Source organism: Mus caroli, unplaced genomic scaffold, assembly GCF_978045245.1.
Source record: "Mus caroli unplaced genomic scaffold, Mus_caroli_1 scaffold_1, whole genome shotgun sequence".
Classification (NCBI taxonomy): domain Eukaryota; kingdom Metazoa; phylum Chordata; class Mammalia; order Rodentia; family Muridae; genus Mus; species Mus caroli.
Genome location: NW_028227256.1, coordinates 76,669,994 through 76,814,172, shown reverse-complemented (window position 1 = coordinate 76,814,172; position 144,179 = coordinate 76,669,994). Strand labels below are relative to the sequence as shown.

Genomic DNA, 144,179 nt, shown 5'->3' with positions numbered 1-144,179 from the left:
CCAGTGATCCAGATTGTTGATCCTGCCATTATTTTTTTCCCACCTTTTATGATCGGGCAAAGGTATGTGCAGCCAAACCCTTGCCAAGACGTTCTTATTTCTAATGCTGACACAGTCTCAGAGCCCTCAATGGACGGTCACTACTGTTTGGGATGTTTCAGTTTTGTTCTCCACAGCCCTGGAGGACACGGACACTTCGTGTGGGAGATTTACAATACAGCAACCTGTGCAGTTTCGAGCAAGCGAGCGAACGAGCGGCCATGGAAGGGATCGCAGCTCTGTGCCCTCGATTGGTGGTGGAGTCCTCCACAGGGACAGGGCTATGTGTAAACCTGCAAGCTGTTTATATAGGCTTAGAAAGATACACTTCCCCTTTCCTAGTTTCCCCTCCAAAAATCCCATATGGATAACATTTGAAATGTAAATAAAGAAAATATCTAATAAATAAAAAAAAAAAGAAAGATAAACTTCCATCTCAAGTATCTTTGGAAAAACAAACTATTGTTTGAAAATGGACATTGGAAAAAACCCTAATGATTCTAAAGCATTTCTTTTAGAAAGTTTCCTTTTTAGGCTGATAGGGAGGGACATGGAGTATCAGAGACGATTCAGCCACTAAATGAATAGAAAAGGTGTTGAGGAAAACAGGACCTGACTTAGGAGTGGGAGTAGAGAGTTGTCAGGTAGTAAAGAAATACTCTGTTGGTTTAGGAAACAGTTTCAGTACAGGTCTTCCAGAAAGCACTGGGCTTACGGGCCACAGACCCACCAGATCTCAGTACTTAGTGTAGCTTGCTTACTATGTAGTTGTAAGAATTTGAATAATTCACATTTAGTAAAATATCACACTGTTAGTGTTGTTTTCAAGCAGGCTTTGCTTCTGATTTGCTGAGTGGTCAGGGTTTTTTTTTTTTTTTGTTTTTGTTTTTTGCCTAGGATTTCTTAAGTTTTTAATAACTTATACAATTGAAGCCTGTTTATTTTGTTGTTGTTTGTTGTTGTTTATAGTCCCATTAAGCTAAGGAGAAACACTGATCATAGTATGAAACCAATTCCAAGGTAACTTTTAACATTGGGAAACTTAGTTGAGCATGTAGATTCTTGAGGATTGCAGGGTATGTTAGTTTGATTGAGCCGTACACTTGGAAGATCTTAGCAGCAGCACGGGAAATGAAAGGTGTGGTTTGCACAAGAGAACTCTGGGTAAAGATCATAAAACTGGAGTCTAGTACTTGCCTGGAGCCTGATTCCCAGCAAGGTTGCCCTTTTCTGCCCTTATATGATAGATGGCTTTCAAGGTAAAAGTTTCTGTTTCCTAGCTTGCTGGTTGGGTCCAAGCCAGGGTCAAATTTGTGCCAACCAAGTTGTATGTTGTTTGTTGTACAAAGAAAAATGATTCTGTCTTCCAAATGCTGGAGTCTAGCTCAGTGGGATCTGAGTTTGACCTTGAGCTAGGTTAAATATCATTCTGAAGGTGTGTGGATTTTGGTTATTGGGGTCCAGTGATGTGCTGAAGAGATGGGCTTTTAAGTTTATTTCCTCGCCACTGGGTTTCCTGATGTCTGAATGTTGCCCTTTCTGAGCACAAAGGGTATAAAGTGTATTCTACTAAATCCATGGCCTTCATGGCAACAGAGTTTTAGTTAATTACCTACACCACCTCCTTCCTTAGCTTAGAAGTTGGCGTGGTTAGCTGCCAGATTTAACGCTGTGGTGGTCTTGTTACAAATAAAGCCAGTGAACTTACAGCAGAGCTCCGTGGAACATCCTGTGATCTTCAAGTGTGGTCTTTGTACCTTGGAGTTAGTTAGGCAGGAGTGAGGATCGTTGGTGGGCTTAATACTCACCTTGGAGTCAGCCTTTTATTTATTACACTGCTTTGGCTTCATCTAATGTGCTGATGTGCAGCCATGACATGTCTGACTTAAGCAGCATGGAGTCTAGTCATCACAGGTAAGGCCCCTGCGGTGAACCAGGTCTTGGAGTAGTCCTTGGATGCTCCATTGAGTTTTAAGAGAAAGATTTGTGTTGACATAGTATCCACCCTACCATCTACCTGGAAGGACCAATCTGTAGAGGAGAGGTCATGGGAGAGTGGTGAGGGAAAGGGCTTGGGGCGTAACCTGAGGGGACCATATGGCAACTCCGTAGTTTCAGGGCCTAAGCTGGGAAGTTACAGGAACTAAGTTTGTCACTTGGATCCTGGGTTTGAGATCACCAGAACTGGATGTTGAGCACAGTAGTAGTGGGCTACGTGTGGCTCCTTGGGAGGTGTAGTTGGCACTGGGTAAACTAGAGGTGCTGGCGGCTGGGAAAGAGACCAAAAGGCAGCATGAAGGGAGACTTGGGTGTGGCAGGCTCTGTCCGTGGTGGCCAAGCTGAAGACAGCAGAGAAACGACAACAATTATTCTTTGTTTCTTGACAAAACAGTTAGCCAGGCATTGTGTACATACCTATAATCCCATACTCCAGAGGCTGAGGCAGGAGGATCCTACGTGAGCCAACCTGAGTAACATAGTAGTAACAACACTATGTCAAAGTAAAACAAAACAAAACAACCAAAACCTGAACAGTGACATAATTACAACTGTTGTACTTAAAGAAAGATAAAATTATTTATTAATTATTTTTAATATCAACAAATATCACTGTTCTTGTTTCTGATTGCTTTATGGTATATTTTTAATCAGAATTTAAGTAAGACTCCCACATTATATATTTGATGTATTTCTTAAGCCTGCCCCTCCATCTTGGTTCTTTTCCCTTTCCAATTATTGTAGAAGGAATTGGGCCTTTTGTGTGTAGCCTTGCTCAAGGTCTTGCTTTTGCTGAAGTGCCTCTGTTGTGGTGTTTAGCAAGTTCTTCTGTCCTTCTGTCCTCCCTGTATGCTGAAAGTGGAGGCTGGACCTAGCAACCTGGACAGATTCCGTCGGCCTTAAGACATACATGAAATAAAATAGGGTTATGTGCTGCGTCATCATGTCATCTAGGAAGTGAAGATCACTGTCTAGCTTGAATCCCTTCAATCACACACAGTAGTCTCTGCAGATCTTGAGAGCAGGAGGACATGCTCTACTGTGTAGACACAGCTCTAGTGACCAACCCCGGAGCGTCATCATTTTTTTTTTTGACGGCAACTCCCTTACTTCTCTACAGTCGGCCTCCCTTCCACAGACTCCTTCAGCCATTCCTGAGTTTTGTCTCTACAGAACAGTTCTACTTATCTAGAACTTCAGAAAGAAACAACTAGGTAAAAGATGGAGATTGGGATAAAGTTAACACTTGCTAACTATTCCATTGCTATTAGAAATATATTTTTATTTATTCATCTCTATGTTTCTGTGTATGTATGTGTGGGTGTGGCACAGGGATGGAGGCCAGGGGAGAACCCATAAAGACAGTTTTCTCCTACTGGGTACCAAGGATTGAGCTCAGGACTTCATCCCTGGTGGCAAGCACCTTTATCCAGTGAGTCACCTTGCCAGCCTGTTATAAGGAATAGACACATGAGTGTCTGAGAATGACAGTGGGTGATGAGAAGCCTGCGGGCAAAGCAGACACTGCTAGAGTGCAGGACCCAGAGGGCACTGGGGAAGAAGAGCCTGGCTTGGAGGTCCTGTGAGGCAGGCAGGGCCAGCCTGGCCCTGGTGCTTGCCTCTGCAGTGCATGTACATGCTCCCCTTGGCTCTGTTCTCCTTTGTCACTCTGCTCACACACACAGGATTTCCTCATAGCTGTGTGTGTTCTGATGAAAGAGAAGCCAGACACAGTGCAGGACAGTTTCCTCCAGGGTAGGAGGCTGGGAATTGTGGATAAGCCAAGCCCCTCACTGGCTGTGGGGCTTACACCCCTGCTCCTTCCCCACCACCACCACTGCATAAGCAAAGTCCCTTTTTTTTTTTTTTTCTGTTTTTGCTTCTGTGAGATAGGGTTTTACTATGAGTCCTAGGCTGGCTTCTAAGTCATGGTGATCATTCTCATGTTCTAGCATTCCACTGCAGGGTTGTCAGCGTGTGTTCCTTTACCTAGCTTTTCTTCTTTGTGTCCCTGATGCTTTCCCCGGCGTTTCCTGGTGAGACCAACAGATGACTATGTTGACAGAGTTTGTTTTACCCGGAAAAGTAGTTGAGAGTTTTCAGTTTCCTTTGTATGTCATTATGCAATGAACATTTTGATGTTATTAAAATTCTTTGACATCTTGACTTAAAATAGTCATACTGTGTGTAATATATAATTATATATAGTATGTAATATACTAACTTTTGTCTGTATATGTGTATAATTCTCTTTGAATAACTTTGTAAGATCAATTAGAGGATATTGAATTTTTAAATTAAAAACAGTATCGTCCTGAAATACAAACAAAGACAACCCAGTTGTATGCTGAGGAATTCACAGAGGTGACCATTCTTATGACTTGGAGAACAAACCTTTCCAAAAACATCATGACAAACTCTCTGCTGAGGTTGCCGTGTTTCTCACTGGCTCTGTAGAGGCTCGAATGCTGCGTGTGTGAGGTAATGAGGTAAAAGTTGATGTGTGTGGGGAGTCAGGCCACTGATGGAGACGTTTAAAGATGCCGCACGTGTCTGCGAGTACTGGGCACAGGCGTTAGCTCTCACCCATTGTGTGTGCTGAGTTACAGTATTAGATGCTGATCAGTTCTGTCCAGTGCACTGTTGCATGCTGTTCAGAAGAGTTTAAGTAAAGACAAAATGACCAAGCATCTCTCTTTCTGTCTCCACAGAACCATCCGAGTATGGCTGAAAAGAGACAGCGGCCAGTACTGGCCCAGCATCTACCACACAATGGCCTGTAAGTTGTGGGCTTTTCCACTTAAGACCTTGTTTCTGATACCTTGGATGATTGCAATTTTAAAAGACCTGGCTCAAAATTGCCACTGGATTTCAGAGTGAGTGCCTTTGTTGCCCAAGACCTCTGACAGGCTATAGTAAACCACAGGAAACTCCCTTTGCAGAGGCAGTTGGTCTACCAGCCTAACTGAAAAAGGACTAAAACAAAAAAGGAAAAGGACCATTTTCCTTTGTCCTAGTTTGTCCAGTTTAAACTCAGTAGTGACTTTATGAAAATAGTTTTGCAGTTTCTTGGTGTGTGTAAGTGCTCATGCCTTGGCAGACATGTGGTGGTTGGAGGGAAGCTTGAATCGGTTCCTTTACATCCATCCACCATGTGGGTACTGTAGACCAAACTCAGGTTTCTCAGCATAGTCCTCTAAATGCCGAGCCTTCCCTTTGGCCCCCAGCGGTGACTTTTTACTCAGTGGTTAGCATCTGAACCAGCATTGTAAAAGTCCGGGTTGTTCTGCACAGTGTGGTATGACCTGTGATTGTGACCAGCTCTTTTCACTGTCCCCACATGTCGTACAAAGATGAGGACCAAGGAGCAGCTCTGTGTAAATGGAGCGTCTTCTCGGAGCCCAGGCATGTAGCTCAGATGGTAGAGTTCTTGCTTAGCCTGCTCGAAGCTCAGAATTCAATACCCTGCACAGCATAAAACGGGCTACATAGCAAGGTTCAAGGCCAGCCTGGGCTCCATGAGACCCTGCCCTGACTTAGAAGTCCTCATACATCCTTATGCCAGCCCACTCACCGTTACATTGCTGTATTTCTGTCCTGCTGGTTTTCTTCAGCTTTTCTCAGAGTCAAAGCCATGAGGAAAATGCCAGGATGCCACCTAAGGCCAATTGGGAGGTGAATCCTGTCCCCAAAAGCCACAGAAACTGGTAGCTACATGCCCAGCTCCTGGGGAGATTCTTGAGCTGGAAAGTGTTAAGTCTTGGGTCTCACTTCTTCATGATGCCAGGCAGGAGGCGGGGGTGAGGGTGGGCTGGGGAACAGGCAGCAGGCTAGTCACACAGGAGTATGGAGTCCACAGGCCTTTCTATAACTACCGAGAGAGTGAGCAGCCACAGCTGTGGGGCTGCTCGGGGCACTGTTCCTTACTGAGGGATTTCCTTGAATTAAGGGCTTCCACTATCAGATGACCCCGCTAGGAACAGAAGAGGGTTTGTTTTGAGCTTGGTTTGTTACTGAAGGTCATTGTGAAGTTCCTCTGTAAGAGGGCTTGTGACAGTTGCCCTAGTCCTGGAAACACTGGTCACAGCTTTTCTAAGCATTCCAAAACTGTAAAATTTGTGTCAGTACGGATGGCCAGTCACTCAGCACAGCGTCAACGGTGGGAGTCACCCTTCCAAGGACCTCGCCTCTCAGCATCTCTCATGTATTCGTTGTGTGTGCAGTGCTGGACTCTCTAATCATCTCTGCCAAAAGTCAGTGGTTTATCAGTGTTAGAGCTTCCAAGAGCTATGGATAGCTGGTCAGCTTCGTTATGTTTATAATACCACTCAGTGAGAATGGCATCCTGCTTACAGGTAAGTTTGCAGTGGAATAAGGAGCACACCGGAAGACTCTCTAAAGGGCTGCTCACAGTGCACCAGATAGTAGACCCTTCTCATCGCCTGTGTCTGCATGTCTTGTGGTTTTGTAACCTTCGTTTCTTACACCAAATTCTTCCCTTGAAATATGACGCATCCAATGTCTTAAAGTGCTTACGGAGTCTGTTTAAGCAACAGGGCAACAAGAGGTGATATCCTCGGGGCCTCCATAACTACAACAGCCACACAGTAGGCTTCTGGTGGATGGACAGATTCTTACTTCCCAGTGCCCAGCCACAGATCTATAGCTGGAAGGAAGCAACAGTCTGGGAACTCATCCCTATGCCTGCAGGGCTTTGTCACCATGGCGGAACACCTCCCGACCCCCACCCCCTGACCCCTGCTTTCCTCCATAGTTCATATGTTGGTCACAACAACCTCTTGGGAACTGAACACTGGGGCTCTGCTCCCTGGAGCCATAGACTGAGATGCTTATGCCCAGCATTGGCTGTTACTCTCTTTAAGTTGTATCCCTCCCACCAACCCTCCAGCTATTCTTACAGAGTTGGGAAGTCTAGCCCTGTCTCCTCCACTTTTCTGCAACTTTATTGTGAATTAAAAGTAATAAATTCCATCTATTTATTTTGTGTGGAGGTCAAGAGGACATGTGGGAATCTGTCCTCCTTCTACCATGTGACAGCAGATGCCTTTAACCACTGAGCCCTCTTGTTGGCCCCTGTGCTGATTGATGGTTTTTTCCCCTTCGGGTACCAACACCCAAGCATGGCTGTTAGGTCTTGAGCATGTGATTGTGGTTCTCCCTGTCCCCATCCATCCTTTACTGGGCTTCACTGGTTTTCCTGAGGTGGTTCCCAGTTAGAGAAGGAAGGGCTGGCAAGAGTAGTCCCTGGGCTCCGCCATAGCTGGCTGACACCAGCATGCCCAGTGTTCTTCTCTACGTGGTCAGCTTGGTTCCAGCTGCCGTTGCTGCTGCATTTTAATGTTGCTGTTGTTATTTGAGACAAGGTGACACTCTGTAGCCTAGCCTGGCCTTGAACTTACAGCAGTCCTTCTGTTTTTTCTCCCCGTTGCCGGGGTCACAGTCACGAGCTTCCTCCCGAGCACAGCTCAGTCACTCTTTATTGCCTACGCAGCAGTAGTAACACGATGGTGAGAAATATAGCAAATGATTATGGAAAGTAACTGCTATTTTCAAATGACATTTCTTGCATAAATAAGTTCAAAATACAAGGGAAAATGTCATTTCTACAGACTATCTGCAGATTACTGGATTTGAGATGTTTAGTGGCCATCTACCAAGATCAATTTTCCTGTGAGCAAGGTAACGCTACCTATTGCCCTGTGTGGCCGGTCTTGCTCTGTAACCTAATTTTCCTCAGCAAGAGTCACTTTCAGAATCTGCTGTGGCTGGGGAAAGGTGATGACTCAGTTTCTGTTTTACTTTATGCACCCAGCCTTTTTTCCTTGGCAAACATAATTTGATGATGTCATTACAACAGCCATTTTATGGATAAGGAAATTGAGCCTGAAGAGATTTAAGTCAATTGCTTATGGCTGTAATTCTGATCCACCTATGCTTATGACTGTAGAACCATGCTGCCTACTGAAAGAATGAGGTGAATCCACAAATGTCTTATGTGCAGGACTGGATGGCAAAGCTGAGATTTCATGGACCAGACAGTCTATGGCAGGCATTCACCCAGCTCTACACTATAGTTCAAAAGCAATGCTGAACAGTGAAGGCCCTCCTGGGCTCCAGCACCACAGACCATGGATAGAACTCAGTGGGTGCATTTGGCAGTCTGCTCTGAGTTTTACATATATGATCTCAGACTCATAGGTGCCTTTTGTGTATATATTTCCATTAATTTGAAAGATGGTCTTGTGTTTCTCCCCCTTGTAAAGCTGTGTGAGTAGTCGACCCACCCACCCTTGTTTCTAAGCTGTATATTGCTTACCCCACTAGAAACCTCTTATCCAGGATAAATAAATAAATAAGCAGGCTATGGTATTAAACCAACTCGGGAAACTTTTTAATTCAAAAACTCTAGGTCTATGAGATGACTGGGTGGACAGCTACATCTCCTGTGAGCCTGGCCGCCTGTGTTAGGTCTCTGGAGCCCTCAGGGGAAAGGGAAAACTCCTGAAAGTTGTCTTCTGCTTTCCATTGGTGCCCTGCATTGTTCATACAAGCCAGCAACAGCAGCAGCAGATGTAGCAAATCTCTAGCGCCAGTGACACTTTTGCAAAAATGAGGGGTTTATGATAGTGTTAGGCATAAGAAGAACTGATCTTTAAAGCCAACATCAAAATTTATCATCAGCTGTAGAACAAAAAACTGGTAACAGTGAGTCTTAAATCATCATAGCAACTGCTGTTTTAGGTGTGAGATGGTGTGTGTGTGTTTGTGTGTGTATAACAATGTATCTTTGTGGTTATAATTATCTTTTAATTTAGAGAGCCTAACAATACATGTACCTGGCCTCAAACTCTTAAGAAATTCTCCTGCCTGTGCTTCCTGGGTGCCACTGTGCCTGGGAGAGGCTATAATTCTGAAGCATGGTAATATATACTACTCTCAAACATAAATATAAATGTATGCAGACTTAAAGCCGATTCAAAGTTATGTAAGTCTGGTGAATTTTGTATAATGTCAGTATCTCCCTTCACCTACAGAGCTCTTGAATGCAACTAAAGTAGTCCTGGGATAGTCTAAAATTGCTTTGAGTACAATTTTGTGTTCTGTTTTCTTGGGCAGAGTATGAGCCCAGAGCCCAGAGCCTGGAGAGATTGCTCTGTCTGTAAAGTGTCTGCCACACAAGTGGACCTGAGTCCAGATCCCCAGCACCACAAGCTGGGCATCATGCTGATTGTCTGTGATGCCAGCATTACAGGGCAGAGGAGAGGAAAGAGGGTGGAAACAGGCAGGTCCCTGAAGCTTGCTGGCCAGTTAGCCCAGTTGAATTGGTCAGCTACAGGTCCAGTGAGAGACACTATCTAAAAACATAAAGGTAGCATTCAAGGAAAGAGACCTAATGGCTGCCTCTGGCACATGCAGACATGTATACTGAGAGGTATATACTGCTCCCCCTGGCTGCCCTACCAGATATAGATAGATGATAAATGGATAGATGATAGATAGATGGATGGATGGATGGATGGATAGATAGATAACACACTCACACACACACACACACAAAAGAACATAAGCCTGTTGGAGTGAGAGAAACCTTTAAGTTATTTCCAAGTGGCACACGCCTTTAATCCCAGAACTCGGGAGGCAGAGGCAGGAGGATTTCTGAGTTCGAGGCCAGCCTGGTCTACAAAGTGAGTGCCAGGACAGCCAGGGCTACACAGAGAAACCCTGTCTCGAAAAACCAAAAAAAAAAAAAAAAGTGGTAACTTCCTTTGAAGTTTTTTTTCTTTCGGTTTGGCTTTTCCTTTTGGGCTTTGAGACAATGCTCTGCATGCAGCCCAGCAGGCATGGAACCTGCAATGTATGTAGGCAAGTTGGCCTTGAATTTGTGATCTTCCTCCCTCTGCCTTCCGACTGCTCAATTACCAGCTTGTACCACCCAGCCCATCTTTTCTTTATTTTAATTCAAGCGGCGCATGTCTGGTTTATTTTCCCCTGGCAGCGTTTCCAGTGTGCTTCTTTCATTGTTAGTTTAAATGATTTATGCTGAGTGAACCCAGACAGTTCTGTCTCCAAACATTCAATTTTACAAATCTCGTTCCTTCCAAATTTCAGAAGACAATTTGGAGTTTCTCTTGTTTGAGAAACATATTTTGTTGTCCATGATTCCTGGAAGAGAGATGGGTTGGCTGTAATGAGTGTGTTTGTGAAAGAGGCCAATACTGCTAATACAGCCACAGCTCTGCTCATTACAACGGGTGTGTGCTGTTGCATAGGGGAGTAATTCTTTTTTTTCTACAGGGAAAAAGTTAACCTGTGGTGGGTTTCCTGGCTTGCTCACACATGCCACAGGATTGGAATTCAAATGCCAGTACCCTTCATTTTTAGAGTCCACTTAATCATTGATCTTTTCTGGGGAAGGGCGTCAGGGCGGTGGGTTGCACAGAAGCACTGGTTCCTGGAGGAGCATCCATGGTACTGTAGGAGTTCCACGCAGATGAGACTGCATGCTGCCTCACTTCTACCAGAACTCTAAAAGTAACTGTGAGAAGATCTAGTGTTCCAGTTTAGAATTTAAGTCATGGGGAACTTCAGTTATATTTTTAATATGGATAATTTATTTTTCAAGAAGCATTTTTGTCTAATTTTTTAACCTAACCCATATAACTCTTCTTGATAGCAGTGTACTGGAAGATGCCTTCCAGTGCTTAGCTTTTCTCACAATGTGGTCTCGGTCTTTTCCACAGCCCCTTGCTCTGCCATGGCATACCATCACGACAGCAGGCGGATATTTGTGGGCCAGGATAATGGGGCTGTAATGGTAAGTAGGTCCATGTGTTCAGTATGTCCTGCGTAAGACGACCCCATGATTACTTATGCCGAGCAGGTTGTTTGTCATGAGCAGTGGCTGGTTCATTATAGATGTTAAACTGAAGATGGGTTCAATTTAATTAGTGCTTGTAAATCAATTTCCATGGGTCTCAAAATGCTCTCATGGTTAGAGTCTGTGCACGGGTCACCCGCAGAGCACAGCCTTTTTACAGTAGTAGACTAGAGACCTGTAGATGCCGCCGCCGCCGCCTTTGGCACAGTGCGTGGCGGAGAGAACCTCTGTGTACGTGTGTGTTTCTGTAAGACAGAGCTGAGAAGAAGGGTCAGCTCCAGGAACTCCTGTGACTCTGAGGGAAAGCTGTGTACCTTGAGCCCCCTTTGGTGTAGGATGGAATATTTAAATTTTCAGTCTGTTGTTGACTGTTGCTTTTGAGCTTGTGTGTACATATCTATTTGTTTCTTTAAAAGAATTAGAACGTGTTTGTCAGAATGGTCATCATTCTTCATGTGCATTTTTGTGGTCTGCGGTGTTGAATAGTCATTAGGTCAAGTCAGCACCACCACTTTGGAATTGCAGATCATGTGCACATCCCCCAAGGAACGCTCGCATCCATCCCCAAGGAAGATGCATACGGTTACTCCCCAGAGCATCTCCCCAGCTGCCTGTCTCCAGTCTACCTTCTCAGAATGTTTATCCTGCACATTCTGTGTGAATAGAATCATGTTGCATGTGTAGCTTCTTGTGTGTGTATTGAGGGTCTTCCCTGTTGCAGTTTGGATTAGTTACCTCATTCCTTTTTATGGTGGACTAGCATTCTAGGTGGAGCAGTCTCACTGTGTCGACTGATAAGTTAGTTGGCATTGGGATTATTTCCATGTGGGACTGTTGCAAACATTGCTACTGTAGCATTGTGGATATCTCTGTGAATCTGCACTTTTCAGTTTGTTGACTATATGGGAATGGAATTTCTGGGTCATATGGTGACTGTTTAGTATTTCAGAAAATTCTTTATCCATTTTTATTTTTATTTTTGAGAGAGAGAGCAATATGCTTTATAGCATAAACTACTCAAGAACTTACCACCTTTGTGCCTTTACCTCCAAAGTGCTGATCTTAGAAGCAAGTGCCATTACCCTGTGTGCTGGGTTTAGTTTATAAGTTCTTGCTTGGTACTAGATATCAGACTCCAATCAGATACACAATTTGCCAAAATCTCTCCTATCGTAAGGATTGTCTTTTCAATCATTTTTAAGTTTTGTAAAGTTAAAGTTAAGTTTATTGTCGTCTTCTTCTTCTTCTTCTTCTTCTTCTTCTTCTTCTTCTTCTTCTTCTTCTTCTTCTTCTTCTTCTTCTTCTTCTTCTTCTTTCTCTCTCTCTCTCTCTCTCCTCTCTCTCTCTCTCTCTCTCTCTCTCTCTCTCTCTCTCTCTCTCCTTGCTTGTAATTGTCTACAATATCTATGAAGCTATTAATTACCAGGTTCAGGTCATTTTCTCATTTTCATAGGAATGCATTAATCTGTGGCCGTCACTCTGAATGTGCCTAATCCTGTCAAACAGATACTTTACGCTTGTCCTTTCTTCTAAGAGTTTTGTTTGAGTTGGTGGAGGGTATTTTAGCTGGGTGACACTGAATGATAGAGGAAGGACCCAGGAACTCCTGAGACATGGATATCGGCCAGGTCATGCAAGGCCTGTGGGTAAAGTTTTACATCTTATTATAAATGTAGTGAGAAGCTGTTGAGAGGTTTTAGACAGGCAAATGCTGTGTATGATGTATTTCACAACCCCTTCTACCTCTTTCGGATAGGATTTTCCTACATTGCTCAGGCTGACCCTAGAGCCTACTGTGCAGCCCCCATTGGCCTCAAGTCTGTGATTCTCCACCTCATCCCCTAGAGTGACAGGATTATAGGTGCCTCCTGTATCCTTGTGTCTAGCTGTGTTCCTAAAGGAATAGCTCTTTGGAGATTCGTTTGGAGAGCAACAAAAATGGAAGGGAAGTTAGGTTACTATAGCAACCAGGAGTCTGGACTCAAGGACAGTGACATTAGAAGTGAACTGAGTGGAGTGCTTAACATACCTCCTAGCTGGGTGGTGGTGGCGCACACCTTTAATCCCAGCACTTGGCAGGCAGAGACAGGCGGATTTCTGAGTTCGAGGCCAGCCTGGTCTACAAAATGAGTTCCAGGACAGCCAGGGCTACACAGAGAAACCCTGTCTCGAAAAACCAAAAAAACAAACAAACAAAAAAAACCCAAAACCCATACCTCCTGGCATTTTGTTATAGGCTGAGTTTGAGAGGATCAAGGAGATGTCAGGTGACACCAGATTTGGTGCTTGATGCCATTTGCAGAGGAGGGGAAGGCCCGGGGCAGTCACTGGGGAAGGGAGTGAGGAGGAAAAGCTGAGCTCAAGCTGTAATTAGAAGACTGCCTGTGTTTATATATAAACTGATGTAAGGGCAGGTAATCTTAAAAAGCTAGAAAGGAGGTCAAGATAGGCAAAGGGGAAAGATAGGGCCTAGGTACAAAGACACAAAGGTCATGAGAGAAGAAAAGGGACTGAGGTGACAGAGGGGTGGCGAAACGGTGGAGCAGGGAGAACCATCAGACCAGTGTGTTGGAAAATGTCCTAACGATTATCTAGTATTTTACACATTAATTTCAATACAGCCAAGTAAATACATAAGGCAGCCAGCAGAGATAGTAGGGAGCATACTGTCCCTGCAGACAGAGCACGGCAGTGATAGGAGAGGGACCATGATGGGAAAACCTGTCGGTGGTTATGGTTAGTGCAGGGAGAGGTGGGGGGGTTGAGGGGGTGGGCACCATGAAGGGAAAGCCTGTCAGACATGAGAAAAGGGTTTTACTGAGAAGGGACAAAGAGTCGTGTGTAGGTTAAAGAGCTACATTGTTGTTTTGTTGATTTGTCTTTTAATGTAAAGATGCCTTGATTATGTCTAAGGACTAAGAAAAAAGGAAAGTTATAGGCTGCTGCCCCGGCATTCATACAGCATTGGCAGGGGCCAGGACTGCTCTGCACACACAGAGTAGCAATTAGTAGCAAAGCTCTGCCTGTCTTTTTCCAAAGCCTTTCTAGGGATGTCATGATGCAGCACGCGCTCCTCTGAAATAAGAAGCCCTCAAGTGTGAGCTGCAGGCCCCTTCTCCAGGTGGCCGTCTCCCAACATCCTCTGAGGGATTCTTGGAGTCCTGCTTTTGGTTGAAGGGCAGGCTGCTGCTGTTACTGCACATGGAAAGCTGTGACTGCAGCACAAAGGGACGCTACAGATCTTATCCTGTTGTAGTCAGCAGTCGATCCCCAGGTGGGCCCGCCACCTTGTCTAGGTTCTCATTTACAGTGCTGATGAACTTTGGTTCCCAGCAAAGCCAGATGGAGGACAGGAATTCTGTCTGTCTGTCTTTCTTTTGGTGTGTTTTTCTCACTCTTGGTCAGTCTACAGTTTATAATGTCTGCGTTTCATAGTGCCTTAACAATTTAACATCGATCAGTAGGATTCTTAGTGCATACTCTCTTGACTCTCATTTATTCTTTGCATTACAGAAGTGTTTGCTTTTTTCCCCTCCTAGTTATTTGGAGAATCAGACTCTCAAAGGACCCTCCACAGTCGTGGTTTAGAGGGTATATTTATGCACACAACATGCATATTTTCCTCATTAAATTGCAGAGCCATTTCCATGTTTATTCTGGAAGTCATCAACTGTTGCTAACAAGTCTTTACTGTTTTGCTCCTTACGCATTGTCTTGAGAGGCTTATTAATTATTTTTATGGAGCCGAAGCAGCGAACTGAACAAGCTTTTGCAGGTAGAGCGTGTGGCTGGCTTGTGGAGGAAGCACTGGACTCGGGTCTGAACTGGCCAGCCAGTTTCTTTGTAGGATTCCAGCTTAAAGGAAAGGGGGGCCTAGGACAGGTTTGCCGGGTGGAGCAATTTCCACCCCTCTGTAGCTCATCCTGAGTGCTGTGCCACTTTGGACCTTGCTTCATTTTTCAAGTTGAGCTCCTGTCGTTTTAAGAACTGTAACTTGTCTTTTTTATTGCGTATGCTTGCTTTTAGGAATTTCACGTTTCTGAAGATTTTAATAAAATGAATTTTATCAAGACCTATCCAGGTAATGACACACACTTTGGCACGTGTACACATTTAGATACACACACACACAAAGCTAGAATGTCCTCTCCTATGATATAAGGTAGGTTTCCATGTTAACATTTCCATGTTAAGGCACTAGTTATATGAGAGAATATAATAAATTATTTACCATCCTTTCCTGCTTCCTGACTTTTAAATTTTTGTATATTGGGTTACAGTGCAAGATTTAATTTCACCATTCTTTCTATTTGGAGGAAGATATGCACTGTTTCCAGGTTTTGATTAACATACAGCACAGTATACATGTGTGTGTTTGTGTGTACATGCATGTGTCTGTGAGTGCAATTAATAGTTAGGTGTATAAATGTGTGTGCTCTTGACTGTGACAATGACTCAAGATGTTTACTTTGGATGACTTCTACTTAAGGTAAATTCCTGCAAGCAGCACAACCAGGTCACTCACTAAGCTGTTATTTTAATGCTACAGAATTGGTTTTGCAAACTCTTGCCAAGCAAGAGTGCAGCTCCCTGGGGAGCCCTCTTGCTAGACCTTCGCAGCACTGCTGCCTTAGTATTTGGTACCAGATCGGCAGAAAAGTTAACAGTTTTAAAAATGGCCTGAGCTTTACTTAGTGTTGGTCATTTGTTTTCCGTGAATGTCCATTCGCGATGTGTGCCTCTGTTCCCAGGGAATTGCAGTGTGTTGTAACTGAGTTAAAAAGGTGTCCTTTGGAACATCTGTGACATACACATTTTATAAAATATGTTTTTAAGTTGTCAGAGTTCTCTCTGTGCTGTAAGTTTTGTGGTGGTTTTGTTTGCATTTCATTGGTAACTCAAAAACTATGTGGAAGGCTGACTAGGGTTTGCCCCGTTTTTAATTTTACCCCAAGGGAGAGTTTAGAGACTGTTGGTGAGGCAGGGTAAGCATTAGTGAGCTTCACCGTCCTGTCCTAAAGAAAACACTGACAAACTTCAACAGCAGAAAGGATCTGAGCCTGTAAACAACACAGCTCTTCCTGAGATTCAGTCTGAGGTCCTGACCGTGAGCTGAGAGACTCACGCCTTGTCCAGTTTGACAGCCACGGATTTAGTGGGGAAAAGTGGGGTCAGTGAGATCAAACTCATCCTTTACTTAAACTTTATTCTATGAATAAAAGCCACGTCTCTCAGCTTTTGTATCTGAAATTAATAAGCACCTTGTGTATATGGAAATTAGAAATACCATTAAATCAGAAAAAAGTGAAACAAAAGCCACTCAGACCACAGCAGTTGCTCAGACACCCAGTCACCAACCAGGGGTCAGGTAGCTGGAGCCCAGAGCTGAGAGCTGGAGCCCCCGAAGTTTTGGGGTCCTCAGGAGCATGTGGTTTGTGTGCATGACAGTAACACTGCCTGCCTGTGTGCCTCAGGTCTTCTGAAGCCGCTCACACGGCTGGGGCAAAGGTCTCCTCTTCTCTTTCTCACCTCTGACTACACTCACTAGCTAGAGCATTTATTAGACACCAGCTGTCTGTAAAGCTTTGTGCCAGATGAAGCCATCATTCCACAGCCTGGAGTGGCCTGCAGTCAGCCAGAAACATTTCAGAGACTGAGTTATAGAAAGCTTCCTCCAGCTGGGCGTGGTGGCGCTCGCCTTTAACCCCAGCACTTGGGAGGCAGAGGCAGGAAGATTTCTGAGTTCGAGGCCAGCCTGGTCTACAGAGTGAGTTCCAGGATAGCCAGGGCTACACAGAGAAACCCTGTCTCGAAAAAAAAAAAAACAAACAAGAAAAAAAAAAAAAAAAGAAAAGCTTCCTCCTTTCTCAGCCACTGCATCAAAGAACTTCACAGATGATCTGTCTCTATAAATAATAGTAAAAAGCTACACAAAAATAAAAAGAAACCTATTTGACAATGATTTGTTTAAAAATGGGTATATCTTTTATTAGATAAGTACAAAAGATATACAGGTAGGTATACAAGTTACCTTTCTGGTTGCAGTGCCCAAAGACCTAACAAAAGACAAATTAAGAGAGAAAAGGTTTATGTTATAAAGTTTGAGGGTCATACACTGCAGTCATCAACAGCTACAATGTACCTTTGCTGTCCTGAGAAAACCCCATAACTGTCCGTATAGACTGAATAGTATTAAGATTGTCAGAACAAAAATTAAAATGCTCCTTTGACCACAGTTATGCTGCATATTCTCCCTTGAAGATGGAATGGGTTCTGTCTAATTAGGAACTTGTCACAATTCCTTTCATAGAGCACTTCACAAGAGATGGTTTTCCCACTTCTATCATGTTTGATGTTCCAAATAGATTTTAAGAACTAGTTGAGTACATATTACTTTTAGCTTCAGAAGATATCATGTATATTTAAGAGGCATTTAACTATTATAAATTATTTTTATGACTTAAAAAAAAGTCAAAAAGGGCTAGTGAGATGGTTTTGCGGGTAGGAGCACTGACTGCTCTTCTGAAGGTCCTGAGTTCAAATCCCAGCAACCACATAGTGGCTAACAACCACCCATAATGACATCTGATGCCCTGGTGGAGACAGATACAGTGTACTTATGTGTAATAATAAATAAATCTTTATTTTAAAAAAAGTCAAAAAATAAAATGTTTCTTTGAATTTAGTAAGGCAGACAGATAATTTTTTTAAAATTTATTTCTCTTCTGTTACTGGAATACTGGAATCTTTCTTAAGCACTGGTGGTTCCTCAGTGGCTCCTGGCTTCTGACAGTCTTCCATTTGGGGTGGTCTGGGGCTTTGGGAAGAGCCTGTGCCAGTGCCCAGTGCGTGGGGGAGTGAAGAGAGGCAGACTGTCTGGAACCTTCCTGGGACCATGCCTGTACAGCCCCTTTTACGCTGTGGAAGCTGAGCCCCAGCTCTCTCAGTGAGGAGAGGTCCTCCTGTCTTGAGGGGCACTGACCCTCCCTCTGTCTCCCTGCAGCCCACCAGAACCGCGTGTCTGCTATCATCTTCAGCCTGGCTGCCGAGTGGGTGATCAGCACTGGCCACGACAAGTGTGTGAGCTGGATGTGCACGCGCAGCGGGAATATGCTTGGCCGCCACTTCTTCTCGTCGTGGGCTTCCTGCTTGCAGTATCCTTCAGAGTGCCCGACCCCTCCTCCCGATTGTTAGCTGCTCTGAAGACAGAATGACCCCTGTGGATTTATCCTAAAACCCAAGAACCTCTGTGTCTCCTTTTCTTTGGTATAGAGTGTATCTGTGAAAAATAATGTATTTTCTGTGAGAGCTGTTAATTATTTTTATACAAAGTTGTAGAGCCAGGCTAATGCCTGCCCTTCATTCCTTTCATTGCAAAATGAAAGACTGTGCCTCACCCTGTGCTTCACAAGTGGGCTGCCAGGAGTGGCATACAAAACTTCCTTTCATGCTTTTTTTTTTCTTTTAAGGTGACAGAGGGCTTTAATTCTTACAGTACTCTCACAGGTACCTCAAGATCCCAGACGATAACAACCCCTGTTTTCACATCCCAACTTTACCCATAGTGCACCTCTGCTCCAGATGACCTCTGGTTGCTGTGTGCACCAGTGCTGACAGGAGATGCACTGACCGGAGGTGATCAACAGCAGACAGCACCCTGGATAGTTCGCTCTTACAGTTGAATGGAAGAGCAAAATTCCTTTTCTTTTTGCCCCACCAAAAGTTTTCATTTAAAACATTTGTTATAAGCCAACAAGATGGCTCAGTGGAGCTGGTCTTTATTGCCCCAAGCCTGATAACTCAAGTTTGATCCCTGGGTCCAACATGGAAGAGAACCGACTTTTGAATGTAGTCCTCTGACCTCTACACTTGGTTCATGGATGGTACCATGGTGCACCTCTTGCACAAACAAATGTAAAATTACTTAATTTTTGTTACAAATGAATGTGCAACATGAGATAATTAAGATAAAAATTTAAAATATACTGTACAGTTTAGGCTCAAGGAAGAAGTGCTCATATATTAATTATATCATATTATATTATATTCTAAGTGAGCTTTTCTGTCACGTATAAACCTTCTCATAATAGCTTTGCAGAACACGGCTCGAAGTCACAACCATGGCCTGGCTTATAGTTCTCCTGACCTCTGCCTCCTGAACACTAGCCGTCACTCTTGTTTTCTATACAGTGCTGGTGTTCTACAAGTGTCTTGGTTACAGAGTGAGCAAGGAATGAATCGCTACCGGTAATTAATATGCTTCAAGCTGGCTGCTACAACAGATAGCTGATGTCGCATTATGGAACTGTAAAGTAAGCCATTGTCGTCATTTAAAGTTGGATTATCCCTAGGCAAAAAGGAAGATAAGTCCATGTCCTGAAGTTGCTGTCAGTCTGACATCATTTGTATAGATATTTCATAAAACAATATCACGATGAGTGTGTGTGTGTGTGTGTGTACGCACACACTGTCTTCACTATTTAACAATTTTAATGGATTCTTACAACTCGACTGTAACTGCCTGTGTGTCTTCTCCACCGGCTCACATGACGTTTATTGCTGGTTCCTGTGGTCCTGCTCTCGATGTACCAGCTGTTGGATACTAGCTTTCCATAAGATCTTTTGCTTAGTTTTTCTTCCAGTGTCTGCCTATCACCTATTGTCTTTGCTCATTGCCTGTCACCGTGTGACTCCAGATCTGTGGCTGGCGTGGCTTGCTCTGTGCGAGTGTGTTGAAATGGGTCCATTACCTTTCCTTGACTGCTCTCCACAGGTATGATCTGGACACTCAGCACGCCTTTGTTGGCGATTACTCGGGACAGATCACCCTGCTGAAGCTGGAGCAGAACACTTGTTCAGTTATCACGACCCTCAAGGGACATGAAGGTGGGCTCAGGTCACCAGCTTTTCAACTAGTTCAGGCATCCAAATTCAGTCCTCAGCTCTGTGGTTTGGGGAGTGGTCCACTCCTTGAGAACTGCCATATTTCAGTTTGAGTTCCGTGTGTTGGGATTGAAAAGAAAGCTGAGGGTCAGGTGTGAGGTCTGTTTGATACATCAGAAATCCTGTCTAAATTGTTCAAATGGATGCTTTGTATTGCTTACCGTGTTTACTTATTGGTTGGTTGGTTTTTAAGGCAGGTCTGATGATAACCCAGGCTAACCTGAAAGTTCATGTGCAGCTCAGGCTGGCCTCAGTTCATAATAATCCTCCATCAGCCTAAGTGCTGGAATTACAGTTGGGGGCCACCATACCCAATAACCTTTAAAATTACTGTTTCCATAAGAACTTTTTTGGGAAGTGTGTGCAGTACTGGATCCCAGGCCTGGTTCATGCCAAGTAAGAACTCTACCTCTAACTTATGCCCCCATCCCCAGACCATTTCTTTTAAACAGACCTTTGGAAGAATTCTCATTATTGCTGTTCTGCTTCTGTTAGTTTCTGGAGTGGTACCATTAGAGAAACTCCATGGGGTGGTCAGCCTGGCACTTGGTCAGTGTACTCTGAATCAGGACTAGGTTCGCTCATTGTATGCAGGCAGGTCTCTAGAGCGGAATGTAAAATTCCTGGTGGCGGAGTTGTGTAAACTTTTATGTACATGTGGGCGATAAGTTCATTTCACTGAGCTGAAATGCAGTATGGACTTTATAGAGGTTGTTGGATCTCATTTCTGTTGAGTCACAGATTGGAAGTCTGGGGTCCTGTAGTTTAGACTGAAGAGCTGAGGACTTGTTGAGAGGATTGATGTGGCTCTGTTTCAGAAGGTACTTGTACTTAGTACCTTGTGCTTAGGCTTCCAAGGGCAGCAAGTTGGGCATCTCCCACACTTCAGCTAAACCGTTTAGATGTACTAGACTGTCCAAGATCAGGGACTCTGGGGGAGGTGAAAGGGAAACGAACGTGGAAACTCTGTGGCAGAGAAGCAAAGCTCCCGAGCAGCCCCTCCCAAGCACGGCAGATTCTCTCGTGACCTCGGAACCTTTCAGGGTCTCAGAGCTTCTGAGGGCAGAGCGGGCGCTAAGACTCCTTAGTGGTTTTCCAGGTCAGCATGTTTCTCTGTGGTTTAGGCCGCTGACTGACACATGAGGGCCATTGGACTCAACAGAATTCACGGGGAAAAAATGGGGCCACTGTGCTCACTTTGCCAACCTCCTTTCGTTTTGTCCTTGGCGTTTATTCTGCTTTGAGAAAGCTTATGTGAGAAACTGGCTTTTCTTCCTTTCTTGTGCACGTGACTTCTTCACTTTCTGTATACCTCCAGGAGAATTATTAGCCTGTGCCACTGGCTCAGGATTAGTTTGTTAGCAGCTGGTGCCTAGATCAGTAGTAACCACTGAAGACACCCTCCCTGCAAGAGAAATCTCTCCATAGGAAAGATTTCCCCAAGGGCATCCAATTTGATAAGTTAGCAGTGTATGAAATGTAAGGGCTGAGTCAGTCTGTCTTGCTTCCTTTCTTCCTTTCTTTCCTTTCCTTTCCTTTCCTTTCCTTTCCTTTCCTTTCCTTTCCTTTCCTTTCCTTTCCTTTCCTTTCCTTTTTCCTTCCTTCTTCCCTCCCCTCCCTCTCTCCCTCTCTCCCTCTCCTCCTCTCTCCCTCTCTCCCTCTCTCCCTCTTTGGTCAAACTTCTTTGGCATATTTACGTAGTAAACTTACTTTTTTTTTCCACTAATTTTCATTCTAGAGTAAATGTCTGTAGATTCTCATGGGTCAGGGTGACCTAGATTTGTATCTTGTATTAAATGTGCATGACAAGCTGTGCATATTTATTCATGACATTTTGGGTTTTTTTTTTCTCTTAAGTTTTGTGAACTGATGTTTTATATCTAGCTACTTTATAGATTATTGGTACAGAACAAGGAAAAACTTTAAAGGCCTTCGTATTGAGAGCTATATGGCTCAGAAATTCTCAACTTCCAAGTTTGGATAATGGATTTACAGTGTTTTCTCCATGACTCGTGAGATCGTGGTTTGAATGACCCTTTGTTTGCCCAAATAGATGTTTTACTCCAAGCCTCAGATGATGGTTGGGCTTCCCACAGTCAAGCCTGTGAGTCCTGATACTGAGTTCTGTTTGACCCCTCTCTCACATCCCTAGGTAGCATCGCCTGCCTTTGGTGGGACCCTATCCAACGGTTACTCTTCTCAGGAGCATCCGACAACAGCGTCATCATGTGGGACATCGGGGGACGGAAAGGCCGGACACTCCTCCTTCAAGGCCACCAGTATGTCACCATTTGGGGTGGGGATCAGAGGCAGGAGGGGAGGGTACTCTGTCCTGTCATGTAAGACAACAGCAGCCTGATTGGGCCGAATTCACTTTAACTGCTTCTGTCAATCCTGAGTAAAAAGAAAGTGGAGTGTACGGTGTTCTCCCTTCTCAGTCTCCTCACCACTCTTCTCTCCCAGTGAGTGGCTGCATGGAGTGGGGACTGAACTTGAAAACTTTGACCATGGCAGATTGTGTGTACTAAAAGTACTGGAGGCATGAGCAGTTTATTAAACCCTAAGATGTATGTCATCAAAAAGTAAAGTGTATATCAGCAGCCATAGTCACTTGAACTCTGACATTGTAATACTTAGGGCGTGCCTTCTAGCATTCTAAAGGCAGCACCTCCTTTACCCCCTCACCCCATTTTTCTTTCTTCCTTGTTGCTGGTCAGACCATGGCTGTTTACTGTAATTAGAATCCAGTTGAAATTTAGCCAGGAAAAAAACTAGATGCCAAAGTTAACCGGTCAGGAGATGACTTGCCTGGCATCTGGGTCTAAGAGCCTTCAGGAAGAGGGCAGAGTCCTCCTACCCATGTGTGCACATGCGGCACCTGTGGCTGTGTGTGCAGATGGCTGCTCATGGTCCTCGTGATCTGACACCTTCTTCATATGAACTGAGTTTCAGTAAGAGTGACTTTCCATTTTGGTTTTGAATAAGGAAATAGATTATGGTGATGGACACACAGATCTGTAGTCCAGTAATCTCCAACATGTTTAGTGCCAGATCCAAAAGGAGTGGCCATGGATAATGTGTTAAAGCATGCTGGGTGAGGCTCGTCGCACAGTCCTCCTTACTACACCAAATACATAGTGATAAAGCAACAGCCAATAATAGAAAGAAGGCAGAATGCTGAGCTCCGGGGGTGAGCTTCCGGTTTTTCTATGTTGACATATGACTTGGGTACCACTTATTTGCAGTGACAGAGTGCAGTCACTGTGCTACCTGCAGCTCACAAGGCAGCTCGTCTCCTGCTCAGCAGATGGTGGCATTGCAGTGTGGAACATGGATGTTAGCAGAGAAGAGGTAAGAAGCAAGAGCTTGGTAGGCAGGCAGGAGGGTGGGCGGTTTCAGAGGAGAGCCCACTTTGGCTTTTCAGTTTTCTACCTTGCAGGCTGGAAGGTGGCTGAGAGGTGAGCATACCCTGGCTTTCCACTGCTCCACCTGGGGATTATTGCCTAACAAAGTTCAGCCTGTCTTTTAAACTTTTAAAAATTAAATTCTTTTACTTGTATGTATACATGTATGTACACATACATGTAAATGTGATGTGTATATATTGCATTTGTGTATCTGTGCATGGGTGCAGGTTTCATGTGCATGTGAAGCCAGTGGTCAAACTGGGTGTCTTCTTCTCTTGCTCTCTATCTTGGTATTTGAGACACCAAGTCTGGTGCTCACTGATTTGACTGGACTGGTTGGCCAGCAAGCCCATGGGTTTACCTGTCTCCAGCTCTCCAGCCCTGGGATCACAGGCTTATACCACCATGTCTGGCTGTTTGTGTGAGCGCTTGCTGACTCAGCCTTCTCTGCCGTGCCGTATTCTGTCCTGGGGGAGAGTTTCCGGCATTGTTGAGCAGTCCGAACAGATGGGCAGCATTCAGGTTGAATATCAGCTTGGAGGACTCTTTGCAATCAGCAGCCTTCTAGCTTATCCATGAATTTGGACTCCTGGAGGCCTTCCAGACTATTCATTCAGGTTGCTCCAGAGCATTGCAGCTTGGAAGCCCTGAGAATGATGTCACAGGGCATACATAGTGAGGCAGTTGTCGTCCTGGGGAAAACGCACCTCTGTTCTCTGCCTCGGACCAGCCTCAGTCAGGCCCCCCTCAATCCTCAGGAGAAAATCTCGGTTACAGATGGGCAAGGAGTTGGCGACGAAATGGGTGACAAACAAATAGGAACACGCTGTAATTTTTCTCAAAGTGAGCACCAGTCTTATCAGTGACTTTTACACAAAACAGAGGAATGCATGCAAAAAGCTAACAATTGGGGTAAAAATTACTGTGAACAACTGGGATCAAAAGCAGCCCCACCTAATATCGGCTTAATCTTAGAAGCCAGGGGCAGGGGCTTCACGCCCTTGTCTTAGTTCCAATTCTAGTCTATTGTATAGTCCACCTTCCCCCTAGGCCATTGTAAATTCCTGTGTATGGAATTGACTCAGCTATCTATAGTTCTAAGTATTTACTCTAGTTCCTTCTTAGACCACAACCTTCCTTCTTCCTAGATAACGGTAAATTCTTGCATATGAGAGTAGCTTACCCTAAGATTTCTAACTCTTATCCATTGAAATACTGTAAGAAAGCAAGCAAGACCCTCCACATTATCGCTGGAACAAATTGGGAGCACTCATGCTTTGGGAATGCCAAGGTTCCAGGAGACTAAGATTCCGTGAACTTTTTGCCTTGGGACTGCGTCCAGGTTTTGGGGGCCTGTCACCCATGTCACTACTGGAGTGAATGTAGCAGTTCTCTGCTTTTATTTTGCATTGTGCTGTCTTCCACTACGTCCAAACTGATACATTTTTCTTTAAGGCAATCTGATTTTTAGATTTCTTTGAGCCCCTAACTACTGTGGATAAGTCTAGATAAGTGTTTTAATCTCTGAATATCTATTTCCTTTTCTATAAAGTGAAATCATTGCTTGAGACGATGTCTAAGGTACCTTCATTTTTTTAGAGTCTGATCATCTGCTCATTTGAGTGACACCACTGTGACTCTGCTTGACCTTGTCACCATGAGGTTCTTCAATTATTCATCCCATGCAAATTTCTGAAAATAGATCTGGTAGAGGGGTGTGCACATCCTTAGGCTTTTTATAGCTGTCATCAGATGGTTTCCAGGCAGGATCTCCTGCTCATCTCTGCTGGCACCTGTGAGGTCTGACTTTGCTCAGTGACATCGATGGCTCGTAATGGTGATAGAAGAAGTGGATCTAAAGAAGGAAGATGGAGGATGGTAAAGACAGGTTCACTCCAGAAGCATTATCAGGCACATACAGGATGGCCGTACTGCCTGACAGCTTAGGGGAAAACACATGGTAAATGTTGGGTCTTACCTACAAGAAATTTGCCATCCTGTAAAGAAACGAGACTGCTTTATAACTGATAAAATGTGCTGCCTGTCAGAAGTATTACTAAGTGCCAGGTTTCCTGCCAGCTTTGTGTGGCAAGCCAAACAGGAAACTCTGGTTGCATGGCTGCTGATTAACTTCTAGTTTTGTACATTCTAAAAATCTTTTGGTAAGGCTTGGAGTGGTGTGTTGCACCACATACTTCATACCAGCTCTGCATTGCTGCATGATAGGGCTTTCCTTGCAGAGGCCTGCTAGGACTGTGTTCTGTCTTCCCCAGCCTCCAGCTCTACACACCAGGAATGGCTGGTGTGCAATCTGTTTCTTGGATCCATCCTTCCTGCCTTCCTCTGAGAGAACAGAGATGCAAAAGGGAAGGTGTACTTCCTGCATAGCCAGGCACAGCTGTGGGAGTCTTTTGGGTTTAACTACTCTGCCTTCACCCCACGTTTGTTGTCCTTTGTACATTCTTTTAGAAAATGCAGTCAGAAAGTTGGAGCATCACCCTTTCTTCAGATTACGTAACGCTGGACTGTAATTGTGCGTGTGGGAAAAGAAAAATACAGCCCTGTCTGTCAAGGTGCTTCCTGTGGGCAGAGACGACTTCCTGCTAGTCATCTCTCTAATGGAGCAGGGGGAAATTCTATCAAAAGAGGCATTATTTCTAGTAGATACTAATTTTTTCCTAGCTAGGGAAATGTAATACAAAGGTGAATAGTCTGTTGTCTGTGAGGTCTGATCCTGTCTGGGACCCAGTACAGTGTCCAGGTCTTCCTTAGCCAGCAGCCAGAGGATAAAGCATGGTTCTCCAGATCCACACTGCTCACCTGGAGTGTCTCTGGACTGTTTCCAGCCCACCGTGGCTATGAACTCCCTCCCACAATAGACCATATTTGCTTCCCTGACAGAGTATAATTAGGGCTGTTCCTTTTGGGAAATAAGTATGAATGAACAAGTAACCATAGTTACGGAGAATATTTAAGCAAGCAGACTTCAGAATGTAGAATACTGTACTTACCTATCAATACAGTGTAGATGAGTTAGCAGTTAGTGGCAGTAGTAAAGAGGGATTATTAATAATTCCCTCTGCTCAGATTAGATGGAACAGGATGCAGAAACGAGATAGAAGTCAGTGCTTTGTTAATATCCTCCTTTCTGGGCTGAGAATGTTGCTGAGTGGTAGAGCATTTGCCTGGTGTGGGCGGCCGGGCCCTGGTTCACCACCCCTCACTGTGCTGCTCTCTTTCTGAGGGCAGAGTCTCATGTAACCCACACCAGCCTGGGACCCTGTCTGTGGCCTGAGCAGGGCCTTGGCCTCCTGGTCTTCCTTGCCTTCACTGCCTGAGTGATGGAGCTATATAAGCATGCGCCACCTCCCTCTACTTCTGTAGCTCTGGGGATCAAACAAACCCAGGGCTTCCTCCATGGGGCAAACAGTCGGCAGCTGAGCTTTGTCCTCAGCTCTGCTCTGCTCTTCTCAGAGCAAACAGCCCCTGTTCTCCATGGACAACACTCACAAAACTAAACGGCTTGCACTAACCTAAGGCTTAACACCCGCTTCTGAGTAGTAACAAAATAAAATTACAGATTTTCTTGTTTTAAAATTTGTTCCAAAACATATGTCTATTTATGCACTGACTATTGTTTGCTATCTCAATGTACTAAAAACATATTTTTCCCTTCCCTTGTGCTCTTCTGCCCTCTAGATCAGCAAAGTAATATGCTGTCTTCTTAACCATGGTTTTCTGAAGCCAGAGCTCAGCTGTCACTTCCCAATCCTGAGTTTTGAGACCCCATGTCATAAAGGGGACTAGAGCCCTTTTTTCAGAGGCTATGGGAAGCATGGTGGACTATCAGGAGAGATAGACCAGCCTCTTGGATTTTCTGTGGTCTTCAGCTTCTCTCTGACTGTGGACAGTTGCTCCAGGCTGTAAGCCACAGTTCCTTTGCCTGAACAGTGGCAGTAGTGGTGTTCTGGGTCCCTTTGCTTGCTACACAGATTTGGTGAGTTTAAGCACATCAAGCACTGTGTGCTGCTGGGATTCACAGCGCCTTTGTACATCAGGCACTGTTGAGAACACTTACACATTAATATCCTCTTAGGTGTACAGCCTTACAGGGACTATACCAGATGAGGAAACGGGGGACGTGGGAAAGCTAGGGTTGGCACGTTTGGGATCTGACCAGAGTGGTTCTGATATTAGAAAGTAATGGAGAATTGCAACTGAGTGACTTGGAAGCACACAGGGATGTCTGGGAGCCCGTTGACAGGTTGCTTGACTGCTCTGTGAGGGCTGCCCAGGTAACTAAGCAGAGCTCTTCCAGGGCTGAACCTCTAAGGCCTCTGAGGATGGCATTTTAAGGAAAGGCCCAAACTGGACATGCCTCCCTCATGCCTGCACGCCACTGTTTAAGATTGAGGCTAGCCTGGTCTAGAGAGCGAGTTACAGAACAGCCAGGGCTACACAGAGAAACCCTGTCTTGAAAAGAGAGGGGGGAGGGAGAGAGATATACTTTTATCACTAGTAGCCAAATTGACAGTTAGTGGCTAAGGAGAATGACAGTTCTGCATGGTGTCTGTCTGTGAAATGAAGCGGGTTTCTGGAGCCTGTGAACAGTTAAAAGTCTCCCATCAAAGCTCTTTCCACACTCAGCCCTTCACTAAGGAAGCTGAACACTGACTTTCCTGTAGCGCTCACGTGCTTTTGTCCTGCTGTGACGGCTCTCAGGCACACGGGTCTCACTGGATTTGAAGATAGCTATGGTAATAAAGCTGACATTAACTGCACCCACAACTGCAGGACCTGCACGTGACTTCTACTAGACATAACACCTGCGTGTCTTCCCTGATCTTAAATGTCCACAGGCTGTGTCCCCAAACCTTATCTATACCACTACCACCTCTGTTGGTCATGTATACAGAAGTTCTCCCACGTCCGGGTGAGGATCTCACACAGGCACTCGTCTGTCCATTATTCTTGTCATCTCCTCTCATTCCCAGCATCCAGAGACCTTCCTACATCTCGGCTGCCTCCGGGTGTTTATGTGTGCCCTCCCCTTCCTAAAGGCTGTTGTATATAGAAACATCTTAGCGGCGTGTCTAAAATAAGAACTGGGGAGGTCCAAAGTTTTGAAGAAGTAGGAAGAAAGATGTAAAAGGCAACCTGACCGAGGTCACCTTTCCTAGGGTGTCACCGTCACTGCCTCTCTCCCAGCAGCTGACCTGGCTCAGGACCTGTGATGCCGTTACCCTCTCTTCTTGAAGTGTCTTTTTCTGGCATGGTAACGTTAGGATCAAGAAAATGAGTTTTTATTCTGTGATCTGGACTTACTTATAGAAAACAGTCATGACTACCATTCTTATTATGCCCCTGTACCATCAAGTGCTTAAACACTGTCTTAGAAGCAAGGATACTCCCCCCATCGCCCCCCCCCCCCCAGTATCTTGTTTCAACAGAAATGCACTGAGAAGGGCCATGTGGCAGGGGGCAGTATATGAAGACGGCACACTCATTGGTCAGTGCGGGAGAAGAGAATAGCAACGCTCCCTGCTCAGTGGTAGGAGGAGTGGACCTGCTCCTGAGGCCTGGCAGAATAGGGGGAGGTGCAAGGCTGTCGGACACGATGCCCAAACAGAGCAAGATGTTTTTTTAGTTGCTCTGCCGTACGGTGGTCCAACGAACACCAGGAGGGAGTTCAGGTTAAACAAGAAATGGGTTTTGATTCAAGTGGAGATAGATTTCAGATAACTTTAGCATAAAAAGAGAAATAATATATATTAATGATTCTAATTATTCTCTTATTTGTAGGTTACCAATTGTACGACCCAATAAGCACTACTTAAATGGTCACAGTTAAGTGAAAACACAAGCGGGAGTCGGGAATGGGAGTGCACATCTGTAACTGTAGCACTTAAGAAGCTGAGGCAGGAGCTTTGCTGAAAGTTTCAGGCCAGCCAGACTATAGTGAGACCAACTCCTAAAAGCAACCAACCATATAAAAACAACAGCAGAACATCTAAACACCATGGGATTGATCATGGGAACCTCAGCTAAAATGTAATGTGGGATTTAAAAGAAACATGGAGTCCAGAACGTTTCAGAGCTCTGTGCTAACGTCTGAAAGGCCAGTGTAAACGTGTAGATGTTGGCTTTGCCTCCCTGCTGCCCCCAGGCTCCTCAGTGGTTAGAAAGCGACTCCTGTCAGAAGTGTGAGCAGCCCTTCTTCTGGAATATAAAGCAGATGTGGGACACAAAGACGCTGGGCTTGAGGCAGGTGAGTAGCCAATGTTTGTTCTTCTGGAAGAATTTTGCATCTCATTATTTTTATCGTTAATTCGAATTTTTAGAAAATCATACTTGCCGGGTGGTGATGGCGCACGCCTTTAATCCCAGCACTCGGGAGGCAGAGGCAGGTGAATTTCTGAGTTCGAGGCCAGCCTGGTCTACAAAGTGAGTTCCAGGACAGCCAGGGCTATACAGAGAAACCCTGTCTCGAAAAACAAAAAAAAAAAAGAAAAAAGAAAATCATACTTTGTTCTTACAAATGTGGTTCCTCCTCTATTGTTTTGTATCACGGCCATGTGACTGACAGTGAGCATGACCAAGTTGGGCCTGTATAATACACCTGGATCATTTTCATTAAGACTTTCTCAAATCCCTTCATTTTTCTTTTTAACTGAGAAACTTGCCCCCAGTACCCTTACTGGTAGCACTGGGTACTCATACGATGCCTAAGTCCTGCTGTGAAATGCATCTGGCTGATCATGATCGTGAGAGCATAGTGATCATTCACCATTGGTGAGGGATTAGCCTAGCATTTGTGTGTGTCACTAACTTTGCTTTGCTTTCACTCAAAGAGCTGCTCGTCAGTAAAGCCCCATCCAGCCTGGCAGCCAGTACTGGGCTTCTGTTATTTCTTATTACCCAGAAATGCCCAGAAATGGCTGATCCTGTGTGATGCTTCACCCCCCCCCCACCCCACACCCCCGCGCTTTTTTTTTTTTTTTGGTATTTTTTTCGAGACAGGGTTTCTCTGTGTAGCTCTGGCTGTCCTGGAACTCACTCTGTAGACCAGGCTGGCCTCGAACTCAGAAATCAACCCTCCTCTGCCTCCCAAGTGCTGGGATTAAAGGTGTGCGCCACCATGCCCAGCTGTGTGATGCTTCCATAGCAGTGAACACCACATTATAGTTGGTGAAGTATTCCTTCTAAAGAAAACACCGAAGAGTAAATTTTATTCTTATGCATTAATAATTAGTAGGAGAGAGAGAAACAGATAGATAGATAGTCACTAAAGGGTTAGTGGTTAAGGTCTGCTACATTCAGTGGTAATAATTGCAGTGTTCTGGAAAGTTCTGGAGCTTATTTTCTGAATCAAGAGTTTGCAAAGCCAAAAAGAACATTAGTCCTCCGTAAAGACTATTTAAAACTTTAACTTTAAAGTTTTTAACTTTAACTTTTTTCTTTGAAGGAGGAATAGGTTTTTCTTGCCAGAATCTCCAGCGACTGGGTTCCTAAAAGAGCTTGAGTTTGGTTTGAATAGTGCTGCTCTTTGTGGACCAGACAGATATAGCTGTTGTCCCCAAACAAGGACATTTTTATTTGAAGACCCTGGCCTACTGGGACATTTCCTGATGTGTGTTCCAAGTGTCAGTGATGATGCAGTGGGAGCTGGGGTCTATCTAGTACATTCTCCCCGAGTTTACAAGAATGCAAAGCTAACTCCTGTCTCCTCCACCGCCCTGGCAGCATCACTGCAGGAAGTGTGGGCAGGCCGTCTGTGGGAAGTGCAGCAGCAAGCGGTCCAGTTACCCCGTCATGGGCTTTGAGTTCCAGGTTCGAGTTTGTGATTCCTGTTACGACTCCATCAAAGATGAGGAGTGAGTGCTTGCTGGTCTTCATCTTACTGCATCCTGCCCTCTGTCTGATGGGAATCTGCATATGGGTAGCCCGAGAAAGTTCTAGAGAGATTTCTACCCATATGCTTATCTCTTTGGAATGTTTCTTCATTTGTTTGTTTTTAATTACATTTTTTTGTGGGTGGGTTGGGCCAGTGTGTGTATCACAGCTTGTGTGTGGAGGTTCAAAGACAACTTGTGGAGTCTCTCCTTCTACCCTGTGGTTCTTAAGGATCAGACTGGTGGAAAAGTGCCTTGCCTTGCCGAGCCATCTCGTGAAGCCACATGACCCGTTTTTAAAAAGAAATTTCTGTCCTACCTTTGTGACACACACACTCTTTATCTCAAGCTGCCTCACTGGCTGGGACAGATTTTTTTCCCAAGTACCAATGAGGGTCGTTGGAGTAGTCCTGCAGCTGACAGCCCCATCCCACAGGGCTGTGCAGAGACAGGTCCCTGTGTAAGTAAGTGGGCAGCAGCAATTGAGCTGGCCGACTTTTGTCCACTCATGCCAACTCAGTTACGGGAAAGACTGGAAAGACCTGTGTTCTTTCTTCAGATGGTCTTAGATAACTTCATCAGATGTTTCCTGATGTGGACAGATCCTTTGGGAGAAAATGGCTGTTATTTTTCCCTTCTCCTGAGCCATGGCTGCAGTAGCAGAGGCCTGTGTCCCCACCCATGACAGGGAAAGTCTTTTTTTTTGTTGTTTTTTGTTTTTTTTTTTTTTTATTTATTATATGTAAGTACACTGTAGCTGTCTTCAGACACTCCAGAAGAGGGCGCCAGATCTCGTTACAGATGGTTGTTAGCCACCATGTGGTTGCTGGGATTTGAACTCTGGACCTTTGGAAGAGCAGTCGGGTGCTCTTACCCACTGAGCCATCTCACCAGCCCGGGGAAAGTCTTTTTTTGTATCTTTGTTATTAAATGATTTCAGAAATATTTCTAATGTTGTTAAGAGCAGCAGCTTGCAAAGTGTGGCATAGTGCATTGCTGTTTTGTTTAGAATAAGGCCTATAGACAGATGAAGTAAAGCCCACTTTCCACTCAGAACCAAGGAGAGTCATAGATTGGAGGTCCGGCCAGTCCATGACGGGCCGTGAGCTAACAGAGGGAGGGCTGCGCCACGCCTCTGACGGTGGCAGATGCTCACTGGCATCATTTACTACATTAATCATTGCTCATGATCTCCAGTGCACTTCTTCCTTAGTGCTATGGGCCCATGGTTTTATGTCTGTGTACCAGGCTCTCCAGTGAAAGGAATACATTATTTTTATGCTGAGTGACTTAACCTTTTTGAGGTCTTGGCTTTGGGACCAAAGCCTCTATGGTTGAAACCTTTTGTACAGCCTTGTTAATTATAAAACCATTGCTATATTTTTAGAAGATAATGGTAACATTATTGTGTGTAAGCCATCTACATTGCTAAAAGATTGCTTCTCTCTTAGGCCTGGGTACAGTCGGCACATTTCAACTGTCTTTCTCTTTGTTAGCCGGACTTCTCTAGCAACATTTCATGAAGGAAAACATAACATTTCCCACATGTCCATGGACATTGCGAGGGGACTGATGGTGACCTGTGGGACAGATCGAGTTGTAAAGGTAAGCTGGCCTGTTAGCATCTCTGCTGAGATGGAGCTGTCCTCGGGCTATGAGCGGGCTTCAAGGCATTTCTAGTGCCATTGCCTTTGCCACTGCCTGTTCAAAGCCCTGAATGACAGAGCAGGTATTTGTGATTTCCTAACCCTGATGGGGACTCGCTGTGGGTGGGTGGTCATGATAGTTAGGGCTAGGTGTCTCTTGGAACCTGCGGATTCTGAGTTGGCCTGGGGGTTTCCCCTCCCATCTGTCTTGAGTCTTTGTTAGTCTATAGCTTTTCCTTTCTTCTTAGCTAATGTTCCTTTACATCCTATCATATTTGTGAAGAATAATCATATTTTTTAAGTTAAATTCTTAGATCACAAACAGAAATTGAAAGTAAAGCTTCTATACTTAGTTGAGTTGTAAAACAAATAGTTTATATTTTTATACAGTATAGTAAAACATTATTTTCAGGATTCAAAATGCTACCTGGAAGTGGTTTGTCGTTGTTGTTGTTGTTTCAGAGGTTTTTTTTTCAATGTAATTAGTAAACTACATTGCTTTATTTGTATATGAGTCCTAAGGAGGTTCTCTAGCCAAAAAAGACAAAGCTGTTGGTACTAACTGTTGAAATTAGACCCCATGATAAGTGTTTCTTCTCCATATGCCTTCCTTGTAGATATGGGATATGACTCCTGTGGTGGGCTGCAGCCTGGCAACTGGATTTTCTCCACACTGATCCCAGAGCTGGGTGATGTCTGCTACCCGTGATGCCCAACATCCTCCATGAATGGAGGCCCTTCATGTAGCTCAACAGCCACTGTCGGATAAATGGACATTAGACGCCTAAAAAACAAATCCATATTTTTTAAAAGAAAAAAATCTATATAAAGGTGTGTCTGGGGGTATTTGTGGAAATTATCTAAAAGATCTGTCCACAACGGACTCCTAAGGAGTAGAATTTCCTCAGCAAAACTGCCTCATGAACATTGAACCAATGGGTAAGGAGGGAACAGTGAAGGGTTTAGAAGGAAAATTTTTAAACGAAAAAGGTTAGTGCTTAGAACTTCTTAAATGCAAACCCATGAGCACACATGGAGTCTCCCGAGAAGGTCCTTGAGGCCCCTGAGAGTACTCAGATACACAACCAGGGGTTGGGGGAGAGCTTTCTGTCTTTCTTCAGGGGAGGTGGCCAGATGTGAGAAACCTACACTTGCCGTACAAATGTCCTCTACACCGAGTTACTGATAAACCTCATCAAGGTACCTGTTCTGTCAGGTCGTGTCCTAATCTGCTCTTGGGTTTGGCTCACTCTAGTTGTTTCTGTCCCAGCCAGTGTCCCCTGGGTGAACCTTTACAGCTGTCATATAACAAGACAGAACACATTCATCTCTTTCTCCCACACCTGCTCTGTGGACAAAGCTTTCTTTTATGGTGCTGATGTACAAGCCTCCTGACATTTTTTTGTCTTTGTAGCTAGTCATGACCCATGGCAAACTTAGCTACCACCATGGTGGTGATGCGTGCCAGCAGCCTACTCCATGGAACAGCCCAGTCTTGCTAACTGATACATTTGTTTGCAGTCCCAAGACTAAGCCCTTGTGATATGGTAGCAAGTTATGCCCCTCAGAAGTACTCTGGTGCTTCTGTATTATGTTGTAGCTGTGACCAGTGTTAGTCATGTGTCACAGAAAGAAATTGGTGGCCCATTGCTAAAATTATCAGTCAGGTCTTGTACAGTAATCCCTAGCCTGTAAATCACTTTCCTAGCATTTAGAAAAGCTGTTGTATGAAATGTGTTGTCCAATTTTTGGCCAGATTACCAAGAGATGTTTACGTGTGTTTGTGTAAACAGAAAATAGCACATGAACTATTCCAGTAGAACCGTGGGAGCCTGCTGCTTGCCAGTAGGAAAGGGCCTGCTGCTTTAAAGGATAAATAATGGCTACCCACAGCATCCGTTTGACTCTTGCTAATGGGTATTGATTTAAAATCTCACTGTAGCACTGTGTTGGATTACATCAAGATCAAGGCCACTCTGCCAAAGAGGACTAAGGCTTTATCACGTTACCAATATGGCTTACAAGGAGGGAAAAATATCTAACAGGCAGAAAAGCAGCGGGGCATGGTGGCGCACACCTTTAATCCCAGCACTCGGGAGGCAGAGGCAGGCGGATTTCTGAGTTCGAGGCCAGCCTGGTCTACAAAGTGAGTTCCAGGACAGCCAGGGCTATACAGAGAAACCCTGTCTCGAAACCCCCCCCCCAAAAAAAAAAAAACAGGCAGAAAAGCTATGGTTTCACAATGGACAAGACACAAACAATGAGGAAAGGAAAGGCAGCCAGGCATAATGGGCTCTGTATTTACAGAGAGCTCTTGACTTGAGAAATAAGACCAAAGGATGTTTTGCCCCCTTTATGTTTTATGTTGCGTCACTTTTAACTGCTGATTTTTCATTGGATTCCCCTTACACTATACAAGATGTGGATTGCTCCAGTGCTTTGGACAAGAGAGTGGGTAACGTTGTGAAACCACAATGTAGAATGCTCTCCTCGCTCTGCTTGGTTTAGCTCAGCCTGTGGTTCTGCCCACGCATGGGAAACAGACCATGGCAGAGTCATTGCCCTGTGGAATAGTGCTGAGCCAGGCGTGGGTTTATTTTCCTAAAAGCATTTGTAAAATGACTTTTGGATATCTGTGGTAGATCAAACTGAATATTCCCTCTCCTTTTTAAAGCCTCCTGATATAAAACCCTGTGCCCCATAGAGAGCATGTAGTGGTTGGTTTGAGCCTTTTAAGAGGCTAATAGAAATCAAGGAGGAAAAATTATATTTAAAGAAGAATTAGAGGGAGGGACCTTAGGAGGGAATGCAGGCTGTCTGAATGCACTTCGCTCCTCACTTGGGCCTGTGGTCACGTCTCCTTTCAAAAATGTGCTTGCCAGGCTCCCCTTATGTGTCACATGTCAGGTAGCAAAGGGGGCCATATTTTTTTTATAGAGGGTGAAGATTATATTCTCAAGTTCACTGACTAAAGGGACAATAAGGCTCAGGCTTTTTGCCTTATTTGGATTCTGTTGTTAAACAGATCACTTAAGAGAGTTCCTCAAGTAACAACTACTGTCCTTTCCATCCCCGAATTCTCAAGCTAATTTGTACAGACAGGGATCAAGAAGTAGAGGATGTTAGACAAGAGTCTTGAACTTAGATCTAGTATGTAATAAAGTGATGCCAAGTCTTTATTCTCAACATGTTCTTTAATGGTCCTTTATTAGTTGGTTCTAGTGATAGCAATAGGCCTGTACGTTGGTAGAAACCACTTCTTATTCACTAGATGTAACTGTTTGCTATGTCCCAGTTTTAACTTGCTGCCTAGTGGGCAGCAATAGACACTGTTGCTGTAGACTATGCTTTGTTCTCCCGCACAGTGATTCAGTTTGTTAACATCTATATTTATTAAACTTGTCAAAATTGATAAATAGAGTAGCAGCTCAGACCCAAGAAGATATTTTTGAAAATCAGGGTTTCATTAAAAGTACTTTCTAATGTCTCCTAAGTGACAAGAATCAAGTTACTGTTAATGAAGGTGATCTGCTCATTCTAAATGGGAGACTTAACAAATAAGTAATATATGCTGATTTCTGCAAGTGTCTGTTGCTTAGTTGTTAATTGTGAGCAGATTATTGAATGCCTCGTCTATTTTCTGCAGTTTACTACACAATAACTCTTTGAATAAGTTGAAGTTTAATCGTGCAACAAGTTTCTATCAGAGAACAATGTAAAGTATTTTACTCTGTAGCCTTTTTGTGTTTTTTGACTTGGGAAGCAAAAGGTGACATTAAGTAATTCAATTTGTCCTTGTACAACTGTGTTTCCATAGAGTAGGGTGCCTTGTGTATCCTAGAGACGCTGCAAATTTTTGTTCTTTCTACTTGTGGGTTCCATTTTTGTAGGCTTTTTTAAATTTTATTTTTAATTTTAGTTTTGAGAATACACATATAACAATAAACTATCCCTTGCTTGTTCCTTAATTTGTGTAATTTTGTTTGCTCTGGATAGAGCTCGGGACACATCTGTGTTTGTCACACTTACCTGTCATCCTGTGTGCTGGGCAAGTTACCTACATTATCTTGTTGAATTCTAGCATCACCCTTCAAGTTCATCTTCCATTTGCATTTACAGATGACAAAATGAAGAGTGAGTCTGTCTGACTTAAGAGCAGGCACCTTCTCCATGTGCCCTGTCTTACAGTGCTAGCATGTCATGTTGTTGCAAATGAGGAGTCTGTCTGTCTCTGTCCATGTGTCTGACTTAAGAGCAGGCACCTTCTCTGTGTGCCCTGTCTTACAGTGCCAGCATGTTATGCTGTTGCATGGGAGAGTAGGAGGGTAAGTGTGGATCTCTGCTGAAGTTTAGGAAACTTCTGTGAGTTACCAGTTAGTGTAGCTCGGGATAACTGCCCAGAGCTGCATAGAGAAGAGACATTCTGGTCCCAGCTCCTCTTCTGTGCTCACAGCTCAGCCTTGTGAGGTTACATGTGGGTGGTTCTAACCAGTCAGGTTACTGTGTGTTTCTCAAAACTAGATATGACTCCTTCCTCTCAGCATCAAAATATTTTTGTGATGGAATAGGAACTGGGTGTGATGACACATACTAGTAATTCCAACATTTGGAAATTCAGGCAGAAGGATCTCAACTACACAACTTGAGGCCAAACTAGGCTGCATGAAATCTGTCTCAAAAAGCAAACAGTAAAATTAGGTTCTACCAAATGATATGAAATATGGTGCTTTTAAAACAGTCTAGGGCTGGAGAGATGGTTCAGCAGTTAAGAGCACTAACTGCTCTTCCAGAGGTCTTGAGTTCAATTCCCAGCAACCACATGGTAGTTCATAACCATCTGTAATGGGTAATGCCCTCTTCTGATGTGTCTAAAAACAGTGTACTCACATACATATATAAATAAATCTTTTAGAAAAGAATAAAACAATCTAATCTACCATGCAGGGAAAGCACCATAAAACTTAACATTGTCTCTCTTTCCAATGTTTTCCATACATGGCCGAATTTCATTGCTGTGCACACTAGGCCCAGTATTTCTTGGCTCTTGCTGGAGTTGTGTGTCTGTAACTCCCTGAGATCAGCCTAGCAGTAGGGAAGAAGGTCTCATTGTAGATGAGGGACTCCTGTCACCACCATTTCTCCCACAGTGGTCATGGGAACACTTGGAGAATGGAGAGTGACTCCACCCTGTAGATCACATGTGCTCCAGACCTGAGGTGGACACACCACAAACAGGAAATACAGCTTCATTGTCTGCACTTACCAAGGTAGAGATGTATGTGATCTGGGGACAAGGGAGGTGGGTAGGGCAGTGTGTGTTTCAGTTACAACATCGTCTTGACTTTTATAGCACTATTTCATTTTTGCATTGTGAAATTATATTTTCACATTTCTGATAACTAGATTAGAGGAAGAATGGGGGCTGGAGAGATGGCTCTGCAGTTAAGAACAGCACCTGCATTATGCTACTCAGAGAGCATGAGGTTAGTTTGAGACTTCTAAGGGACCAACAGAAATCAAGGGAAATTTTTATATTTAAGGGAGAATTAATGGAAGGGACTTTAAGAGGGAATGCAGGCTGTCTGAATGCACTTCGCTCCTCACTTGAGCCTGTGGTCACGTCTCCTTTCAGAATGCACATGCCAGGCTCTGCTTACATGGCACACGTCAGGTAGCAAAAGTACTTTCTGAGATTCCCAGTAAGTGAGTTATTGTTAATGAGCACAATCTACAGATAGTTCTGTTATGCAGTTTTCCTCTAGCTGTTGGAAGGAGAGGAACTGGAGAGCAGCTCCTAAAAGGTGGGCTGTCTCCACAAAACCACGACACTGAAGGGAGAAGGCCCACGGCAGAAACATGTTTCTGGATTTACTGGTGTGAAACACCCCCACCACCACTCACACCACCAACACACACACACACACACACACACACACAGTTGTTGAGGCAGGGCTTCATGCAGCCCAGTCAGTCTGCAGACTCTATGGAGCCAACGGTGGCCTTTACCTTGGGATCCTCCCGCCTCTTCTCCCAGTGCTGGGAGCTTGTTGTAAGCCCTTCCCATGCTGTCTTCCTTTTAGGACCGTGTAGAACAGCTCCTAACCTTTTACCCAGGAGTCCTGCTCCAATCCCCAGTGAATCCCAAATTGCAGTTGTGTACTGAAAATATGGCGGATGTGTCCCAGGTGAGATAATAGTTACTGATAAGTAAAGTTGGGCAGGCTTGCATACATAAACCTGAACACAAAGCCTGTCAGCTGTTCCTTCAAGAAATATCCCAGCACTGGCCACCAAACAGCATCTGTCCCCATGTTCCAGGCCACTGCCTTCCTGGTTGTTCTACAGTCTCCTGGCTTCTGTCAGCCTGCTGTCAGAGCTAGCGCAGCGTGACTCAGATCATGCTAGTCTATAAGCCCAGCTCACAGCTCTTGTCCCATCACAGTATAAGTTCTAAAATGCTCTCATTATCCTCACCCCTCGATCTGTACACCTATGTCCTTGTCATCATTTCTCTAGCTCATAAAATATTATTTATTATTCACTTATTTATTGGCAGGGGAGACATGTGGGTGCCAAACTTGGCCCCGGGGCAGGTTTCTCCCCCGTCATTTGAGGTCCCAGGGATCGAACTCTGGTCCTTTGGCTTAGCAGTGACTGCCTTCATCCATTGAGCCATTTTGTCAGCACCAGCCTTCCCACCCACCCCACCCCATCCCACCCCACCCCCGCCAAGCCTCTATTATTAGAAAATTTGTGGATAATTTCATGAGCATATTGTCAGACACTGTGATGGTCGTTTGGCTGATGCTTTGAGGATGTGGTTAAGCGGTAGAGCACTCCCTGGCAAGTGCAGAGTGAGTTCAATCCCCAGAATATGCAGAGTGGATGGAGAGAAACTTGCTGTGCACTGACCCTTAACTACTTGATAAGTTGGGGCTGGAGAGATGGCTCAGCAGTTAAGAGCACTGACTGCTCTTCCAAAGGCCAAAGGTCCTGAGTTTAATTCTCAGCAACCACATGGTTTCTCACAACCATCTGTAAAGGGATCTGATGCCCTCTTCTGGTGTGTCTGGAAATAGCTACAGTGTATTCATATACAAAAAAAAATAAATCTTCAAAACAAAACAAAAACAACTTAGTAAGTTGATCAGTAAAGCACAACAGTCCATCTTTTTTTTTTTTTTTTTTTTTTTTGGTTTTTCGAGACAGGGTTTCTCTGTGTAGCCCTGGCTGTCCTGGAACTCAGAAATCCACCTCCCGACTGCTGGGATTAAAGGCGTGTGTCACCATGCCCGGCACAACAGTCCATCTTTAAAGTAACAGTGCTGGTCCAGTTTGTGTCAGTCAGCTGCTCTGTGAAGTAAAAAAGCAAGTGATGTGAATTTACTCAGAGAGTGAGCATGGAGTGGGGCCGTTGGGTGGCTGTTTCCTCACAGCTGCCCTTACACCACCACAATTCCCTGGCACGTCACTGACACTTTAGCCAAAGGCTGGAAGTGGTATGAGATAGAGGTACAAGACAGACTGTGGTAAGCCATTGAGATTGTGGTAAGCCACAGAGGCTTTGGTGAGATGTTGGTTATCCTAAAACAGCAGAGTCTACTCTGGGGGGGGCGGGGGGGACTCAGCGGGAGGAGCCTTCTTACCATGAGACTGTAAGAAGCTGCCCTCAGTTTTATGTTCTTATGAATGCTGTTGTAGTTCCTAAGTTATTTCCACAGAATTTCAGACCTTCCTCCTATGAAGTGATGGTATCTCTTGTCTTCCCCATAAAAGAGCCCACTTCAGTGACTCACCAGACCAGCCTTGGTAACAGGTCTGGGAAACTGGGAAAAGATAAAACTATGTGGTTCTGAGGCTAAGTCAGAAAATGGCACCCAGTTCACATCTGTCTGTGGGAAAGCAGCTCCAGCTGCCAGCCGGCGCAAGTATCCAGCCTTGTGAGTGGCCCATCCTGAACATCCAGCACAGATGCAGCCAACAACATCTGGAAAATTATGAAACACTAGAAACACGCACAGCTGTGGGACCCTGCTCTCAGATTCCTGACCCACAAAAGTGTGGACAATAAAACAGACTTTGAAAGTCAGTGTTAGTGTGCTTTGTTACACAGCAGTAGTGTCCTGATACATGAAGCCCTGGTCTCCAAGCTCCTCACCAGGTTTCCAGCACGCAGAGCTGTCTGCAAAGAAAAGCTGCTGCCCCGAGGTGGTAGAACACAGGGGAGCAGCTCCTGCAGAAGGCAGCTCTTTTCTACCAGGGCCAGCTGAGGGCATGTTCTCCTTCAACTCCTTCCCTTTACCTTCCTGAGACCTGTGAGCTTTTCTTTTAACCGTGTTGGTTCCGATTTTGAACCAACAAGATAACTACATATTACTATATTTACTGGATATAGAGGTGCTGGAGGTCTACAGTGTTTTATAAAGTATGCACAGTGATTAGAGCAGTCAGAAAAGCTGAGTTACTGAGCTTTCCACAATGAAGCAACTGTCTCCTACATGTAATTTTTGTCTTTTACGCGTGTGTTTTTGTTGACACACAGTTCACTTGTTGAGAAAGCCTTGAGCAGAGTGAAGCTCCCGCTGTGGTGAGCTTCCATCCTTGCAGAGGGAAACAGTGACCCAGCAAATAGGTAACGTGCACAGAGTGCCGGAAAGTAGTAAGTGGGGAAGGAAGCAAACAAAAGGAGCCGCAGATGGAAGGCTCAGTGTGTGTGTGTGTGTGTGTGTGTGTGTGTGTGTGTGTGTGTGTGTAGGCAGCTTGCCAAGTTAAACTGTGCTCAGAGTGACACATGTACAAAGATTTTAAAGGAGGAGAGAACACAAAGCCAGAAACAAGGAAAGCGGTCCAGGGAAGAGAAAACAGCTCATGTGTGTGTTCAGCTTGCTCCCCAGAGTGCATGTGAATTAAGCCCAGCACAAGGTTGTAAGTGTACTTAAAACACTGAAGTTTCGTTGACTTTTTCTTAACAATTTAAAAACACTTGATTGCAAACTTCTCAGGCATGAACTCGGTTATGACAGTGTTGTGAGGTGATGTCAAAAGGCCAGACACACCTGGCCCTCACCGAAAGCTTCGTGTGTCTGGAGAGAAGCAGTGATCTAGACTGTGTGCAGCCAAAGAAGTGATGAGGAGGGGGCTGGTGAGATGGCTCAGTGGGTAAGAGCACCCGACTGCTCTTCCGAAGTTCAAATCCCAGCAACCACATGGTGGCTCACAACCACCTAGGTAATGAGATCTGATGCCCTCTTCTGGTGTGCCTGAAGACAGCTACATTAAATAAAAATAAATAAATAAATCTTTAAAAAAAAGAAAAAAAAAAGAAATCTTTTTAAAAAAAAAAAAGAGCCTCTCCAGAACCTGTAAAAGTCAGGGTGGTGGGGTGTGTCTGGGGGCGGAGGTTGTCCATCATTCAGGGACGATACAAAGCCCATGGCCTTTCTCAAGTATAAGAAACCCGTTGCAGCCAGGCAGAGATGGCACACTCCTTTAATCCCAGCACCTGGGAGGCAGAGGCAGGTGGATTTCTGAGTTCGAGGCCAGCCTGGTCTACAGAGTGAGTTCCAGGACAGCCAGGGCTATACAGAGAAACCCTGTTTTGAAACAAAACAAAACAAAACAAACACCCCGTTGTATGTCAGAAGGTCTTGGGTGCCAGGCCAACATGGCGTTTCTTGTGCATTGTATGTCACTCTGGCAACTGGCCCACCTGGCTTGTAAGGGGTAAGGTACAAACAGGGAGCTGAAGAGGCTGAGGTGAGGGGTAGCCCTGAGGAGTCAAGGATGGGATGGATGGCAAAGGAAGCATGAGGGAATCATGTGTTGGGTGTATTTTGGAGGAAACCTGTGCATGGCTTCCTGATGCGATGGATAAAACGAATCAGGAGCCAAAGACAACCACAAGATTTGGTCTGAGAAACAGCAAGGTAAATTGGAGAGCTACTGGAGACAGAGTGGAGTTGTGACTCCCAGCCCATCCACAAAGAGCAGCTGCACAGTGACCAGCAGAGGACCAGGCTGGGTGGACGACAGGGTGGACAGAAACACTGATGATCCAGTGGATCGCTTCAGGAAATGGGGCTTATGCTGGACTGAAGTCCTAGAGGCAATTAGGGTCTTCTGTGTGCCAATTCCTTGATGCACACATGGTACCATCACAATGGTAGGTGTCTTCTTCTTGCAGGTATTGAACCTCCCTCAAACAGGTGTATGTGATAATTTGTTGTGTCTGACTTTTTTTTTTTTAAGATTTGTTTATTTTATGTGAGTACACTGTGGCCGTCTTCAGACACACCAGAAGAGGGCATCAGATCCTATTAGAGATGGTTGTGAGCCACCATGTGGTTGCTGGGAAATGAACTCAGAACCTCTGGAAGAGCAGCCGGTCCTCTTAACCACTGAGCCATCTCTCCAGCCCCTGACTTTTCTTAATAGAGTTTTAATAAAGCCATGTGCTCTTATGGTCCCAGTCTACCTTGGTAATTTATAGATTTAGGAATCAGGTAACAGTCTTAAGTTCCATGGGTGGTGTTGGCCAGGTGGTAGTGTCTATATAAACAATGCACAGTTAACTTGCACTAATCTTTTGTATTTAGAATGGAACCAAATGCTGCTTCTTATAAAACAGTCACCTATGGGGTAACTGACATTGTTGGGTCCAAGTCTGAGGTCAAGGAGTCCTGGCCACCTACCCCTATTACAGCCTTTAAAGAGACAAAGGACACTGAAAAAAGAGTGAACTTACTCAATGTGGTCACATTGGTAAGAAATGGGGATCAAAGCCAGGTGTGGTGGCATACACCTTTAATCCTAGCACTCAGGAGGCAGAGGCAGGTGGATCTCTGTGTTTGAGGCCAGCCCTTTCTACAAAATGAGTTCTGGGACAGCTGGAGCTGTTACAACCCTATCTCAAAAATGCAAAAGAAAAATAGGGGAGTTGTCCAGTAACTCCCCAAGTACAACTTCAATGTACTAGCATGAGGTTTAGGTTTCAAGAGATATGGATATTTAAGCAGTGCTGGTCAAGGTATGGTCCTAACTGTCACTTGACCTACCATCTCTGATCCAGTTCATCTTGCAAGGTAGGATCCCCATCCTACCTTGGTAGATTCAAGGTAGGATCTTCCATCCAGGAAGTTGTCAGGATTGTGTGAAGTCTTCCTGGGCAACGACTTTTATTGTTTTGCTGTCATGAGAGCTTTGGCCCTTAGTACTTTCCCATACAGGAGATTCCTCAGGAAGTTTTAGTTGTTCGGTGTTCATTGTTCCAGCAGCTGGACAGCACAACTGTCTCTCTTTAAAATCCCTTTGCCTCTGCCTGGATGGCGACAAGGTCAAGCACAGCTCGAAAGACATCACAACACAGGGAGTTTGCATGCCTCCCTGCTTCCCGACGGAGTCTCGAGACTGGGGTGCCTCAATAGTTACATTTCTGTTGCTGTGCTAAAGTATGGTGACTAAAAGTAACTTAGGCAAGATTTGTTGCTTTTCCCATAATCATAACTGTCGTCATCATCATAGGACGTGTCACAAAGTGCCTGGTGGTGGGAGCAGAAAAAAAAAGCTGATCCGGTCTTCAGCTTCTTGCCAGCAACGGAGAATCAGGAAGTACAGCATGTCCTTAAGTCCTCCAATCCCGCCTCCAGTGATGTATCCCATTAACAAGGCTCCACTCCCTAAAGGTTCCGTGCCTTTCCCAAACAGCAGCAACACAGTGTTCAGTGTTCACTATGGGGGACATTAACTCAATCTGCTACAGACGCTTTTAAATAGTCTTATCCCTTACCCCAAAGTATACTTTCGTCTCCATAAAGCTTGGGTGTCAGTGCCATGGGTTTAATGAAGGTTTTGTGTTGTGTTGTTTGGTGTTATTGTTTGTTTGTTTGTTTGAACTGTCATATTTCAAGTATAACTTGTGAAAATCAACAAATGAAAATTACCAAATGTGCCGGGCAGTGGTGGCATACCCCTTTAATCCCAGCACTTGGGAGGCAGAGGCAGACGGATTTCTGAGCCTGGTCTACAGAGTGAGTTCCAGGACAGCCAGGGCTACACAGAAAAACCCTGTCTTGAAGAACCAAAAATAACAGATGTATATTCTGCCAAGAATCAAAGTGCCAGGCTGAAGAGATGGCTCAGAGGTTAAGAGCACTGACTGCTCTTCCAGAGGTCCTGAGTTCAATTCCCAACAACCACATGGTGGCTCACAACCATCTGTAATGGGATCTGACACCTTCCTCTGGTGTGTCTGAAGACAGCTACAGTATACTCATATAAATATTTTTTTTAAAAATTAAAAAAAAAAGAATCAAAGTGCCTATCTTAATTCCTAGCATGGGAGAAGTCAAACCAGGAAGATCATGTGTTCCTGTCTCAAGAAAACAAAATTAAGGGCTGGAGAAGTTGCTCAGCGGTTAAGAACACTGACTGCTCTTCCGAAGGTCCTGAGTTCAAATCCCAGAAACCACATGGTGGCTCACAACTATCCATAATACGATCTGACACCCTCCTCTGGTGTGTCTGAAGACTGCTACACTGTACTGTAGCTGAATAGGAGGTATTTCGTCAGAGTGTCCTTTCAAATCCTTAAACAGAATTATAACAAAATTTAAATTTCTAATTATCATAGTGACTGTGCCTCATATCTGGAAATGTGAGATAAATATCTTTCTTGATGTTGGAAGTAAAACTAACAGATTTTTGCCCCCATTTCTGGTTGTGGGCTCTATACTTAGCAGACTGCCTATAACTTTCCATCCGTCTGACTTGTGAGACAGTCCAGCCTATGCTGCCAGCTAGGGACGAGGTGCCTATGACCTCCTGCTCCTAACTCTGATGAGCTCTAAGTACATATCATGTTGAAAATGGACCGTCACAATCTATTTCTTACAAAATCGATTCTCAGAATTGTTAAAATATTTAAATGTTCCTTGTTAGTATTAAGCGGATTCTAGTTGGGCGAGTTTGAACCTTTCATCCCATTATGGGGAGATGGGAAGAGGAAACTTTTACTCTCTTGATTCCCAATAGGCAGTAGATGAAGACAGCCTTCTGAGGAGCCTGGCGTTTTCTGTGTTCAATTGTATTAATGAATGGCAGTATCCAATTAACCATCTAATTCGCAAATGCAATTGCATCTTTACAAATGCTCTTGCTCACCACGAAGATGCTTCTGTGCTCATGTCAATTACTCTTGGGTCTCTCAATTTAAACCATCTGCTGTGTCTTCATGAGGCCAGTGGAGGCTCTATATATGCAGTGATTGATTTGTTTACGCCTCTTGCCAATATCTCAAAACCCAAGGCACAGCCCTATCCAGAGGTGAGTGGCATTCAGAAGGCAAATAGCATTACAGATGTTACCTGGTGCTTGCTCCTGGTATCTTGAAGATGAAGCTTACTGGAATGTGAAAGTGAGTTCACCTATGTCTAATAAGTCTTGAAGCCTAGCTGCTTTCTTCTGGTATCAAGGGGCCTTACGAGAATTAATTCAGCAAACGTAAATAAATATTCTTCTTAGGCATTTCTGGTGAAGTGAAAGAAAATTGTTGCATAAACTGGTTGGTGAATATTGTAACTAGAGGTTGTAGGACTAAAGCCCGGGTCCTTGCAGCCCCAACAAGCTAAGCTTGGCCATCCATAGTCAACAGGCCAATTGAAGAGATGTGTAATTATATTGGGCCAGTTGAAAAGATGACCCAAGATAATTTGGCTCTGGCTTTGCAGCATTCTAAACTCTCCACAGTCCTCATCACAGCCTCTCCCAGGTGGTTGGTCTACAACTTGTCAGCACTGTCTGAGATATCTTCCTGGGAGACAAGTTCCTCTTCCAGCTGGCATCAGGACTTCAACCTTTTCCCTTCTACCAGCAGGAGATTCCTGAAGAAGTTACAATTCCATGTTCCAATGTGAAAGACAAGACGTTTGATCAAGTTTTTATTGTAACACAACAAAGAAACTCAGAAATGAAGACCCCTTTTCAGATAACATTGGTGAAAACATCTGAGAGGTGGGGGGGTAGGGGGGAGTGGGAATCTGCTATGGCTCAGGTGCTACCTGATGACACCCAGCCATTGGTTAGTAGATGCTAGTGGTGGGCTAAGTTAATACTGTCAGGAGGAAAGTCCTGCCTCTGTCCACCCCAAGGGATTTACCTAGTAGTCACAAAGGTATTCAGTACAAAGGAGGACAGTAAAGAGAGCTAAAGGTGGCCCAAGATAATTTGACTCTGACTTTACAGCATTCTAAACTCTCCACGGTCATTTAAGTTGCATTTGGTTAATCAGCCTTGCAGAAGGATCACCTTGGTATAGCTTCTTCCTGGATTTTGTTTTTCATACGTTAGTCCTGTCTATTTTCTGTAAATGTAACTTTTATTTGCCAGATGCAGTTGTTGCCTTGGAAGCTTGCTGCTGAGTAACTCACCACCCTTTCTAGCTCTTTCTGAACTCTTCCTGGCTAGTTCAATTCAGCCATTCTGGCTCAAACTCCTCTTCAAACTGACTGATTCAATCTGGCTTCTCTAGCTTCTCGATGAATTGTTCTGCTTGGTCCCAAATAAACCCTAACAATCTGTTTTAATCTTTTGGCTACTTCCCATTCTCTGGCTCCTTCTGTCTTCACTTGCAACTTGTCTCTGTAAAATTGTTCTTTTTTTCCCTCTTTCTCTACTGTTCTAAGTTGCCCCTCTTTCCTGTCTGTTCTCATGATAGTTGAGCATATCATATCTCTGACTCATCTATCAAATCTTTCTCTGATTCATCATTTTGTCCGCCCTTCAATTAAATGTCACTCTCAAACTCGGATGCTTCCTCCTACAAACTAAACTCACCTACATTGTTTGAGATTAGAGGTGTGTACTAAAGGTGTGTGTGTATTCTAGCCAGAGGGATCAAAGGTGTGTGTCCTGTCTGCATTCCAGCAGGATTACACAGATGTAGGTCTTTGGATATGATCCCTTGCCAGAGCAGCCAAATTGCAGGTGTAAAATTCCTCTACAAGCCTCAACAGGCCAATAGTACCAATCAAAGTTGACCACATTGGGAAAAAGAACAGATTCAGAGGTCCAGTGATGCCCCGTCCCCTAGGCCCATCTTCAGGGTCCTGACATGAGGTTTAGGTTTATGTAAACTTGCTTGAGGGATGGTCCTGCCCATCACTGCTCTGTCATTGTCCAGGCTCCAATTTCTCACATAAGATAGTCTGACAAGTTCTCAGAATTGTGTGAAACTTCTTTGAGAGACAAGCTCTCCTCTGGCTGGCACCATTCTTCAGGCTTTTCCTTTCTTCGGCATGAGCTAAGTAGAGAAATTCCAGCTTTTTAGGGCACTTGTTCAATAGCATGCTACCCAATGAGAGGGTTTTAAACATTCCTTTGATATATCTTCATTCCCAAACTAGAAATGGTGGCTCAAGATAGTAATCCTGGTACTTGGAGGCAGAGGGAGGTGGAGCTGTGAGCTCAAGGCAAATCTAGGCTCTATAATGAATGCCAGGCCTGTCAGGGATGAAAAGTGACTATGTCAAAACAAGCAAGCAAGCAAGCAAACCAACAAACAAACAAATCAAAAGAAAAACAAACAAACAAACAAACAAACAAACAAACAAAAAAACCAACCTTATTCATACTTGTGAAATCAAGGAACCTTCGCCTGCTCCTTGGGCAGTACTGGACTCCTATGAGGAGAGATAAAGGCTTTTGAGGGACAGAGGATAGCATCTGCCATACCTTGAACATCAGAAAAAAAAATTTTATTTTTCACTAATATTTGAATGATAGTTCATTATGTTATTAAATGGATTTTTTTCCTCAACATTGAGTTTTGGGTTCTCGTATTAGAATGAAGAACTTAATCCATTCTTATTACTTTCTTTGTGCTTCCCCCCCTCCCCCACTCGCGAGATAGGTTTTCTCTGGGTAACCCTGGCTGTCCTGGAAATCTCTCTGTAGACCAGGCTAGCCTTCAAGTCAGAGAGCCACCTTCCTCTGCTTCCTGAATGCTGGGATTAAGGGCGTGCCCCATCACCTCCCTACTCCTTTGTCTTATTCTTATCCTAGTTTGGTTTCTAGTGCTTCGATAAAGATTATGACCAAAAGCAACCTGGGAAAAAAGCAATCATTTTAGCTTATCATATTCCATCACAAAGTGATGTCAGAGTTTGTACTACCACAGCAACCTGGGCCCTCCCATGTCAGTCATTAACTAAGAAAATGCCTCACAGACTTGCCTATAGGACAGATTAGTGGAGGCAATTCCTAAACTGGGATTCCCTCTTTCCTGGTATTTATTGGTTTGTGTCGAGGTGAAAAAAAAAAAAAAAGCTAGTAGAATTTTCTTTTATTGAATTGTCTAATGACTACTATGGTAGTTTGAATAGGTGGCCCCCATAGACTCATGTGTTTGAATGTTTGGCTATAGGGCGTGGCACCATTAGGAGGTGTGGCCTTGTTGGAAGAAGTATGTCACTATGAAAGTGGGCTTTGAGGTTATATATACTAAAGGTACATCCAGTGTGATACACAGTCTTCTGCTGCTACATGGGAATCAAGATGTAGAACTCTGAGCTCCTTCTCCACCACCATGTCCACCTGCAAGCTGCCATGTTTTCCACCAGGATGATCATGGACTAAATAAACCTCTGAAACTGTAAACCAGACCCAATTAAATGTTTTCTGTTATAAGAGTTGTTTTGGTCATGGTATCTCTTCACAGCAATAAAACCCTAACTAAGGCAACTACAAAGGAAAAAAAAAATTAGGATCTTCTCTTTCCCCTTAGCATTCTGAAGCTGCCAAGAGACTGACTGCAGATGAATCTTCTTACCCTCAGTATGCACTCAGTAGATTCCCAGAATCTGACAATCTGTGTCTTTGCATTCTGGGTAATATCCCTGGATTACTTCCATTCACGCTGTCTCCAGGGCATTTTCTTTGTTCTCTTTGTGCTTTTATCTCTGATGAGTCTTCCAATTTCCCCCCCATTTCCTGATTTCCATCTCTTTGTCAACACCTCAATTTTCTGAGTGATTTCTTCTGCTTTATGTTACAATTCTCTATGAGAACATTTCGTTTTTGCTTTTAGATATGCAGTTTCCAAGAACTCTTTGTTATTCTCTGAATTTTCAGAACAGCTCCATCATTCACTGTCCTCTGTCCACAAATGCAAAAACCCTGCTGTCTGTCTGCAGAATCAGAGGGCAGCTTCTGCCTGTCTTGTCTTTGGTTTTATTCCCATCTGCCCTTTCAACAGTCCCTGACTGTTTCTGCCTGTCATTCACAGAAAGAGCTTATCTACAGTGTCCTGAGACCACTGACTCTCTGCTCTTATCTCAAAACAGCACATGGAGAAGCTAATATCACTGCAGTTTGTGGGGAAATCTGTCTGGGTTCCTTCCTGGGGAACTCCCGGTGGTCCTGGTCTATGGATCTGGAGTTTCCCAGTCTCTGTCTGGAGGTTATGAAATCCAGGTCTCTGGAGGCTGAGTTAGTGAAACTGGTAAGAAGGTGGCACCTCACATTTCCAGACATAGAAAAATACAGGGTCCCTGTTTTCTGACTCCTAAGATGGAAAAGAGAGTTGGTAGGGCCAATTACTTCTCATCCACACTCCTAGTTCATCCCACAGACACCGGCTGATGTCAGGGTTATAGGAGAGTAGCCACATTCTTGTGTCCTGGAACAAAGAAGTAGATAGATGCATACACAGCAGCTGGTAAAGAGAGAATTTAAAGCAGACTATGTGTCCAAATCTTTACCCAGGCCCCTCTAGACCCCTCCCTCGGACCCACTACCTGGCTCACTACTGTAATCTCACCTGTACCCTAGTCTTCAGGTATACCTCCAGGCCAGATGCCTGAGCCCTCTACACTTCTGTCTGCAGATTTCATTGATCTTTGTCACCCTCTGGCCTACTAAGTCAGCTAACCAAAAGCTCCTACATTTTTCTGTGGTTTCCAACTGTCCTTTTAAGAAATACTTTTTATTATTATTATTTTTTTCAAATTTAATCTTGCACCCAGAACAATAGGTTTCATTATTCCCATACTTGTATGTCATTGTACTTTGTTCATTTTTAATACACTAAGAGCAAGTTTATTTAATTTTATTTTATTTTGTTCATTTTTTTTTTAAAAAAGACTTATTTATTTTATGTATGTGAGTACACTGTTACTGTCTTGATGTCTTCAGACACACTAGAAGAGGGCATCAGATCTCATTACATGTGGTTGTTAGGAATTGAACTCAGGACTTCTGGACGAGCAGTCAGTGCTCTTAACCCAACTCTTCAGCCCCCAATTATTATTATTATTATTATTACCATCCCTTTTAGAAGTTTTAGAAAAAATTCAAGAGAAGGTATGTGATGGAAAATGAATATTTTGACTGCTTTGTTTACATGCTTATTTATACACACATGCCTAAGAATGAATTAATGATGCAGATAGAAAAATGGGAGTTGGAAGCTAGGCAAACCATATTATGGTAATAGATCCTTTAGAAGTGCAAATGTAAGCAACAATCTTATTCTTCATTTCTATTATATTGGTTTCTTATAAACACAGTCTTAAAAAAAGAAAGCAAAAAACAAAAAATGCCGGGTGGTGGTGACACACACCTTTAATCCCAGCACTTGGGAGGCAGAGGCAGGCCGATTTCTGAGTTCGAGGCCAGCCTGGTCTACAAAGTGAGTTCCAGGACAGCTCCGGCTATACAGAGAAACCCTGTCTCGAAAAACAAACAAACAAACAAACAAACAAACAAACAAACACCTTGAGGAAGAATGTTCCGCTCCATCTTACTGTGTTTCCATAAAAATAAAGTTGAGCTTGTGTGCCTTTGTAGGATTGCTTTTTATATCCAAAGAATAAAGAAACACATAATATGTATCTTCTTGTATGCTGTTTCTTGATTCAACAGTTGCACTTTCGCAGGGGAAGAATTAGAGCTTTCACTTGGATACTCAATGTTTTCAGTGTTCTACATGCCTCTTACTTGTGTTCCCTTTGCAATTCCTTTATTTGATTTTTTTTTTTAGGCAGTTTATTTAAAAACTCAAACCAGGGCTGGTGAGATGGCTCAGTGGGTAAGAGCACCCGACTGCTCTTCCGAAGGTCCAGAGTTCAAATCCCAGCAACCACATGGTGGCTCACAACCATCTGCAACGAGATCTGGCGCCCTCTTCTGGAGTGTCTGAAGACAGCTACAGTGTACTTACATATAATAAATAAATCTTTAAAAAAAAAAAAAAACTCAAACCAGGGCTGAACTAATCTCTCTATTCAAAAAATATTTGCCATCAGCCTAGATTTTAGATTTTATTAATTTGAGTCCAGGCCTGTCTGGATACAAAGTTGTACAAATATTTGCTGTCAGCATATGAGTGGAGACCGCATATTTGAGCGCAAACCTGTGCATAAGTCCAGAGGGAGGCACCATTCCCCTGCCTCAACAGCAATGCTGCACAGCAGTTTTTAAATGGTTGCTATTACTGCTTCTTTTATGTGAGGCCCTGTGTTGGCTCACCTGAGTCCAGACTTGAAGAGGACCAGGCAGAGATTGCTAATATGCCGTGTCATTTGAAATTCCAATGCTGAGTTATTTGCCTGGACTGTTTTAGTTAATCCTTTCACAAATTCTCCAAATTAGCAATTATTTTAGGGCTGGAGAGATGGCTCAGCGGGTAGGAGCACTGACTGCTCTTCCAAAGGTCATGAGTTCGGGTCCCAGCAATCACATGGTGGCTCACAACCATCTTTTTTTTTTGTTTGTTTGTTTGTTTGTTTGTTTGTTTGTTTTTTGGTTTTTCGAGACAGGGTTTCTCTGTGTAGCTCTGGCTGTCCTGGAGCTCACTTTGTAGACCAGGCTGGCCTCGAACTCAGAAATCCGCCTGCCTCTGCCTCCCGAGTGCTGGGACTAAAGGCGTGCGCCACCACGCCCGGCTTTAATGAGATCTGACGCTCTCTTCTGGTGTGTCTGAACACAGCTATAGTGTATTTAGATATAATAATAAATAAATCTTTAAAAAAAAAAGGAAAATGTCTATTATTTTCCCCTTCCTTCTTTCTCTTGGAAATGACAGAGATGACTTCAGATTTGAAGTTGCTTTGGTGAGGGGATATGGAAGAAAACAGAGCCTAGGTTGGGAGGCCAACCAAGATCACTTTGTGAGGGAGGGTTGAGGCATATGGTCTGGCCTCATCCTGAGTCCCTTGTTCATGGCCTTCAAAGACCAGAGGGTGCTTTCACAGAAGGTCTATCCTGGGCAATGCCACCCACAAGTTCTCAGATTCGACCCTTGGGACTCTTGTTATCTAGTTTCTTGAAGAAGGGACCCATAAAGACTAAACAAGGCTGGGGTTTGGACTACGCTGCTCGCCAAGAGAGTGTGCTATGGGAGAGAAACCCTCCAAGGACGGAGATGGAGCTGTAAGACTGAAAACTTCCAGAGCCCAGAAAGAATTGCAAGGTACTGGGGCAATCTGGTGGCTCTCCTGAGTGGGGTCTTGATGTGAGTTTCATCTTGGTTCACTCAGAATGTACCCACTGAACCCAAGTGCTGCAGGTATTTGATCAAACTGTGAACCCCGAGATTGGGTCATTTCTGGAAAAACCTGCTTTTAGTTGTGGTGGGGCTCAATCTTAGCACACACCTTTAATCCAAGAGTTTTCTGCTTCAACACTGTGAACAGGATTAAATGAAGCCAACTGCAGCTCAAGAGGCGGAACGCAACCAGGTAACAGGAAGTGAGCATAGGATTATTAAGATAAAAACCATAGAGAGTAAAGAGGAGTCAGGAGTATGGACAGAACAGGAAGTAGAAGGGAGTGACATTCAGTTTGAGAGGTTCTTGAGGTGAGAGAGAGGGCGTTCTTGGTGGGTCAACTGAGGAGGAAGGTCAGCTGGGTGCTTTCTCTAACTTTCTGAGCTAGCAGGCTTTCACCCCAGCATCTGACTCCTGAGTCTTCACTGGTAAAATCAATATCAAAAAACAACACCCAAGTGCTGCTGTATGTGTAGGGCTTGGGGAAGTTGAGGGGTACAAAGACTATGGGCTTCTGGTTGACTTCCCAGGGCATTATACCTTCTGATCGTGCGTCTATCAGGTGGGGAGAAAACTTACCTCCAAGTGCTGCCGAGAGTGCGGTAGCAAAGGCGTAATGAGCTTCCGCCTTTAGGGTGCTTTCAGCATTGCCTGCCACCTGGACCCTCTAATGAAATCTATTCTTACATTCCACACTGGATCAGACCAGCAAATTATGGATCAGGGCTTTGCTCTTTGACAGCTAATCAAGCCAAGGGCATTACTAAGTGGAACCCAGATTCAGTTTCCAGTCCTGAGAGATGGAGTTTGAGAAGCCCACATTACCTCTTGGGGCTTCATGGTTGACTCGTCTTGGATTTTCCACTGATTTTACCGTTGAGGACAGCCCACACTGTGGTAGAAGTGACCCCAACCTCACAACCAAGGCTGCCCAGGATCATGGCCTTGGAGAAACTGCAGTGACGAGGTCTTGAAGGAAATAAAATTTACAAGCTTGAATTGCATCAGAAGCTCCCAGGGAGATGACCAAATCTTGTTTCTCAGATTTGGAAAGGCACCAACCATATACACTCACAAAGTCAGTGAAGATGTTCTTGTAAACTCTGATTCATAACGAATATTTACCCCGAATTACACTTAATTTGCTTTAGAAAAAATATCGGTTGGGGAGTAGGGGGAGAGAAAGAAATGGAGGGAATAAAAAAAGAAAAAAGAAAGAAAGAAAGAAAGAAAGAAAGAAAGAAAGAAAGAAAGAAAGAAAGAAAGAAAGAAAGGAAGGAAGAAAGAAAGGAAGAAAGAGAGAGAGAGAGAGAGAGAAAGAAAGAAAGAGAAAGAAAGAAAGAAAGAAAGAAAGAAAGAAAGAAAGAAAGAAAAAGCAGATTCTTCCTGCCAGCTATTACTTATGATGAACACTAGATGTCGCCACTACCATGTTTTGGTCTTTAAAAAAAAAAAAAAAAAAAAAAAGACTTGGTCTTTAACTCTCCCAAGTCTGTTAGAATCCAATTTCTAAAACTGAAGACAAAACCAAAACATGATTTTTCTCCATCTTGGCCTTCATTTGATCAGGCATTCAACTTCAAGCTAATATCCACACGGCATTTTCTCTGGAAGTGTAGATTTGAAGCAGGACCATCTAGGTCAATGTTGACTGGATGGCAGCAGTGAAAAAAAAAATGCCAGGCACACCTGATAACCACGCCCCAAGAGAGAGGGATTCCACGCTGCGCATTGATGGGCCCTTGCTGACAAGGGCCTGGGCATAAGGATCCCAATTGCAAATCAATTCAAAGGAAAATGGAAGAGAGGGTAGGCTAAGGTATCATGTCATAAATCGTTGTTTTCCTACAAACCCCCAGCTTTTCATCAGCATCCAAAAGGCCAGCCTCACCTAGGACCAAGATCTTCTACCGCCAGCCTCCTTTGTGCTCCAGCCCTGCCTGCCTTCATTCAGACCCTCCCTCCCAACACCCTGCCTCACTGGCCCCCTTCCGATTTCAAGTTAAAGGCCTTCTTTCAGAGCCTCTTCCTGAATTCTCCAGACAGTATCTTTCCCATCCTTCCCAATCACTGCCCCTGGCGTTATCAATCCTGGACCTTACCCATGCTATTTCTCTTATGGACTTCATGCCTGTTGCCTTCATAACTAGATTATAAACATGTAGGGCAGAAATACCAGCATGTATTACCAGAAATACCTGTGCATGTGTGACCCCACACCATCCTAGACCAGAGAAGGGACTTGAAAGAACTTCATCAGGTTCAGCAAGGAAATAAACGATGGTGGAGCTTGTGAGCAGTGAGGCTGTCTCTAGTAATGTAATAATTAATCCGTTTGTTAATTAGTAAATCATCCAAAGTTTGCAGTTATTGATATTTTAAAATGGAGCATATTAATTAATGCAAATTCTTTATGCCCATTGGCAGGTAAGAGTGAACTATGTCCCCTGCCTTGAAGCTGGTATTTTCAACCCGGGACAGGCCTTCTTATCAGGGATTGACTGGAAGCAAATCACTTGGTAGTTGGGACAAAGTTAACTGAAAAACAACTCACGTAGGAGCTTCTTGCATGAAGTAGAGAAGGAAAGTCAGAACCTGGGCTCTGCTAGGGTCCTTCTGGGCAGACAGGGTCCAGGTGAGAACTCTGCCCTGGTGCAGCAGGAAGAGCTTCGGGAACTGTGGCATCAACTGGAGCCATTGACTTTTTAAAAAGATTTATTTGTTGAGTACACTGTGGCTGTACGGATGGTTGTGAACCTTCATGTGGTTGTTGGGAATTGAATATTTAGGACCTCTGCTCACTCTGGTTGGCCTTGCTTGCTCAGTCCCTGCTTGCTCCGGCCCAAAGATTTATTATTACACATAAGTACACTCTAGCTGACTTCAGACGCACCGGAAGAGGGCATCAGATCACATTGCAGGTGGTTGTGAGCCACCATGTGGTTTCTGGAATTTGAACTCAGGACCTTTTGAAGAGCAGTCAGCGCTCTTAACCACTGAGCCATCTCGCCAGCCCCATTAACTTTTTAAAAAGATTTATTTATTTATTTTATGTGCATTGGTGTTTTGTCTGCACGTTTGTCTGTGTGGAGGTGTCTGATCCTCTGGAACTGGAGTTACAGACAGCTGTGAGCTGCTGTATGGGTGCCCGGAAATGAATCTGAGTCCTCTGGAAAAGCAGTCAGTGCTCTTAATCGCTGAGCTATCTCTTCAGTCCTCGGAGCTGTTAACTTCTATTTAGGGTGTCTTCTTTTTGTTTTTTGTTTTTGTTTGTTTATTTGTTTGTTTTTTGTTTTTCAAGACAGGGCTTCTCTGTGTAGCCCTGGCTGTCCTGGAACTCACTCTGTAGATCAGGCTGGCCTTGAACTCAGAAATCTGCTTGCCTCTGACTCCCAAATGCTGGGATTAAAGGCGTGCGCCACCACTGCCCGGTGTAGTGTGTCTTGATACTGGCATCTTAGCAAGCGCTTTCCAGTGTATGGTGGATGGCTCTCACAATGATGTTGAGTCTGCCACTGCTGTGGCCTCCATGTACTGATGAGAGAGCTGGGGCAGAGCCAACGCATAGCGAGACAGAACTGAAACCAGAGCTTTGCAGTCATCTGAGGCCACTGCCACCTCACCATGAGCCTTTGGACTGACCTGTACCTGTGTTCTACGGGGCCAGTCGAGCTGGGTAGTGAAGCTGTTGGGTGTCCCCTCAGTGGTTCCCTACAAAGTCTGAGCCTCACTGGCTCTGAGGAGAGAGGCCTGACATCTCATGGCATCTCCTAAGCCTTATTAGGATGTTTGAGTTCCACCTTGTAGTCAGAGAGATGCGAACCTGTGCCACAGATGGAGAAACCTAGTATGATATAGTGTGCAGGAGAGGCAAGCCTTTTCAGAACTGGCTCACAGGGACTGGAGGCGTCCTTTTGAGGCAGAGCACCTGTCCAGCATGTCAAGGTCTGGATTCGATCCACAAGCAAAGTGAAGGCCTCCCTCCCGCCTAGAAACTCTCTACAAACACAGAACATTTATGCTATGATTACCATGGTGCATGTCCCTCGAGAATGAATATGTTAAGGACATCGTACAAAGGGTGGGTCTATGGTCATCTGGGAGATGATGCCCTTGGAAGGGATTGTGGAACATGGTCTCTTTGGCCAATTTTACTTATACTTTGTGCCCAATATGTCCACTGTGATATACGCCCTCCTCAGAGGCACAAAGCAATAGAGTTGCTGGACCATAAACTAAACCTCCAAGGCAGAAAGAGACTATAAGCCTCATTCCTATGTACATTATTTGCCTCCATTTGGTGTGTGTGTGTGTGTGTGTGTGTGTGTGTGTGTGTGTATGTATGTGTGTGTGTGTTTGTGTATGTATGTATATGTGTGTGTGTGTTTGGTTTTGTTTCAAAACAGAGTTTACTGTGTAGCCTAGGCTTTTTAAAATTTGCCATCCCCTGCCTCAGGTTCTAGAGTATTGAATTAGAGATGTGAGCTAGCATACCAAAGCTATTAGAAGCTGGGCGTGGTGGTGCAGCCTTTAATCCCAGCACTCGGGAGGCAGAGGCAGACGGATTTCTGAGTTCGAGGGGAGCCTGGTCTACAAAGTGAGTTCCAGGACAGCCAGGGCTATACAGAGAAACCCTGTCTCAAAAAACCAAAAAAGCAAAGCAAAACAAAACAAAACAACAACAAAACAAACAAAAAAACCAAAGCTATCAGAAGCCTGCTGTTATTCACCTGTTTGTTTGAGATAGGGTCTGACACTCTCACGCCCAGGCTGTCTTTGAACTGACTATATACAAAGTCTGCTGCCTCTGCTTCCTGAGTGCTGGGATTATCGACTTGCCTCCAATTTCAGTTTAGTGAGAGATTGTAACACATTTCACCATTCTGAGTCTCAGCTCTCCTAACACAAGAAGAATGGTGACATATTCAGAATATCTGGGACAGTCTCAGTCTTGTAATGAGTGGAATGTGAAGAAAAACAAGGGGAAAGCAAAGACTGTGGCTAAACAAGGATGCTTCTTCATCAGCCTCAAACTAATGTCAATCTACGACTGGTAACAACTGCTATTGTTACTGAGTACAGACCACTTCATGCTGGCAGCGTCTTCACACATGTAGAAGTTATTATCCCTGTTTTACATACGAGGAGACAGAGGTGGAAGGGTAAGTATTTTGTGTGATCAGTAGGCTAGTGGGAGAGGCCGAATGGTCACTGCAGGCGTCCAGCTACCTTGCCTCAGCAAGCCAGCTGTGAGGCCAGCTCAGAGCTGCATTATCTCAGACAGGGATTTGTTCTCAACCTTTCCCCTGTCCCAGTTCACCTTAGGCTAAGTGACTTTGCTCTGACCTCCTTCCTACTCTGCTCTAGATTTTGAAACTACTGCCCTGAGGTTCAGTCCATTTTCCAGTGCAAGAATTTTCCCAGTGACTCTGGACTTCACGCCCAGCCTTTATGCGGCCATAAGACTGCAAAGGGAATTGATCTTTAAGCTTCCCAAACAATAGGTGTTACCAGAACTGAGAGTTCTGTTTGAGTTGAATTTAAATATTACCAGCCATTCATGGTGACACATGCCTGTAATCTCAGCGACTTGAACCGAAGCGGATGCAGGAGGATTGTGAATCTGAAGTCAGCCTGAGTCACTTAGCAAGACCTATGTCAAAGCAAACAAACCAAAATAAAAAGCATTCCGTAGCAGGCTGGCAGTGTCAGACACCAGTGTGACAACACGGTTGAGGCCACACTTGAGGACTTTCTGTCTGTCTGAGGCTGTCACCCTGCTTACTTCTAGTTCCTGCCCCAGTAGCTTCTACATCTCAGGAGACTCATTCATCTTACTTGCAACTTTAAATTGTAGCCTTTGCAACTGCCCAGGAAATACTAGGTGTTTTAAGAGGGTGGCACTTAAAAGAAAAATAAATAAATAAATAAATAAAGAAAGAAAGAAAGAAAGAAAGAAAGAAAGAAAAAAGAAAAAAAAAACAAAAAAAGAAACAAACAAAAATAACAACAACAACAAAAAAAAGAAAACAAAACAAAAAAAAAAGATTAAAAAAAAAAAAAAGAGGGTGGCACTTGTTTGAATATACAGAACTCCAGAGCAGGATGGCCTGGGGGGAGGGAGTGTCAGCAGAAGTCAGAGCAGAATGGAATCCTTTAGGTAGGAGAGATGCTAATCCCCTGAAAGCAAAATCTAGAGCTGAGAAGTGAAGTCTCCCAGCACTGAATGCAAGATCAAATCAAAGCTGAGTCTCACACAGGAATATGTCTCCGTGACTTCGTGACTTCCGAGGCTCCACATCTCTGTGCCCACGACCACAGAAGGTATGTGCATTTTTTTTTCCTGTGGCTATTGTTACCAGTCATTCCTAAGGTGCACCTGCATGCCACTTAGAGTGTTCCTCTCAGCTTAGTGGTGATAACATCAGCATGCATTTTTGAGGTACTTTGTAGTTAACAAGACTGAACAGATGAGAGAGTAAATAGCTGCTCCTCAGGAGGCCCGCTTGTCTTCAGTTTAGTTAGTCTTTAACCAGACTCCCACAATGGGCTCTGTTCTAAAGCAAAAGACCTGCTTGTTTCCCAACAAGTTCTGTTTGATGACTCCAGATGAGTGGATTTGAAGATTCCAGAGATTATTGGTAAGAACTCATCAGGCGTCAGGAATAGCCAGCAGACAGAGATAGCCATCTGCCTTTGCCTAGGCACCCTTTTTCTTTTCTAAAGACAAACATTTAGAGTGTGATAAAAGACCACCAGTATATAGGGATCAACTAAATTAAGATACCACTAAGCCTCTTATGTAAAGATAAAGGTAGAAATGGGATCACTGGGCTATTCTGTAATCATGTCACATTCTTATTGGTTTGCAATGTCTATACTAAACGTGTTATCTACAGACAATGGACAAGGCTGATCTATGAGTGCCTCCATCTTGGGTTGTGAACACACTCTTGTAAAAGTGAAGACAACTCAAGAGTTTGTGTATTACCTTCTTGTTGATCGATTTCTAGGGACAAGACAAGTATAACCCAACAGAAGTGAGCCACTTTTGGATGCTGTAAAGCTGTGTGCATGTGTGTGCATTTGTGATGTCTACATGAACACGCAGGCTTAGACATTAGCTTATACAAGTATGTTGACACTCTGTTCCCATCTAGGTGCTTCTCAAATCTTAAAGATACATTCAAGGGGCTGGAGACATGGCTCAGTGGCTAAGAGTACTGACTGTTCTTCCAAAGGTCCTGAGTTCAATTCCCAGCAGCCACATGGTAGCTTTTCTGATGTGTTTGAAGATACATTGTACTCACAGGCAGACAGACAGACAGTCAGTCAGATTTAAGATTTAAACTTTCACCAGATGGACACTTAGTAGTTTGAACAGTTCCTTTTACCATTATGTTCCTATGATGTCTGGTCAAATATCTTCTCAAATTAACCTTCAAGCACAGTTTTGTTCCAGACATACCGACCACTAGCCTACTCCCTCATTCCTCCCATCCTTATCTTGACTTACCATCCTTTCAGTACGTCCTGCTTGTCTAGTTACTTGACTGCCCTTTAAAGACCCAAACCTACGCTAGCAGCCTTGGAAAGCACATTATCCCACTTTCCTGCACATGACATGAAGGGAAAGGCAAGAGTAGACCAAAGCTCCAGCTGGAGCATGATATGGCTTAGAGGTCTGGATAGTAAGAAGGGCTTTAACAAAGTCAGATAGACCAGAGCCAGGAAGCAGCAGGACCCAGTGCCTACTGGTGAGTGCTATTTCCTGGTCAGAGCAGTTCAAATGCAAAGACATGAGGAGGAGTGGGTGCTTACCATCAAGGAGGCATATGTGCCAAAGCCTCATGGGAGAGGGTTGTGGGCAGAATGCAAGGATGTAAAGGTAAGCTAGAAAGGTGAGCAGAAAATGAGGGTGCCCGTTAGAAGTTATGAGGCTAACGCTCTCCCCCACTACCTCCTCCCGAAGAGAAGAGGATTGCTGCCGTGTGTTTCAACCGAAGAGGAAATCTTCGAAACAGGAGATGATATTGAAAGCAGAAGTTGTTGAGTTAGATCTTTGCATGAGGGAGAGAGAAATACTGTGCTCAGTGGAGGGCCCATCCCAATGGTTGTTTATTACTCTGACAGGGATAGTACAAGTAAGAGCCAGAGGCTGAGGCAGGGCTGGGTTGGGGTACTTGATGCTTTAGGTATGAGAAAGTACTCTTTTGATTGTTTCTGTTAGCCCAAGAGGAAGGGAGAAAGATGAGAAGAGGCTGAAGGTGGGAGGGAATCATGGCAGGGGAAGGAGAGGTTGCTAGAGAGCCTCAGGCCACTGAGTTTCATGGTCAAGAACTTAAAGGAGTCCCACCAGCACTGGGAATAATTTCCTTAGTTATATTTTAACCCGATTTATGTCTTAAGACATAATTAAGGAATTACATAGTGTTTTCAGTTATAATACTAGCATGTAGCATTTATACAACTGGGACTAGTCCATATTGAGTTATAAGGCCACAGAGATAATAAATTATATTACTCAATTATTCAGAAGCATATATGAAAAGTCCAAGAATGGACTATTTTGTATCATTTAAATATTATTCTTCAAGCTAGAAATTGATCACAGGAAATTCTCACAGTGTAGCAGTATAGCCCAGGCTGGCCTCCAACTCATGATCCTCCTGCCTCTGCCTCCTTCAGCAAATCCTACCGCCAATGCCACCACAACTGGCCATAATGTAACAAATAAAAACGTGTAATCTCTTTTCTGTAGCCACCACAGCACTTTTCCCTGGACATCATTTAGGACTCTTGGCCAGGGTCCTGTTTCTTTTCTCACCCATCATTCCTTTTGTTCGCTGATGTTCAGCTTTCCACGGTGCATCAGACTTAGTGATTACTAAAGAATAATTTAGTAGTATTTCTAAGACTCCTACTTGCAGGTTTTCTGTTACGTGAGCCTTCAATGGCCACCTTCTGCTTAGGTTCCATTGTGGGGAATAAATGATACATCTCAGCCTCCAGGGAATCTTTTCTGACCTGTTCTTGTTCAGAATCACTTTGGTAACAAGCAGTATTACCAAACTGGTTCAAGTCATCAGGGTTGGCAGGAAGCTTCCTTACCCATTGGGCCATCTCACTAATTTTACACACTACACTCTCTTTGAGAAAGATCATGTCTCCTTTTCCCACTTTTTTTTTTTTTTTTAAATCCAGTGATCAGCACAGTTCTTAGTATTGAGTACATGCCCAATAAATGTCTCTTTCAAGAACTTTGATGCTGAAAAATAAAACAGTAGAATGCAAGGGAGTACCTATGGTAGGTGTTTTAGTCCACTTGTGCTACTATAACAAATGGCCTGAGGCTGGATAATGGATATTATAAACAAACAAGCAACAATGACAATGAACTTAAAAGGTGTTTATTTTTCTCACTTCTAGAAGTACAGGGTCAAGACGACAGTAGTTTTGGTGTCTGGTGAGGGTTTAGTATCTTTTCTAAGGTTAAGTCTTGAGTACTTTTTACTGTGGAGGGGACTGATATGTACGTATATAATAGATGGGGAAGGGCTAAAGGGGGCCTAGTCTAATTCCCTCCAGTTTTTTCATAAGGACTGAGCGTTATGATTTAAGTAAAATCCCAAAGATCCTATTTCTTTGTTTTGTTTTGTTTTGTTGATACAGGATCTTACTCTATAGCTCCAGCTGGCCTCTCGCTGTTCTCTCTCTCTCTCTGTCTGTCTGTCTGTCTGTCTGTCTTTCTCTCTCTGTCTCTCTCTCTCTGTCACACACACACACACACACACACACTTACAATAAAAAACCTTTCCCCTAACCATGGAGTTGCCAGTTCAGGGATTTTCTTTACTGCACCCAGGAATAGGGTTTGGACTTTTGAAACCTCTTCACTAGGCATAGGGGCACTGCTTGTCATTCCAGGATTTAGGAAGCTGAGGGAGGGGGGGTTGGCAGATCAAGGATAGCCTGGGCTACACAGGGAGGCCCTATCTCAAAACCAAAACCTATTTAAAAAGAAACTCCCTTTTTTCTCCCAGATCTTCTGATAGAGAGCCCCCAGACCCGCATGAAAAGGTACTGCATGAGCTGGTATTTCTTGGAGGTAGAGTAAAGGTGACATGTTAGCAGAATAGTTGTCGCACTTTCCATTGTGACACAGAATCTCTAATACCTTATAGCTGAGCAGTTTCTGAACGTGTTCTCTAGAAGCACACAGCTTAGGAGTTTCCACCTATAGCCGGCTTGCTGTGAAAAGTCAAGGGACTTATGGCCAGAAACTGAAAGTTTCACCATGGCCAGACGAATTCCTTTATATCACAAAGGGATATCTGTAGATGGTGATTGCCTGGGACATTAATAGGAGGTCAGAGATGAAAGCACAGCAGGGCTGGGCCCAATTACACTTGCCTGTTGCTGCAGGAGCTGCACAAGCTGACCTTGAAGTCAGCTTTTCCTTTGCCTCTCTTCCCGTTTAGTACTGGAGCTTGATGACCTTCATTTTCTAAAGTGTTACTACTTTGATTTATCAGCTCTTGCCATTTTGTTTTGACATCACTTTCTAAGTGTTTTATTCTGCTGGGAATTCAGGGCTAGTCTACTACTGCATTTTCTCTGTTTCTTTGATTTTCTCAGAAGTGAAACTCCTACATCATGGATGTCTTAAGTCCTGACAAGGTGTTAGGTCACACCTGGCTTGCTCAGTTGGCTTTCTTATACATCCTAGGGCTATCTGACCAAGGATAGCATCTTCTATAGTGGGCTGGACCATTACTCATCAATCAAGAAACACATCCCTGGGGAGGCGGGAGGGAGGTAGGGGGTTTTCCGGAGGGGAACCGAGGAAAGGGGATAACATTTGAAATGTAAATAAAGAAAATCTCTAATGAAAAAAAGCAAAAAAAAAAAATCTAATTGGTTAACAAAAAGAGAGAAAGAAAGAAAGGAAGAAAGAGAGAAAGAAAGAAAGGAAAGAAGAAAGAAAGAAAGAAGGGAAGAATGAAAAACACCCCACAGTCATTTTGATTAGACATTTACTCAGTTGAGGTTCCTTTACCCAAATGACCCTAGTTTGTGATAAGCAGACACACAAAACGAAACGAAACAAAACAAAGCAAAATACTAGCCAGGACACTTAGTGAGTTCCTTTCTCAAAGTAAAAAGTAAGAAGAGGGCTAAGGATTTAGCTCAGTATATGAGCTCTTGCCTAACATGTGTGAGGTCCTGGGTTCAATCCCTAGTATTGAAAGTAGGAGGGAAGGAGGGAGAGAAGGAAGGAGGGGTGGAAGGAAAAAAAGATGGTGTGGAAAAATCCACCGAAACTGTAAGTTACTAATCAGTCTATTCTGGCATCTAAGAGAGGTGTCCCCTCCTCATTGCTATGTGCTCAGTGCCTCTCAGGTCTCAGACTGGATCTTGATGTGTTTGTCCCTTACTAGCTGAGCAGGTCCTGGCTTTGCCACCTAGAGCCTCAGACATTCATCTGAAGAGTACAGGGGCCATTTCTCATTCTGATGGCTGATGAGATAACCTATGTAACATGCTTAGTCCATTGTAGCCCTTCCCCTTAGCATGACTGGGTAAGCTGTGGAAAGAATGTGGAAAGAAACTGTTTAGACATCAGAAGCCCAGCACAGTGTCCACTACCCATCTCAGCAGGGTCAAAGGGAAGGCAAAGAATGCTACTCACTTTTAAGTTAATGTCTAATCCCACCCTCTCCAACATGGGCCACACACGGGGGGGGGGGGGTTGTTCCTGTTTCAGAATTTGACTTAAGTCTTAACTCGCTGGGTTTTCTTTAGCTTTGAAGCTCTTCAGTTATCCTACCTCTTTCCCACTATAGATATAAAAACGTTTGAAACAGAAGGCTTTGAATGCTTTGCAATTGGCTCAGCAAAGGTGAATGGTACAGAGCGGTGCCCTGCACTAGAGAGAGGGTGAGGCGTGATGGAAAGAGGTCCGAGATTATTACTGCAGCTAGGTGAAGCCGACGGCAGGGAGGCCTGGCCAGCACAGGAATTTAGAAAGGAAACTTTCTGATGTTCTGTTCCTTTATAATAGGCAAAATTACCCCACAGCCTGGGGTTTACTTCTAGTCATACAATCCGCTTCTATGTCCCGTCCCTGCAGATGTCACAACACCAGCTTAAAAGGAGCATTGGAGTACGTAGCAGCTGGGAACCTGGAGGCAGAGGGGTTTGTGGGAACCTGGGACCGGAGGCTGTAGATGCAGAGGTGCCTCTAGCTTGGTCTCTATGTTCCTCCCTATCACTCAGATCTCCCTGGTACTGAGCCAAAGCCACTGAGGCTATCTTTGGGGTCTGTCCATCCAGGACAAGTCTTTTCCTTCAGGGTCCTGTCTTCTCTGTCAGGACAGCTTACCACCTCACCAGGGGGCAGTTTACCTGGCTTCCGGGGTAATTTACAGTAGCTAATTTGTGTCTTGCTAGCCCAGCTGTTGGGGTCTCTTAGCATTTCCTGGGCTTTGTTGCAACTTGTATATCACCTATTGTTCTGCTGGGGACTGTGAGCACCAGCGAAAAGACATCAGTGCCTCCTCATTCATCACCAGGGCTCCCCCATAGGGCCTGGCATGAAGGAAAGACATTAGTGGCAGGAATTCGGGAGCCCAGCTGGAGTTCTCTTTGCTTTCCTGTTCCTAGATGGGGGCTGGGGGTACGGGGTGTCTATATCCTGCAGAAGGTTCAGATTAGATCCTGGAGAGGAATTCCGTCGACTTATGGGTCTAAGAGCCATTCAGACAAAGGTTAGCCTTTAAGAGTCAGCGTCTCTCTTTGGGTATATGGAGAAACCATTCTCCCCAAATGAATCTGTGCTAAAACTCTGCTTAGAACTCAGAGACCTGGAGATGCTTTATTCCGGCTTAAAACTCCCCTAATTGTTTAGCCAATACCAAGTGGTCTGTCCTGAAACCATACACATAAGAGCAACACTAAAAGACCGAGCAGTAACACACACACACACACACACACACACCCCTAAAGAAAAAAGAAGCCACGATTTCAAAAGAAAGTGCGCCGGCGCAGGGTGGGTGGGTATACCTGGGGAAGAGGGGAATTTAAGGGAAGAAAGGGGAAGATGATGTAATTATATTTTAATTTAAATAACACAAACAGTCTAGGCCTAAAAATCAAGGGGAAGAAAAACAGCTGAAGAAAAACAAACAAACAAAAAAACCCCGAGTTTCAGTACCTTAACGTAATAGAAAACTTTAAGCGGAGAGGGCTATGAATGTTCTTGAATTGCAATTTTGGTAAAAAGCAAAACAAAACTCAAGGCAGTGTGTGTGAAAACATTTTCCATGTATTTCTAGCTCTGGGAACTGCTCTCTCCCTGAGGTGTAGGGTCAGACTGCTTTTTACACTTTTCTCAGGTGTAAAGGCAAGCATCTCTTTGCCAGTCGGAAGGCCGCCAGTCCCATTCATGAAGCACACAATGTGGCAGCAGAAGAAGGATCGCAGACCCCAGACCAAAAGGGAAGCTGGGGCACGGGGCGCGGTCAGCGCAGAAGGTGCGCGCGCAGGTGTAAGCACCGCCCTGGGTAGGGCTAGCAGTGATGAGGGGCGGGGCGAGCTGCGGGGTCCCCCCTGGCGCAGGAGAGCAAAGGAAGAACCAGGGGAGGAGGAGGGAGTGAGAAAGGGTAAAAGGGGAGCTGGAGCGGGAGGCTTGTGGAGAGGCAGAGAAGGAGTGACACAACTTGAGGAAGCCAGGAGGAAGGTGTGTGGGAGGAGCGGAGGGGAGGAGCAGCCCGGTGCGGGGAGGAGTCTGCAAACTTTCAGTTCAAGGGCATTGTGGGAAGTAGCCATGGTCTGAGGCTAGCGCCTCACCTGTCAGCCGCCCAGGCTGCTACAGTCTCTTCTGGCCCTCGCATCCTGGGCGATCGCTGCTGTGGGGACCCGGGACCATGGTGAGTAGGGCTGAGCATCGTGATGGAGCTGGTCTAGGCGGTGCGCGCTCCAGGTGACACCTGCGGCTCCAGGGCCGAACACGCGGCTGGGGAGGGGGTACGCGCCTAACCTGGCTCTGGGTACCGCCGAGTCACACGCGAGGGTGGCCCGGCTGCTCCGGACAGTGCAGGTCTCCCCGTTCCTGCGAGTCCCACGGACACCGGGCACCGCTCTTCATTCATTTCAGTCTCTTTCTCTGATCGCTTGGTCCGAGCCAGGCGCTGGGGATGTCGCAGGGGACCAGGTGCTTAACACTCGTAGGAAAGGATGCCTAGGGAAAGAGACGGTGATGGAATGGTGAAATAAAAATAACTTTCCAGAGCGAGGAGAACTCCCAAGCCTCAAGAAACCCGCCTGAGAGGTAACTTTTGATTTGGTGGCCTTTTTGAGGTTGTGACATTTGAGCTCCCCGAGGTGTTCTGGTAGAGCGCAGCAGTTGGAGGGGTGAGCGACTGTGAAGAGGAGAAGTGAAACCCCGGTTTGTGGCTGGAGAGGCGGGAGGGATACCAGGTAGCAGTTCTTCATAAAGTAGAGTTTTGAGTTTTGTTTCGCTCGAATTTTAACAGGAGTAGTGACCGTACCCGGATATTCTACACTTCCTGAACCCTTTGATTGATGATGGAGAATGGACTGAGATGTGTGGGGGTTGGGGTGGGGGCGTGGGGAGGAATTCCTATCAAGATGAAAGCCCGGAGACCAGCTACACTCAGAAGTAGATATCCAGCTCTGGGTGGAAGCAATACCTGAGGTTTCTCTCGCGCTGGCTTTCTGCTGGGACAGTGACTAGTTTGGCAGCCTGTCCCACTTCCCTAGTTGTGCACACTTCCCAAATTCTCAGAGAAGTGACCTCCTGAAGGCACTCTCTGGATGCACGACAGAGAGCAGGTGACTTTAGAAAGAAGGTTGAGTTGGAGTAGTCCATTGCTGAGACACCTGGACAGATAGCCCAGAGGATGTCAGCAGAGTTCCCAGCGTGCCCATTTTTTGTTTGTTGAGGTAAATGCAGGGTGCAAAAGGCCCCTGTAAATAATGGAGCAGCTCTCTTGGCTTGCTCAAGTTTCCCAAGGAACAAGGTACCCAGGAAGATAGCTCATTTGCCTAATGGGGGTGGGATGAAGGCTGGTTTCCAAGTATCTATGGAGCCCAAAGCTGCTTACTTCTTGAGGCAGGGGCAGGATTTGAGGGAAGGCCCTGAGTTCTAAACAGCACACGGTGGGAGTTTTGTTTTTCTCCTTTCTTGTCAAATGACCTTCAGAATCTGGGAAGGTTCTCCAGCTTTCCCTCCAGTCCCAGTCCTCCTGTGTGTGTGTGCACGAGCCTTGCTGTCCCTTGTCAGGAAATAGTGTTACTAGCACTTCTGGCAAACCAGCTCCTCCCCTCCATGATCTCCGGCCACCCTTGCAACCTCCAAACCAGGTGGTCATCTTTACCTGTGGCTGCTTGACCTCCATCTGGGTTTGCTCATTTGTTTAGTGGGATAGCAACTGTTCCTAACGGATAGGACAGGTGTTCATTGGTGGCCTGGAAGCCCGGAAGGATCCCAAAGGGTTTATTAGAGGGTCACAAGATCAAACCCATTTTCATAAGGATGCTAATGCTTTTAATCTGCATTCTAAGACTGTAGTGAAGGATTTTTTGAGTCCCAGTGTTCTGAAATATTAATAGCCCAACAAATCCAGCTGTCTTCTATTGGGCTTTGTTTGTTGCCAAACTCTAATATGATGCTCCACCTCACCAATGTTCTTTCTCTTTTCCTCACCCCTCCCTTTATTATTTACAATTGAATTAGTAAATACCTGAAGTTTATTCTTTTCTGTTTTGTTTTCTAATGCAGTAAGTATCACTGGCCTAGTAAACAGAAAATCTTTGGCGTTCTCATCGTCATGGAGACGCCCCAGGACCATGAACCAGCACACACACAAGTGCTTTAAGGAACTCCACCCTTTTCTGTGCTCAGCAGCATTTCAGCTCTCCTGCTCTGCTGTCACGAGCAAAAAGGGATCTGGTTCTATTGCTCATAAGCTTAGTAAGCCCTTGCTCCTGACAGCCAGAGTGACAACTCCTTCCTCATTCCTAGATCCTATCTCTTGTTGGCTCCCTCAGAAGACACTTTCAGAAAGTGGTTCATTCTTCTCTAGGCATCATATCATGTGTGATATGAACTGCAGGCGTCATATCATGTGTGATACGAACTGCAGGTGTCATATCATGTGTGATATGAACTCCAGGCGTCATATCATGTGTGATATGAACTGCAGGCGTCATATCATGTGTGATATGAACTGCAGGCGTCATATCATGTGTGATATGAACTGCAGGCTGGTCATATCATGTGTGATATGAACTGCAGGCGTCAGATCATATGTGACACGAACCCCAGGCTGGGTAGGCCCTGTTACATCTTGGTCATGATATCTGAATCATCTGTGCCTTCATCTTGCCTTCAGTTAGAAATCTTGAGTTTAGAAAACAACGCTAAGCCTTTTGTGCTTAAGAAAACCCCACCCCACCCTCTGTACTTTGAAAAAATATTATCAATAGAAACTTACGGTTGAATGTTTGAAAGCGTTGACAGAGGAAGAAGGATTTTTGGTAATGTTGCTTTATTTTTCCTTATAATCACATGGGGACAGCTAGAGAGAAAGTTGAGAGGCTTTGGGGGTGCCCTTCGTTTAAAAAATGCAAGTAGGTTTTGATTTCTGAAGTCCTTGTAAAAAGTCGTGCTCTAAGTTCTAAAGCCTCCTAGAGAGCATCAGAGAGGCATCATTCCAGAGAAAGAAACCCCAAAGGAGGTCCCTTCAGAAATGTGAATTGTTCTGTTGTAAACTCAGGTCATAATGTTTGGAATGGTATGGAGTAAGATCGATTTATATTAGCCAGTTCAGAGATTTCTGGGTTTGTAACGTTTCAACTTTTGGGGGGACATGGTTTCACTATGTAATGGTGATTAGCTTGGAACTTGGTGTGTAGACCACCAGGGCTGGCTTTTTATCTGTACTGGTGCTCTTTCCTCTTAGGAAGTGCTGGAATTTCAGGCGTGTGCCACCACTTGTGCTTGTGATTTTTAAATATGAGAGAGAGAGCTTGCTGACGGAATTGTGAAGCCATTTCTCTATCAGGCCTGCATTCCTTTGAATGACCCTTCTTCCAAATCCAATTATAAAAGAACTTGCCCCTGTTTGTACAGGGTGTGAAAGTGGAGAAGGCATTCTCGAGATTGTAGATCCTCCCACACTCCCTCTTCTTGCTATAGCAGTGTCTGATGCTTAGATACAGTGGTATAAGTCTGGTGATATTTTCCAATTTAAAATTCCAGCTTGAGGGGAATAGAATCCATTGGAGTAATGAGTTCTTTCCTCCCTGTGGCTCGGTCTGGGCTGTTGGCCAGCATTTAGTGTGGGGTGGGGGGCTTGGGAGGAGTAGGGAGAATCACCTTTGGTGGGATCTAGTTGTCCCAAGTGTTCTTCTCACATGTCATCAACACTACCACCGAGGCTCGTGTCGATCCCTGATCATGATAATGGCTTCTTCATAGTCCCCATTACTTATTCCGTTTGTCCTAAGTTGCTTTGCAGATTTTGTGTGTGGTTTTACCAGCAGAACTGGACAGAAACAGTTAGTGCAGTGTGTATTTGCCACCTTGGGTGGTCACTGCCTGTCCTTTAGGGGCTCAGGAATTACGACATTATGAGCTAAGGTATAACAACAAAAACTGTACCTTTTACACACACACACACACACACACACACACACACACACACACAGAGTCAAATTCCTTTAAGAGTCCCTTGAGACTCACACTTCTTGAGGTCTCCATGAGTCAATTTTTCAGTTTTATTTTCTTGTCACCATAACCATAACTTCTTCCAGAGATCAGAGCCTTCTTCCCCCAATTGCTTTCTGCCTTGGTCTAATCCTTTTCCCCCTCATAGAATTTTTATTTCTGTCTTCTTCCCAGATACTTCCTTCTCATGGAGTTCTCTATTCTTCATGAAATAACCTATCCCTTATTCAGAAAACTTTCTTTAAACAGAAAACCGCTCTAAGATCCTGTGACTTTAAGAGCACACACCTTGTAGATTGCAGGAAGTGCCTTTGAATTACACTAGACATCTACCCAGCTATCAAGAGAAGTAGTGAGTATAAAGCTGCAGGTAGCACTGTCAGAATTCTAAGACAGTGCGGCCAATGCTGTCGATGGTTCCTATTGTGAATGGAATGTCTTAGGAAGTTGGCCTGCAAAAACAAAACAAAACACGGGCAACTAAAGTCACTGGCCTGGAAGCTTCCTGACAGTGATGGTAGAACTAGCTCCCAAAATTGCTCTCTCTAAATAGTTGCTAAGAACCGCCTGGGGGAAAGAGATGGTCATTCATTAGTTATTCAGTGAAATCAGGCACGGAGTTAAAAGTACACTAAGGCAAGAAGAAGGGCATAAAGAGATCTCCATGCTGGATCTTCTCACACAGGGTTTCTGCAGTGGAAATGACTGGTTTGTGTCAAAGTTCAGGAGACTCTTCAAGGCTGTGGGAGACTTCCAAACTGAGGGTATAAAGGAAGAACTAAGACTGAGTTGAAAACTGAGGTACCTGTTTGCTTTGTGTGCTTCTCCTTATAGAGGCTCTCAACCTTCCTAATGTTGTGACGACCCTTTAATAAAGTTCATGTTGTGGTGACTCCAACCATAAGATTGTTTTTGTTACTACTTCATAAACTATAAATTTGCTACTGTTATGAATTTTAATGTAAATATCTACTATGCAAGGTATCTGCTATGTGATCCCTGTGGTTCGACACCCCCCTCCCAACTAAAAACAAAAACCAAAAACCAAAAACCAAGGGCTTGCGACTCCAGGTTGAGAACTGCTCTTGCAGAAGGTGGATGCCAAGGAATAATCACGAGTCATCTTTGTACATTGTTTAGATTTGGAAGAAAATGTTTATATTAAAACACATGCATGAATGACAATGAGGTCATGACCACTATTAGGTCCGTCTGAGGAGAAGGTTTTTTTTTTTTATTGTAGATATGAAGGAGAATTCAGCCAGAGCCATCTGGAAGGATCCAGAGCAGAGAGAGAAAGAAGTATATTGGACGTGGCCACGTGGCCAGCAGACTGAACCGGGCCATGAGAGGAGAGAGGGTGTCGGGAGGGCAATGAGAGAGGATGAGAAGAGAGGAGACCAAGAGAGCTCATGACTGAAATAGCTGGGTGTTTTAGGGATCAGAAGCTTGGGGTGGGAGGAGGGAAGTGAAGCTCAGAGCCTGGATAGGCTTAGGCAGGGTGGGGAAAAGTGAGGAAAGGAGCCAGGACTCTGTAACAGGTACTTGTGATGCTGGGAGACCCTTTCCATAGGCACCTCAGCTAACCATTTGTTCTGAGTTTCTTTGGAATCTTTGGAATTTGAAACTTTAGGTTCAAGTGTGGATATAAAATCCACACTTAAAAAGTCTCAAATCAGAGACTGTGACTAGTTCCTTAAAGCTAGGCCAGGTCGCACGAGGCTATCAGCTTTTTTTTTTCCTTTGTTTTTCGATAGGAATATATGATAAGCAGTAATGAAAGGTGGTATTCTAGCACAACATACTTTCTTTCTCTGGAAAGGCTAGTTGGTAATATTTAGTTTTGCAGACCCTAAAGTCTCAATCACTCACCTTTTCTTTTGTGAATTCAGGCAGTCAATAGAATGTTGTACACAGTAATAGGCTGGCCGAGGTGGGAGAAGCAGATTTCAGTTATAGGTTGTAGTTTTTTGACCTGTATGCATTTCAGACTGCGTGTGTGTGCTCATGTTGTATGTGTATCCCTGTGTGCAGGCATGGAGGTTAGAGGCTGACAGCAAGTATTTTCCTGTATGGTTCTCTACCTTCTTTTTTGAGACCATCTCTCACTGAATCTGTAGCTTGCCATTTGTCTCCACTGGCTGGCCCGTGAGCTCCTTGGGGTTACTGGCACATGCTATGGTACTTGGCATTTCTATGGAGTCTGGGGATCTGAACTCAGATCCTCATGCTTGTATCACAAACACTTTACCCACCAAGCTGTCATCACCTCAGCCCCTTGAGTCTAAGAGAACTTTTGTTCATTCACTTATTTGTATATTAGATAAATACATTGGGTATCAGTGATATTGCAGACCAAGCTAGCTACCTAATTTTTGGTACCCTGCACAGACCAAAACCACAAGGTTTCTTTATCAAAATATTTTGAGAATGATTTGAGAACACAATGATGGTAGAGAATTAAGCCTAGGGCCATGTCTTTCTGAATGCAGTCCCATGTGCAGTAACCTGATGTTGACAGAAGCCATCCTAGATGGAGATTTCAGAGTCTGACTAGGATAAGCTAGAAACTCCCTAGCCTCATTGAGTCGATGGTCTTGGTATGAAGGTCACTAAGTTCTGCCAAGACTTGGGTCATTCACCCAGAAGAGGAGTCTACTATTGCGTATCGGGCAATGAGAGCTTTCTCTAGTTGATCTTTCGAGACATTCTGATGTTTATGAGACAGGTGGTGTGTGTGATGATCCTGCTGTGGTACTTGAAGGGGAGTGGCATTGGCCAATTGGCTTTTGTAGCTGCTTCCTTCTTGGCCTGAAGGGGTGGAGCCATTCTTCCACCTGGCTTAGCTACTTCTTGACCTTTTCTTGAGCTGGTTCTGACTGTATTATGGTATCCGAAACTTTTTCCATCTCTGGGCATTTGGTTTCAGATTGCTAGCTCTCTGCTGAAGGATCTCCATGTCAAGTCTCTCTGGTGATCTCTGGGTGTGTGCCAGGGTTTTTCCAGCCCTGTCTTGTTTGGCATAATCTGTTGGCTTGGATAGTCTACATGTATAAAATAAAGAGGCTGCAGGGTGTGATTTTGCACACCCTTCGTCCCAGCTCTCCGGAGGCCGAGGCAGACAGACCACTGTGAGTTTGAGGCCAGCTGGAGTTACATAGTGAGATCTAGCTTCGTAAAATAGAATAAAATAAAAGGAAGCAAATAGAACAATGTCGAAACTGGAAAGTTCCAGAAGGTTCTAGAAGGTGCTTGTTGCTTACAGTTGGCTCAAGATGTCTGGTGTGGTTTAAAAAAAAATGTTTATTTTTCAGTTTATTTATTTATTTAGTTTTTGAGCCTCTTTATTTTGAACTGAAGACCTTACATTTTCTTAAAATTTATCATCTTGTTAACTTTTTAGGCTAGCACGTGAAATAGTAAGTATCATCACAGCATGTCAGATATGTGTGTCTTGTATCATCACAGCATGTCAGATATGTGTGTCCTTAGCCATTCTTTTCCTGCACTCTACAGCCAGCTCCCTTTGTTCTTCAGCTTGCTTCCCTCCCTCCCCGACCCCGTTTTCCCTTTATGTGGATCCCACTACCCTCTTTATTCCCACTTTCTTAAAGATTTCTTCTTCCATTTTTATGGTCCCCTTTTTAATTTTATGACCTATAAGTATTCACATCTAAATACACATATAATTTTATATATGAGAGAAAACATGGCAGCACTTGGTCTTCCTGAGTTTAGCTTATTTTGTTTACTATAATGATTTCCAGAGGCCCCATAAAATACACATGCACATTACACATATGCATTTGTGTATGTGCACATGTGCACATACACATACGAGGACACATACTTCCTATTTGTTATCTACCCACTTGGTCTCTTGGCCAGATTTACAGGACTCTTGACTTCCATATGAGATGTGTGAGAGAGATCAGAGGAGAGTGAATAAAAACAAACAAACCCTCCTATCCCTCTTAACTTCTTAGTGACTCTGGAGACGATCAGTAATGAGAAATGCTATTTCTCATCTGTTCTTAGGAATGACCCTGAAATACAGAGACGGTCGTCAGACCTGCTGGGATTGGCCTTTGTGTTCAGAAGACTGGGCATGCCTATAACATTAAGACTGTATGGCTGGGCAGTGGTGATTCACACCTTTAATCTCAGCACTCGGGAGGCAGAGGCAAGCGGATTTCTGAGTTCTAGGCCAGCCTGGTCTACAGGACTGCCAGGATTACACAGAGAAACTCTGTCTTAAAAAACCAAAAAAAAAAAAAAAAAAAAAACAAAAAAAACTGTATGGTGCACTGAGAAAGAGAAGGCAGGAGGATTGCCAGTTGGAGGCCAGCCTGAGTTACATAGGGAGACCCTACCACAAGAAAAAAATAAAAATAAATCATTCCGTGAAAAAAGGAGTGGCTGAGCCAGGAAGATGGCTCAGTTGGCCACGCAAGGGTAAAGATGTGAGTTTTCATTCCCAGAACACAGAAAAATCAGGGCATAGCCAGTGCCATGGGTACTCCCTGTGCTCACAGAGGAAAGAGGAGAGGTGGACACAGCAGCATCCCCAGAAGCCTGCAGGCCAATTAGCTTGGCACACAACAGCAAAACAGCAAAGTCCTTACCTGTAAGTGAAGGGTGGGAGCAACACCCAAAGTGTTCTCTGATCTCCATACATGTGCCATGGCACACAGGGTTGCAATCACACACAAGTGTGCATGCACCCACCCACACACACAAAGCACACACACATAGACACATGCACAAAACCACAAGCACACACATGCAAGCAAACACATACACACACACGTATGCACATACTTACATGCACCTGTACTCAAGCATGTACACACAAGCACACACACAGAGACACATGCACATATCATATACACACAGAATCAGGTCACAGATTCAGATGATTGTCACTGAATTGCCTTGCTTCAGGTTCCATGTCTGCTAAGCTTGGCCTCCCCAACCATTCTCCCTTCCTCTTTTCTCCACAATCAGGGCAGCAAATTTTATTTTGCAGATGAAGCTATGAGGGGCGAATAAAATGGATATGTTATTTAAGAGTGTCAGAATTCCATCTGATGACAAAGCATGCTGTCAGAAAGGCATTTCTGAATGTTCACACATGGCTCTATGTTCCCTGTGGAAATGACACTAGGGGCATGTTGCCTGGCCCTACATGACACTCCTACCTGTTCTTTTTCTTCTTCTTTTTTTTTTTTTTTGTTTTGTTTTGTTTTTTTTGAGACAGGGTTTCTCTGTATAGCCCTGGCTGTCCTGGAACTCACTTTGTAGACCAGGCTGGCCTCGAACTCAGAAATCTGCCTGCCTCTGCCTCCCGAGTGCTGGGATTAAAGGCGTGTGCCACCATGCCCGGCACCTGTTTACTTCTAAAGGAAGGTGTGGACCCTGTATGGTAGAGGAGATGTTGTGATGTAGGTAGTCGTGTCCCCGCCCCCGTGCGTAACTCCAGATCTCAGGTTCCTTGTTCCTTCTGCTCAAGGTTACCTGAGCATTGGGTGAGATTATCCAGATCTGTTAGTACATGGCCTGGCACCAGGAACGCATTCCAGAGGTGTCAGATAGGGTTACTGTGAAGAGAAAGAGGAAAACACTTTACAATGCCTCATAAGAAACCTCACTGAGTGCTGGAGAGATGGCTCAGAGGTTAAGAGCACAGGCTGCTCTTCTAGAGGACCTGAGTTCAATTCCCAGCACCCACATGGTGGTTCATAACCATCTATAATGAAATCTTGTGCCCTCTTCTGGCCTGTAGACATACATGCAGGCAGAACATTGTTTACCTACTAAATAAATAAATCTTGAAAGAGAGAAGAGAAGAGAAGAGAAGAGAAGAGAAGAGAAGAGAAGAGAAGAGAAGAGAAGAGAAGAGAAGTTCGTTGAGAGCCAGGTGCCACTCCTTTAATCCCAGCATTTGGGAGGCAGAGGCAGGCAGATTTCTGAGTTTGAGGCCAGCCTGGTCTACAGAGTGAGATCTAGGACAGGCAGGGCTACACAGAGAAACCAAAGAACCGAAACAAACAAATAAAAACAAAATAAAACAAAAAAACAAAAAAGGAAAAGAGAGCCAGGTGTTGTGGGTGCACACCTTTAATCCAAGTCCTGGAGGAAACAGCAGGTGGATCTCTGAGTTTGAGGCTACCTTGATCTATAAAACAAGTTCCAGGACAGCCAGAGCCACCCAGAGAAACCCTGTCTTGAAAAAGAGAAAGAAAGAAAGAAACTTAGCTCAATAAATAAGATAAATGAACTGTTATAGGTTGCAGAAATGGAGTGCTGTGAAGAGGTGTTGTAAGAACACCTCTTTTAAAAGAGTGAGTCAAACTGCTGCAAACAGGACTCTTTCTTTCCTCTCCCTCCTTCTGTCCCTCTGCTTTCCCTCACTTTCCCTGCCTTTCTGGGGATTAGAGATTTGGACATGCCAGGCAAGTACCTTACCCCTGAGGTGTGTTCCTAGCTGCCATCTTCTCCTCCTCCTTTTTAATTATTTCTTTTGTGTATGTAAGTACACTGTAGCTGTCTTCAGACACACCAGAAGAGGGCATCCGATCCCATCACAGATGGTTGTGAGCCAACATGTAGTTGCTGGGAATTGAACTGGGGCCCTCTGGAAGAGCAGTCAGTGCTCTTTAACCACCGAGCCATCTCTCCAGTCCCCCAGCCTTCTTTTTTACTTTATATTTTGAGACACATCTTACTAAGTTGCCTGTGCACACCTTGAATAGTTGATCCAACTGTTGTGGCCTCCTTAATTATTGGGATAGACCTGAGTCACTTGTCCTGGCTCAAGTTTCTTTACTATGCAATCACGTCCTCAGCTCCAAGTAGTAGTGTGTAAATCCTGGCTTTAGACACCCATTTGATCTCACAGTTTCAGGGCCTTAAGAGTGCAGCCAGGCATGGTGGCTCATGCCTCGAATCCAAGCATTTGGACTGGGAAGACTGTCACATGTTCCAGGACGGCCTGCGATAAAGGTGAGTTCCAGGTCAGCCTGAGATATGGAGGGAGACTCTGTCTCTAGGATACATTTAATGTCCTCCACTTTGAAAAGTGCTGGTAGAAGATAAGGTGGACGAATAGCTGCAGATGCAGTCTGGGATGTCTCTAATGAAGCTATAGCTTGAACTTTGTGGCTGCTGGACTTAAGTGTTAGGAAGGATCCACCCCCACCTCTTCATACCTTTTGTTTGCAGCTAAAGCATTTCTGTCAGGGTATGCATTTTTTTATTATGAGCACCAGGTAGGCTGAAGTAGGAATAAAATAAATTCTTTTTGTTGCTTTGTGCTGAAGATGGAACCCAGGGTCCTTCCCTGCTACAAGAGTGCTCTCCTGGGCCACTTCCTAGCCCTGGAAGTCAAAGCTCTACTAAACATTTAAGTGGACATCATTGTGTAGAGTGGTGAGTTTAGCCTATTTTTAGCATGGTCTCTTGAACAAAATTTATAAATTCACATTAAAAAATAACGAAATAAGAAAAAAAAATCAAACTGGGGGCTGGAGAGATAGCTCAGATCTTGTAGAGGAATTGAGTTCAGGTTCCAGCTCCCACATTGAGTAATTGAGTAACCCACAACCACCTGTGACTCCATGTCTGTCGGGGATTTTACACTTCTAGCCTCTGAAGAAAAGCACTCACATACATGCACTGTGCCATCCTTACATGGACCCCCCCCCCCCCCCGTGCACACATACACACAAAGACTCAATTAAAAAATATACCATTAGAAGAGGGGAAGAGCAAATAAATCTTGCTAAGAGATAGGAAAGGCATCTCAAATTGTTCATGTTTTTTTTTTTCTAATTCAGATTGTCCTGAAAAATTTTTTGAACCTCTGACTGACTCCTATTTCCAGTGTCTTCTTTCTCTTGAATGATTTGAAACAAGACAAAATACAAAGAAGCCTGGCTTTTCATTGAACTTCAGAGAAAATCCAATCAGAGACTAGAAAAAGAAAATTAAACGACAGGTATCAAGGTACTGAGAGTTGCTCCCTCTGTCCAGGGCAAATGATAAACGGAGAGCGACGGTACTCATCCATCACAAGTCGGAATTTTCCATTCGTCCATCTCTGTTCTCCGCAGCCGTGTTGCTAGGACGGGCCCCCAAGTGCAAGACTGTTCATCACCAGAAGCTCAACATGTAGTTAAGGGAACTCACTCACGTGCAATGCTAAGGTAGACCAGTACAGAGGTGGGGAAAACCTCTGAACTATGAAGCTCACGTTTAATCATTACAGGGACTCAGGGAAGAGACGGGAAAGGGAAGCTATGAGCCGAACCCTGAGGGCGAGCTGATCCTGCCTTCGGTTATGTAGAAAGGAATGCATGTTTGAGAGTGTCTGCTATGTGACCAAGAGGGGAGTAGAATGCAAAGAGGAGGGATGCTTTTTAAGGAAATGTAAATCCAGAAGAACCCGAATAAGGAGTTGGATGTGTACCATAAGCATCCCTAATCCCAGCTCTTTTAAAGGGTTAGATGGGAGTGAGACAGACCAAGAAGCTCACAGACCAGCTAGCTTAGCAAAGCAGCAAGGGAACAACATCAAACAAGGTAGAAGGTGAGGACCAACACCCAAGGTTGATCCCTGGCTTTCACATGCGTGCCATAGCATGCATCCTTACCACATACACAAATCCCGCATGTGTTTAGTATATGTGTATGGTGTGTGTGTGTGTGTGTGTGTGTGTGTGTGTATGTATGTTGTATGTGTGTGTGAGCCCCGTGTTCCATCTTTTATTTTGCAAAAAATGCTATGGATAAAAATAAACTGAGACTTCTATATGGAGGAAAAGCACCCGCCAATAAAACAGATTGGGTATCACCCGAAACTGTGGGTATCTATAAGGAATGTAATATAAAGCTTGGTTGGGTTCTTAAAAGTTGTTACAGATTTGGAATGGAGAAGAGTGCTTTTCAGAAATAAAGAGGGGCAGCTGAGCTGGGTAATAAACTGGATTCTAGCAAGCTATGTCTTGGGGCCTGCAAGGAGGTTGGCGTGTCTGCATATGGGGTTGAGTTTGTTTTTTTCCCTGAAAACAAACAGTACTTCCGTATCCCTAGCAGTCTAGATCCCAAGAAAAAGTGCAGCCATTTGGATGTGAATGAAAGTAAGATTTCAGAAGATCTCTCTAATATATACTTTAAAAGAAATGTGAGAGTTCTCATTTTGTAGGTGTGGGAATCTAAGCAATGTGATGATCCTGACTGGGTCAAGTACTAAACAGAGTCCTCCCCTACAGCTCCACAACTTTTGATGGTAGAAATTATATGGGGTTATACATAGATGCATAGCTGTTGCTGAATTGAGGCTCCAAAGGTGTGAAGTTTGCTTTGCGTTTTACTAGGTACACTGGAAACGACCACACCTGTAACTCAGAGGTTGAGTGTGAACTTAATTTTTGCTACAACCAATGTGGGAGAAAATGCAGGCAATAACTATGTACCGCATGGCTACTTGTCAGTCAGTCCAGGCCTATTGGATTCCAAATGAGCATAATAGTAAAATAAAGTAAGATGTTGTGGAGCATCATGGGCTCAATATGAAAACTTCAATCCTTTCGCCCTGCATAAACATTTGCAAAAGATATTTATGATATCAATTGCAAGATGTCACTTTAGGTCTGGGATCAAAAAAAACTTTTTAAACCATGAAATAATGGGGTAGTCTGATCTATTTGTAAATTGATATCACAAGTGCTTTCTGAATCATGAGAACAAAATTATGGCACAGCTAGATTAGTAGACATCACACAAATAAAGCTTACACACTGGTACAACCACTTCTACCATAGGCTCCACATCAAAACTTGGGTCTTTTAAAGACCATACTAAAAGCTGGGCGTGGTGGCGCACGCCTTTAATCCCAGCACTTGGGAGGCAGAGGCAGGCGGATTTCTGAGTTCGAGGCCAGCCTGGTCTACAGAGTGAGTTCCAGGACATCCAGGGCTATACAGAGAAACCCTGTCTCGAAAAAAAAAAAAAAGACCATACTAAATCTAACTAAAGTTACTTTAAGATTTAAAAATCCCCCAACATTTAAATTCCATTTTACCTGAATGTATTTACTTTATTTATTTACTTATTTAGTTGTTTATTTATTTATTCTCTTTGTGTGTTTGTGTGTGTGTGTGTGTGTGTGTGTGTGTATTCATGTCCTCTGGCTTGGTAGAAAGAACATGGTTTTACCCAATGAACCATTTTCCATCTTCTGAGTTACTTGTGAAAAAAATATTATTTATATGTATATAATAAATAATGAAATATAACTTGTGAAAATACTTGTATTTTATTAATAAGAATCAAGAGACCATAACAGCCTGATTCTGTAATAATTGCTGTGCTTGTAGCAAACGTTTGTAACACAAGTGCTCTCATAATACACTTGACAACTTAAAATTTATGTCCTGTTCTCGAGTCTTGGATTTAGAAACAAAAAATTTAGGACTTTGAGCAAAAGTAACCCAACCAGGCAGAGAGAGAACTCAAAATTCTTTTTTTTTGTTGTTGTTAACTATGGAAAACTGGTATATTTTTTAACACCCTTGAAAGACTGATAATTAAATGCCAGCTTTGCTGCCAACTGCTAAAATTAATTTTTGTGTGCCAATGACTTTATGGTGTATTCTGTGACTATACATTGCTAAAATTAGGTTAGATTGCTGAATTTTAAAGTAGCTATTTGGAGTGTTTGGCAAGGGAGAGAAGTGAGAAATACTTTCTATGGAGTGATGGACAGAATAATCATTTCTAGCAAAAGGGGCCTAACAACATCTGTAGCATTCTCCCAGAAAACACTGCATGAAATATGAGTATTTAACAGGTCTGATTAAAACACATACGTCATATGGTAAGGGCAGAACAGGACCCTGGAAGGAATCAAATAACGGAGTTTGGGTGTGAGGCCTGCTGCACTATCAAGTAATTTGTCCTGAGAATGCCTGAATGAAATTAAAACCATATGAAGATACTTCCCCATGATGACCCAACACATGACCAGTATAATGCTGGGTACTTTTCTTATATGTTATAGTGTTAGATCCATGTGTTGTACTGAGAACAAAAACATCAGCCTTTAAGATTTTTCTGGAATGGCTAGCTATTGAGTCATGATGAAAGCTTATGCAGACGAACTGAAGACCTTCCCCATGGTGTACCTCTGTACTCCAGCACCATGCCTACAAGCTGCCATGCGCCCTGCCAGTCAAATGCATTCTTTTATAAGAGTTGCTTAGGTCGTGTGTGTGTGTGTGTGTGTGTGTGTGTGAGACAACTACTCAAAGGCTTGTGTTGGTAATCAGCAGGCCCTTTCACACCACAGATGTGGAGACTACACTAGTCTGTTGTCAAGTATGTGTACTAGGGTGGTGGAAACTCCTCAGGTTGAAGTTGGCTGTGTGGTGCTGTACCACTTTCTTCCACTTCCTGGGTCACTCTTGACATGGGATTGTGTCTACCGCCACCTGTCCATACCTATTCACTGTTTCTTGCTATTGGTTGTAACAACTGTGAATACAAATGACCCTTTAAGCAGTCTTGGCATGTTCATGGCCTGGAACCTGGTTTTACTAAAAAAAAAAAAAAAAAAAAAAAAAAAAAGATCTCCATTCTCTTGACTTAGTTTTGAAAAATGTGCATAGTTTTTGTTGGTCTTCAGAGGTGCACAGGGTTGGATGGAGCACACACTGTCCTAGAGGCTCGACGTCAAGCATGTTCCATCGCATTCCTTGCATTCTTCATTCAACCAATGGCCCAAGGGTGATAGGGTCCATCCTGATAGTATTATGCTGCTTGGAATGCAGTATTTTGTGTGGAGAGTGGCTTGAGTTATTGCCTGTGGAGTTAAAAATATTTAAATTTTACAGAAAACGAGGACCCACCAACTTCAAGTTTCTTAAAGATTTCATAGGTTGGATAAGTTTCACAGATATATACATACATTCATTATATAGGATAGTCCACAGTCCTCAGAAATCTGTAGACAGTTCATCAAGTTAGAAGAGGACCTGTTAGCTTGGGATCTGGGTCACACTCTAAAGAACTATGACTTTCAGTGTGCCTGGGATTAACTCAGGTCTTATGCTTTTCTTGGATTGTTTCCAAAGTCAACCACTGATGCCTTCTGGAATTAGCACCTTCAGACTCTTTGTCTCAAAGAAGATGTGTTGCCCGCCCCTCGGTATGGACTGAAACATAACCAAGCAAGGACTAATGGCTGTGTCCTCAGGGTTGTAGCAAGAAATATTTAAAGAATTGTTAGTGTTTACTTTAAAACTTACCTTTACTGTTAGCCTGCATTTTCCTATATAGCCTCAGGGTTCTTGTGAATCCTGAGGGCCTCTCACTGAACCTGCATCAAGGCTGCTAGGCAGGAAACCCCATTGATCCTCCCCTTAATGCCTTTCTGGTCCCCAAGTACTGTAATTAAAGATGCCCTTTCAGTCAACCCTGGCTTTATTTGTGGATGCTGGTGATTTGAACTCAGGTCCTCATGATGGAGCATCAAGCACCTATTGAGCCATCGTCCCATCCCTCATGATAATCCTTTAGTTTAAGATAAAAGCCTCTTCTTGATTAAGCAGAATTAAGAGTTTGTAACTTAAGAGAGGAAAATGTTAAGCCGGGCGTGGTGGTGCACGCCTTTAATCCCAGCACTCGGGAGGCAGAGGCAGGCGGATTTCTGAGTTCGAGGCCAGCCTGGTCTACAAAGTGAGTTCCAGGACAGCCAGGGCTACACAGAGAAACCCTGTCTCGAAAAACCAAAAAAAAAAAAAAAAAAAAAAAAAAAAAAAAAAAAAAAAAAGAGGAAAATGTCTCAAAAATAGTGGGTATTCACACAAGCACTGAAAATGTAAACTCATCTCAGACACAGAGCCCCCAGAGATGGTTTGAATTCTAAACTTTCAAGTACCTTTGGTTTCCAAGCTAGGTGATGTCCAAGAAGGGAGAAGGCCAACTTTTATATTTTGTTTCCTTATTATACTGTGGGGACTGTGAACTAGCTAGGGTAGAACAGAATGAAAGGTGGAGAACAGGCACCACCTGTGATTGACAGAAAAACAAGGTGCAGGGCATGGCACCCAGCGATGCCAGCTATGCACTAGAGCCTCTTACTGGCATTTCCCCCCACCCCCCTCTACCTTGTTAAGTGACCTCACTCCTCAAGGTCAGATAAGAGCTCTTTTACTAGGAGAGACCAGGCCACTTCTATTTTTTGAAACCTCTAGTATGTGGAAAAATGAGGTGTTCAAGTAAGGTTGTATATGTTGTAGAACACTTTAAAGATTTTTGCTTAACAGGTTAAGACACGCAATCATGCACAAAATGCTGTGTAGTTTACTTTTGCTTTTTGCAAATCTTTTTAACATATTTATAACAGCATATAGATCCACTGCACATGCCAAGAGCTTGGACTGGTGGTTTGACACACACTTTTAGTGTGCAGGTGTACAGAGTGTCTAGGTTTCAGCATCACTGGGATTTCTTTATGAAAGCATGGATAATGCCCCAGTTCTAACCCCAGGAAGTTTACAATACGAGGACAGCCTAAAGGAGCTGCTTCTCGCTTTGTGGATGTTTGCATACGTGCTGCCCCATCTGTATGTGTTCTTAGGGTCTGTATTTTGGAAAATGGCTTACAGAGGTAATGTTGAATTGTATCTTACTGGATTTAGCATAGGTCTATTCTCTAAACACCTTCAGTTGTTAGAATATTCAGAATTGGAGAATCTCCTGTTTAGCTCCCTGGCTACAATTATACTGTTAATAGTTAGATGACCTTGGCTAGATTACTTCATCTGTTACTGTTGGGTATCCACTAGGAAAGACTGCTTAGACAATAAAAAGTTATTATTAGCACCAAGCCTTTCTCAGGGTGTGCTTTTAAGCACAAAAACAAATGTTCTGCGTTGACATATTTCAGTTAACAGGAACAGTTAGTTAGAAGCAGAACTACAGAAGCCAAAACGCAAGGTTACATTTAGAGACTTTCCCAGAACTATGGACTCTGATAGATTAGGCCTTTATTTTCATTTTGGCTGGTGGTCCTGTCTCCGTGCTGAGTTTTGTGGCTTGAATGGTACTGCCATCATGGAGTCAGTTGTGCTAAGACCTGGGGGCCTACTAAGATAGGCCCTGTTACAGTTACCTCATTTTTATTTCAGCACTGGTGATCAAAGGCAGGATGTTGCACCTCATAGGCAAGCAGTTTACCATTGATGTTCATCCATCCCTGACCCAGTTACTCCATCGAAAAGGATGGGGAGTAATTACCATGTGCTTGTGTCGGAGATTAAGGAATTAAAAACGTAACACAAAGTCTGATGACTAAGTTATATTCCAGATCATGCACAGTAACTATGTTTGCTGTGTCAGTCATTCTTCCTTCCACTCCTCCATTTACTGTTGCTCTCGTTGGCCATACAGACAACAAAGTCCCGTGCGGGAAAGTCATAGGAAAAGTTACCAACTGACATATAGTGATGGGTTCTCAGGGAATGTCAGGCTCTTCGGAAATCCCAGGTGCCTTCCAAAAATGTACCCTAACCATAGCTGCACTGAGTTTACATTTTATAATTGTAATTAACCTTACATTTAGATCTAGAGTGGTCTATGTTAGAAAACAAACTGTGAAGCAGCTTCTTTAAGCTAAGGGATAATGAAGGGGAACCCACATTTAAAGTCTCTGCTTTACCAAGGCTTACACACATACATGTGAATATGGGAAACATTGGGTCAGCTTATGCTGTGCTCATGCTCGTCTGTGATATTTGGTTTCTGAGGGATATAAAGCTTGTGGCTGGTGATTGCTGACCCAAGAACTGCCCTTGTTGTGGAATCATCTCAGGATTGGTCCTCCAGAGATGTCAGTCAACTTGTGTGACTTTGTAGAAATGGTTCTTGATAAGCTCTGTGTGGTTATACCGTGATGCCTTGCTGTTGTCTAAGGCTATCTGGTGTTATTGTAGTGACTCAATTACAATGGGCAGAAAATAAGCAAGTGTTACCACTTACAGGATAACATAGCTGGAACGACATCATCATATGTCTAAGAGGGCATAAAACATAAGCCTAGGTTTATATCCAGAATAACCATTGACACTCAGAATGTCTCCAAGTCTCCAGTTGTATTTAGATAGAATATTGATCTATTCCTTGCTTTGTATTCCCTGGAAAAAGCCAAGGGCTGGAGTAGCTATTGCTTGAAAAACTGTATAGGAAAGACTGGTAGACTCATAAAAGACGTCCAGCATCACCAGTCAGTGTCAAAGCCATCCGTAGATGGTGTAGCACAGGGGGTAAAATGGATTGTTATATCAAAGCAAAAAAATAGGAAATATCAATGAACGTATCTTGCGCAGTGCTGGAAGTCACTTGTGAAAAACGGTATTGAAGGTCCTCGGAAATCAAATGCAGAGTTAGCCATGTGATTCCGTACGCCGTTTCTGGGTATGTGCTCCTAAGAATTCAGAGAAGGGCCTGGTAGAGGCTGTTATACACCCATGTTTGTAGCAGCATTACTTATAGTAACCAAAGGGTAGAAGACACTCAGCTCTCCATTGACTGCAGAATGTATAAGCAAAATGTGGAATGTACACAGTTAGGAGGGAGCAGTAGTCTAATCCCAGCACTCAGGAGGCAGAGGCAGCAGGACCAAGAGCTGAGTATGGGGGTGCGCATATGTAATGCCAGCACTCAGAAGGTGGAGGCAGACGGATCAGGAGTTCAAGGCCATCCACTACATAGCAAACTCTGTGTCAGCCTGTGCCCTATGAGACCCTGTCTTAGAGAACAAGCCTCCAAGCAAAAAAAAAAAAAAAAAAAAAAAAAATTGTATAAGGGAGAATATAGTTTGTATACAGCTAAAATGCTATAAAATAACATGCTGTTTAGATAATAAAAATAATAAAATAAGAAGCACCGGGAGTGTGGCCAGTGCTTACCCAAAGCATGAACGTGGCGTCTCATAAATTCTGGGAGGTGCCTGCTGGGCTAGAGCTTCTGGAGACAGTGGTCCCTTTTCAGTTGGACCTGCCTGGTTTTCTTTTCTCTTCACAGAAGTGTCTGCTGGAGGGAGGGCTGTGTGGCTTCTTTAAGGTTTCACCCAAGTCTGATATTTTGTTCTTGTTTTGAGATGGACCTCAAGAGAAAGCCTAGGCTGGCCTGAAACTTACGATGTATCCAAAGCTAGTCTTTTGTTCAATTTGTTTTTGAGACAGCTCTGGCTGTTCTGGAAATCTCTCTGTAGACCAGCCTGGCCTCTGACTCACAAAGATCCTTCTGCCTCTGCCTCCCAAGTGCTGGGATTAAAGGAATGCGCCACCACTCCCCAGCCAAATCTAGTCTTTTAAATCACTCCTCCCAGCTGTGAGTCAAGTTTTTCCTCATCACCACCACCACCATCACCACCATCACCACCATTACCACCACCACCACCACCACCACCATTGTCTTTGAGAATGTCATACATCACACATGTTTACAGTGTTTCCACTCCCTGTTGCTCGCTCCAGCAGGCCCTTCCCAATTGCATGTCCTATTGTCGTCCCTGGCCCCCATGTGTCCAATTAGTACTGTCTATGGCGTGGAATCCTCCAGTGGAACAACCCGCTAGTAGCCACACTACCAAATAAAAATGATACTCCCTTCTCTGAACAGGGTTTTGTACTCTGTAGGTGGGGTTAGTTTAGGAGTCCCTGCGTGGCTGGCTTGCTTTGGCTTTATAACAGCCTTTATGCCTTAGGCTCCCGTGTGCCGGGATTACAAGTGTGAGCCACTGTGCCAGGCTCTAATTTCCTTTTTTCCAGAGTTTACAGTTTTGATGATCTTTCTGGCTAGCGTTCTTTATTTCTCTGTAATTTAGTAAAATCTCTGTTTAGTAATAAGAAAGAGAGCCAACTCTTTAGAATGCCGTTTGATGCTTTCTGAGGCCAACTGGCGTTAGAGATGGAGGCTTCTCACATGCTCAGGGTGCTTTGGGCACCAAGTATTCAAATTCAACCTTGGCATCGCTGTAATTTGCAAAATTCTGAGAAAGATAAATAAATTACATATAATAAATACACAGTTACAATAAAAAACAAAGCCAAAATCCAGCTCCTGAAAACTGGAAATTTATAATTTTAAGCCAAACAGTTGGCCTTTGAGAAATGCCAGGTATTTTCAAAATTCATTTTAAAAATACAAGCCATTAGGTTTTATTCCGAGCTACAATGAGACATTTACATATACTGGTTGGGGTCATTTATAATGATGCTGCATAAACATCTTGATTCACTGATGGATTATTTATCCAGAAGAATAAAGTTGGAGAATAATTGCTTTTGTATTATGGTCAGCAGTGCAGCCATGGATTTTAGAAACACGAAGGCAAAACCCACTCACCTGCAGAAGTACTGGAAGCCAGGCTTGGGAGAAGGCACTGTAGGGAAGATACTTGCCGTTCAAACAAGAGAAACAGAGGTTGGATGCCCAGAACCTTTGTAAAGGCATGGTAGGCTTCTACGTGGAAGCCCATCTATAATTCCAGACTTAGAAGGCAGGAGCAACATATTGACTAGGGAGACACATCCTATCATGAGCTGAGTTTGACTGAGAGCCCTGCCTCTGTGAATAGGTGGTGGTAGAGTGATCAAGGTGATGCCAACATCAACCTCTGGTCTCTGTGTGCATGCACCCTCCACACATGTGCACACGTATAGTTTCTGCTGTGGCTCCTTTAGGAATTCTTTCTTGCTTGGAGCATGTGTATGAATTTGAAGTCTGCTAACAGCTGTTAGTTTGGGTTGATTTCATCTTACTATAAAGTTGCCTGTGCCAGGCAGCACTGCTTGGAAATTAAGTCTTTTCCAAAGCATAGATACTTGAGATGGACATCTGAACACGGTTTTCAGCTTTCTCTCTCTGTCTAAAAACTCCCTTCCTTCCATTTGATCCAAAAACTACTCTCATATCTCTCTCTCTTCCCACAGTGATGCACCAGGCTGGGCTCCTTACCTGAAGTTCAACTGAGAAACGAATTAGTGGTTCTTCCTGCTTGTTTGTAGCCCGGGTCTAGAGCCTCCAATTTGGAGGATTTGGGTATACCACAATCACTGTGCAAAGCTGTTCCTCTGCCAAGATGGAGTCAGGGACAGACCTACATGTAGACGTGGGATCATGGACTTAGCTATCTTCTCCTCCTCTCCCAAGGCTACTGAGGATTGAACAGGGCTTCATGCATTCTAGTGGACCAGTCCACTACTGAGCTACCTCCCACAGTAGTGGACTTAGCTGCCTAAACTGGAGAAGAGTCACGTGCTTTTCATCACTGATTCTCATTATACCGCCAACCCCCCCCCCCCAAAAAAAAATGGAAACCTGTGGTATGGATGGTCTAAAATTTTGTTTCTTGCAAGTTGAATGAAGATATCTCATCATTTCCCCTTTGTGCTATGCACCACGTTCTCAGTGCTGATGGAGACTATCCATTGTTAAGTACCCTCTGAGGTTGCTATGTTCACCTTTGTGGTAGCTCTGGCTCTTTGAGTCTCTCCTCACTTTTCCCACAGTGGTTTCTAAGCTTAGGCATACAATTGCCATCCCAAAGATGATCTTTGGGATGATTTAAATCTATGATCTTGGGATTTTGAATAACTTTATTATTATTATTATTATTATTATTATTATTATTATTATTTTTTTTTTTAGAACCACATCATGCTGACTGCCATCCTAGGTGAGAATTGAGCCATTAATTGCTACATGAGGCGACACCCACGAATGTGACATTGAAATCACATCATGGGCTCCAAGCATTAGAAACCATCCCGATAGTATCTAATTTTGTGTGCCATTTTAGTTAGATGCTCTTGGTTCACCTTGTATGTGAATAACAAGTTGGCTGGATGCGTTAGATTTTAAACTGAGCTTTAGCTTTCTTTCTTTTTTTTCTTTTTTTAAAAATTTATTTATTATATGTAAGTACACTGTAGCTGTCTTCAGGCACTCCAGAAGAGGGCATCAGACTTCATTACGGATGGTTGTGAGCCACCATGTGGTTGCTGGGATTTGAACTCGGGACCTTCGGAAGAGCAGTCGGCGCTCTTAACCACTGAGCCATCTCGCCAGCCCCAGAGCTTTAGCTTTCTAAAGAATGGAGTTATGAATAAGTAGTGACGTGGTTGAGTATCATTGGAGCTCTTGAAGTTGGAGTAGGTTGTCTTTATTAAGTATCAGTGATTTTTAAGAAAATATATATTTCTTACTTGAATGATTACGTTGGTATGAGTACTTGCCTTTGGCAACATCACAGCAGGTTGAAATTTCTTCGAAGTGGGCGTAGCCAGTCACAGACAGCACTGACTGGTCTGTGCTATCAGCCTATATGCAAATTTATGTTGGTGAAGATACTCTTAATTTAATCACTGGTAAGCAGGCTATATATAGTAACAGGAATGTCCACTTACTTTGGCTCTTAATATAATTGCTTATATAGCTAGAGATGCAGATTTATTTCAGGTTCATGTAGAAGAAAATGTTTGGCTATCTGGAGACTATTCCTGGACTATATTTACTCTAGACTGTTGCTTCTTTTTATTGTTTTTGTTTTGTTTTGTTTGAGACAATGTCTTCCTATCACTTACTGGCTGTCGCAGAACTCTGACCATTCTTACTTAACCTTACATTTACCTTTGACTAAGCACCCTCATCTTTTAGATCTATAAGGAAAAAAAAAATCACTGCTTCCTCTGAGTTCAGACTGGCCTTGAACTGGGCAGCCTCCTGCCTCGGCTTTCTTAATTAGCTGAGATTACCGACCTGTACCCCCGAGGCCTAATTTTAACTTGTTATGATCTTCCTGATTCTGCCTTTTTACCATTGAGCCTGGACCACATGCCTCTCTTGTGAACTGTAAATGGTGGAACAGAATAGAAATTTCAGAAACATTGGATGCATGCTTAATCTAGCCCTGGGGATGTGAATGCAACTCAAGGAATGTACCAGAGAGACATCTCTTCAAAAACCAAAAATCAAAGTCACAAAACAAAAACTCAGAACAAACGCTCCTTCCAGATATAATGAATGAACTGTTGAGAGTTTCAAACTGCGAGTGTACATGTCTGAGAGGAGATGAAGGGGAAAGAGCTAGATAAAAATCAGCCTTTGCTGCATTGGAGGTTTGTGAAGTTTTTTTTTTTTTTTTTTTTTTTTTTTTTTTTTTTTTTTTTTTGGTTTTTCGAGACAGGGTTTCTCTGTGTAGCCCTGGCTGTCCTGGAACTCACTTTGTAGACCAGGCTGGCCTCGAACTCAGAAATCCGCCTGCCTCTGCCTCCCGAGTGCTGGGATTAAAGGCGTGCGCCACCACGCCCGGCTTGTGAAGTTTTTAACACCGAATCATTGTTCTTTCTTTCGTGCAATGCCACATCCCTCCTAATAATAGAGATTGCAGCTGTAGTCATTTTTTAAAGGTGAAATTCATTATTAGCAGTTTAAAAAGACAAAGACTGTTGATAATTTTTACAGTGTACTTTATTAGAAAACACATTTATATGTTAGAAAACCTTATTTTTGTTAATGATTGGGTTTTATTGGGGGTTATTTATGGGTGGATGGGTAAGGGAACAGAAATGACTTAAGTATAGCTGTGTCTCTAAAAGTCCACGCCAGCACACACGGCAGCTCGAAAAGGCCAGGAGCCTGAAGTGTACTGAACAATCTGCAGGCAGTGCTAGCGATGGGAACACACCTGGCATATAATATTAACTTTCCCACGTAGTTCAGGGAACTAGTTAGGATCCTTCATTTAAACCCTTCTGATTAGACTGTTTCTTTAAAAAGACTGAGAAACCCTTAATCTAACACTGTATTTTTTTTCTTCTTTGTAATTTTGGTTTGGCTCTCTCTTGGAAAATTCGGAATGTGAAAGGAAGGTACCAACAGTGCCGGGTGGTCTGATTGTCACCAGTTTGGGCAGGCTTGCTCTAGCATTGTGGTAGGGAGAAATGCGAAGTTTAACTCTCATGGTTCACCTCCTACTCTAAACCTTGGCTGGAAGAGAGTTTTTACATCCCAGAAGATTTTGAGATTTTTTTCTAAAGGTTGTCACCATGACTTTGATGTGTCATTTACTCTTCTGGTGTCCTGACTCAGGAAAAGTGCCTCATTCTTGGGACTCTTGATACCTGCTCTTGGCTTTGCTCTGACTCTCTCACTCTTGCCAACCAACCAAGTCCCATTGTTTGGCCACTCCCATAGCTTAGGATCCCCAAGATGCCTTGCCTGAGAATAGAAGCTGTCCTCATTGGCTCCTGCCCGTGTTTCTCCATTCCTGAACTTCTTCATTGTCATTGTGATTTAGCCTAAAGTCTAAACCCCTTACTACCAAGATCCTTTTGTCCTCTGCTCTGCCTGCCATGCAGTCTGCTCGGTTTTTTGATGCCCTGTGTACCTGCCCTCCTGTCTCTCCTGTACATTGTTGCCTTTGATTCTCCTTACTTGATCTTTATACCCACCTCCTTTCCGCCTGGCTAAACCTTTTCATCTCCCAGGTCATAGATGGAAAGTCATTTACTTCCTGTATGTCCCAGGCTGTGCTTGAAATTACTCTCCCCTTGCCTAAGCTAGGATTACAGGATTATCTCATTTTCCAGACATGGCCACATCCTCTTGCAATAACTCCTTGCCCTGCTGCTTTGACAAATTATGCTTGGATGTGGTTCAGACCACTGAACTGTTTGCCCCTTTGCATTAGAATGTTTCCTGGGAGTAGAACCTTGTCTATAAACCTTGTTTTAGTGGTATTCTCATCTCATGGCATGGTACACACTGTATAAAGACATTCAGTAAATACTTGCCCAGTAAATACCTGAAAGGAAGAAGGAAGGAGAGGTGAAAACAGAAAGCATTCAAGCTGACAACTAAGAAAAGAAGCACACTTCCTCTCTTTTGCTGCTGTCTCCCAGCCCCCAGTCCCAGTAGTAGCGACAGGGACTCCCCAGCTGATAAAGCCTGCTTTGGTATCTTTCAATCACAAAGGAAATGATAACTTCTTTTCTCAGTAACTTTATAGGACATTGTAGAGGGGTTCACGTGATTTTTCTTCTCCAAGTTCAAGCTCCTCTTCTTGTTTGTGTGAGAAGAAATAAGGGCCGTATTAGATCTAGCCAATTGTAGATGACCTCACACACTTTTTTTGCTGCTAGCAAAAAGTTGGTTGTTCAAGAGATTTTAGGTGGCGTGTCCCCACCCGTCTCTTTGATTCTTCTGAGGTATGCAGTAATTGTGATATGGGTGATCAGGACCAATGTCACTTTGTCTTCAGTTCTGTTAATCTCTATGATCTCTAGAAGCCCTTTGAGGTCTATGGTCCTCCCTTGCTTGCTTCTGTAATCAACCTAGTAATCTCTGGTATTGGGTAGATGGAGGCTTGAGAGCTGTCTCCATCTTATAAAGATTGACTCTATCAAACATTGACATTAAAAATGGACAAGACTTGGTGCCAGTGCATGTATTTTTTGCTCATGCCTCAGGGATCAATGTAGAGCTGCTTAGAAAATGGGTTCTGGTTTTAAAGGCTGTCTTTAGAGTCTTAGAGTCATAGGCAGTTAATTGAAATACCATCAACATACTCAACTTTGATAGTTCCAGGTTTCTTTTTAATTGAGTTGAGTAATAACACCCCCATCTTTCAATTTTGAGTCATATTAATTAAATAAGATCCTACATGTGAAATGCTTAACATAGTGTCTGGTTTATACTCCAGACATGTCAGTCATTAAATACCATATGACCATAGAGACTATATGTAGGTCTCAAGACCAGAAACCTACATAAGACACGTCTGTAATTGTTTGCATATGTAAGAGATGATGAATAGTAATAGTTGAAGAGTAGTAGACAAGAAACATTGGTCTAGTTCATTGAGTGCAAAGAGCCCTTGGCTCTGAGTACACAGATCTTTCTAACTTTATTGCTTATTGCTGAGCCATGTAGGTTATGGTCCTAAGTACTCTGGCTCTTAACTTCTCTACTTTTCTAGCATATATTCCTTTCAGTTCCCTTTTTTGTCTTACTGCATTAGTTAGGCATTCTACCTAATGCAATCAATAGAGAAAAGTAGTGGTGATAGAGGCCATTCTTGCCATGGATCCATATCAAGAGTCAATGGCTAGCTTATGACCATAGTATAATGTTAGCTGTTGGTTTTTCTGTACCGGGTCTTTATTAGATTAAAAACATAGCCTCCTATTCTCAATGTGCTGAGCATTCCTATGTGTGGGTGCTGGGTTTTTGCATGAATTTACTGTGTCTATGAGTGCTTTTTTTTTTTTTTTAATTCTGTGGGGTATTCATGTGATGGATGAATTGGTTTAAAATTGTTAAGCCAAACTTGTGTCCTTGGACTAAATCTAGCTTATTCATGGGCTATAATCCCACTTGTAGTAGATTTGATTTGCTGATATTTTGTTGATTATCTTTATACTCATGTTCATGGAGAACTTCTAAAGTTTTAAGGTGCAATGGTTTGTAGGTGTTTTAGTTTTGCCTGATAAATGTTCTTTTCATTTTATGAGTCTAGAAAATGGTTATTCCATTAAAAAATATGTCAGTCTGGTAGATAATAAATATTTGCTAAGTTGAATGAAATCTGTTGATTTGTTGATTTTATTCCAGGAATGAGGTTGATTTGTTTTTATGATGTTGACTTATAACAAATTAGAAAATAATGATATATATATTAGATTTTTGTTGTTTTGTTTTTTGTTTGTTTGTTTGTTTGTTTTGTTTTTGGGTTTCTCTGCGTAGCCTTGGCTGTCCTGGAACTAACTCACTCTGTAGGACCAGGCTGGCCTTGAATTCTGAAATCTGCCTACCTATGCCTTCCAAGTGCTAGGATTAAAGGCATGTGCCACCACTGCCCGGCTTAATTTTTTTTTTTTTTTTTTTTTTTTATTGAGACAGTTTTTCTGTTTAACCCTCTGTCTGTCTTGGAATTTGCTCTGTAGACCAGGCTGGCTTAGAACTTGAGATCCACTTAGCTCTGCTTCCTGAGTTCTACTGGGTCTTCCAGTGCTCAGCGATAATTTTTAAAACAGAAAAAAAAAGAAAGTTGTAGAATTCAAAGTGAGAGGCAGAGTTTGATTAGTCTGCTGGGCTGCTGTAGCCAAGAAACGTGAGCCAGATGACATCAGCAACAGACGTACCGACTCACACGCTGCAGGAAGATAAGGAATGGGCAGTCAGGGCTGGCTCCTTCTGGGAACTCAGATGAGCCATGCTGTGCTCTTGGCCCAGGCCTTTATGGTTTGCCAGCAGCCTTCAGTATTGCCACAATCTCTGCCTTTATCTTCACATGACAGTGTGCAAGTAGCTGGGCCCAAAATGGTTGAATTTATGAGTCCACCAGTCTGGTGATACTAGGTGGTGGTAGTCCACACTCTTATCAGTTTGGCTTCATTTTAACTGACTTTTCCTAGCAGCAAATCTGTCTCCATAGAAGATAAAATTCTGAGGTTCTTCAGTTTAGAACGTCAACATGTGAATGCTTGGCTGACATAATTCCATCCACTGCAAGTTTCTTGTCCTGTCTCTTGGTATGATGACTTCCTTCCTTCCTTCCTTCCTTCCTTCCTTCCTTCCTTCCTTCCTTCCTTCCTTCCTTCCTTCCTTCCTTCCTTCCTTCCTCCCTTCCTTCCTTCCTCCCTTCCTTTCCTCCCTCCTTCCCTCCCTCCCTCCCTCCTTCCCTCCCTCCCTCCCTCCTTTCTTGTTTTCTTTCCTTGGTGGTTCTTTATTAACACTGTATAGCTCTACTGTAATAAAAAGATTTTTTAAAGAATTTATTTATTTATTTTATGCATATGGGTACACTGTAACTGTCTTCAGAAACACCAGAAAGGGCCATCAAATCCTATTACAGATGGTTGTGAGCTACCATGTGGTTGCTGGGAACTGAACCCAGGACCTGGAAGAGCAGCAGTCAGTGCTCTTAACCACTGATCCATCTCTCCAGACCCAGTAAAAAGAATTTTTATTGTTGTTTTTGAGACAGGGTCTTATAGAGCTGACCTTGAATTCCTGCTTCCACATCTGAAGTATTAGGATCATAGGTGTCTGCTACTGTGCTTGGCCGTCTGTCTGTCTGTCTCTCTGTCTATCTATCAATCACCTATCTTCTCTATCTTGTGTTTGTGTGTGTGTGTGTGTGTGTGTGATTTTTGAAGCTACTCAATGGAGAAAAAGCCTACCTATCCTAACTTTCTTTTTTTTCATGGTTCCTCCCTTTCAATAAATGTTATTGTGCCATATAGGTGGATGATTAACACTCTTATGAGAAAATTTCTTTGTGAAGAGAACTTTAAAGTTTTACACAAATGACCATAAGGCTATTCTTTGTAGCCACCCTTTTGATTTGCCTGTTACTCATAGCTGACACACACCCAACACACATGAATGACCTCTGTGTCATCCCCCCTCCCGCGCACCATGCCTCTTTTTCTATTTTCAGTCTTTTGTCCTCCTTAAGCTTAATTTGCCTCCTTTACTGACCATTTCTCATGTTCTCAGCATCCAGCTCTGCCACCAGATGGTGTGCAAGGACTGGGAAAGCTCGACCCACGCCAGCCAGTGTGATTGCCTTTCTACATCTTCAAGACAAAGGCTGGCGAGAAGAGGCAAAAAATGAGATTCCGAGATTCAGTCTATTCGTGTACTTTTTTCTTCTTTTTATATTGAAACAGAACCTTGGTTTACAATCTTGAGGAAATAAACTACAAGGTTTGATGAATAAATATTAATTGGAGAACTGGGTCCCAGAATTGACTCGACAATAATAATAAGTTGAGAGGTAGAAGCAGGATTCTTGAGCCGGAGAAGCACATCTTCAAATGAGTAACTTTAAAATCCCAAAAGCAAAATCTTTGGATCCGAATGAAGCTATATTTCAGTGAGAACCTTCAGTCAGCACTTACAAAATATTTGTATGTATGTGTATGTGTGAGTGTTCATGTGCTCTGTATGCCTGTGGAGATCAGAGGGCAACCTCTGGTATCAGGTTTCATTTCCCACTGTGTTTGACACAAGGTCTCTTGTTTGCCACTCTGTAGGTCAGGCTAGTTGATTGGTAAACTTCTGGGGCATTCTCCTGAATTAGCCTCTAGGCTTATATTAGGGGGCACTACTGCATCCAACATTACGTGGGCTACGGGGGTTTGAACTCAGGTCCTCATGTTGGAACAGCAAGTTCTTTAACACCTGAGCTATCTCATCAGCCCTCTGCCATCATTTTTATTCAGTATCTTAAAGTGAGACCCACAGGCAAAGACCGCTCAGAGATCATATTCCCACAAAGTGAGTTTTATTTAGCACGATCAGTGTCTTTTTGTTTTGATTGCAATTAGTTACCAACATTAAAACGGTTCTCTAATTGTCTAGATGTCAGATTTCTCGAAGACTTGGCAGTAGTAACCACCACACTTTTCTTGGTAACCGTGTGACTGCAGCTCCTGAACCGGCTGCCTCTTTTCTCTGGGGCTTGCGATTTAGAGCTGACTACTGTGTTCTTCCCCTCCTGTTTTATGACACTGAACCTTCGCTCACATTTGATACAGTGCTAACCTCCGCCCAGCCCATGGAAGGTATTTGAACATGTGACTTACTTTCCTATTTCTTAGAGGATGACTCAGGGTTGGGGTTGGGGGCTGGCGCTCCCCCGAATGCCTCGCCTGTTGTCTTCCAGTTCCTTCTAACCCACTGTTAGGGGAGAGTAAATGATTCACCATCAACAAGGGGTGCAGTGTCAGGAGAGAGTCAACAGAGAAAATATAAGTTCCCAACCCAGAAACAACTGCTCTTACTATAGATAAAAGAAAGATATGAGAAACAGAGAAACTCACCCAGAGAAGCAAACCAAAGGGAACAGTAGATACCTTGTAGGGAACTGGTAGAAAATGACTGAGTCCACAGTCAGAAGGCCCCTGATCAACAGGCTAAAGAAAAAAAAAAAGGAGCTCAGAGTGACGGATCTGCAGGCCGGTGTTGTTTCTAGGTAGACTTAATAGTTAGGCCTTGGAAAGGCGACTCATAAGATGAGGTGATAGAGATGATAGACATGGCAGCAGGCCCGCTACACAGTGGTGTGTTCTGACCCAAAGAACCAGCACAGTAGCTTTCTGGGTTCCCGAGGAAGGGGTGCCAGGGTTTCTCTCTCTCCCTTTCCCAGTAGACAACAGAAGTTTGTGTTTTACAGTTCTGCAGGCCAGAGGGTCAAGATCAAAGTGAAGGCAGGCTGGGTATCTATCTACTTGGCTTCAGATAGAACTTCACTGCAGGGTGCCCTCACATGGCCTTGCCTCTGGGTACACGTGTTGGAGTGGAGAAGGTAGGACAAGGTTAGGATAGTTCTAGTGTCTCCTCCTCTTCTCATAAAGACACAGTCATAACATATCACAACACTTTGTTGGCTTTGTTTAACTTAATCACCCCCCTAAACACCCTGTGTCCAAGGATAGTCACACTGGGGGTTAGGCTTCCATATACAAGGGATACTTTAGATCAGAACATGGAAGCCTCTTAGGGATAAACCATGGGATAGTGACGTAGAAATCTGGAGGAGGGAAGAAGAGAATATTCTTGTTCACCTCGGGGAATGTAAATGACAAGAGCTAACTCCTAGGTGAGTTATCAGATATGGCAAGCCTGTGTTGGACTTGCTCTGTGTGTGCCTGTGCACTAAGTGGCTGACATGTATGCATCCTCTGATCTTCCCAGCATCATTGATTGTACAGTTCAGGAGACCAAGGACCATACAATTCAAGGAGTTTTCCGCATTTACTTAACCTTGTACATGGCAGAATCACGATCAGATGCAAACTCTCAAGCTACTAATTCAAAATACCTTTTTGTTGAGTAAGTCACCTGCTTTCTTCGCCTGCTGCCCCACCCTGGCCAAGGATGTGGCTCTACCTGTTGACAAATGCCTAGCATGGCCAGAGCCCAAGTTAAGCTGGCCTTTTGATAAGTGCCTGAGCCAACTCTAGTTTAGCCTGTTCATAAACACATAGCATATCTTGGACCAAACCAGGAAATGCAGTTGAGTCACGCAATCTTGCTTGGATGGCATGTAACATATCTACAAGAACTAAAACATTGAACTGTGGGGTACAGCTTGTTTATTTCAGAAGCTAAATGAGTGAGAAGCCTGGCAGATTGTCAATAAACTTCCACTTTATGGATGTATATGAATGAGGCCTGGGAAACCTGTCTGGTGAATCTGATTTGCACCCAGAGCTTGCTGGCAAAATCTTTAATAAGGATAGGTCATGTGAAACATATCAAATGACTCTTAGGGGAGGGCAAGGTGGCTGGAGCCATTTGATAAACTGAAAGATGCATGCAAAGATGACTATAGTGAAAGATAAGCTAGCCATCTTAATAGACATGGCTCTCAGAGTGGACTGAAGGATGTGGGGATTGTTGTTAAAGGCCTCACTCCTGCATGTGATGCCAGTTTGAAGCCCAAGAACTAGTGCTCCGGCTAGTTCTCTATGCATCTTTATGATTGATCTAGCAGGAAGAGAATGGCCAGATCCGTGGGTTTGCAGAAACTCTTATACTTCCGGCCAGAGACCTGTCACACTGGTCCTGACAGGATATACGGAGAGCTGGCAAACAACTGTGAGTTGACTTCATTGCAACTGGAGAAAATTTATCCCAGTCATAATTTTATGGTGCCCACTAAAACCTAGGCTTTTATGGGAGAGCAGGCATAGGAAGGAAGGAAGGAAGGAAAGAAGGAAGGAAGGAAGGAAGGAAGGAAGGAAGGAAGGAAGGAAGGAACGAAGGAAGGAACGAAGGAAGGAAGGAAGGAAGGAAGGAAGGAAGGAAGGAAGGAAGGAAGGAAGGAAGGAAGGAAGGCAGGCAGGCAGGCAGGCAGGCAGGCAGGCAGACAGGCAAAAACAAACAGAAAAACCAGAAACCATCACCCAAGCCAAATCATACTGTTCTCCAGTCCCTAGAGAAAACCCAAAGTGATTTTACTTTTAAAAAGTTTCACATTATTATCATCATCATTATCATTATTAATGTGTGAATGAGAGTGGGGTCGGTATTGTGCTTGTGAGTGTGGGTATGTGTGTGCCGTCGTCGCATGTGTGTAGAGGTCAGAGGTTAACTTTTGGGAGTTGCTTCTCCTTCCCCCATGTTGGGGTGGTGTCTCTTATTTTGCAATAATGTGCACTTGAGGATAACTGACCTGTGTGCTCCCCAGTGATACTCTGTCTCTCCTTCCCACCTCATCACGGGGTACTGCATAAAGATGCATGTCACCACATCTGTTTTTTTTACCTAGTTTCTGGAGATGGACTTTACCTGTCAAGTCATTGTGCTGGACCATAAAAGAATTTTCAAACGTAAATATGTATGCAGGCCTAGCTGCCGTTTCTCGTATTTAACAGTTCTTCAGTACATGAGTCCATTTTGACCTGGGGGTCTGGGGGTTGGACATCTTTCAAGAAGAAATGTGTAAAATGACGGGGGGATTAAGAACTTTGTGATTGGAAAAGATGAATAAGAGGCGAGATTACTTCCAGGTGAAGGGAGAGGGAAGGATCTATAGGTGACTTAAAACATAGGGAGTTAAAAATAAAAAGGGACTCTGCATTAACACACCTCTCTTCAATCTCTTCTCCTTAAAATTGTATATGATATGAGGGAGAAGTGAGGCTCTTGGTCAGCGGGTGTGTAAGGTTTCAGTTGGGATGGATAGATTTTGAGATCCATGGTCACTATAGTTAATAACAATGTATTATATGCTTGAAAATGGCTAAGTGGGTAGATCACAAATGCTCTTCACAGACACATGCAAACTCTCATACACACTATTTTGGGTGACATTTTACAATATAATATCACATTTTATGCATAATGAATGCACACACACGCAGGCCTGTCCTCTTTTCTCCTTTGTCCTTTCTCTTTGCTATTCTCAAAACACTTTAAAAACCATGATTATGATTTTTTTAAAAGATCTATTTATTTATTATATGGATGTACACTGTAGCTGTCTTCAGACACTCCAGAAGAGGGCGTCAGATCTTGTTACAGATGGTTGTGAGCCACCATGTGGTTGCTGGGATTTGAACTCAGGACCTTCGGAAGAGCAGTCAGTGTTCTTTACCACTTAATCTCTAGCTCATGATTTCTTTCTTACATTCTATTTCCCTCTTCTCTAGGGCTTATAATTTTCCCCTGCCTTCTTAGTTGGGAATCCATCAGTTTTTCGCCTTCGTATCATCAGGCAGATATTTTAGATGTCAATCATTTTCCAAACTCTACCAATAAATAAAATGACTTATAAATCCACCCCTTCACACATGCACAGAGGACACCCCTCCTCCACACCTCCTTCATACACAGTGACCAGGTGTGTGTGTCACATCATGCTGGCCTCTCCTGTCAGTACTTTTTGGCTCCTTCTCTGTGTTCTAGAGAACACAGCTAACCTGTCAGCTCCCTTATTTCCCGAGGCCCATCCACCAGGGGTTTCAAAGACATACACCAGTCAATCTCATTTTAAGCTTTCGGGTGTATTGATTATATACCGAGCACATTCCTCCTTGTTCTTTTTCACCTTCTTTTATTTTCCCCTCCCTATCCCACTTCTCCAGTTTCCTTTGTGTCCCTAGACAGCTTTGCTTCTCTTCTTTTTTACTTTTCCTTTGTAGGTTTAGTCTTTATCTAGTCACGAGTGTGAGCCGAGTCTTCAGCTCTTTCCCTCACTTGATGGACAGCCTGTAGGGCGTACAGACTTCCAGTCTTCCGGCTTTAGCACTGAGACTCAGAGTTTGAGGATTACTGTGACTTTTGATCCTGTCCATGGAAACCTGTTAGGCTACCTGCTTTGTCTTGTTGTGGTGAAGTTCCATGCTGTTGTGCTTTGAAAATCTGTCATACCACACACTTGGTTATCTTTGATAATCTGGATCTCATCCTTTTAGTTCTGGGGAACTAAACAGTTACTCGATGTTCTTATCGCTTCTGTTAAAGCGTAGGCCTCTGTTCTTGTTCTGCCAGCACAGGATCTTTGCCTTCTCGTAACTCTGAGCATGGTGTGTGTGTGTGTGTGTGTGTGTGTGTGTGTGTGATAGTTCACTTCTCTGTACTATTACTGTTTCCAGTGCTCAGTATCTTCTTTTTCTTCTACTTGATCTTCTCTGTCTCTTTTGTAAAGATTTATTTATTTTTAGTTCACATGGATGAGTGGTTTACCTGTGTGCTTCAGTTGCAAGCAGAGACCAGAAGATAGCATCAGGTGTCCTGGAGCTGGAGCTACAGATGGTTATGAACTTCCATATGGGTGCTGGGGATTGAACCTGGGTCCGCTGAAAGAAAAGCAAGTCCTCTTAACTGCGGAGGCATCTCCAGGCCTTGTCTGTCTCTTTCTTGTTAGAGAAACTGTCCAGTGAGCTTGAGGGGACTGCTGAGGTGCTCGTAGGCAATTCAGAGGGCAGAGGTGAACATCAGTCAAGCTCCTGAATGAAGAGATGGGCTCATTCACAATGCAAAGATATGGGTGGAGGCTGGAGATACCCTCTAACTTCCGTTTGAGTTCCAGGACAGTTGTAGGTATCTGTACATTTCTAAGAACCTCAAGGGTGTGTGCAAGTCTCCTGAGTGGTACTGTGCGTCCCCCCCCCCCCACCCCCACCCAATATGCTACATAACAGTGTTTCAGTTAACAATGGACAGTGGTGCTGTAAGATGACAGTGAAGCTAAAATACTGCTCTTGCCTCATGATGTCATAGTCATGGCTATATCGGGCCAATGCATTACATGTTTGTGGTGAGGCTGTACTAAGAGCTACTCTAGTGGGATAGCCTTCGCTAAATTTCTGTATTTTTAAATAACACAGTATGTTGTGGGTGTATAATTGTGTGTGTGTGTGTGTGTGTGTGTGTGTATGTATGTATGTATTTTCACTTAGCCGAAGTCCCAGGAAATGCTGCAAGTGGTAGATGACAGCCCTCTCCAGGAAGACTTTGAGCCATCCTCCCTGTCTTCAGAGCCTTCCTTTATATCTGGCCTTCCCTATTTTGCTAAATATGCCCCATAGGTCTCCTTTCCACATTTCAAAGATTGGTTGAAATCTCTGGGCCGCTATTATCCCTCCTATCTGTCTTTTAGTCTTTGGGGCTTAAGACAGTTTTGAAACTTCCGCTCCTATCATTTCATGGCATATTGGGAGGGAGAAGCAGTAAAAGTCAGTGCTTAATTCAGTGTTTGCTCTGAAGTTTCTTTGGATTCCTTTTCACCGTTATAAGCTCCCCAAGGTAAGGGATGCACTGTCCATCTGTGCGTTTAGTTTCACACATCATAGGGCTGGTAAATACAAGCCAAATGAATTAATGATCTGTGCTGACAGGTCCTTCTGAAACACAATTACCTTAGTTATTGATGTGATTATTTCCCTAGAGACTGTCTCCCGTTAGTCCTGAAATGAAGGAAGCACGCTGGCTGCCAGGTGGAGGGTTTTTGAACTGACACCAGTGACCGAAAGATGGATTTTCCCCTCCCCTCCATGTTGGTTGCTTTAATTTGTCAGTATTAAGAAAGAGAATTGAGCATCTTTTCTCATTCAGTGGAAGTCCCCCTGTTTTTCACAAGGGGCTGTGGCTATCTGTCTGTATTGATCTTGAAGCGCAGTGGTTCACCTGCCAAGTCTCACCCAGACAGTTGCTTCCAATACATTGAGAAAAAAAATATATATGTAGTCTTCCTGGTACTCTATCGTCTCTAAGAGTTAAGTATTAACACTAAGTGAAAAGTTGCTTTTCTGTGAATATTTCCTTACTGATGAGCCTTGTGTTTAAACATTGGCATTGCTTCTGCACTGCATGAATGACCTCAGCCATGGACTTGGTGTTCCCATCTGCCTCCTCCTGTTTCCATACCATTCCTCACTCTTAGGCTCCCTTTTAAAGCCACGGCTAATAGTGACGAGAAGTTCATTTATGTCACGGCTCGCACAAATGTGTGCAACAGGGACAAAGTTTGTGTACTTACCCTTACTGAGACTCAGCGCTCTGTTTTGCTAAACCATGGTGACGGGAATGCGTCCGTTCAGTTGTTTTTTTTTACAACTCACCGCACTGTTGCCTGCTGTTGTAAAAACACTGCTTTTATGGATGTCAGACATATTAACTCACTTCTTCTCCACCTTCACTTCACTGCTAGGATTTCATAATATTGACCTGAAATAGAGAGGAGTGATTATTAGGGTCCTCCCCTGCTAATAAGGCAATAATGATGGATTTAGTAGACGCCCCCCTCACACACACACACACACACACACACACACACACACACACACACACCCCACTTAGCTGTCTTCGTCCTGATCCATGCCTGGCTTACACCTTAGCCATGCGGTTAAGAGACATTCAGTCCTGTGATACAGTTTGTTCTTTTAAAACGCACATTATTATGCAGCATTTATAGCTTCACGGCACAGGCGAGCAGACTGTACAAGGGCATCCTCCAGTAGACACGGCTTCCATCACTGTCAACGGTCTGTGCCAAATGGCCCGCCTGTCACAATCGATGGACTCTATTGACCCTTTTTCTTTCAACTTTATATTCAGTCTTTGTGAGTTTCACCTCATGCAGCCCAGTCCCAGCCATTTCCCTTGTATCCTTCCTCCGCCCTTGCAACTTCCTCCGCCCAAACAGAACAAACAAACAAACAAACAAACAAAATCACACAGAACAAAGCACAGAAAACATCTCATCATGGAAGCTGTTGTACGTTTACACTGTGTCCACAGTATCTCCCTCTGCCTACACAGCTTCACTTGCAAATGTTCATTGCGATGAGTCAGTGGTCTGGTTCAAGGCCTCTGGCTTCTGTAACACAATCAACATTGGATCCTCATTAGGATTCTGCCCAGTTCTCTTGTTGTTGCCCTATGTCCTGGAGATCCTGCAGCTTTGGATCACCAGGACTGGCCCTTTCATGGATTCCAACAGTTCACAGGTGTTAGATTCTGGGCTGGGCCAACTCAGAGCCCTGGATCTGGGCCTGGGTGGTAGCTGAGCTGATCAGCCCCCTGGCACTCCCTTATCTGCATCACCAGGGAGAGCCCTCCAGGACTACCCCAGCAAGCCTCCCCAATGCCAACACTGGCAGTGAGCAGGGCCAGCTCTCTCACTTTTATGCCCTCAGGGCCAACTCACTGGCACCCACACCCACCAGAGCCAGCCTCACCGTGTTGGCCAGGCAAGGTGTGGGGCCTGCTCTCCCGAGTGCTACAGCTGGCCAGGGATGGGACTACCTCTCCAGTTCCCAAGACTTTGGAGCCAGCTCTCCTGACTACTGCAAGTGGAGGGTGAGGGAGTGCAAGGTGATGGGGCCAGCTCACCCATGCCCTCCATTAACAGTTAATTGTGACCTAAATCCACAGTTTATAGTAATGTCCGATTTGGTGTTAGGCATTGTATCCCTTTGCACAAATATCTGATGATGTTTCTGCTATAATCATACTGTGCCAAGCATTTTCCCTACCCTAAAAGATGATATCTGCTTTTTTGTCCTCCGTGCACTGGCAGCAGCTCGGGACTGTGACATGCTGCTCTGCTCTGCGTTGGATGCTGTGCTGTGAGGCAGAGCAAGGTCCTCAGCATTCACTCGGGGTTAGGCTTGGGATAGAGTGCTGACTGCTTTTTACTGAACCCACTAAGATGTTTTATTACACATCTTATAATTTTAGTATCATACACGTGAACTTTAGAAAATGCAATGAAGTACAGAGAGGAAAATAACACTTATAATTCTGCTGTTCGAAGACAACCACTATTAATAGTTTAGAGTGTTTCCATCATGTGATTTCTTTGCAAGTATAATCAATCCATTTTGGGGTATAATATTACATATCCAACTTCAGGGTTTTGTAGTTTATCACCAGATTTGTTATTTTATTGAAATTGGTTATGGATCACAGGGCCCCCAATGGAGGAGCTAGAAAAAGTATCCAAGGAGCTAAAGAGATCTGCAACCCTGTAGGTGCAACAACATTATGAACTAACCAGTACCCCGGAGCTCTTGACTCTAGCTGCATATGTATCAAAAGATGGCCTACTTGGCCATCACTGGAAAGAGAGGCCCATTGGATTTGCAAACTCTATATGCCCCAGTACAGGGGAACGCCAGGGCCAAAAAAATGGGAAAGGGTGGGTAGGGGAGTGAGGGGGGAGGGTATGGGGGACTTTTGGGATAGCATTGGAAATGTAATTGAGGAAAATACGTAATAAAAAAAATATTAAAAAAAAAAGAAATTGGTTAATAAGAATCACCCAAGACTTTTATTTTAGACATTAAAGCATTTTCCAGTTTTCTGTGTGTTAGTATGGGAAACATCTAATTTTATTTTTTACTTGCTTTTTGCTTTTTTAAGACAGGTTCTCACCATGTAGCCTAGGCTAGCCCAAAACTCTTGCTCCTCCAGTATCTGCCTCTTGAGAGCTGAGATTGAAGGCATACATCATGCCCATTTTTATTTACTTTCATTTTAAAGCACATTTTAAAGGTAGAGCTTTTAAAAGTGGACTCATGGGGCTTTGATACTACTGTGTTTACTGAGGGTCGTGGGTTTTCTCAAATGGACACTATATTTTTAAGAAATAGAAACTTATATTTACCCAGCATCTGCAGGTACAGAGGTCCAGAAGATGGGCAACGTAGGAATGATGAGGCACCCTTTCTAGGAGGTAAGAAAAGGTGGAAAGTCAAGGACTAAGAGAGATGTGTTCCTCAGCTATGAAGGAAGCACAGTGGGTTAGGGCTGGTTGTGTGGATGTGGGAGGAGCTGAGAAAACCCTTAGACTGGCCTTTACCCTCTCCAGGTTTAGGACGTGAGGATAGAAGCAGGACCTATGAAGGACATGGCGACAAACTGGAATAACTGGCATGGAAAGTGGAAGGGGGAGATGTTTGAACTTAAGAAATACCCAGAAATTTTACAGGCATTGCTAGGGATTCATGAGTTGGCTGATCAGACAATCATGGTAGTACCAGTCTTGGAAGTCCTTTATGATTTTTCTCCAGTGCATCTGACATCTCCAAATAGAAGGAAGATAGGAACGGGTGGGCTGCTGTGGGCTGAGAATTTGCAGAGGTGCTATAAAAGTAGTTCAAAAGCACAGTCCTGTGTAAGTGATCAGCCATGTGACTTGGGTCGTCAGAGGAGGGGCCTATCTGGTTGACTGAGTAAGAGGAACACATTCTGAGCATTTATACTGTGGCTCACATCCTGAAATCTGGATAACGGTGCTCGTGGTACAAAAATGCCCAGGCCAGGGGAAGCCCTGGTTGCCTTTTGTCTTAGAAGCTGGTCATGGGTCCAGTTCACGAATGGAAGTGAAGAGCTGGTAACGTTGCAGTCATGAAGAACTAGATGCTGCTATGAGAAGCCTTTCTGACACATAGTGAACTAGAAGTAAGATGACAACCCTGGTTCAAAGTCACAGAACATATGACTTGGCCCTAGTCTGCTTCATGTTTCCCTCAAAGCTCTGGTGGCATTTTCTCCCTGCATGAAGATCTGTCACAAGAAAACACCTAAAACTATCCAAGTTCTGGGGTTGCCCAGAGGGGTCAAGTGTTACTCTAGTGGACTCTGAAGACAAGGGATACTTGAATTATCTGACAATTCATCCTTGCATTTGAGAGACCATCTGTGCCCAAACTAGACTCCTCAAAATGGGTCAGTTTAGAGAGGTGACAGTTCTGGACTATCAAGGGGTAGCCCAGGCTAAACACTAGGTCAGATGTATAAGACCATAACTCTGGTCACCACACTTTTCTGTAGTTTATGCAGTGACGTTGTTGGTGGTGTGGTTAGGTCTTGCTTTCTGAAGTCAGCTGAAGTTTCTTTCGGGTACCAAATCCAAATTGACTACAAATACTGAAAGAAGAAACCCCTTCATTTGTATTTATTTATTTATTTATTTATTTATTTATTTATTTATTTATTTATTTAGGGTCAAGATAATGTTAATACAAAACTGTTTGATTAACCTCTTGAATGAATTAGCCAAATGTGCCCTGAATGACTATATCAATAAATTAGATAAAATTAGGTTGTAGGAGGCAATAAGCTTGCAAAATCACTGCAGTTCATGCTGCTAGCTTGCCCAACCCCTGAGGTTAAATCTAAGGAGGAAACTGGGTCGCCAACACAAATCACAGAACTGGCCAGGACCAAGGCTTCTAACCATGGCTTATGCATTGCAGCTATGCATACCCTGTGGGTGCACTTGAATGGATCCATTGTTTCTTTTGAACAGGGATTGTAGTTTTGTATTTCACATGAACCTTTTGTGTGTGGTGTGTGTGTGTACATGTTACTTTTATTCTTTCACTTTGAATTTATTGCTGGGTTTTTAAAATAGTCCTTTTTTTTTCTTTTAGAATATTGATCCATGCTAACATAGACAATTCATTCTGAGATATTTATTCAACAAGGAAAAGGTGGAGGGGAAGCCACCACTCCAATAGTTACAGCCCATAGAAACTCAGACCTAATCTGGGTTGACAGTAACACTTAGTCTATGGAGAATCCCAAGGGGCTCTCTAGACTAAGAATTATGAGAGCAGTAACTAGATAAGGAGTGGATGGTAAACCCAGAGTGTCTCTTCTGGAAGGAAATGACTGAGGGAAGCTTGCAGGACTGTTCTATGTGAACAGTTTGTTATTACTCTAAGGCTAGTGGGACAGTCTTTGTGTGTGTTCTGTGATAAAATCAGGAGAAACTGTTTATGTCGAAGCAGAAAAGATGTAAGCTAGATGGGATGAAAGTAATATTTCTCATAGGAAATGAGAGCAAACACCCTCTGAATTTGTAGATTTGATCTCTCTAGCAGAAATAAGACCATTTGCTAGACTTGGGATCGAACAGTCTCATCTGGTGGTAATCCCCAACTGAGCCTTGTTCTTCACATCCTGAGTTGTGTGCTGTCTTCAGATAGATAGATAGATAGATAGATAGATAGATAGATAGATAAATAGATTTGTTATTTTACATTTCAGAGACATCCGATTTTATACTGTTAGAATGGTACTCTACATTGTCTCTGTCGCTGTGAGAAAACACTCTAGCCAAGACCAACTTTGGGAAGGAAAGAGTTTGCTTCAGCTCACATTTCCAGTCCATAACTCATCATTGAGGGAAGTCAGGGCATAAATACATGGCAGGAAGCATAGAAGAATGCTGTTTACCAGTTCGTTCATCGGCTCAGCTAGCTTTCTTATACACTGCAGGCCCACCTTTCTAGGAATTGTGCTACCCACAGTAGACTGGGCACTCTGCACTCAATCTGTCAAGACAATTTCAGACACCACCAATAGACCAGTCTAATTGAGGAGACTCTTTAAATGAGAGTCCCTCCTCCCATTTGACACTAGATTGTGAGAGGTTGATAATAAAACCTAACTAGGATGAGAGGCAAAAGTACCCATGCAAGTATGGTTGCTAGGAAAGACTGACTGTGTGCATTCCTGATTTCTGTTTGAGAGAATAACTTTCAGAACTTGGTTCTCTTCTTCTTCTACTGTGTGAGTCCTGAGGGTAGAGCCCAGATGGCTGGGGTTAGTGGGAAGTGCCATTACTCATGGAGCCACCTATCTCCCTGGCCCTCAAAATGCAGTGCTCTAAGAACATCCTGGGTTTAGAGTGGTGTTCACTGAGCAGGAGTTTTAGTTGTTTTCACACTTTGTGATGTCTGCCCTTCAGATCAGGAGTTTGTTGTCACTTAAAAACAAACAAACTACATTTGCTTTACTTAAAAAACAAAGAAGTGAAGGAAAGGAAAAGGAAAAGGAAAAGGAAAAGGAAAAGGAAAAGGAAAAGGAAAAGGAAAAAGTCTGTGTAAGCCCTTGCTGCACTAGCCTGGCGGCCATCACCCAAGCTCCATCCCTGGAACCCACGTAAAGGTAAAGGAGAGACTCAACTCCATGAAGTTGTTTGTCTCGATAAGTATGCTGTGTGAGCCAACTCCCCCCAACACACACACACACTCACATTCACCAATAGACATATTCACAGACAGAGACAAAGAGAAAGAGGCGCATATGTGCTAATAATAGATAAGATTAATTACCAAAAGAAGCCCACAAATTCTTTAAGTTAGAGGAAGTTCCAAAGGAATATCCTGGTGTCTATTGACTTCAGATATAACCTCCTAGTGACCTCTTAGGTCTGTGCCGTGTCATTAGAAGAGAAAGCTCTACAGCAAAATGAGGAGACTGTTTGTTTGGTGTGTTTGTATTTATTTATTTTTATTTTTTTTAAATTGAGATTTTTTTTTTAAAGATTTATTTATTTATTACATGTAAGTACACTGTAGCTGTCTTCAGACACACCAGAAGAGGGAGTCAGATCTTGTTAAGGATGGTTGTGAGCCACCATGTGGTTGCTGGGATTTGAACTAAGGACCTTTGGAAGAGCAGTCGGGTGCTCTTACCTGCTGAGCCATCTCACCAGCCCTTGTATTTATTTTTAACTGTTGTTATTTTTGGTTTGGAGCCTATGTCTTTGGAGCACTCACAAGTATTAATTGCAGTGATGCATTTTATTTTTAAGTTATTTTTAGATTTATTGATTTTATTTTATGTGTTAGTGTGTTTTGCCTGCATGTATGTATGTATGTATATATGTATGTATGTATGTATGTATGTGTATCACATGAATGCCTGATGCCCTCAGGAGTTCAGGAGTGGGCATTGCGTTCCTGGAAGCAGAGTTATGGGTGGTTGTGCGCCACCGTGTGGGTGCTTGGAAACCAAATCCAAGTCTTCTGCGAGAGCAGCAAGTGCTCCTAATCAAGGGGTCACCTCTCCAGCTCCACGTTCTCATTTATTTTTTAATCAATAATCAATCAATCAATCAATCAATCATGACTTTAATTCTTATCTTCTAATATGATAGGCTGAGAAAATGTGATCTTTTATAAAATAAACAACTGGGCTACTTGACAGTCTTTGTAAATGAGGTCTGCTCTACACCTAAGGTACTAAACTTAGATTGTCATCCTCCATTTAAGGTTCTTTAAAATTTATGAAAATACAAAATTTCATTTTGAATACACATATCAAAACTGATTTGGAAACAAAGTGAGGCGACTTCCTAGTGCAGCCAACTCACTGTCTATACTGTCTCATCTGCCATGCTGAGGAGGCAATCCACGTCTGAGATGGGAAATGGCAGAGCTAGTCTGGGGGCCACACAGGGCGTTGAGATTTCATGCTTAGGTCTGGTCCTTTTGTTCTTTCTTGTGCTCTTTTCTCCTTACTTCTTCATCCTCCTCCTCCCCCTGCTCCTCTCTTTCAATCTTTACTATTTTTGTTTAAAATCACCTTCCCTTTCCACTCTCCCCATTCCTGTGTTTTCACAGCTATGAAATGGAACATGGGAGACTGTAACTCTTAAGTAAATCCTTCCACCATGCAAACACCTTTCTTGTTTTACTTGTCAAAGAAGAATTTGTATCACAGAGCCCCATGACTTCCTCTGATACATTTTGACTCTTAATGAACTTACAACCCTTGAAGAATTATTGTTATTATTATTTTTTTAAACATGGCCTTCTGGAACAGAAGTAAGGTTTCACTATGGCAGTCCATGCTTCTGGTGGGTAAATGTAATTTCTCAGATGGGATCATTCTCAGGCAGGTAAATATCCTCGCAGCGTACATACCTGGCTCCACCCAGCACCGAGACACCCCGATCTGTGCAGTGACTTGGCTGAGTGAACACTGGGGGCTTCTCTGTGCCTTTGTCTTCTAGATACATTTCATCTTGCTCTTCAGTCGACAAGGGAAGCTGCGGCTGCAGAAATGGTACACCACGCTCCCTGATAAGGAGAGGAAGAAGATCACCCGAGACATCATCCAGACTGTCCTCTCTCGTGGGCACAGGACCAGCAGCTTCATTGACTGGAAGGAGCTGAAACTTGTTTATAAAAGGTGTGAGTAACTTCATGAGAACCAAGCTTTTCGTTCTCGCATTGCTCCATCTTAGTTCTGAACATTTTAGATTGCAATACCAATCTCAGCGCTTTCTGAAATCTTTCATGATTGGAGTCTTAAGTATGTGCAGCAAAGAGTGAGCACTAGTGAAGATCTCCATCGACATGTGTCAGTTTCTGGGTGTTAGATGGATTCTGAATGCTTAAGCCATGTGCTGAATTTGCACGAAGGTGCTTGGTAACATTTTGTAAGCACCATTACATTTCCAGCATCAATGGCTGTCGATACAGCAGCAAACGAACGAGACAAATTATATTCATATTTTCAAGAAGCACATCTTTTTTAAAGCAAACCACATATATTCATCTAGTAACAGATGCAATGGGAAAATGCAAATAACTGTGATAGAGGAAAGAGAACCGTTTCCAATGGATTGTTCATACTGCAGTTGTTCATGTTTGCAGATGAGTGAACTAAGGACACACAGAGTAAGTAATTACCTAGTCACAGTAGGTGAATGATAATCAGGAGAGCAGGACTGCAGTCCAGCTCTTTCTTCCTTTGGTGCCTATATTTCTTTTGATGCACCTGTGTGAAGTGGTGAGCCCCTTCTAGCGAGGAATCCTAATTTATAAATGAGAGAGGCTTGAGAGGTAAAGCCAGCTTTTCAATGAAGACTCAGGTAATGGATGCCCAAGTTAGGACATGGACCTAGCCAGCCTAACCCCATATCCTTCATCAAACTACAGTTTCCAAAATGGGAAATGTACACTAAAAGTGCAGAGAGTGTTTTTAATAAGCAGTAGGCAAAGAGTAGCGTGGATGGGCTGATACTGAATGGAGTCCACCACCAGGGAGTGCTTTGGCAAAGCTACAGCTTCTGTAGCTGAAGGTGAGAGCCATAAACTAAATCACCATGGGAAGGCAGATACAGGAGGGTGGGTCCCCGAGAGCACTGCTGAGGGATTGTGTATTAGAGACAAATTACAAACTGGAGAGGAGCTTGATCAAGCACCCTGATTACCATGGACCAAAGGACCATGCCTCTGAGTGCAGCTCTTCAAGGTAAAGTTCTATTGAGAGCGTCTGTTGACGAGATTAACAGATGTTATCTAAGCCCTGCAGTGCCTTTATACACTCTAGTTTCTGTTGGAGGAGTGTAGTGGGTGCCATGAGCCATGATTTATTCTTGTGTGGGGAGAATCTCTAGAGACAGCAGGAGAATGCACGCCCATAGGGAAAACCCACTTTGGCTTATTTATTGTCTCATTCAATTTTGCTTTTCCTTTTTTTTTTTTTCTTTTCAAGGTATGCTAGTTTATATTTTTGCTGTGCAATAGAAAATCAAGACAATGAGCTCTTGACACTAGAGATTGTTCATCGTTATGTGGAGTTGCTGGATAAATACTTTGGAAATGTAAGTGTCCTCCTGGCCCATTAGAGTCAGCATCAGTGTCCATCTCGGTTCTTACTTTTGCTCATCTCCTGTATTCCTTTTTTCTCTCTCAAGCCTAAACTATCACTTGCATTGTACCAAGGATGGTGCTGGCTCACCTTGGTTCAGAATTGCAGGATTCCTCCCTACCTGTATTTCTTAGAATATGAACCACTCCAAAAGATGTGGGCGTATCTTTACCTTCACATTGCAAAGACTTTGTTTCAGGGAACTTGAATTTAATTGTGAATGATCTCTGGTCCCTTACTCCTTTACTGACTTTGCCATTTCTTTTCTGTTTTTTTCTTTCTCTGGCATTGTTTAAAGTTACAATATTATTAGTACACAAGGAATAACAACAACAACATCCAATAACAACACAAACAAACGTCCCCAATCCAGTCCCTTCTGAGTTGCTATTCCAAAAGCTCATTTGCTCAAGAACAGATGCGGTGATCTCTCACGGCTGCTTCCATCTTCAGACTCATTCACTCTGGGCCAGCTTGCAGCGGGGCCCCTTCTTACCACTCCAAGGGGGTCGCATAGTCACCACTGAGTCCTCTATACAGCTATGCACCATTCATGGTTCTTAAGTCTTAACCTGCTTTGCCTCTGCAGCACTGGACTTTTATTCATCATTATTCATCCTTTAAATCCCTTCCCCTGGTTTTTTGCTATGACATTGCTTTCTGCTATATCAGGAGGCCCCACTTTTGATTTTTCTCTTCTCCTGCCCCCCCCCTTCTCATCTTCTAAGTACTGTGTCCCTTTTCCCACCTGCCTAGTGTATCTGTGGATTCTTTCTAAGAATCTTGCCAAGTGACTCTTCTTTGCTTACCCGGTGATGATCTTCACTGACCTTATGGCCAAGGGCTATTTAATGCCCATCTTTTGCAAATCAGCTGTGTCTGGTGGTTGGAATTTGCTATTTCCTAGAATCCTTCAATGCAAAGGATAGGGTTCTTTTGCCTTTCTTTGCCTATTACTAGAACCTACCTGACTCTTCAATATAAACTTAAAGCTTATCCCCTTCATTTCCATCTCACTAGCTGTTTTAGGACTTCTGTTGCTACAACGAAACACAATGACCTAAAAACGAATTGGAGAGAAAAAGGTTTCCTAGGCTTACATGTACATATTGCTATTCATTATTAAAGGAAGTCAGGGCAGGAACTCACACAGGACAGGACAGGGCCCTGGAGGCAGGAGCTGATGCTCTGGCTTGCTTAGCCTACTTTTTTACTCAACCTAGGAACACCAGCTCAAGGACAGCACCACTCACAATGGGTTGGGCCCTTCCCCATTGACCACTAGTGAAAAAAATGCCTTCCGACTGGATCTCATGGAGGCATTTCCTCAGCTGAGGCTCCTGTGTCTCTGATGACTCCAGCTTGTGTCAGGTTGACACAAAACCAGCAGCGCACTAATGTAGCTGATGTACTTGAGGTTTTACTTTTAGCGTCTTTATTTGGCCATTTCTACCCCTATACCCTTCTTTGCTTCTCGGTAAAGACCTAGGTGGGACATTTCTCCTCATCACCAAAAAACTCCACACCTCGTGGGTTCTAATACGAACTTTCAGAGTAGTAATAACAGACCACTCCTCGAGCTTGCTGTGTTCTTTCCTTTGTACTCCTGTCCATACCCACACTCCAGGCGAAGCAGTAGCTTAGAGCATCCCACCAGGTACAAGAGCTGGTGCAGTGTAAACCTGGCCCTTCCCTGAGGTCGTGACCTTTGACCCCTGCCCACACCGTAGCACCCCTGTTAATACCTCTGGGCCAGATTTTAACAAATGCCATCTAGACACTGATAAAATACACTGTTGCAGGAAAGACAGCCATCAGAGCTGGAAAAGGTTCCTCCAGCAACGTTCTCAGCACATTCCTGTGGTCATAGACATTTATCAAGTAACGCTGGAGAATCTGCTTCCAGAAGATTTTTTCCCCTCTTTTGACTGGGAGTTTTTATGCTTTCTACATATTTATCCCAAATTTATTTATTTATTTACAGCCTAAATGATGTTGTCCCTCCCTCCTGGGTTCCCTTCCACAGAGAGCTCCCAAGGGGTCCAGGTTAGTTGACACTGTTGGTCTTCCTGTGGAGTTCCCATTCTCTTCAGGGCCTTTAATACTTCTCCCAACTCTTCTATGAGAGTCCCCGTCCTTCATCCAATGTTTGCTGTGGGTATCTATATCTGAGCCAGCTGCTGGGTGGAGCCTCTCATAGGACACCATGCTCCTGTCTGCCAACGTAACAGAGTATCATTAATAGTGTTAGGGATTGGTACTTGCCCATGGCATGGGTCTCAAGTTGGACCAATTATTGGTTGACATTCCCTCAATCTCTGCTCCATTCCTGTCCCTGCATTTCTTGTAGACAGGACAACGTTTGGATTGAAAGTTTTCTGGGTGGGTTAGTGTTTTTATGCCAACATTGGGGGTTCTGCCTGGCTATAGGAGGTGGCCTCTTCAGATTCCACATCCCCACTGCTATGCATCGTAGCTAAGGTCACCTGCATTGATTCCTGGAAGCCTCACCCATCTCAGATCTCTGGCATGTCCTAGAAATGCCTCCCAACTCCCCACCCCTGCCAGCTTCAGATTTCCATTCATTCTCCTGGCCCTCTAGGCCTCTTCTGTCTCTTTCCACACCTGATTCTGATCCAACCCCTTTATTCCCCTCCTCACCCCTCTCCTGCCCATGTCCCTCCTTCCCTCCCTTTGCCTCCCATGACTATTTTATTTCCCCTTCTAAGTGGGATTTCAGCATCCTTACTTGGGCCTTCCTTCATTTAAGTTCTTTGGGTCTGTGGAGTGTATCATGGGTATTCTGTAATTCATGGCTAATATCCACTTATCAGTGAGTATATATAGTGTGTATGTCATCTTGGGTCTGAGTTACCTCACTCAGGATGATATTTTCTAGTTCCATCCATTTGCCTGCAAAATTCCTGATATCCTTGTTTTTAATACCTGAATAGCATCTTTCTCTGAAACTGAACAGATGACATTTTTATCATTGGATTATTGATTGTGTCTTTCTTTCTTCTTTCTTTCTTTCTTTCTTTCTTTCTTTCTTTCTTTCTTTCTTTCTTTCTTTCTTTCTCTCTCTCTCTCTCTCTCTCTCTCTCTCTCTCTCTCTCTCTCTCTCTCCCTTCCTTCCTTCCTTCCTTCCTTCCTTCCTTCCTTCCTTCCTTCCTTCCTTCCTTCCTTCCTTTCTTTCTTTCTTTTGGGGAAGGGGTTCGAGACAGGGTTTCTCTGGGTATCCCTGGCTGTCCTGGAACTCACTCTGTAGACCAGGCTGGTCCTGAACTCAGAAATCTGTCTGTCTCCGCCTCCCGAGTGCTGGGATTAAAGGTGTGCACCACCACTGCCCAGCATTGATTGTGTCTTACTTGCTTTTTTTTTTTTGAATAGTGTGTGTGTGTGTGTGTGTGTGTGTGTGTATGTGCATGTGTGGAGGGGGTTAGTTTCCAAGATAGAGTCTCTCTGTATAGCCTTGGCAGTCCTGAAAATCGTTTTCTAGATTAGATTGGCCTTGAATTCAGAGATCCTCCTGCCTCTTGTGGGATTAAAGGCATGTGCTAACACACCCAGCTTTTCTTCTTTTTTTTCAACAGGCTTCACAATAGCAAGTATTAGGTGGGCTTCTAAATGAATTTTCTCCCTCTTCTTTCCCATGTAAATGATGCTATAACATGTTGCTTGGGAGATTTCAGTTATTGTCAATATTCAGGAATAATAAGAAAGTAGCACCTTGTGTTCCCGTCTCAGTAAGTTTTTTTTTTCTTTCAAAGCAGTGCATATATAATAGAATGTTTTAAAACATGGGATTGTTTAACTTCATGAGTTCTTTTAGTCTAATGAATTCTGACATTTCTGGTGCTCTCCTTTGAAATGAACTGCAGATGGGGCTTTTTGCAAAGGGCCTGAAGGTGTTTCTTGAAGTCTGAGCTTTTGTGTGCGCTTCTCTCTCTTCCTCATTTCTGGACTCTGGTTTGACCTGTTTCTGTGGTTTAAACCAACTGCAGTCATGCGACTTGAGGCTGAATTTTGATCTCTCTGTGCTTAACTGAAATTCAACGAGATATTTCAGACCACATCATTTCTTAAAAGAATTTGAAGACATCTCCACCAGTATCTAGTTTGAGAGAGAATACGAAGGTTCAGAATCTCTGGCATTGATTCTCCACCCAATTCTGGTACACCTCTAGAAGCTCTACCTTCGTTATGAATCAAAATTTTAATTCACTAAAACATCCGATGAATTTTTCATTAAGCTAAGAGCACTTCAGGGCTCTATGCCCGATAGGTGTTCAATTCTTATTAATTAACAGTGATGGCCAAAGACTTCTGGGACTGATCCTCATTGATACCAATCCAGAAATAAGATATTTCTCTTTGGATTTATTTTCCTCCCATGCTAATACCAAAGATTTCTTTGAATTCTGCCCTTATATTATGCAAGGGGAAAGTTATACCTTGAAAAGTACTGTATTTTGAAGAAAGATAGATCAAAAATCTGTTTCCTAATTTGAGTGATGTATTTTATAGTGCCTTTCAATTCTAAGGAGATTACCAAGGATTGAGCAGTTAATCTCTCAATCTTCAGTAAGGAGCATCAACCCCAATTTACAGATGCTAAGAAGAAATGCCTCAGGGTCTCGCAGTAGATAAAGGGATTTAGATATTTGCCGTACTCACATTCTGCACTGCAGCATGAATTTTGATTGATGTATTTTGAGTGGGTAGATGCTTCTGTCCCAGGAAGCTTTTGAATCTGACCTAGGAAAATTTTCTGTTGTGAGAGGAGGGACATTAAGTGTCTTGACCCCGGTGTCTGCTCACTTAGTAACCAGGCCCAAGATTTCAGACCTTCATGAATCTCCATCTTACTGATGAGGATATGACACGAAACATGCTGATAAACACATAGGCACTACTTGGGCTACTGTGAGAGTAAGGACAGTGGCTAGGAGCAGTGTATCAACTATTGATTGTTCGTCCTATGTTGCATCGTAATTGGTTTTCATGTCTAACTCTGTTGTATTTCTTACTATCTGAAACATTTCCTTTGTGTAACTTGAAACTTCATGTATTTACTTTAAGAGGAGTTCAAGGGCAGGTGCTTCTTAGACTTTACTTGAAAGGACTTAGTTGATGAACTGTCAGAAACAGTACCACAGTAGTAAATATTCTGCTATAAGAGAAGGGCTTTAAGCCATACCATAGTAAAACAAAACAAACAAACAAATTCAGGAAGTATAAAATAAAATGAAATACTCTCTCTCTCTCTCTCTCTCTCTCTTTGCCATTTGTAAGTTGTATGCTAGAATCGACATACATGGGGGTAAATGGCAAAGAAAGGTTTCTTGGTTATTACATAGACTGTGAAGGAAGATGAAATGTCTATCACTTGATGGGTGCGCGCACGCACGCACGCACGCGCACACGCGCGCACACACACACACACACACACATTAAACATTCATATACAGTTCTGCATATACTTGTACACAGGACCTGAAGGTAGAATTTGAAGTATTTCTGTAATAGTTGAAAGAACGTGAACTTTGCCCCAGTTCAGCAGGTTGTCACCTCTACTCATGCTTAGCTGGAGCTGGGCTGCAGAGCAGCACTTTATATAGAGTTGCTATATACGCAGTACTTGCTCCCTCAGAACATTTGCTATAAAGGTGTGTGAGTTGTGTGTGTCAAACTCTGCATACCTCCTTACCTTATTCCCGGCAATTAGACGTGATGACTTGATTGTCGCATGCCTGTTGAAGAAGCCTTTAGGTCTGGGGACAGGTGGCTCGAGGGAGGTTCCTAGTGGATTTGTAGGGTTGTTTGTCAGATTACCTGGCAGGGCTCTGTTGACGGCTCATCTTAACAAGACTCCTGTCTGCTTGGCTTTCTAGTCCGTGCCTGCCTCGAATGCTGAGCTTTCTCTGCCGCTGCTACTCTAACCCCCGCATTCTGCCTTGCCTGGCCTCTGGTAACTGATTTCTTCTGGTACTTTCTTGTACATGGATGTCTAATTTACTGTAATTTCTTTCTGTTCATATTGTTCAAAAATGTTTTTTTTTTTAAGATTTATTTATTTAATGTATATGAGTACACTGTGTCTATCTTCGGACACACCAGAAGAGGCCACCAGATCCTATTACAGATGGGAATTAAACTCAGGACCTCGGGAAGGGCTGACAGTTATCTTAACTGCTGAGCCATCTCTCCAGCCCCTCAAAATTATTTTAAAAATGCATTTATATACCCTTCTAAACATATAATCTTTTAAACTTAAACAAATTGATTGCAGTATGCATATTTTTCTATAACTTTATTATTCTCCTTATAAGCCTGCTAGAGATTTTTCTACATCTTTCCATGTAAAACTGCCCTATTTGTTTGTTTGTTTTTTGTTTTTTTGGAGACAGGGTTTCTCTGTGTAGCCCTGGCTGTCCTGGAACTCACTCTGTAGACCAGACTGGCCTCAAATTCAGAAAATTTGCCTGCCTTTGTCTCCCAAATGCTGGGATTAGAGGTGTGCGCCACCACTGCCCGGCTTACCCTGCTCTTTTCAAACTGTACATAGATACATACAATACCTATGCCATTATAGAGATGTACATGCATGACTTGAACAGTTCTTTATGAACAAACTTTAGATTGTTCTCAATTATTCTTATAAATGAGTCCCCCATAATCAGTGTTCCTTATGTGTGTTGTTGGATATTGATTTTAATATATCATGCAGCTAAGCCTCTTATGGAACTGTTGGGTCCAAGAATTAAAAAAAATATTCTTAGGTAATTATTATTATTATTACTTATTATTATTACCTATGTGTATGAATATGTCCCTGGTGTGTGTGTGTGTCTGCCTCTGTGTGTGTGTCTGCCTCTGTGTGTGTGTCTGTGATTTATATGTATGTATACCAGTGCATGAAAGATCTATTGCACATGTGGAAGTCAGAGGACAACTTTGGAGTGTATCCAGAAGCAGAATGACAGAAATGCCAAAAAGCAAGGTTTTCCCACAACTATGGACTGTGGTAGATTAGGTCTTTGTTTTCATTTTGGCAAGTGTTCCTGTCTACATGCTGGCTTTTATGGCCTGAATGGTACTTCTATCTTGTAATGTCAGTTATGCAAATGCCTGGGGCCCCGTTACAGTCAGAGTCAGGCTTCTGTGGCACGTGCCTTTACCAGCTCACCACTTCTACCAGATGCAGGTGCAAGCATTTTTGCATTCAAAATTAACAGACTCTACAATTTGACCAGTCAACCAAAAATGGCATACAAGATTTGTCAATTCCACTGACAGGGAGTGTTTGTACTTATTCATACCATGACTAGCAATGGATATTGTCACTGAGTTTCCTGTGACAATGGGTTCAGTTTGCCTTTCTCTTGACTTCTTGGAGTTACTGGTATTATTAGACATGTATTACCCTCCCCCATCTTGCTTTGTCTGTGAATTGTTTATTATTTTGCTGTTGTTTTGTTTGTTTGTCTGTTTTGGTTTTTTGAACTCTTGAATATGGATGTAGAATAGGCTGGCCTTGAACTCACAGAGATCCACTTGCCTCTGCCTTCTGCGTACTGGGGTTAAAGATGTGTGCCATCACTCTTGGTTTTCTAGTTTGTTTTTCATTTTGTTTATCTTAGGTAGGGATTTTCAAAAATTCCTTCTGCATTGAGAGATTTATATGATTTTGTCAGTAGGCGAATAAAAGAAAGGGATTTAAAGGAATAACTCAATTCTTGCTGGCATGTGCCAGGGTAAGGGCATGATCAAACATGGTGGCTGGTAGCTTGTGTGACTGTGGCAGGTGATAAAGTCAGGCAGAGGAAAGCAGAGAGGTGGGGCTGGCAATGTGGAATCCTCTATGCACATGGGAGAATTAAAATCTATCTTGAATCCTTGACCTCATCAAACACAGGGTAGTGCTGGAGGAGTAAAACAGAACCATCTAGAAGGTCTGAGAAGAAGTCTTCAGTGTCAGAGGAGGAATGTTCAGTGACACAGCTAAGCTTAGGTGAGCAAGGAAGAAGAAATCTTGTCATCAAGAAACAGATTGGCAGGGGCTAGAAAGATGGCTCAGGTGTTAAGCACACTGACTGCTCTTCCAGAGGTCCTGAGTTCAGTTCCCAGTAGTCACATGGTGGCTCACAACCATCTACCATGGGATCCGATTTCTTCTTCTGGTGTGTCTGAAGACAGCTAGTGTTATATAGTAAATAAATCTTAAAAAAAAAAAAAAGAAAGAAAGAAAGAAAAGAAAAGAAAAAAAGAAACATTGACAAGGGTATCAGATGCTTCTGAGGTGAGCTCAAAGGAGGATGGGGAACTGTCAGCTAGATGGTTTAAAGAAAGCAGCTTCAGTTGGGCAGATAGGATGTGGGTGCACAAGAGTCAGTTTCCAGTGACTTGTGGAGTAAGCAGTGTGGAGGACAGCAAGAACATCATAGAAGCATTCTCGGGTTGAAGCGTCCAGATTACGAGGATGGCTTTACTTACATATTGAGACCTGTCAGTCTCTCTGTTGGTCTTTGACCCCAGTTAATGTGCAGTTTTGATAACTTGAAGCTTCAGTGTCCTATGGGAATCTGCTAGCAGTACAGGTTTGTAGACCTGATCCAGACCCACTCACCCCTTAGAGCAGGGCTTACGGGAAGTTTTTAGGAGTCTTAACAGGTGAGTTTGATACATTCAAAAACTGGCAGTTCACTAACCTGACAGCTAAGATCGTGAGACCTGAGTGCAGGAGAATTGAGGTTCTGGACTTACACTTAAAGAGCATCAGGGAACCAGTTCTGCTTGTGTGTGTTGAGCACAGCACCTAGAGGTCTCCCTCCCCTACGGAGCCTCTTATTTTCCGTTACAACACAAAACATTGCATTAGTTACATTTCCATTGCTGCTGAAATACTGTGACCAAAAGCAACTTATTGAGAGCAGTTTCTTTTGATTTCTAGTTCCAGAGGCATTCATAAAGGCAGGGGAGACATGCTAGCGTGGCAGGAGCAAGAAACTGAGGGATCACATCTCTATCTCACAAGGGAAGCAGAGATCTGGAGAGTGTGACCTGGGAGAGGGATGAGGCTATAAACCCCAATGCCTGCTGCTGCTGACCTGCTTCCTTTAGCAAGGCTGTAACCTCAAATGCTCCAAAACCACCCCAAGCGCCACCTGCTGGTGACCAAGTGTTCAAATACTTGAGACTATGGGGGACATTTCTCTTTCAAACCACTGCAAACCTTATTATCTAAAGGCATGAGCTACTTTAATAGGATTTGGATTTTACCTTTCCTAAGGTCTAGAATTCTCTGCTCCCATCTTTATGTCCTTGAAATGTTATGTGGTATTTTGTGTTTGGATATCACCTGAGTTGAATGGCAATATTGGAAAAGCTGGAGATGTTGGCAGATGCCTCTCCTGATTCTACTGCAAATTTATCAAAGCTTTTTTTTTTTTTTTTTTTTTAATCAGGTCTGTGAGCTGGATATTATCTTTAATTTTGAAAAGGCATATTTTATCCTTGATGAGTTTATAATAGGTGGAGAAATTCAGGAAACATCCAAGAAAACAGCAGTCAAAGCCATTGAAGACTCTGATATGTTACAAGAGGTCAGTATGGTTTTCTATGCCTGGGGTAATTCCAGCACTAATTATAATATAGTTAACACTGAGGACTGCACCCACATTTTGTTCTGAGTATAGCTTCCACTTTAAACAGTTTGCATGTATTAGCTTACTTAATTTTTTCAGCAATTCTAACTAGGTGTTAGCCTGTTTTTTAGTGAGTGAATAGAGACTTGCTGTGAAATGTTCTGCTCATTTTCGTAGTTAATAAATATGAAACAGAGCTTTGGACCCTCACAGTTTGGTCCTGAATCTTTGCTTGTCCTGTTTGGCTGAACTTCAGGGTCTGAAAATATTTTACCCTCTGAAGTGTATGAACTGCTTGGTGCTATTCTTTGCAAATGTAATTTTATGAGATGTATAAAAAGGCTTTCATTAAAATGTCTGCTCTGTTCTGGGAAGGAAGAACAGCAGCACGTAGTTATTTCATTTGCTGGATATATTAGAGATGGCATTTGTCATTTTAATTGAAATTTCCCACCTCTCTTGGGAAGGCCTTAGGTCTGTGCGCTCTTGTTTGCATGAATAGATCAGGAGCACGGGTAGCTGGATTGCAGAGGTATAAATGGGCCCTGAAGCCTGGGCTTGGTACTCCTCTGATCCTGTAGTTGCTCAAAAATATTCTGGCACTTTTCTTTCTAGAAGCATCCCAGATTTGAATGAGACCTAATAGGGGAACGTAATCTGCATTAGCTCCTACAAGGACAGTCAAAAAGAGCACTGTGTTCTGTCAACCCTTGCCTTCTAAAAGATATCAAACTCACCTGTTAATTTAGTTTAGACTAAATGACTTAGTCCTAAACCAAGCATGTTTCTGGGTGCCTAAATTCTGTCCTACCTCTCCAACAATATCAGTGGGAAAAGGGACATTTCTTTTTCCCTGTCTGTTCCATTCAACTGGTTGTTTGTTTGTTTGTTTGTTTGTTTACTTTTTCAAGACAAAGTCTTATTATGTAACCCAGGCTGGGTTTGAACTCACAATCCTCCTGCCTCTCCCTCCCAATTTGCTGGGATGACAGTCATGTACCACCCCTGGCCTCAGTGGGTTTTTCCATCTTCCTGTTTTCATAACAGGTCAAGAGTCAAGAGGATTTCAAGAATTATAAAGTACCCTTTTAAAATTGGTGCTAAAGCCACTCTTCCTGCTATTTGGAAATAAGAGACTGGTTAAGTTAATAAGACATTAGGCATGATTTCCCAGCAACTGTCTTGGCAGTACTGTGAGCTGATTACTTACTTCTGCCCATGGAGGGACTCCATCCTCAGGTGAGTGCAAATGAAGGAAGCTAAGGGCGGGCTCCCATAAGCAGCTCTGTGTTTGTCAGGCCAATGCATTTATCGCCAGATGTGTTGTCCCCTCAAAGAAATGCACTGAACATCTCTGAGTCTTACTTGGCTTTTTCAAATGCCACAAGAAGGGGGATTTTATGAGGTACTGAAGATGGTTTGGAAATTCCACTAAGAGTATTTATTAAAATTTGCTGGGGTGGAGAAGCAGGGAATAGCAAGTGGGGGTTGTTCCTGAGACTCTCCTCTTGGTCTTTAAGATGGAAGCTCCTTATAGAAGAGGCAGATTTTCCACAGGGTCTTTGGCACTTCAGTAATTAAAGTTTCATGAATTGAGACCAAGGCACACCTAGGCTATTTCCAAGTCCCCTAACTGCAGGAAACAGGTTTTCATGAGCTTTCAGTGAATCTGTGTTTCTAGATCCATTTAAATCTTGGGACCAGGCATTTTAGGAAGTGAGCCCTTTTACAGTAAGGCACTAATTGGTTCGTTCCTGTCCCTGGTGATTGAATGGACAGTGTGAAAGGTTTCCTGTGAAAAGTTTCCTCAGAGACCCTGGGTTAAACATTGTGCCCCAGTGAGCAGGCAAAGTTCTGGCTCTCCTTAAATGTCACTTGTTAAATAAACAGAGCCAGCCAAATGAGAGTGTCACTAGTGTCCTCATGAGCTCTGGGACCCCTCCAGTGATATCAAGGAACATTGGGGATGGGGGGGGGGGAGTTGAGAAGTTGACGTTGCATTCCTGTTCTGCTTTAGGAAGTATGAAATGTATAGGGGGAAATGTTAAGATTGTTTAAAAGAGAAAGACTGCCCCATTATTTCTTGACCTTCAAGAACAAATATGTTCTAATAAGCACTAGATGTTACTAGAGGCTGAGAAAGGCCATTGTAACATTGTTTTCCCTTTAGAACAGTGGCTCTCAAACTTCCTAATGCTGTGTGACCTTTAAATACAGTTCCTCATGTTATGGTGACCCCCACCCTCCCCCCAGCCATAAAATAAATTATTTTGTTACTACTTCATAACTATAATTTTGTTACCGTTATGAATCATAATTTAAATATCTGATATGCAGGATATCTGATATGTGACCTCTAAAGGGGTTGTGACCCACAGTTGAGAAACACTACTTTAGAACAACCAAAAACCCTAAAGTAGCTCTTAGAACTCCCCCTCCCCCCCATCTCCCCAATTACACTTAGTAAAGGTTTCTTAGGGCAGGGGAGGAAAACCAAAGTTATTTTCACATATTTACTAAGAAGACCCAATAGTCTCAAAGCTTAATCTGAGTGTCTTCAGGTTAGATGTTGACAATCTAGAAAGTCTAATTGCTTGAGGGTGATTTCTATGGGAGGGGATAGCTTCAATGTGAGCGGTTTCATAAAGTTAGAAGCAAAGGCCGAAGAGTAGACGTTGTAATTCTCAAGGTTACCAGGTGGGGGCAGCCATTAGGGGATAATCTTTACAGACAATAACCTGTCCAGAGGGGAGGGTCGAGCCGGGCAGTGGTGGTGCACACCTTTAATCCCTGCACTTGAGAGGCAGAAGCAGGCGGATTTCTGAGTTCGAGGCCAGCCTGGTCTACATAGTGAGTTTCAGGATAGCCAGAGCTACACAGAGAAACCCTGTCTCAAAAAAACAAAAACAAAAACAAACAAACAAAAAAATTAGGGAAAGGTCGAATGAAGTTCAAGCAGTAGGCCATCACATACACACAAGTGGATTCATGAGGTACTGCTTGGCGAGCCCCAACACTTCAGCCTTCAAAGCATAAACCAAAACTACAGCGAGTGACTGTTTATGAGGTGCAAATGTGTACCGCCATGATGTGGGTCCCAAGATCTGACTCTAGGCGGATTCTCATGAAGGCATGGGAGGACAAAGATTTGACACTGTTCCAGTTTTAAGTCAGTTCCAAGCCTTTTTAGTGGCAAATTCAAGAAAACAACAAACCCTTACATTGCTTCCTTGTGCTCGCAGAGTGATAGCAGGACTCAGACAGGGCAGGTAGGGCGGGCAGGGTTCAGGCCGTGAGTCCAGTGGAACCCTCGAGTCTGTGAGGTATCCACTTCATGTCCTTTGTCCACCTCATCAAAGTACAAATAGCCTGAAAGGGCCAGCCAGGCAATGTGTTCATTTAGTCAATTCCTTTTAGTCAAATTTGCAAAAGTGAGGCATTTTAACTGCAAAGACTATATAGCTACAGCACATATAAGATTAGAGTATCAAACAAATAGTGCATGCTAGTCTTGTAGATTTTGTCATCTTTTAACGTTGATAATGTGCTGTCATCTCTTACTCAAAATGAATTTTAGACTTGATTTGTTTTGGATCTTTCTAAATGGGGATGCATTTAATAAGCCCTACAAACCCCACCTAGGCTGTGGGCCAGTTTTGACACCCCAGTCAAGTTAGAAGAAAAGGATGGAATATTCAAGAGGAGATCCTGAGTAGATGCCTGAGGTCTGGGCTTTTCTTGGCCAGTGCTCAGTTAGGAGGCTGACAAGCTTTGCAGGAAATGTGGCTGACTATGTGTAAATAATTTCAGCAGTGCTACACTGGAATCCTAAGGAGACCCAGGAAGCAGTTAAAAACCCAGATTTCTGATTTGGGCATCCTCTAGATGAGTGGTTACCAAACTTTCTAATGCTGTGGCTCTTTATCACAGTCCCTAATGTTGTGGTGACCTCTCAACCATCAAATTATTATTCACTATTATAATTTTACTACTGTTATGAATAATATGGATATATGATAGGCAGGATATCTGCTGTGTGATCCTTGTGAGGGTCATGGCCCACAGGTTTTGCTGCTCTAGACAATCTTGTTGGCCACTAGCCTTGATCTCTTTGGCCTACGCTGTCACTCTCTTCTGGGATGTTCAAAGGTGGCACACGTGTTGGGGTGGATAGTTAAGCATTGATTGCTAAGCAAGTTGACAGTGACTCATAGTGACTTAAGGTATTGTCTAAGGGTAATTTGCTGTTCCCTTCTTCCCCTCATTGATATAACCTGGACCATGGTTTTTCACACATGTGCATCTAGTTCAGTAAGACAGAGTTTGCAGTGCCACTGTGGAATTCTACTTGTAACCAGGAGGTACAAACACTTAAAAGATGAAGACAGAAAAAGTAAAACGCTGGGGCTTATTAGCAAATTTAGTAACTGAAAGAGCGTCTGGATGCTTTGGAGAAACTCTCTTCCAAAAAGCATGGCAGAAATCCTCCAGACTCATGACATGTTTATCCCCTCTGATTGGGCAATAGGTTTAATGAAGAGGTTCTGCACAGTATAGAAAACAATGTATATGCTACATTGTCTACTTGGGGCTTCTATAGTGTGTGCACGCACACACACCCCTACATGCGGTCCTCACAACCATTTTAGACACATGAACTTTAAATCCGTAGTGGTGTCTCCCCACTCCAACATCTCTCTTCTCAAACATTCACTTCCTGATCAAACTTAGCCCTTTCTCAATTAAAAGTGATACATTTACAACCATGTATACATGTAGACAGATGATATTCAAACTTGTAGTCGCCTTCAGCAGAGTGCAAACGTTTATGTCTCTGTATGTTTTTGAATTTTTTTCAATCTTGCAAAATGAAACAAAAAGAATGAAAAGCAAACCATGGTCTGCTAACACCTATGGCTTGAAGGGAATATTGCTCTTAGTCACTGTTCTCTTTCAGACCATGGAAGAATACATGAACAAGCCCACGTTTTAAGTGAACAGTCTACTTGAAGATTCTGAGCGCTCCATGCTGTGAACCTGCAAACAAGCAACTCCTTGCATCCAGTCTCCACACGGCCTCTGGCACCACGCCAAAAAACTACTTAAAGGGATTCTGTGTTAGCTAGCAAAACTTAAAGTTGTTAGCATATGTCCTTATGGTTGCTACATGTCTGTATTATACTGTGTATCAATACTTGCTGGGGCTCTAGGTGTTTCACATAATTGCTGCAGATTGAATAGCTCCTTGCTGTGTTTTAAGCCCTTGTGGTATTTTTAAGGTACTTTCAAATATTGGTTGCAATATGATCATTTTTGTTGCCATTTGATCTTCTACCTGTAGACTGACAACTGCTTTGTAATAACACACAATTTTGAATGTAAAGTATATTTTATATAATGAATGCCTTTCCTAAATGTTTAAAAATGTACATAAATTAAGTTTATGTTAATAGCTCAGATTTCATACATGATGCTTAGATATTTTTAACATGTTCAATGCTACTATAATTTCAGGTCAGATACAATGTATATGACTTTAATGTCTTGAATTCAACTTATTTTTTTTTTAAGAATTGGGATAAAACTTCATAAGAGATTTTGATGTCTTAGAAGGTGCTAGATCAAGTTTTTTACTTTCAATTAAATATAAGGGACATTTCAGTAAGGTTGTGGTTTCTACAAACTATATATTTATTAAGGTTTCCAGAGATCTGGCGATGAAATGTTACAGCATCTCCTGCTTTTACCATAATCCTGAGAGGAAGAGCTATGGCAACATTTATATAGTAATAATTGTGATCTCTACTACTATTTTGTATCTCATGTTCCAATTACTCCTTGTGATAGTTTAGATATTTTGTTGTCAGATATCTCATTCCTGTGAGCCTTTAAAAAATATTTTAATGTAAGATGAATCTTTAAGGCTTCCTTAGGTTGTGTGTATTTCATTATACTCTTCATGGGAGGTGACTCTCTCTCTCTCTCTCTCTCTCTCTCTCTTCTCCTCTTTCCCAGAAAAATATTTTTGCTGACTAATCACTGTGACCATGTCACCTTCATGCTTCCAAAACAGAAGTTCTGCATAGCTGGGTACTGAGTCTGCTCAGACATGAAGTAGGAAGCTGCCTGTATTGTAGCATTTCTTTGAGGTGTCTCTGGCTGCAGTTTTGTATATGTGTTCTCCATGTAAGTGGTGAGGTTTGGTGGCCGTTGTACCTGAGTGCTAGGACTCCTGTGGTTAAGACAATAGGGAGATCTCATACAGTGGACCCTTAGAGAATGTGGTTGTCATCTTTGGTTCATCTCATCAGACATACTTAAGGGAAGATGGCAAGACGAGAGCACAAGAACAGACAGACAGATGGACCCATTCCGTAGTATAACCATTTATTTAAAAGCAATAATTCAGATTGCATAGGAGCTAATAACTGGGCGTTTAATAGCTGATTTATCTTCAAATTAATATAATTTTGGTGGTTTGTTCTTTCTGAACATCTTTGTTTCAGCAGTCTTCAGTTTTGTACATTAACTTTTTTAAAAAGTTTGGTAAAAGTCTTTGTTTTTCAAACATCTTTGTAAAACTGAACTTTCTGTAACTTCAGAGGTTTTCCAGCTCCTTCCCGTTGTCTTCGAAGGAAAGTGTCTTTTGAGCTTCATTAAATGTGCTGCTTATATTCTGGATAATTCCATATTTGATCTTGTCTAGGTTGCACAAGAATTCTTCCTGTCAATGTACTCATAGAAAGTGATCATACTTGTGTGAGTAAATTCAGGGGATTTGGGGAACAGCTTACATGGGTTTTAGTGGAAAACCATTATGTATGTTTTCTTTATTATTATAAGATTCTAAGAAAAATTACCAAGTGAAAGGAAAAAAAACAATAGTGAATTTGTATAAAACACCCAAATAAAAGGTTAAACATATGTTAATTTGAACTTGGTGTGCCTTCATGACTGTTTGATTCTTGCAATTCCAACCTTGGTTTATGGTAAAATCCCTTCAGAATTTCTTGCTACTTACCAATAAGGAGAGACTCTCAAGGTGGCAGGCAGTGCCTAGGAGAATAATATAATATCCTTTTCTTTCCTCCTCCTGATGTTCCACTGGTCCCTCACAGTGTGGGAAACAGGATTTCCTTACCAGAGGTTGAGAAAGCAAGCAGCCTTTCATTACTTTCATTAACAAATGTAAAGACTTTTTTTTTTTAATAATAAAGCGAGTGAATCTCATCTTGAAGTCTCTTAAAATAATAGTAAAGCTTTCAACAGATAGACCATGCTTTGAAACCTAAAAATTCTTCCAAGATGCTTATTATCAAACCAATAAAACATCATTAATGAGTGGCATTCAATTTCACCTCGCCAAGTCTTCTTCAATAAACACACTGATAAATGCTGGTGTATCTCACTACATGGTTCCTGCAGATTTTGATACAATACATTCAGATGTTCTGGGATATGTAAAGGGAGCCAGTGCGTGTAAATGGATGGCCATTACCTGGTTTCAACCCTGATTTGACTTATTACAAAGCTAGTAAAGCTGGGTAAAACTGTGCATAGACAGTGTGCCTTGAGACTGGATATATCAACAATGCTTTGTCATAGTTAAAACCAGAAGCATCGAATAACATGTAGGGCTTTATTGAAGTGGCCTCTTTCTCCTCTCCCCCATGCACTCTCTCCTCCTTCCTCTCCATTCTCCTCTCTCTTCTCACACTTTCTTTCCTCCTCTTCCTTCTCCTTCTTCTTCCCTGCCCTCCCCACTTTAATGCCTTCTTCTGTCTCCTTCTTTCCCTCCCTTTTCCTCTCTCTCTCTTCTCCCCACCTCTCTGACTTATTGCTGTGATAATCCACCATAACCAAAAGCACTTTGGGGAAGAAAGGGTTTATTTCAGCTTATGATTTATAGCCCTTCATGAAGGAAAAGTCAGAGCAGGAACTCAAGGCAGGAAACTGGAGGCAGGAACTAAAGCAGGGACCATAGCAGTTGCTGCTTACTGGCTTGCTCCCAGCCCTTGCTCTTCTTGCTTGTTTATGCCTCACAGGGCTGCCTGCCCAGGATGGCCACACCCACCGTTGGCTGGACCCTCCCACTCCAGTCATTAATAGTCATTGATCAGTGCCCCACAGATTTGTTCCCAGGCTATTCTCCTGCAATTTCTCATTTGAGATTCCCTCTCCCTAGGTGATTCAAATTTGTGTCACGTTAACAAGAAACTAGCTAGCATACTCACTCATTTTTTCTGACACAGGATCTCACTGTGTAGTCCAAGCTGGCTTCCAGCTTGTGACCCTCCTGCTACTGTCTTCAAACTGCTGAGATTATAAGCCTAAGATACTACACCTACCTGAGAGTCACATTTTAATGAATGATCTGATATGCAGTTCAGGCCTGCAGAAAGACTTTTCATAAGTTCTCTATGAATGAACTCACAGGCTTACTGAATCTTAGGGTACTCTTGGATATGGGGTGTCTACAGCATTTGCTGTTCCCATCCTGACATCAGTTCTGGGTGCCCATTTACTGTTTTTCTTTCTAGTGTGTTTTGGAACGTTACTAGGTAATGCGTAAGTGTTCTTCTGAGAACACCTGTTAAGTAAGAAAAGTCAGTTAATTTTGAGATACATGTATGACTCCATCATGTCCTTCAGTGGAGTGACATTTAATATATCAGTCACAATCTAGGTCAGACCCATGCTTAGGAATGGTTGGCCAGAACAAGTCAGATTCCATGGTTTTTAGTGGAGTTTTATTTCTTTCTATTTTTTTTTTTTTAAGAGACAGAAAGAACACAAAGTTAGATGGGTAGAGATGAGGGAAGATCTGGGAGGAGTTGGGGCATGAGAAAGAATATGATAAATACGCTGTGTGAAATTCTCAAATAATAAATTATTTAAAAGGAAAAAATTAAAGCAAAAGATCATTTGCATTCATTAGAGTAGAATCATAAACCAAGAAGTGAAAGTGTGATAAATTTTCAATTAATGCAGTATAAATTTGACTGCTTGAAATATTAACTTTGGTTAAAGAAAATGAGCTTCCATAAAGGTCTTAAACTATAAATATTAGTTTTAATTATGTGGGATTAAATACATTTTGGAGAATTTATCTTTTATAATGAATTGACTTAATGAAATTACATTTTCCTATTATTAGAAATGAGCATTTTGGAGAAACAGCTCTCAATGGCGTTTTGTCTAGATGATTTTTGAGTAATTGTAAGATTAAATGCTAAGACCAAAGTGATGGAGAAATGAACAAGTCAAGGAAAATTAATGAGAAGAAAAGACTAAAATCAGTTGCATATTCTACTTGGAGCACTGATCACAGGTAATGATAATACCAACAAAAAACAATTTTAGATTATTAATTGAAAAATTTACTAAAATTAAAAAAGAATAGTTTGAAGGAAGTAGAAATCTTTCACATATGCAATGAACCAACACACAATAAATCATAAAGTAAAAATCAGCTGAGTTGGTGATTTCAGGGGATGCTTTCTATGAGACACTTAGTCCTCATTACTCTGTGTCCTGGTTGGTTTTCTTGTCAGCTTGACGCCAGCTAGAATTATTTGTGAAGAGGAACTTTGGCTGGGAAAATGTGTCTATGTGAGCTTTTCTTTTTCGTTTTTTTAAATGATTTATTTATATTATGTATATGAGTACACTGTAGCTGTCTTCAGGCACACCAGAAGAGGGCATCAAATCCCATTATAGATGGTTGTGAGCCACCATGTGGTTGCTGGGAATCGAACTCATGACCTCTGGAAGAGCTCTCAGTGCTCTTAACTGCTGAGCCATATCTCCAGCCCAGTGAGCTTTTCTTGCTTGTTAATTGCTAAAGGAAGTCCCAGCCCACTAGAGGTGGTACTATGTCTGGGCAGGTGGCCTTTGGTAGTTTGAGAAAGGCTGAGCAAGCCATGAAAAGCAAGTCAGTAAGCAGTGTTCTTCCATGGTCTCTGCTCCAGTTCCTGCTTCTAGGTTCCTGCCTTGAATTTTCTATCTTGACTATCCTGCTTCCTATATTGCTTTTGGTCATGGTGTTTTACAATAGTAATAGAAATTAGACTAAGTCACTCTATTCCTGTAGTCTGTATTTAAAATAGTGTTGTAAGGGTCCATGATTCGCCAAAGAATGACACCCCAGACTGGACTAGTATATAAATGCAGAGTGTTTTATTCTGCTGAAGTCCAGCATGTTGGGTCTCCTATTACCAAGATAGATAACCAAGTGAGCTCGCAGGCCTGATTTAAAGCACATTAGGGGATTCTGGAGTAGGTGAGCTATATCTTGCCCCATCTCTAGGAACATTCCATAACTGGGGCATGAGGGCTAGAAATTGAGGTCTGAAAACTGTTGCTGACCCATTGCCTCAGGCCAGGTGGCAGGGCAGCTTCTGAGGGCAGGGCAATTTCTGACTAGCCGCCAGAAGCCAGTTTTGTTTTATTTTATTTTATTTTATTTTATTTTCCCTAGTAACCAACTTGCCTGGGCTTTCCTGGACTTGCTGAGTTCTTAGGTCTAGTCTCCTAAACTGAGAATTTGAAGCCTGTCATGGAATCACCTTAGCCTTCTCGCTGAGTCAGAATGTATAAGTGTAGAAGTTAAGAATGTTTCTGAGGACACCATCCAAACACCATTAAATAGAATTTCAATTTCTATGGACTTTCAAACAATAGGAAATAAAGCTTCAGTTTTTATCTCCGTGTATACACAAATGGTTCTCCTAAACCAGTCTCTGAAAGCAAGTAAGCCATAGCACCAGGGCAGGGTGTGTGATCAGTGAGACTCAGCCCTATTTGTATCAATGTAGAACATCACAATAGACTAGAGCTTGGGAACCTTGATGCCAGTCCTGAGTGTCACAGATGGAACTCATGTACCTGCTCTTTAGAGATGTGGATTATGGCAGTATGATGGGGATGACAAGGTGAGCCAGACTAACAACTCATTATACACCAGAGGAAAGGAAATGAGAACACTGGTGCTCAGGCTTTGATAGGGTCATGGTGCAAACCATTTGTTGAATTAACCCTCCTTTTGGTCAAAGGCATTACCATAAGAAGGTGTTTGATGAGCCTGTTTTCTGGGTGTGCAATAGAAGCTAATGGCTTTCAGAGCTTGATTTTCATTCTCTTAACTGATGCGGGTCAAGTGTCTTGAGTGCACTCTGAATGACTGGCATCAGTACAGGAGTAGAGAAAAAGCCACTCCTGGAATACAGGCAAGAAGTGAGCTGTCTAGTTTGTGTCCATGAGTTCTGCTGGTGGAAGATCTCACTGGTTTGGGAAGAAAATGTGTTTTTCCTGGCACTGGAGGAAACTCTGAAATATCAGAGTCTGATGACTGCTTACCACACTTAGCTAAGGCATCAGTTTAACCCTGCTTAGAGACAACCATGGCTGAAAACTTCACATTTGGTTCTGAGCTGAGGAGTCTGTAGTAGATGCTATCAACAAAGCTTGAAGAGTGAAGCAGAAGCTGGTGTTCATGTACAAGATCGCTTCCTGGTGCTCTTGCGTGTGCTGCTAGAATTTATTTCCCATCCTCTTGTGGATCAGGTTATTCATGGGCATAATAATGACCCATGGAATATAGGTCAAAGTAAGGTTCCTGTTGCAGGCCCGAGTCCTGGAAATCTGATATGAGGCCTTTCATTTTCTGTTTCTCCCTATTACAGAGGAAGGAAGAGTCCATGATTTAGAGAAAGCAGAGCCATGTCAAGAGTTTAAAACTATGTTGTTAGGAAAGCCAGCCAACTGATCTATCTTAAGCCATAGAAGGGGACTTAAGCAGTAAAAGGGGACTTCTACTGTCTGAAGCCACCAAACTCCAGCTGCTTATTGTCACACTGAGCCTACCCTAAATAAGTGAAGCAACACTGGGCTGCTCCCAGAATCATCAGGATTGGAATGTTAAATGCCTTCTTAGGATACTATGAGACCTGTTACAGTGAACCCACCCAACTGTTTATCTCATGGTTGCAGAAGTGGTCTACGGTTACGGTTGGAATATAAAATGCTTCCCACAGCCTTATGTTTTCAACACCTGTTCCCTAGTGGATAGCACTGTTTGGGACACTGGATTCTTGAAGAGGTAGGGCCCAGCTGCAGGAACTTAGGAGTTGGTCTTTGAAGGTTATAACCTGCTGCTTACTTCTGGTCCTGTTCTCTCTGCATAGCCGATCATGCCTGTGAGGATCCTTACAACATGTCTAAGTCATGGTAGCTGTTCGAAACTGCTAGTCTTTTCTTGCTATGATGGACTGAAACTAGGAGCCATATTCTTTTCTGTTTCAAGTTGTTTCTGTCAGGATTTTGCCAGCAGCAATACAGACGGAACTAAGACAGCTTCTAAGATAGAGATGTCAATCTGTATTAGCAAAGACAGGATTATAGTGCCATTTGTACATCACGGGATGTTTTATTGAGATAAAAATTTGTGTCCCAGGGACACACTGAGCCCATATACAATGTTTTTTGTTGTTGTTGTTTGTTTGTTTACATAATCATTATGTAAATATTGTGTCCTTTCACATAAAAATTAGATATAATTGTATGACTTTTGGAAGATTGTAACAATTGGCAATATTGGGATTTTAAGATTGTGGAACTAAGAGGCCAGCAGTGCTGTGTCCTGGGTTCCCAGTGCCTTTCCTGCTCATGTCACCAGTTTGCATGTTTGCCTAGCCCTGGACCTCTGTCTTCTGACAGTATCCTTGGTTTGACTACTTCTCATTGATCAGGTTATATATCTTTCACCTCTTCTGCCTGGTGAATGCATTCCACTTTTCTTGGCTTTCTCTCTATACATACATACATACATACATACATACATACATACATACATACATACATATTTTATTTACTTATTTGTGTGTGTCCTCTTACGGATGCCACAGCACATCTGTGGAGATCAGAGGACAACGTGTGGGTTCTTTCCTTCTACCATTTGCATCCCTGGGATCAAATTTAGGTCATCAGGTTTACCAGCAAGCACCCTTCTACACAGAACCATCTTGCCAGCCCTTCTATATCCAGATTCTTAAATATACAATTGCAATGCCACTGTCTTCATTGATCTCCCTGGTTTATTCTTCCTGCCCCTTCTAAAAGCCCTTTGACTATGGCTCCTTTAGTGTCTTTTGGCTTTAAATGGGTATCTTATGTATTGTTGATATAACAAAGCATGCACAGTGGTCATCTAACTTAGGTCTGTTGTGAACAGACACTATGACCAAGGCAACTCTTATAAAAGCAACATTTAGTTGGGACTGGCTTACAGGGTCAGAGATTCAGTCCAGTATCGTCAAGGTTGGAGCATGGTAGCATCCAGGCAGGCATGGTACAAGCTGAGCTGAGAGTTTTACATCTTCATCTGAAGGCTGCTAGCAGAATACTCAATTCCAGGCAGCTACAGTGAGGGTCTTAAGGCCACATCCACAGTAACACACCTACTCCAACAAGGCCTCACCTCCTAATAGTGCCACAACCTGGGCCAAGCATATACAAATATACAAACCATCACAGTGATCAAGATGGTTTTAAGTGTGTATGTGTGTATGTGTGTGTGTGTGTGTAAAACAAAGGGGTTGAGAAATGAAGAGAGATTTTTGCTAAATGGTCTATGAATAGCAGGTAAGTTTTTCTTAGCACTCTTAGGCTTGGATTTTTTTTTCTTTTTTTGAGACACGTTTCTCTGTGTTGTCTGTGTAGCCCTGGCTGTCCGGGTACTCATCCTGTAGACTAGACTGCCCTTGAGCTCTAAGTTCTGCATGCTTCTGCCTACGAAGTGCTGGGATTAAATGCATGCATTACCACCGCCTAACTTCAGGCTTGAGCTTTTTTTTTTTTTTTTTTTTTTTTTTTTTTTTGGTTTTTCGAGACAGGGTTTCTCTGTGTAGCCCTGGGTGTCCTGGAACTCACTTTGTAGACCAGGCTGGCCTTGAACTCAGAAATCCGCCTGCCTCTGCCTCCCAAGTGCTGGGATTAAAGGCATGCGCCATCACGCCCGGCAGACTTGAGCATCTTTAAAGAAGCACAACATGACAGCATGTCCATGAAAACAGCAAGCAGTGCCTTGTTCATATTTGGTCAAGAGGCTTCACATTGTCTTTTATTTTAGATTTAAAACATTATTATGTTTCCAAAGCGTGATAGGATCTCAAAACTTCGGGAGAGTGCTTTTGAGACGATTGTCCAAGATTTCTTTTTTTCTCTTTTGCTTATCACAAAAAGACTCTGCCACCCCTACCTGTCCTGGCACAATAGGGTTAATAAGCAGGCACCGAGTGACAGGTGAATGTTGAGTGGCCCCTGGTGAAGTGATCAAAACCAGAAGGAACACAATTGTGACACCTTAGGAACTTTCATTTTCATTTTATTTTATTTGTTTATTTTGTGAAATGATTAAAACTAAAGCTGAACCTTAAAAATATTTCTTTTATTTATTTGTTTGTTTTGTGAAAGAAAGAAACACATTGGCCCTAGGATCTCATATTTTCAGGTCAGCTTTAATTCAATGCTGTTTATGCAAAGCCATTCATCCTGGTGGCACATCCATTGTCAACTTTTGTTCTCAAGATGGATGAGACCCTGATAGTTTCTAGTTCTATGTGGAAGAATAAAGTCTTAAAAAAAAATACAACTCATGTCTCCCTAAGCACTTACTGTGTTTTTAGCTCTTCTCGTAGATTATGAGTTTAACCCAGTTGTTGCAGGGATAGCATTGTTTTAAAGTGGCGCCTCCTTATTTATAACTATTGTTTTCTGATTCACAGAGTGGGCAGTGGCTCTGTGTTAATTCCACCTTCTAGGCAGTCCTCCTCTGGCTTTCTGCTACACACATGTGTTAGCAATCTCTTTGGAGCCCCTGTGAGATCTGTACAAATGCAAGTGAGAAGCCCACAAATCCTGGGAAAGCTCCTCTGTAAACAGGAAGCTGGAGGGTAGCTCAGAGTGGTGGTTGCCATGGGAATGGTTGACTGCCAGTTACACCAGATGGAGCTAAGCCATTATTGATAGGGGGGACAAGAAAGGCATTGTCTTTTTCCTTCTTTCCCCCTTTTCAAATTTATAGCAGTTGAGCAATTGAGGAAATATCGATAATAGTAAAAGAGATATTGATAAATGTAAAAATTTCCTGGTTACTCGATTCTCCATTTCATTGTCTTATTTGTTACTGGAAAGGCAGTAAAATAAAAGTTTAGAGTGCATGCTGACAGGAGCCTGTTATACCTGTCTCCTGAGGTGCTCTTCCAGAGCCTGACAAATACGGAGGTGATGCTTGCAGCCAACAATGGCACTGAGCATGGGGACCCCAATGGACGGGTTAGAGGAAGGACTGAAGGAGCTGAAGGGGTTTAAAACCCCATAGGAAGAACAACAATATCAACAGACCCTCCAGAGCTCCCAAGGACTAAACCATCAACCAAAGAGTACACATGGAGGGACCCAGGGCTCCAGCTAAATATGTAGCAGATAAGGATGGCATTGTTGGACATCAGTGGGAGGGGAGGCCTGTGAAGGCTTGATGCCCCAGCATACTGGAATGGTAAGGTGGTGAGACAGGAGTGGGTAGGTGGGTTGGGGAGCATTCTCATAGAAGTAGAGCAAAGGGAGGTGTACTGGCTAGTTTTGTGTCAACTTGACACAGCTGGAGTTATCACAGAGAAAGGAGCTTCAGTTGAGGAAATGCCTCCATGAAAATCCAACTGTAAGGCATTTTCTCAATTAGTGATCAAGGGGGAAAGGCCTCTTGTGGGTGGGACCATCTCTAGGCTGGTAGTCTTGGTTCCATAAGAGAGCAGGCTGAGCAAGCCAGGGAAAGCAAGCCAGTAAGAAACATCCCTCCATGGTCTCTGCATCAGCCCCTGCTTCCTGACCTGCTTGAGTTCCAGTCCTGACTTCCTTGGTGATGAACAGCAGTTTGGAAGTGTAAGCAGAATAAACCCTTTCCTCCCCAACTTGCTTCTTGGTCATGATGTTTGTGCAGGAATAGATACCCTGACTAAGACAGGAGGATAGGATGAGGGGTTACAGAGGGGAAACCAGGAAGGAGGATAACATTATACATACTAAATAAATAAATAAATAAATAAATAAAATAACCAATAAAAACAAAAAAGAAAATTGTAAAGGAGGCATGAGTGCTGATCAGTCTTTGTGGGCTCCTGCAAGCCATTGTTTTATGATTAAGTTTCAGTATCAAAGACAAATTAATTATAGGCAATAGAAAATTTGTGTTAGCATCATTTTCAGTGTATTAATTGCACCCTTATAGGATGCTGTTGACAATGGACATTTGGAACCTTGGAGCTGGTTTCTCCAGGACTCTGCTCTCCACGCTCATTCTCATCGCTGATTCTGAGCTCTGTCCTCCCATTGCCTTGTTTAGTGCTCACTCCCACAGCTTCAGTGTCCTTTGAGCTCCTTCACTGAATGAGACTCAAGGTTGCATTGAGCAATTCTCTACCTAACCCTATTCAGACACTATTGTTCAGTAACATTGTATAAGAATGCAAATAACAAGGGAAACCAACCGGGGAAGGATTTATGGGGAGAGTCTGGAAAGATGCTCTGAAATTTGAGTGCAAATCTTCACATTCTACCAGGGATCATGTGCGGAGCCAGAAAACACACCACTGAGGTAAAGACTGTCAGCCAACATTTGAATTGGTCTTCTTCAGGGTGTGTGTGTGTGTGTGTGTATGTATGTCATTAACAAAATAAAAATAGCAATTAGCTAAAAACAAAATGAATGTAATAGTCATTATGGGATGGCTGGTGAACAACATACGGTGCAGAAGAAGAGCATGCTGGTATATGTGAAAACATTAAAATGATCATACCTGCTGGCCCAGGGTCATCCAACTGTAGCCTGAGTGCCAAATCTAACCTGTGGAGTGTTTTTATATGGTTATCTTATAAGGTAAGAGTACTTGTGCAATTTTTAAGGGTAAATAAACAAGGAAAGAGAAGAAGAATGGGGTGCAAAAGTGGAGGAGGAAGAAGTTCCAACTCTCTGCCTCCTTGTACAGTTAATCTTCTGACTCGTGATTTTACCTAAGCGGGAGGGGATCTCAAATGTGGAAAATCCTTAGAATGTCATGATGTAGGGTGAGCTTTCTAGTGCTTTAAGAATCATTTAAAAACGGAGAGAGAACTAAACATCTAGGATAGACAACTCAGTGTGTGTCCTTTGTCATCATGTAAGAGGCCATTTCTCCACCAGGGAATGATGCCTAGGGAAGACTGGTAGAGTCCTGTGGGTCTCAGCCTGTATCTCACCTCTCCCTGAAGCCTTTACAGACACTCAGACTCACAGACACGTTCCAACTCTAAACATCTGATAGAGACATAAAATAAACTACTTACTTAGTTACTTCATTGATTCATCAATTCGAACGTAGTCAGCAACCTAAAAGTTGTACATATTAGCAGCATGTCACATGTTTTATAGAAGCATACCTTATATATTGTTGAAGTCAGGCTAGCTGCACTTACATTCTCAAATATGCATCAATTCTCTGTAGTGAAAACCTTATGAATCCTTTAACTTTTTGAAACACATGATGCAGGATGTTTACTTATGGTCACCCTACTGTGTGTTAAATCCTATGTTATAAAACATAATGCTGTTTTTCCTGGAATAAGAGGACCCCTTTGCTTAAAGAGCTTGACAATTTCTGAAGCCTATACTCTACTAGAGACATAACAGGGAGATGCCACCCAGCAGTCCACTTGGAGTATGATTTATCTTTGGGCACTCATTTCTCTTTGTCAAAGAAGTGTCTCTGTTCCTTAGGGTTCCCTCTTCTGCCTAACATGGGTGTGTGTGGTTGACTCTTAACCCCGTACTCCACTTGTAGGTGGTTTTGAAGCTATGCACCAAGGCATTTTCCATAGACATCACTACAAATCACATTATGATTTTTTTTAATGCTTAGTTTCAGAGCACTGGCCAGGAATGAAATCAGATATGCATTACATTTTGTTGATAAGCATCAGATTCAGTTTACATGGTTGACTCATTGCCCACTGCAAGTCTTTCAACTGAAGAATTTGAGAAGAGTCTTTGAACCCAGGTCCTTGGCCAATAATTTCCCCAGAAGGGAACATACCTAAGATAGAAGTTAGATATACCCTGACTGTGGTTCTGAACCCAGGAGTAGTTATCTGTTCATTTGAAGAGAATCACTTCCCCACCCCCTGCTTGGTCTGGAGACTGGCCTCTTCCTGATGTGTTCTGCCTCACTGTTGCTCCTTTACCCATTCCCCCAACACAGGATGTGCTTGCTGTCCTTTGCAATTTTGCCCGTTTAGAATACCCAGCTTATTTAGCCGTCATTGCTATTTAGAGTCATTGCTTGGTCACTGAAGTGAAACAGCAACATATCTGCCCCGTGGTTTCTCTCTCTCTCCTTTGTGGACCTGTCTCATTTTCTTCATGGCAGTTACATTGTCGGAAGTACTCCAATTGACTGATTATTAGCAGATTAGCTATTTAACTCAATGCGTTCTCTCATTCTCCACACCTTTTTGTTGTTGTTGTTCTTTTGAGGACATAGATATTGTATTCTTAACTCCTAGGATACTTCTTGGGACTGTCTGACCACCAGTAGGCTCTGCAAGTGTCCTTCCTCCATCATTGCTATTCTGAACCTACCAGGGAGAGGCAGACACCTCCTCCTCCTCCTCTTCCTCATCCTCTTCCTCATCCTCTTCCTTGCCATTCTCTCTCACTCTTCCCATACAGCTCTTAAGTTGCTGTTGCTATCACTGGAGGCACTGTATACCACATTGCACAGCAAATAGCCTCAGAAGGCAAGGACTGGTCCTTCTGTATCTACAACTCACACAGGCTAGTATGCCTTAGAGGTAGATTTTTTAATGCATGCATGAATAAATGAGTAAATCCATAGTTGTTACCACCTTATATTTATTATGTTGAATTGGTTTATGTCTATAATTTTGGATCTTTTTCTTAAATAAAAGGGACAAGCATGAAAATCCTCCAGGAAGCATTTTTGTTCAAGTTAAAAGATTGGTGTTTCTCAGATGAAGTTTGGTTTGTATTGATGTAGCCCAATCCCTCCTCCTCTGCTCTCTCCTTTTTCCTTTTCCTTTTTGTCTCTCTTCCTTAGTTTTCTCTAATAGTAGACAAAACCTCTAGAAATCATGTGGAGGAAATAAACCTCCTGGCCATTACAGTGCTGACCACCCCTTTCATTTTTATTGAGGGCACACATGGCAATATGCAGAATGGAGTTCTTAAAAAAGCTTCAAAGAGTTTCATGAAGTCCATGATTATAGAAGATGAGATTATGTTCAGACAAGACACCTTACAGAGAAATTAGAACCATAGCTGGATAGTGTGGCCATAAGTTAAAACTTAAGTGGCACTATATTCAGACAATCAGAGTAGAAAGTCCAAGGAAAATGAAAAGACCATTCATTCGTTCATCCATCCATTCATCCCTTTGCTTATTCAAACATGTTTCCTCTATAGGACCTTCCTTGGGTGTGAAAGGACTGGGGATGAATCATCCTGCCAGTCAAGACTCTGTTGAGTTTTTAACAAAGCAACCAGCTTGGGACAGGAGAGTTCAGGCCAAAGTTAGTCCTCGAGAAATGAGTATAAGGTCATTGTTCTCTTCACCTCTTTTTCGATGATGAGGCAGAGTTAGGAGGAAAAAGACACTACTAGATCATAGATGAGGTTGAACAGAGGAGAACTAAGCAACCACTTTGTGCCAAAGCATAGATTCCATATGAAGTGTGGTCTTGGATTGAAAAGATCTACCTTTACTGGTGCTGCTGCTGTTGTGCAGCTGTATGCCAGAATTCCTTTTTCAGACACACCTCTATAGCAGTAGTTGATTGATCTGCTCTAATCTCCCCCAGCAGCAGTAGCTCGAATTCCTTGCTACCCATCCCAATGCTCTGGATTCTTGAATGAAAGACACACACACACACACAAACACACACACTCAGAGCCTTATATTTAATATGCCTTAATCAGCTCAATGGTTGGGCCACTCCTAAACTTCCACTTTCTAACACCTCCCCTTTGATACTCCTGAGTTATTACTTGTTAAAATCTATATTCCCTAGACCCTATTAGGGGGTGTGCATGGCTGGGGCCACTCCTCCCCGACTCTTACATGATTGGTATGTCTCTCTTCCTGTAGCTCTTAAGCCTAAATCTTATTCATTTTTTGGCATGAGGATCCTGCCTTCTTCTCAGTCCTCTAGCCCACCAATTCTAAAGCCCTGCGTCTGTCTTCCTACCCAGCCATTGGCTGCCATCAACTTTATTCACCAATCAGAACCAGCTGGGCACAGGGATCCTCAACATCTCACATGTGGGATTTTTGTGTGATTTTAGGAACCCATAATATATACATTAATCCAAATCCTCAACATACCTCAGGGACACCACTCTATACAGCCATGTCATGATTGGATGACATCTGAGCTCCCTCTATGAAATGCCTACTGTATTGGAGACCCCATTCTATAAGCTAATAAGCACCATCCCTATGTTATAACTAGGGAAATGGAGGCTCAGCAAATGTTTGACTGGACTAAGGTTGCACAGGCATTAAGAGAAAGAAATTGGACTTCTTCCAAAACCTTCTGACCTCCGATCTCTGGCGAGCATCCAGGTATTTGAAAGTCTCCTGAAGCCAAGTCTGCCAAATATGGTAGATGGTTCACTTGAGTGAAAGGCATTCAAGTAAAAGTGGTGATAATTTCATGAGAATAGTTTTCATGTGTGATTTGGAAAGTCCATGAGTGAATTTGAGAGCACTTCCAAAGATTAGTTTTCAGATGAATAAATGAAGAAAATATTTTCTGACACCAAGAATATTTGGCATGTAAATACATGTCAGAGTAGTTACTATATAGGCTTAATG

General features: G+C 43.2%; 2 protein-coding genes across 3 annotated transcripts in view; both read left to right on the top strand.

Annotated features, from left to right (window-relative positions):
- Window positions 1–36,792, top strand: part of Wdfy1 (WD repeat and FYVE domain containing 1) — a 52,704-nt gene extending 15,912 nt beyond the window's left edge. Inside the window, exons 2-12 of the mRNA XM_021169465.2 lie at window positions 4,749–4,816; window positions 10,800–10,873; window positions 14,963–15,017; window positions 17,940–18,090; window positions 19,710–19,822; window positions 22,032–22,158; window positions 23,125–23,230; window positions 29,453–29,554; window positions 31,030–31,160; window positions 32,675–32,783; window positions 33,442–36,792. Of these exons, the coding sequence (XP_021025124.1) occupies window positions 4,749–4,816; window positions 10,800–10,873; window positions 14,963–15,017; window positions 17,940–18,090; window positions 19,710–19,822; window positions 22,032–22,158; window positions 23,125–23,230; window positions 29,453–29,554; window positions 31,030–31,160; window positions 32,675–32,783; window positions 33,442–33,501 (1,096 nt within the window). The 3' untranslated portion in view covers window positions 33,502–36,792. The remainder of the gene's footprint in view (window positions 1–4,748; window positions 4,817–10,799; window positions 10,874–14,962; window positions 15,018–17,939; window positions 18,091–19,709; window positions 19,823–22,031; window positions 22,159–23,124; window positions 23,231–29,452; window positions 29,555–31,029; window positions 31,161–32,674; window positions 32,784–33,441) is intronic.
- Window positions 36,793–67,100: 30,308 nt separating this feature from the next.
- On the top strand, window positions 67,101–130,170 carry Ap1s3 (adaptor related protein complex 1 subunit sigma 3). Of its 2 annotated transcripts, XR_015047280.1 has the most exons (6): window positions 67,101–67,295; window positions 111,963–112,141; window positions 113,453–113,561; window positions 123,076–123,213; window positions 124,303–124,494; window positions 128,213–130,170. XR_015047280.1 is itself a non-coding variant. In XM_021174604.2 (5 exons), the coding sequence occupies exons 1-5, from the start codon at window positions 67,293–67,295 to the stop codon at window positions 128,246–128,248; spliced, it is 465 nt and encodes a 154-aa protein (XP_021030263.1). In that variant the 5' UTR covers window positions 67,101–67,292; the 3' UTR covers window positions 128,249–130,170. The 2 variants fall into 2 exon arrangements, 1 of the variants encoding a protein (XP_021030263.1); XM_021174604.2 differs by lacking the exon at window positions 124,303–124,494.
- Window positions 130,171–144,179: the final 14,009 nt, after the last annotated feature.

Coding starts and splice junctions, on each gene's coding strand:
- Ap1s3 (XM_021174604.2), top strand. Junction 113,562..123,075: donor TGGATAAATACTTTGGAAAT/GTAAGTGTCCTC, acceptor TTTTTTAATCAG/GTCTGTGAGCTGGATATTAT. Junction 123,214..128,212: donor ACTCTGATATGTTACAAGAG/GTCAGTATGGTT, acceptor GTTCTCTTTCAG/ACCATGGAAGAATACATGAA.